Source organism: Argentina anserina, chromosome 6 (assembly GCF_933775445.1).
Source record: "Argentina anserina chromosome 6, drPotAnse1.1, whole genome shotgun sequence".
NCBI classification, from domain to species: domain Eukaryota; kingdom Viridiplantae; phylum Streptophyta; class Magnoliopsida; order Rosales; family Rosaceae; genus Argentina; species Argentina anserina.
In genome coordinates, this window is record NC_065877.1 from 22,707,917 (window position 1) to 22,852,095 (window position 144,179).

General features: G+C 38.1%; 10 protein-coding genes, 1 long non-coding RNA gene, 1 other non-coding gene and 1 pseudogene across 15 annotated transcripts in view; 9 read left to right on the forward strand and 4 right to left on the reverse strand.

Annotated features, from left to right (window-relative positions):
- Positions 1–10,080: 10,080 nt before the first annotated feature.
- LOC126799980 (PTI1-like tyrosine-protein kinase At3g15890) lies at positions 10,081–14,477 on the reverse strand. The gene is made up of 4 exons (XM_050527244.1): positions 14,155–14,477; positions 13,168–13,315; positions 11,121–11,383; positions 10,081–11,034 (listed from the first exon to the last, which is right to left on the reverse strand). Exons 1-4 carry the CDS (start codon positions 14,196–14,198, stop codon positions 10,374–10,376), a joined length of 1,116 nt encoding a protein of 371 aa, XP_050383201.1. The 5' UTR covers positions 14,199–14,477; the 3' UTR covers positions 10,081–10,373.
- A 2,801-nt stretch (positions 14,478–17,278) lies between these two features.
- LOC126799978 (uncharacterized) lies at positions 17,279–22,266 on the forward strand. Of its 2 annotated transcripts, none has more exons than XM_050527241.1 (8): positions 17,279–17,398; positions 17,788–18,311; positions 18,427–18,504; positions 18,732–18,975; positions 19,308–19,401; positions 20,324–20,462; positions 21,039–21,401; positions 21,899–22,266. In XM_050527241.1, exons 2-8 carry the CDS (start codon positions 17,790–17,792, stop codon positions 22,097–22,099), a joined length of 1,641 nt encoding a protein of 546 aa, XP_050383198.1. In that variant the 5' UTR covers positions 17,279–17,398; positions 17,788–17,789; the 3' UTR covers positions 22,100–22,266. The 2 variants fall into 2 exon arrangements, with proteins under 2 accessions (XP_050383198.1, XP_050383199.1); XM_050527242.1 differs by having other exon boundaries at positions 17,322–17,398; positions 17,782–18,311.
- Positions 22,267–22,736: 470 nt separating this feature from the next.
- LOC126797090 (protein TOO MANY MOUTHS) lies at positions 22,737–24,074 on the reverse strand. Its single transcript, XM_050523770.1, has one exon. The coding sequence runs from the start codon at positions 24,072–24,074 to the stop codon at positions 22,737–22,739; it is 1,338 nt and encodes a 445-aa protein (XP_050379727.1).
- Positions 24,075–37,129: 13,055 nt separating this feature from the next.
- Positions 37,130–38,400, forward strand: LOC126797091 (protein TOPLESS-RELATED PROTEIN 2-like). The gene is made up of 4 exons (XM_050523771.1): positions 37,130–37,150; positions 37,395–37,553; positions 37,640–37,771; positions 37,866–38,400. Exons 1-4 carry the CDS (start codon positions 37,130–37,132, stop codon positions 38,043–38,045), a joined length of 492 nt encoding a protein of 163 aa, XP_050379728.1. The 3' UTR covers positions 38,046–38,400.
- Positions 38,401–38,795: 395 nt separating this feature from the next.
- Positions 38,796–45,022, forward strand: LOC126797092 (uncharacterized; annotated as a pseudogene).
- A 2,211-nt stretch (positions 45,023–47,233) lies between these two features.
- Positions 47,234–48,950, forward strand: LOC126799982 (phosphatidylcholine:diacylglycerol cholinephosphotransferase 1-like). The gene is made up of 3 exons (XM_050527247.1): positions 47,234–47,694; positions 48,191–48,328; positions 48,488–48,950. Exons 1-3 carry the CDS (start codon positions 47,356–47,358, stop codon positions 48,815–48,817), a joined length of 807 nt encoding a protein of 268 aa, XP_050383204.1. The 5' UTR covers positions 47,234–47,355; the 3' UTR covers positions 48,818–48,950.
- Positions 48,951–49,739: 789 nt separating this feature from the next.
- On the reverse strand, positions 49,740–54,215 carry LOC126799977 (disease resistance protein RPM1-like). Of its 2 annotated transcripts, XM_050527238.1 has the most exons (6): positions 54,195–54,215; positions 54,040–54,068; positions 53,382–53,449; positions 53,191–53,273; positions 50,225–53,064; positions 49,740–50,006 (listed from the first exon to the last, which is right to left on the reverse strand). In XM_050527238.1, exon 5 carries the CDS (start codon positions 52,983–52,985, stop codon positions 50,253–50,255), a length of 2,733 nt encoding a protein of 910 aa, XP_050383195.1. In that variant the 5' UTR covers positions 52,986–53,064; positions 53,191–53,273; positions 53,382–53,449; positions 54,040–54,068; positions 54,195–54,215; the 3' UTR covers positions 49,740–50,006; positions 50,225–50,252. The 2 variants fall into 2 exon arrangements, with proteins under 2 accessions (XP_050383195.1, XP_050383196.1); XM_050527239.1 differs by lacking the exons at positions 53,382–53,449; positions 54,195–54,215 and having other exon boundaries at positions 54,040–54,121.
- A 1,077-nt stretch (positions 54,216–55,292) lies between these two features.
- On the forward strand, positions 55,293–55,366 carry TRNAQ-CUG (transfer RNA glutamine (anticodon CUG)). Its single transcript has one exon. It is a non-coding gene; the product is annotated as a tRNA-Gln (tRNA).
- A 134-nt stretch (positions 55,367–55,500) lies between these two features.
- LOC126799981 (protein POST-ILLUMINATION CHLOROPHYLL FLUORESCENCE INCREASE, chloroplastic) lies at positions 55,501–59,833 on the reverse strand. Of its 2 annotated transcripts, XM_050527246.1 has the most exons (9): positions 59,699–59,833; positions 59,101–59,224; positions 58,317–58,443; positions 58,055–58,139; positions 57,887–57,965; positions 56,548–56,661; positions 56,355–56,467; positions 55,999–56,109; positions 55,501–55,903 (listed from the first exon to the last, which is right to left on the reverse strand). In XM_050527246.1, the coding sequence occupies exons 2-9, from the start codon at positions 59,201–59,203 to the stop codon at positions 55,790–55,792; spliced, it is 846 nt and encodes a 281-aa protein (XP_050383203.1). In that variant the 5' UTR covers positions 59,204–59,224; positions 59,699–59,833; the 3' UTR covers positions 55,501–55,789. The 2 variants fall into 2 exon arrangements, with proteins under 2 accessions (XP_050383203.1, XP_050383202.1); XM_050527245.1 differs by lacking the exon at positions 59,699–59,833 and having other exon boundaries at positions 59,101–59,600.
- LOC126799979 (palmitoyl-monogalactosyldiacylglycerol delta-7 desaturase, chloroplastic) lies at positions 59,709–61,690 on the forward strand. Its single transcript, XM_050527243.1, has 5 exons — positions 59,709–60,305; positions 60,405–60,545; positions 60,662–60,802; positions 60,899–61,005; positions 61,220–61,690. The coding sequence occupies exons 1-5, from the start codon at positions 59,709–59,711 to the stop codon at positions 61,413–61,415; spliced, it is 1,182 nt and encodes a 393-aa protein (XP_050383200.1). The 3' UTR covers positions 61,416–61,690.
- A 4,343-nt stretch (positions 61,691–66,033) lies between these two features.
- LOC126799983 (pseudo histidine-containing phosphotransfer protein 6) lies at positions 66,034–67,443 on the forward strand. The gene is made up of 5 exons (XM_050527248.1): positions 66,034–66,102; positions 66,215–66,345; positions 66,464–66,607; positions 66,887–66,959; positions 67,384–67,443. Exons 1-5 carry the CDS (start codon positions 66,034–66,036, stop codon positions 67,441–67,443), a joined length of 477 nt encoding a protein of 158 aa, XP_050383205.1.
- Positions 67,444–85,817: 18,374 nt separating this feature from the next.
- Positions 85,818–87,852, forward strand: LOC126799986 (uncharacterized). Its single transcript, XR_007672673.1, has 5 exons — positions 85,818–86,035; positions 86,136–86,249; positions 86,809–86,889; positions 87,417–87,498; positions 87,608–87,852. It is a non-coding gene; the product is annotated as an uncharacterized LOC126799986 (long non-coding RNA).
- A 55,351-nt stretch (positions 87,853–143,203) lies between these two features.
- Positions 143,204–144,179, forward strand: part of LOC126799241 (protein LURP-one-related 12-like) — a 1,351-nt gene continuing 375 nt past the window's right edge. The window contains 2 exon segments of the mRNA XM_050526403.1: positions 143,204–143,618; positions 143,951–144,179. The exon segment at positions 143,951–144,179 is cut by the window's right edge and continues 119 nt beyond it. Coding sequence (XP_050382360.1) covers positions 143,397–143,618; positions 143,951–144,179 — 451 coding nt within the window. The 5' untranslated portion in view covers positions 143,204–143,396.

Below are 144,179 nucleotides of genomic sequence, written 5' to 3' on the forward strand. Positions count from 1 at the left end.
TATATATGCAATATATCACTGATTTCTACAACAGTCTTAAGACGTTTAATTTGATATTGCTTATATAATTTGTATTCGATATTTATCTGAATTTTTTCAAGTAAACTTACACCTTGTGTGTGTGTTTCAGTTTCTAAAAATGACTAACGGAGAAAATTCTGGAAATGGCAAGGGACCTTTGATGCCAACTGTGCCTACTGCTCCCATTGTACCTGTCTCAGTATCCCATGGGGAAAAACCTGAGAAGTTCAACGGTTTGCATTTCAAGAGGTGCCAACAAAAGATGATGTTTTATTTGACCACTCTGAATCTTGCAAGATTTTTGACGGAGAATGCTCCTGAGTTAAAGGAAGATGACCATGGCGATCAAGCAAAGATTGCTGCTGTGAATGCATGGAATAATTCTGACTACTTATGTAGGAATTATATCATGAATGGTTTAGCCGACTCATTGTACAATGTGTACATTAGCATGGGAACGGCAAAGGAGCTATGGGAATCCTTGGAGAAAATATATAAAACCGAGGATGCCGGCGCCAAGAAGTTTATCGTGGGCCGCTTCCTTGATTATAAAATGGTGGATTCCAAAACTGTAATGAGTCAATTCTCTGAGATTCAGCTAATCCTGCATGAGATTCACACTGAAGGAATGCAACTAGGTGAAAGTTTTCAAGTGGCATGTGCTATTGAAAAGTTACCACCTGCTTGGAAAGACTTCAAGAATTATTTGAAGCACAAGCGAAAGGAAATGACCATGGAGGATCTAGAGGTTAGACTTCGCATTGAGGAAGACAACCGAGGATCCGAAAAGAAAACATGGATCAATGGCGTCTCTGCCAAGGCAAACATGATGGAACATGGTCAAGGTTCCAAGAACAAGAAAGGCAAGTATCAAGGGTCCAAGCTGGGGCCGAAAGGAGGCATCTCCAAGAAGCCAAGGTTTGAAGGCAAGTGCTACAACTGTGACAAGACTGGTCACAAGTCTGTGGACTGCAACAAACCAAAGAGGAACAAAAAGAGAGAGGCAAACCTGATTGAAGCCGTCACTCAGGAGGTTGCAGACATGAACCTCTGTTGTATGATATCAGATGATAGCATGGAAAAAGTCAGTGATTATGACTGTGGACTAAATGACTTAGAACTATGGTATGACCAAGCCAAGTTTTTGGATTGATCTGTAGAACAGAACTGAAATTATCGAATAAATTGATGTATGTTCTTAAGGGTTTTATAAGTATAAAACTCCATGTTGACAAATGTGTTTTGTCTAAAATTGACATAGAGCCATGGGTGGTGGATTGTTTATTGTCAAAAACTAGATATTACACCTATATCAGTCTTCCTAATTTATGGTAGTGAAGAATATAATATATGTCAATTAACATGCACAAGTGTGAACTTGTGTAGAGACAAAACTGATTAGATCATCTTCCAAAGTATTGAAAGAAACAATGAACCCCTTGATCTGATTCATACAGATGTGTGTGATTTAAAATCAACAGTATCTAGAGGGAATAATAAATACTTTATTACCTTCATAGATGATAGCACGAAATATTGCTATGTGAATTTGCTAAAATGCAAAAGTGAGGCCATAGAGAAGTTCATTCTCTATAAAAAGGTTGAGAACCAACTCAACAAGAAAATTAAGGCACTAAGAAGTGACCGAGGAGGTGAGTATAAATCGCCATTTGCTGAGACTTGTGCTCAGAATGAGATTATACATCAAAGGACTGCTCCATACTCACCACAATCAAATGGTGTAGCAAAACACAAAAATCATACTCTAAAGGATATGATGAATGTTATGCTACTCAGTTTTGGGATGCCACCCAACATGTGGGGAGACGCGATTCTCACGGCAAATTACCTTTTAAATAAGGTGCCCAAAAGGAAAGAAGAGAAAACTCCATATGAGTTATGAAAAGGGAGAAAACCATCCTATAAATACTTAAAAGTATGGGGATGTTTGGCAAAAGTGAAAATTCCTAAACCTAAAAAGGTGAAGAATTGGCCTAAAACAGTGATTGCATCTTTATTGGATATGCACATAACAGTTCAGCTTATTGATTCCTAGCCCACGATTCGAATATTCCTGAAATTCATAAGGATACGATAATGGAATCGAGAAATGCATCTTTCTTTGAAAATGTATTTCCACGGAAGTCTAGAGAGGAATTTAATTCTTCTAAACGGGCACGTGAAGACAACCGAGCCGAAACTGATGATGCTCAGGATCAAGAATCTGAGTCGAAGTCCGAATCCGAGTCTGAGGTTGAACCAAGACGAAGTAAAAGGGCAAGGACCGCAAAGTCCTATGGACCTGACTTCTTGTCATATATGGTTGAAGGTGATCCCCGTACCTTCAAAGAGACAGTTAGCTCTATTGATGGTCCTCTATGGAAAGAAGCAATCAAAAGTGAGGTTGACTCCATCATGCAAAATCACACTTGGGAATTAGTGGATTTGTCACCTGGATGTAAGCCTTTGACTTCCAAGTGGATTTTCAAAACGAAATTAAAAGTTGATGGGTCAATAGACAAGTACAAGGCTAGACCTGTTATTAAAGGCTATAGGTAAAATGAGGGTTTGGTTTATTTTGACACTTGTTCTCCTGTGACGAGAATAACATCCATACAGATGGTACTTGCAAGTGCAGCGTTGCATAAACTTGAAGTGCACCAAATGGATGTAAAGACGGCTTTCCTAAATGGAGATGTAGAAGAAGAAATCTACTTGGAACAGCCAGAAGGTTTTTCTGCTCCTTCTCAGAGTAAGAAGGTGTGCAGATTGGTTAAGTCATTATATGGCTCAAAACAAGCACCAAAACAATGGCATGAGAAATTTGATAATGCCATGATCACTAGTGGATTTAGAATAAATGAAGGTGATAAGTGTGTATATATCAAAGACACTGAAAATGGATATATCATTTTATGTATGTATGTGGATGATATGCTTATCGTTGGGAGCAACGATAAGATGATCAAGTCTACTAAAGACATGTTGAATTCTAAGTTTGACATGAAAGACTTGGGACTTGCTGATGTCATTTTTAAATTACGAGAACATCAGAAGGGCTAGTGTTGAGTCAAACACACTATGTGGACAATATTCTTGGGAATTTTGACAAGGAAAGTTCTGGAATTGTCAGAACTCCTGTAGATTTGAATCTACATTTGTTCAAGAATAAAGGTGAAAGTGTTTCTCAATTAGAGTATTCAAGAATAATTGGGAGTCTAATGTACTTAACAAGTTGTACAAGATCTAGCTTATGTGGTTCATAAGCTAAGTAGGTACACGAGTAATCCTGGAGCTATGCATTGGCAAGCGATTGGAAGAGTACTCAAATACATAAGGTATACTCGTACCTACGGGTTGCACTATACATCATACCCAGCTGTTATAGAAGGGTTCACTGATGCGAACTGGATATCTGACATGAAAGACTCAAAGTCTACTAGCGGATATGTATTTACGCTAGGGGGTGCAGCCGTGTCCTGGAAGTCCTCAAAACAAACAATTATAACTAGTCCACAATGGAGTCTGAGTTTGTAGTACTAGACAAATGTGGGGAGGAAGCAGAATGGCTACGCCAGTTCATAGAGGACATTCCTAGATGGACAAAACATGTGCCTACGATCGGTATACATTGTGATAGTCAATCTGCAATTAGCAGGGCACAGAGTAAGATGTATAATGGTAAGTCTAGACACATTCGTCAAAGACATAATACCATTAGACAACTACTCTCAACTGGAGTTATCTCTATAGACTATGTAAAGTCTAAGGATAATATTGCTGATCCTTTAACTAAAGGGTTAAACAGAGAGTTAGTTGAAAAATCATCGAAGGGAATGAGACTAAAGCCCATTGGAAATTAAAAATCACTACAGTGGATACCCAACCTAGCTGACTCGAGATCCCAAGATCTAGGTTCAAAAGGGAAAACCAAACTGTAGAGATTAGTTCGGATCACTGTGGGGAGTTCCCCAAGTCCATTCCTATGATAAAAAACCAGTGATACCCGTAAAGGATGAGGTTAAGTTAAAACTTTTAATGATTCTTATGCGTCAAGAAATCGAGCAGAGTAATGCGGGTTACTCTTAATTAAGAGATCACCTATGCAAGAGAGAAGTGAGGCCGCTTCTAAGGGAGTTAATGAGGTCATAACTCTTATCAAACTACTTGCAGAACCAGGCGTGTGTTCCATGGCCAAAATGGGCACAAAAATGAGAACCGAAGTGTACCAGGGAGACTCCTGTGTAAAGTATGTTATCATGTACACAAATGACGAATAGTTCAAAGACATCGCGTCTACTATTTAGTTAGTAAAGTAAGCATACTTTTATAAGGGAAGGTTCAAAGGGTCAAACCTACCTATCCTATGCAGGTTTCAACCGTAGAAATCTATCACCAAATTCTATCGAGTCTTTGGTGGCCAATTTCATTCATGTGGGGAATTGTTGGAAAAAATGGTTGGAAAAACCATTTAAAACCAAATTTTAATTGATTAATTAAATTAAGTTAAACTTATAATTAATCAAAGATGAACATAGATTTGAGTTCTCCATAATGAGGGCTACAAGATCTTATGTTTGTTTGTGTAATTTAGTTTGTGGGTGAATAAGAAATTGTCACTCAAAGATGGCTACTTAGAATGAGGGAAATGTATTTGTCCCACATTGGAAAAGAGAAGTGTTGAAAAGACTTTATATAGAATTCATTGTGTATGGATTGTAAAGTGTGTAAACCCCCTTATACCCTCTCGCGCACGCGCAGGGGGGTGCAAATCCTAGGTCGCAAGGGAAACTCGTGTATGCCCGTGCGACCTGCGGACACGAATGCAACACCGAATTGAGGGTCGGAACGCAGATTCTTTTTGCATTTCCGAAAATTCGGTTTTGACTTTTCAAATTCTCTTGACTGTTCAAATTCTTCTTTTGTAACAACTGAGTTATTGTGTGTTATTGAGAATTATAACAGAATTGAAATCAATGTTTGTTTGTAACATATGTAACTCATATATGTTATGATTTTTTGATTTCTATAACAGCCATCTTATTAATTGCTGATTGCAAATCCTCACAGTATAAATAGCCATCATCCTTTCATTGTAAATCATCCCATTCGAAACACATTTCTCTCCCACTCTCAAAGTTCTTAGTTCTTCTCTGGTGATAGATAGAGGTACCTTTCGAGTTCGTTGAGGGTTCTAGTAGTGCAACTTTCTAGAATTGTTTAGTCGTTATATCCTGGGAGACAAGCGCCAAGCATCCTTGCACCGGTAGAGGAGGCGTAAACGTCTTAAGGACAGTGTGGTATCACACACGTCTCGACTAGTTCTTCCATAACAAATTGTTCGGTATTTTAGTTGAATTTCTTTTCGTGTTCTTCATTTCTGATTTAGAATTATTGATAATTCAGCTTATTAAATTATATATGCAATATATCACTGATTTCTACAACTCATATTGCAATCAAATGCCTCATTTCTGGAAAATACATCAAGTATTTTTTCGATGTAAATCCAGAGTTTAAGTGTTGAAGCGTTTTTTGAGCAATTTCAATCTCCTTAGTTCCACCAAAGATAATTTCATACAATTCTCATTTGCTTTGCAACTCGTTTATCAGATCCTTACGAACCTTGCGCTATGATTTTTGACGAAACTCATCCTTGAAGCCACAACTCTTCTGTAATTGCCATCAAAATCAACATCATATGCACCTTCAATATAAGGTTGCATCCCAAGTCGAAATTGCAAATTATATTTGTTTGTAAGGGGATGTCTAGTATCTTCTTGCTCTACAAAGTTCAAACAAATACTTTTATTATGATGCAGATGAACTCGGGTAGAAAATCTAAGAAATAAAATGTAAATTATGGGAAAGACATTGTACCTTAACTGTAGTTGTACAATCCTTGGACTTTGTACTTGATGTAGTATTCTGCAAATGAATGATAGGACCATGGGGAACATTATGACCTACTTCATAAATAATAGGTGCTTGCGAGTAACTGTCAAGACTATGCATGGTATTTTCTATCTCAAAGGCAAATAGCAAGCAGCGAGTGCTAGTGTCAATCTTTTATGAACGCCCTTTCGTTTTCGCTTTTTTGTAGGCTCTTTTAGGAAAGTACTACCTGGATTTATCAACTCATCAATCTTTATCAATAGTTAACGTGTATCTTCATCATTTTGTTATGAAATCCATGTCTCTAATCGTAGTATATGTTGTTTTACCGGAACTTGTTCTTGGGTCATACTAGTTTGCATAACTTCGTTGATACCCAACTGTCTCTAATGACTATGGACCGCATCAATAGGAATTGGTTAATTAGAGCGTTTGTACTCTGCAATCTCATGCGCACAAAGTAAACCGTGTGTAACACGTATACCACAACCACAACAGGCTACATCTTTCTTAATTGATTTGTCCCTACATTTAATAAAATGTAATAAATGGGTTAGTAAGTAATTAAAAATTAAAATGTGTGTGTATACATGTAAATATACAAAAAAATTACATATTAGCTTCGCACGCTATCTTGTTCAAGGCATTGGTAGACACATGACTTATTAGCTCCTTTAAGTAGTCATGCTTAAAATCATGCTGCAAAAAACACCTACTTTTCTCAAAATATGTCTTAATTTCTGTACGATGCAACTTCATCAGTAAGTGCATATGATCCCATGAATTATTAAAATCCAATTGGATAGTGTTCAACTGTCTCTTTAACTTTGCATATGCACTTTCCACCATACTCAAAATAAAAATTTCAGATTTAAAGATGCACATACAACAAAATCTGCATGACTAATGTAAGTAGAAATGAACATAAAAGATACCTATTTGACGTAGTAATACCAATATGCATGCAAGTATCTGCCCATGCAACGACGAATCACTCTTTATAATTGTCAAACCAAGTTCTCTTCAAGTAATGAAGCTGATTAGGATATGTACTAACTTTCGATTTTAATTACTTGAGATTCACCCAGTACCCAGTTTCAGTTGTAGATTTAATAACAATGTTCCAAGTCGAGAGAAACATATTCCACAGTTCAGTAGTCACAACTTTTTTCTTGCACTCATTCATCACATTTTAGTTGATGTGCCATTTACACAAGAGATGTCGTGAGTCAGGAAATATTTTTCCTATGTTATTTATTAATGCTAACTCACGGTCCATCACAAAAACTCCTAGAGTACACTAATATATAAGAGTTCTCAATCTACTCAAAGCCCATGTGTAATGGTCTTCTTTCTTGATCTCTTGAGATGTAGACAAATACAACATTAAAAGTCATCTTAGCAAAGGTCACCTCCATAATTTCAAAAAGTGGAATACAATATTTGTTGGTCTTATAGGTACAATCCATGATAAGTACATGAGGAAGTGCACGTAAGATCTGAAGACTATAAGGATGACACCAAAATATATCAGTAACAATATCACCTTTGCTCTTATGGTGCTCAACATAATTGTGTTCTGACAACTTATGTAGCAAACTTTGCATTTGTGATCGTCCAACCAACAACTTCATTCTATGCACTACTTACATTGTATATCCTCTTTATAGTTGTGTCATTCTCTGGATCTCATTTCTTGAAAGATGTCAAAATGTCTTTTGGTTCATCAGGCTGGTTGTCAAATCCACTATCATTGCATGTTCATCATTTGATAATCTCCTTGCATAAGAATGACCATAAAGAGATTGAGAACGAGGATGATTATGAACACCACATGTCACCTGTAACTTCCATTCATCTCTAACCAAATTTATGCCTCTCAGTATGAATGGACACCCATATGTTTTTGAACCACTAGCCCTTGGACGTTCTTTATTTTTTTACCAGATCCTTTAGTAATTTCTTTACTTTCTACATTTGACGTTTTAGTATCAGTGCTTGATTTCACAACATGCTTATAGTCACCACCTCTTTCACAACAAAATCTCAATTTAGTTTTTTTCTTCTTATCCCCAATAGCACATGTGTAAGATCTTTGAATGATAATCACCATATTATTCTTCCTACCAACATAACAAACCCATTGAGTTAACTCATTTTTACTCTCGAAAATCTACACAAACCACATGTATATTATTATCTTTGGACTTTCCATACCATTCTTGTTAACAATACGCCCCTTAAAGGGTTAAACATCGGAATTATTTGCTTTACACTTGATTACCGTAACCATAAATCGCCACTTTAGGGTTTAGTTAGGCCCAAAAGTCCACTACATGCATTATTAGCCATGTATGAGCAGTTTGGTAATTTCAGTGACCACACTTATTTGACTCTATAAATAGATATCTCATCTCCACAAATAAGGTAAGCCTCTACTCTCACCTTCCTCTTACTTAACTCTACATGTTCATCTTTGTAGCTGATTTATGCATCAGAGTGTTGAAGGCCGGCTAGCCTGGTCTTCACCTCGTGCGTTCATAATTTACAGTGACGGAGAACTTCATCGATTCGTTGAAATTCCCCCGTCAGAATCCCACCGTAACAATTCTTAATCCCAATAAATATATATTCCAAAATTTTGCATATATATATATATAATTATCAATAATGTTCAACACTCAACTGACTAGTTGTGAATTCGTTGGTATAGTCTTCGTTAGACTCCAGTTTAACCCCACTTTGACTACATCCATTGCCTTCATTTTGTTTTTCCTACAAAAATAAAGTAGGGAGCTTATATTCAAGGATAATTGATTTTTTTTTTTTGCAAATAGAATTTTAAAAGGAGCTTTGATATTATATCTATGTCCATCCAGACCAATGACTATTGATGATGAATATAGGATAACATCAATAATAAAGTTGCAATAACGTGAAGGGACAATCCAAGCTTGACTTCTATCCCAGTTCAATAAACTCTCTACCAACATTAAATCTATGAAATACCAGCATTCCTTAATAATAAATTTAACATGCATGAGTGCATGACAATGATCTGTTTAATACTCTCCTCAATTAAAGAAATCGAGAACCTTAGCTTGCCACCAACAATATTTTTTTCTCCTTAATTAACACCAACTTCAAAGTGAGGCCTAATAGTCCCACATTTGTTCAGTGAGTGCAACCACAATCTTTCCATATCTAGGGTTTGATTTTCAACTGGAGGGTTTTCAACGAATGGCTACTTCGTTCAGAGTGATGCCTATATTTTATATAACGATTGAGTTTCTGGTATCAAATTATAGTCAGGTAACGATTAGCTTCTGAAATTAAAATTATATGAGGGGTATGAAATCAAACCATAAACCCTAAACATTGGAACGTATTCAATTATAGTACAATATATCAATTTATAGAGAAAATAGAATTACAAACATCAAATTCATACCTTGTACGGGGCATCCTTTATGCTTTGCTCAACTACAGTATATTTGCTTTCTTCCATGTTCTACGCTCAGTAGTTTGCTGTGAAAAAATTTTCTCATTTTAAGACGACATCGTAGAAGAAGAGTTGAAATTGATTTTTTATAATTTTATATTTGTACTTTTAATGTTTTTTTTTGTCATTTTACATGGATTGACTTTGTTAAGGTTAGTATGAAAAAAGAAATAGGTGTATGTGTCATTTTATGAGGTATGAATATAAGTTTATTTTTTTGTAAGGGCATCTCCAACCGTGAGTTTGGATAGTTGGCTCCTATAACACGATTAACAAAGGATAGTCGCACATCTAATACTGTAGTGCATACCTTAACTAGATTACCTTTGCAATCAAAGTCGAGTTTAGTTTTATCTAATGTACTCCCTCCGGATGTGGAGGTGATTTTAACCTCCAAGTGTAATGGACTTTGATCACTGAAGTAAATTCATTCCCCTAATCATGAATTCGAAGCAATAAACTGACAAAGCAAGGTGCCAATGATTCCTATGTACAATTATGTAAACAACATCCTCTTTCATGATCACTTAGAGGGCGGTGTACACACATCTTAATGCAGAACTTCCAAAATGCAAGACCAGAATCAACATAGCACCTGTTGCAATATGGCATGTATTATGTGAGAATGGTGCAAGATCTAAACATAAATGAGAATTCACAAGTTACAATTAAACCAATATGTTCCGTTTTTGTATTGCTGCACTAAGTCACCCAACTAACATGATGACTGCCGATGAATACAGAAACCAGTGCTGATGTCATTTAAATGCTCATTACAAACCACAAAAAGAAAGGAGTGAAAGGCAAACAAGGCATGCACACATAACACAACACTCACCCAAACAACGGTTGCAACTAAAAAGCCCCTGGCCATTCTAATAAATTGACAGGATAGCCAGTGGCACCTTTACTTAAGTCTAAATCCACACCCAGATTTACATGTTACCACACTTTTTCAGCCAATATGTGCAATGCCAGGCTCAGACTCCTTTGAATCCATCTTGTCATCTTTTTCCTCTGAAATGAAATCTGAGCTGTCTTCAGCTCCTGACGTCCCATCATTAAAGTCTACAGCTTGGTGATTCTTAAATAGTTCATCATTTTCTAGTTTAGTGAACTTCTCTTTTGATTCTCCCTTTAAGAGCTCTACCACTTCCAGTATGGTAGGTCGCTTCTCAGGATGATTGTGAGCACATAGTAGGCCCACAAAGACGACTCTTTTCAGCTCATCCTCTACATACTTGCCGTTGAGCCTGGGATCTGCTAATTCATCAAGCTTCTTCTCGCAAGCCAAAGGCAGTGCCCAATCAGAAATTGTGCGTTTCATTGTTGCACTCATTTTTTCAATGGGTTTCTTGCCACTGGCAAGCTCTAGTAGGAGAATGCCAAAGCTGTAAACATCACAACTCTCTGATGCTTTCCCTAACATTGCATACTCAGGTGCAAGGTAGCCAAGGGTACCCTTAACTCTTGTGGTCACATGTGTAGCGCCATCAGGGATTAACTTTGCAAAACCAAAATCAGCAACTTGAGCCTGGAAGTCTGAGTCTACCAACACATTGCTAGCTTTAATGTCTCTGTGGATTATATGTGGGGTTGCATGGTGGTGAAGATAGCTGCATAGATAAATAAACACTTAACACTAGAGAGCATCATAATTAGTCAATTACGGAGAGATTAAATAATTGGGTGCAGTACTTACGCAATTCCCTCAGCAGACCCAATTGCAATATTCATCCGCCGAGTCCAGTCAAGAAGGCATTCAGCTGAGTGCTGACCATGAAGATGAGAAAGCAAGCTCAAATTTGGCATGTAATCATATACAATTAATCGCTCCTGTCCTTCTGCACAATAGCCACGTAAACTGAGCAGATTTTTATGCCTAACTCGTGCCAGTATCTCAACCTCAACTGCAAATTCCATCTCTGCTTTGTTACTCCAGACCTTTAACCTTTTAACTGCAATCTGCATAAATTTGATTCAGACCAAAACAAATTATCCAAAAAGCCCACAAATTTCACAACCATATAATACAATTTCAGAAGAAGAGTAATTTACAGAAAGCCCATAACCTGACAGCAAATCAACCATTCATAAAAATTTCGATAGTCTAAAGAAGTTTCAATGTCCCAGATTCCCAGAAATTACTTAAGGTTTCCTTTTGAAGAAGCTGCTTAGTGGTGCTAAGTTTTAAAGTACAATCTGGCTCCACTTACTCTTTATATCTCTATTTGAGTTAATTACTAATGAAGCAAAAAATTCTAAGTACTTCTTCAGAAGGCTGAGTCAATAATGTAACGAATCAATATCTTTCAAACTGCTGCTTGAACAAGTCATAGGAAAGATTATAGTATTTAAAATTTGGTCTCTCTCCATTTACAGATCCTCATCACAGAGAGCTTCCTTCTCTATTATTTCAGCAAGGTAGCTGCAGATTTTGCTCACGTTCTTTTGTGAATAGTATCTCTAGAGTATATCTTCCACTCATCTGATTGGTTCAATGTGACCACTCATTTGTGGTTACACTTATTTTCATAAAGAATTACAATATAATCTGCTGAATATCCATGAATTGTTCAGCAACTAGCCATAACACTACAATGCTCCTGGATACATTTCTTTTCATAATGAATTAACTCCACAACTCTAGTACCATCCTATTAGTTTTGTGTTCTAAAATCTAATCTCTTCACTGCATTCCAACATGAAGATGCAGTTCTCATAGCTTTAAAAGTTGGACGAAAACATAACCTCTAGAAAAAGTATTACTGTGAGAATTGCATTATGTGTAAAAAAATAAAAGTCTTTAAGAGAAAATTAATATAGCATGTTGGAACCAAGTACGGAATAAGCAAACATTAACTCTAGATTATCTTACACTAAAATGCACAGTAGAAGAATTGGTGAACTAAAAGAGTAATGGTCTCACATAATACTACTTCTAAGAGTAATGGGAGAGCTAATATAGCACTGGGAACCATGTACGAAATAAGCAAACAATTAACTCTAGATTATCTTACACTAAAAATGCAGTAGAAGAATTGGTGAACTAAAATATTTATGGTCTCACATAATACTACTTCTAAGAGTAATACAAGAGCTAATATAGCATTGGGAACCAACTATGAAATGTTATTCCTCACAAACAATAAGATAAAAATGGGGATTTGTGTGGTTAAGCTATCAACGTTCAGATGTTCTGTTACTTATGATTACAAATTGTCAATGTGTACTACTGAGATTAAAAGAATGTGCTACAACTATTCTAATTGAAGTGATATGGCAGGTCTACAAATGATCTTGCCAGTTTTAAAACCCAGATTCGTCAGTTCATACTTGTTGAGTTATTTCTAATGCATCATCCAAACATTTTATTTATTTATTTGATTATTTCTAAAATTACCAAGTTCACTGACGCATAATCAAATCAAAGCCCAATTGAAAATGCCAAAGTACAGTAAATGTCCTACAAATGAAGTAAAAGAATAAGAAAACTGAATGAGAAGGCAAAACTCAAAATTTCAATGGTGTAGAAGTATACAAAGATAAATGAGAACTTTAACCATCCAACTTTACAATTATAATTAACCAATAGAAACCAGTTCTTTACTAGTAATATTGATTGATAATTATTTTTTGTAAGTTTGTAGCAAATAATATTCTACGATCAATCAATTACTGTTAAAACTAACCCAATAACCAGTAGAATTCAGAGCGGAATTAAAAAGGGTAAAATTATTGATGATTACTTGTGATCCATCCCAAAGCTGACCCCAGTACACACTTCCAAATCCTCCTTCACCAAGTTTGTTATCATAATTAAAGTTGTTTGTTGCTGCATGCAGTTCCTTCAAGGAAAAGATTCTCCATGTTAGCTGCTTCTTTCCTCTTTGTTTCCTGTGCAACAGATTCCATTCAATTATAGCACAAGGTACAAAATAACATTGATAAAAGCTTTTTAAACATAAGAACCTATCGCTAGCAGAGAACATTATTGCTGATCGTGAACAGGCAGCGGCACTGAATGGAATCAAAGACCAAGAACCGAAACACCGATACCAAAGATGATATAGAAAGAATAGTAAATTTCTTGGCACTTTTTTCGCTTGTTGGAGGGCTGGACAAAATAGAATAATAATACAATGCATTCCCTGTTGAAAGTTTTCTAGGCTGAAAGTTTACTGGAAACAGAATAGAATCTCCAAAGAAAGAAATGAGGATAGTGTCTACTCGACTACTCACTTCCGTTATGTGTCCTTGTAAACTGTTCACTGAATCATCATAGTTCTAGTCTAATATTAATTTGTAGTCTGATTTTTCCTCCCACATCGTAACCCACAGTTGCACACTTGCACTAATAAGATTTTTCTCCGACCCATTTCCTTGCCTGTGTAACTTGACCTAAACCCAGACCAGTTCCATCAGTTCAGAAACTCATTCCCACAACTCTACCATACCTCTCACTATTCGTCTGTTTTGATATGAGCTCCTTTTCATTTCAAGATTAGAAACTCATCCCACAGTGGTGTTTCTCCAGAATTAAAGCTCCATTAAAACAACCCAGAAGAGCATAAACATTAATCTGCTCTTAACAGCACCCATGAGCTTGTCCCCAAAAATCAAACCCACTTCAAAATTTCATCTTGTCAACTAGAAACATGTTCTGCTATATATTCTTCAATACAAACCAACAGAAACAATCAATCAAACCCAATAAAAAAACACGATTAACTTACCGATCGAAGCCATTTCCACAGCAAAGCATTTTAACAAAACCCATAACGAACTCCAACTCCCGAACCAATCGACACAAACCCAATAAAGCCAAACTGAGCTCCTCTTCAGAACCCCAAAGCTGTGTTGGCTTCTGCTGAGCTGTAAGGCCTGGTTGAAGGTCAGTGGAGGCGAGAGAGAAAGCAAAAGCGACGGAGACGAACACGGTGAGATTCGAAGCGTGATGGTTGGGTCATTTGGTGAAAAAAGAAGCTGCAGTTGGAAAATGGTGTGATTTTGGCAGAGAAAAAGTCCAGAGAGGAGGCTTCTTCTTCTTCTTCTTCAAAACGCTGTTATCATTTTCTTCTCTCTTTCAAGCACTCTACCAATTTTCAAACCGCAGACATAACTAGGACCCACATTTGCAATTGTTTATTATGTATAATGCTACATCTGATTGCACTCCTTTTTCTTCTTTTTCTTCTTTATTTGATTAAATGTTATTAATTTAATCAGGTGATTACTTGTGTAGTAATTTCTACAGAGTCATCACAGTCAGGAAATCAGGATGCATGGCAGGTATGGACAATTAGAGAGGGAGAGAGATCTGTAATTTACTAATTACTAAATTCAATACATTTTTACTTTATATAAAAAATTTTAAATCACGAATTAAATTTGTGAGCACTTAGTTGCGTTTAGCTGGTCCATCTCTTATCTATTCCAAGCTAGCCAATCATTTTAACCATTAATACTAATAATAAGACATATAAAGCGCATCGATACTCATCGCTTCAAATTAAGAAGGAAAATGAACCCATCGATGACCCTCATGAAGATAAAGTGATAAACTCAGTACGTTTTATTTCATCCAATTGATTTTAATAGTCTTGCTACGTTTTTCAGAATTGCAACATTAGTTTTCTTGATTGTTTAATAAATTATGATGTCTTACTTTTAATAATGCATTAATCTAGGAAGTGTATTGTTTCGGTTGTCCAAACTTTTATTCCTTTGATTTTTTTTAAATATGAATAACAACTAAAAATAAAAATTGGATAGCTATACAAGAACTTAAAACAAATATATAATCTGGTCTTGGTTGCTCCTATGTCCTGTCCGTTTTGGATTCCTCTTCTCGATTTTCTAGATATGGATAATTTGTTACACTGGAAGACAATACTATGCTCCTTAACAAACTGAACTCTATCCCAAAAGGCTGAAACTTGGAAGCAGTGATTTTTAACTTTCATTTTAGATTGGGAAGGCACTACTTGACCGTTATAATTACAAAGAATTGGGAAAAAGAAACAGCAAATAGGCAATAGAATATGCCAAAGTGGTTGGAGTCAGTCCGGCGTTGGCTATAGATAGTAACAGAACCCAAAAGATTATGTAGATAAACAATTACGTGATAACATAAACTGGAGTGATAGTAGCTCAAATAATATAAAACTTGTGGAACCAAAAGAAATAATGGTATCTAAATCTTGGGATAGACTTTGAGATTTGAGTGGGGAAGACGGGAGTCATGCTTTGGCGTCTTTAGGGTTTAAGCTTCACACGTTGATGGAAACTTTCTTTTTACAATAAACATGTACAAATGTACAATGGAGATCGGATGAGAATACTTATGGCAGGAAAATCGTAAGTGGTGGCTGCGGCGGCGATCCTTCAGAGATCGAAGCAGTGTTATTTCTGGTACCACAATGTCCTAATCAAAAGAAAGATGAGCGTTTTTAGATAGCTAATGTCACGTTTGCCTTGGATGAAGTTGAGTCCAAAGATTGAGATTATAACAACTAGTTAAGAAACTAGTGATTTGTGAGATGAGCTTAGGACATTTTATTTACTACAATCAGATCTCCAATGTTGGATAGATGACTCGATGGGAATTAACGTACATGGGGATTTTAATTTATCAAAAGTAGAACATGTGTTGATAGATCATTTTGACAGAAGAGTTTATGTATGAGATCCTAACTTTGTTTGTGATAGAGACTACTCATATGGTAATGAGTAAAGTTGAATATTTCTTCATCATTGCATAATACTCACAAGTTGAGATTGCAAAAAGTTTACCTATCTATGGGGCATAGTGACATGGATCATAATGACATGACATTACATCTACCTTAGTTAGTAAGGATACCCCCAAATCATTGATGTCAGACCGGGGTGGCAGTTCTTTTGGTGAATGATCCTACAAGACAATACCTTCCAAAATATGGGACCTTCTATATGTAAAAAGTTGGGTGGCTCTATGAAGATATAGGAATATTGCATATTGTTGAGCGACAATAGTACTTGACTTAAAGAGTGAGAAATGATGCATCTTGCTATTCTTGGAATTGCATTATTTTCTCTCACACATTCACGTACTCACATATACTATACTTTTGTCTTCTGTGAGTTCTTCTTTATTCTCTCACCTTTATTTTCTCCGTGTTTGTCCACAACATATATCTGATGAATAGGGCTAGGGTGTGTTGATGAAGCCTCGAATGGGTTGCTCGATCGTGGTAGGGGGGCTATGACTTTTTTTTCTCTTCTGGTTTGAACAAGTCCGTCGTAATGTGGCGGTTTTTTCTTGGAATTTGTCTCTGCTTTTGACTGCTTGTATTTCACGGTTCAATTTCATCATTCTCATGGAGATTTGACTGTTGAATCTAGGAAGCTATTATGGGCCTTCAGCCCGTTGTCTAGTTTTCAACAGTCACATCTCCACTAGCGACGTGCATGCCGTTTCGAGACTTTTGGGTCTCGTCTTATGTCGTTGAGCTGTTGGGCCCAATGTGATTGGACTCATTGGGTGTCCGCTTCTCTTGATTGCAGGCGTTCTGGCACAACGGTCTTGCTTGACTGACATTTATTCAATCGTAATTCGACCCGGAAAAGCCATGATTCCGTTTGTCTTTTAGTTTCTATCTGTTTTTCTTGCTCAAGTATTTTTTGTGTTGATGAACAAAAAAAAAGTATTTTGTTGTTAGTTATTCTTGTTTTGACTTTTGAGTATCGATTTCTAAGCTTCGTGTGGTAGTTTGAAACTCTTGTATCCTGGTGCAATTTTATTAAACCCACTGAGCCAGTGAACCCGAGGAGGGAGCGGGACGAAACGACGCAGTTTCATTAAGCCCACTAGCATACTCGTATCCCTCTCCCCTTTTATTATCTTTTCGTTTCGGAAAATCACACGAACCTTACCGCCTCTGACCTGCCCCAACCCCCCGCCTCTACCACCGTCTCCGATTGCCGTATCTCCTTCCGGTAATCTCTCTCATCCATCTCTTCTCTCTTTCCACCTCTTCTCTCTAAGTTTCTAGGGTTTTCATCGTACGTCTAATTTCCTAATCTTCTTCTGTAATTCCAGTCATCTATACTGCTTTGGTTCATCACTATGATTAATTTCACTGAAATATTACTCTATTTCTGCTATTTTTACTGCATTTAGGTCATCCCTCTCTCATAATTTGGTTTTGGTTCATCTCTATATATGACTTCAATTTGGATGAACTGTTAAACGGCGTCGGCGTTGCTTGATTTAGTTTTGTTAGTGTGAATTTTACAAGGGATAATCTAACGTTTTGACTCAAAGAGTTATTAATTGTTGCTGTAATTGTACGCTGAAATCTGTGTCTTACGGATTTGAGGTTTAGATATGAAGAGGAAGCGTGGGCACAAGATCAAGAAAGGAAAGCCTAAAGCAGCTCCTTCTGTGCCGCCGTCACTGGCTGTTGTCAGTTTGGATGATTCGGCAGCCGGTGGTGACGATTCCGGTATGGAAGTTGATACTCCTGAGGAGGATCAGCTGCAGGAGGACCAGCATTACAATCTTGCCAATATTAGTCCTGATGGCTCTGTCGGCAAGGGGCCTGAGAAATCAGCGGGGAGAGTTAAAGTGAAGCTTATGACGACTCCAAAAGCAAAGGAGTCTCAGGCTATTGCTTCCTCGCAGAGTGATACGGAGAAGAGTACTCTGCAAATGCAAGACAGAATGGAGGATAGTGGAACTTCGTCTGGCAATGTGGCTAAGAAAGCCGGGAGTATAAAGATTAAATCTTCTATGTCGTTAGGGTCGAGTCCTGTACCCGCAAAGAGTGGGAGTCCTCCTGAAAAAGAACTACACAAGCCTCATTCTGAATCTCGATATATTAAGCAGGACCTAGATACTGCACTTACGGTATGCTGATAAATGTTTTGATTTCAAGTCTTTCACTTGTTGTTATGGGATTTGTTTTATATTTATTTTTCATTTAGATGCTGAACTTTTGTTGCTATTATTATTAACCTCACAGATTATCAAGAAGGTAATGAAAATGGATGCTGCTGAACCTTTTAATGTCCCTGTCAATCCTGAAGCTTTGGGAATACCTGTAAGTGTACAAGTAACACCTGTATGCTTATGTACTTAATTTTCTTGGCTGAAAACAATTTTAATGTATTTTATTTTTCTGTAAAGATGAATATTGTTACAAAACCCTAGAAGAGCTACTTGAAAGCTATTATGATTCTGCTCATACATGTGTGTTCTTGTTGATTATTCCTACTCACTGAATTGATTTTACTTTCTGGGGTTTGTTGTGGGGTGGCCTTCAACCAGGATTATTTTGATGTGATAGATACACCAATGGACTTTGGAACAATATGCAGCAACCTTGAACTGGGTGTTAAATATAGGAATTCTGAGGATGTATACAAAGATGTGCAGTATATTTGGGACAACTGTTGTAAGTATAACAGTAAGGGCGACTACATTTTGGATCTTATGAGGCGGGTAAAGAAGAACTTTTCAAAGTATTGGATGTCCGCTGGTTTATATAGTGGACAGTCTGCAGGAACTAGTGGTGAGGGTCTCATATATTTTACTTTTTCACTGGTTGATACATTTTAATCTTCCTGCTCCGGCCAATGTGTAGATAGTTACCTTTTCTTTTCTGTTTCTGTTGCTTAAAATATATGCTGCTTAATCCATGCCACAAAGTGGTTATATCAGATTATTATCTGCATTTGAGTGCTGTTAAAGAATCTTTTTCTCGATAGGGAGTGCTTATAAAGATTTTTTTTTTCAGTAGATTGTTATAGCTTAACTGCACTTCTTTTATATTTAAACTTAACAAAATGCTAGTATTTATGTTTATGACAGCAGTCTAAGCCTGTTTAATCCTTTCCATCTTAGGTGTTGAGAGCAGTCAAGAGAATATCTCCTCGTCTGATCAGAGGAAAGTGCATATAGGTGGCCAAGTAAAACAGAAGACACGAAAGAGTCACGGGTATATTTCTGCATCTTGAGTTGTCATCAATTTGTGCGATTATACTTAGTTTGTCCCCATGCAATCAACAAAACCACGGATAAATTGCTGTTACTGTTTCACATAAAAATGACAAACATGAGTAATATTTTCTTTTTGCCTCGATTTTTCAGAAGTTGTAGTTTTTTTGTTTTGTCTCATCTGTAGCAGTTACAAATGTGAGGATAATACAAGGGGACTGTTGTCTAGGATTATCATGGATTAGAATGATAGATATGTTGACATAAGAAATGGTTTAAGTTGATGACTTTTGAAGAATAGTAGAGAAAGAGAATGAAAGGACAAGGGAGACCTACAAGGTAGGGCATGGGATATCATATTACCAAATCTTCAACTACACTCAATATTCGTTTCTGCATTCTGATTTTGTGTACAAGAGATTGCATATATTAATGTTGTTCTCACTATAAAATAATATGCTTAAACAAAGAACAGACTTAACAGAGAAACAGATGGAAATGAATGAAATAGTTGTTGCTTTTTTATCATTCATTTGAACATCTGATAAAGCGTCATAGAAGAGTCTTCTAACAAGACACTGTCAGTAGATGACTAAATACATATAATTTTCCTTAGACTCAAATAAACTCTGGAAACCACTAGACTTGCTCATAGTATGACTGTATAACTCAATATTGATTTAGAGTGGCTCTTGATTATTCTGTTGATGTATCTTTCTTGCTTGACTCTTATACACGGGACAATCATTTTTGATAAAAAAAACCTTACTTTTAATGTCGTGCCAATGAACTTATATAGCTTTCAAATCGGGTACTTCATCTCCTCTGGAAGCTGTAGGCTGTACCTACAATATCATTTTTTTCTCACTGTTTTAGAATTCAAAAGATCTTTACTTATTTTCTTAAGCTCTTTCTATTTGCAGAAGGCGTCACAAATCTGACTGCTTATGTGCTATATGTGTTCTAAAACGCCGTAGAAGGGAGCGTGAGGAGAATGCTCAGATTGCTAAGAATCCACTTGGGGCTAGTGATATTAATCTTTCGCAGGAGTTCAGACAAGAGGTAAATTGAAGGTTTAGTTCTCGGTTGAAATGACTATTGAATTTCAGTTTATATACCTGCTATGAGATGATTTGCTATGAAAATATAAGCCAAAAGATTTTTTATCAATTCATTGTGAGCCTTGATCACATATATAAATCAGAGTTGCATTTGGTTTAGCATTCTTTTGGCAACTGTTATGTGCTCTTTTTGATTGTTTTCACTTTTCTACAATATAGGCATCTCATATATAATTATATCTATTGAAATGAATTTAGAATGGGTTATCTGAACATTATATTCCCGTTTGTTTTATTTCCTCAAGGCTGGGATTACACCATTTTTTGTTGGCTTGGTCCACCATCTACATTAGTTCTTTAAGTACTTGATAGCTAGAAGCTTTCCGCTCCATGATTAAAAGAAAAAAATCAAAAACAAAAGAACTAAGCTTAAAACTCGGTGAGGAACAGAAACAGATTTCCTAGATCATGGCGATAATGTTGAATATGTTCCACTGTTATTAGATTTTTTGCTATTGGTGTTATTATCATACTTCTGAAACTTCTCTGGATCAATAAAATATCTCCCGTGTTAAAGGAATCTTCACATGCGGGGAGTCCTGGTGAAAATTCATCTTCAGATATGGATGGATCATTGGACCCAAATGCAGATGCTAAGGTGGAAGAAACAGAAGTGGTGAAAATGGGGGTATCGGAGCAGAGGCAGAAGCAGGATGAGGAGGAGGATGACGATGACGAGGATGAGGAAGAGAGTGGGACAGAGATGAAGGATGAAGGTAATGGTGAGGGACTACAGGAGATTGACAAATCAAGAGAGGAGCCCAATGAACAATTGCAACCAATGATATCTGAAAACCTTGATGCTGGGATGCAAACGGACACACAAATGAATACTCCAGCGCAGCATGAGGAAGGAATTGAAGCAGATAGTCAAGAGAAGGTACCGTATTTTCTATCTCCCTTTTCAATTAACCTTTATTTTACCAATGGTGATGTCATCTGTTGTCTAGTCATACCAGGAAATGATATGATTAACAAATCTAAAGAGAGGAAAAAGAAAATGAGAAAAAAATAAGAACTTTAAATTATCGTCCTCCATATATATGATGAATCGGTTCCAAGTTTGTGTAAAACTTCAAACCCACTTCATCTTCGTCTTGTAGTTAATATCATTAGAAAGCCATTGGTCTTATCATTGTGAGTTGATATAATGATACCATGAGCGCGCGTTAGGGCGTCCCCAAGATAAGTTTAGAAGTCTTATAGAGATGCAATCAATTAACTGAATTGAGCTGAAAGTGATCCCATATATTCTCCTTCAAATATCTAACAATCTACTAGTCTGAGTTGTTTAGGAAGCTCCTACCTAAAAGGGTGCATGGCTTTCACCTTAGTCTTCTGTTTATCTGGAATTTATTCAGCAAGGTAATTTTGCAGGAAGCACAACAAATACGTAAGAAAGTAAAAGCATCTGAAAACTTGCAATTTGAAAATCCCATGCTTGTGGATCTATGTGGTATTCTCTTCCCCAAGAATAGCAAGTCTATTTGGACTGGACCTCATTCGCTTGTCCAGCATCGCACTTCTCATACTAGTTCCAGTTTGATTCATGCTGCGATTAGCGTGCTTATGAAATAGGTGGTAAGAGATGGTTTTTTTTTTCTTTTGTATTTTCAAAGATAGGATAATTTGTAGATTTATGTTGATGGAGTCGAGGATATGCTTAAATTTTAGTAAATGATATTTTTTTGGGTGAAAAGTTAATGAATCTTGCTATGACTGATCTAATGTTGAGTTATGTTGGAGTAATTGTGGTTAGTTCTGATCTAATGTTGAGTAACTTGAGTTATGTTGGAGTAATCGTGGTTAGTTCCTATCTAATGCTGAGTGGGACTAAGTTATGTTGTACTATAATCAGGTGTTGCTCATTAAATATTGTGCTCCGTTGTTTAAGAAATCTCTTTATACCCCAGATTAAGAAGTTTGCTTGCCAGTTTGTTGCTTGTTTCCCGCTTCTAGGTTTTTTAAGGTCACACATTGATTAAATTGTCATCTCATATAGTCATATCACTCTGATTACAGCTTTGAAATAGAGGCTTATTTTTCATTATTTTGATGGCCAAGTGTATTATACTGTACAATTAATACATACTTACATACTCATTATTGGAAGCCAAAGCAGAAACTTATATGCCCCCTATTTGTGTTTGCAATAGTTCAACACAGACCAAAAACTTCTGAACTGTATCAGCTGATCGACAATGTCTTTAATTCTTCACGGCCTTGGTCTCGGCGGTTCGCATGGACCAATCCCAAAGCTGGAAGAAGAATCCAAGTTGTCTTCAAAACCACTATTAGCATTATAACAAAGCCCTGAATTATTGTAAAGTCTAAGCTTCCTTCTCATCCTCCAAACCGTTTCTCTCCCAAATGGCACTGATCCAACTAGTCCGTTGTCGTTTAATCTCAACTCTGCAACGTTCTTAAGCTCTCGAAAGCTATTTGGAATTGAACCATTCAATTGGTTCCCATCAAGATGAAGCACACGAAGGCTTGGCAAGTGACCTATCGATGAAGGTATAGGACCACGCAGATTCATATTTGATAGAATCAGAATCATTAAACCCTTCATACCTTGAAACCCTTCCCTTGGAATTTGTGTTGGTCCCATAGGGTTTCCTTTGAGGTTTAGAGTTTGAAGAGACGCTAAGGTTCCAAACCACAGTGGGAGTGGACCCTTGAGTCGATTGTAGCTTATGTCCATCAGCATGAGGTTTTTTAAGCTGCCGAAGGAGTCAGGTATGGATCCGGTGAGCCGGTTGTGGCTCAAATCCATTTTGAGAAGAGCAAGGCAGGATCCAATTGAAGAGGGGATTGAACTGGCTAGAAGATTTTGGCTCATGTCAAGGATGCTCAAGATAGGGAAACTGAAATTGGGTATTGAACCGGTTAGAGAGTTGCCGCTCAAGTCTAATGACTTCAAACCGGCGATATGGTTTAGTGAGACCGGTATTGAACCGTTGAGATTGTTTTTGTGGAGGTCGAGAATTCTTAAATGGGTGAGATTGCCCAGCTCCGTCGGGATGGGACCCACATGTCCGTTATCTCGAAGCACTAGGGTTTGGAGAGTAGGACCCAATTGGCCGAGAAATGACGGGATTGGTTGCGGGTTATAATTGAAACAACGGTAGAAAAATAGTGTTCGGAGGTAAGGGAACCTAGTGATGGACGGGGAAATGTGGGACCGAGTCGGGTCACAAGTCGGAAAGGCTGTGTCGTCTGATAATGCCCCGAACGAGAGCGAGATGACGTGGAAAACATCATCCTTGTCCGGCATGCACTCGATTCCATGCCAACGACCACGACACACATCTGGAATGTCCGTGGCCCAATCGTTGCCCGTGGCACGCATGATGTCGTAGATGGCTTCTTGCTCATGTGAATCAGTCCGAGCCCCATCTTTGTTGATGGAGAATCCGGTTTGTGGCCCGTCCACCAAGGCATTGGGGCCGCCTGAATCAGACATAATCACCGTGAAAGGCGCAGCTGGTGCCCAAAGACACATGACAAGAAGCAGCCAGTGTAACAGTGGTGGTGAGGAAATGAGTGACATTTTGGACGTGGAGTAGACGAACTATTAGAGTATTAGTTATGGAAATGAGGGAGTGAGAGAGAAGTGACTAGTTGATTGCAAGTTTGTACTGGGATTGTGAGAGATGGGACTTGTTGATTGTTGATTGTATATATAAGGAGTGAGCTTGGAATTAATGGTAGCTTGAATTGGGTTGGGGCGCGCAGTTATGGAATCACGGGAAACGGAATGGAAATAAATAGATGGTACTTTTTAGCATTCATGTTCTTCACGGGAATTGAACCAAATTTAATTTCGACTTGGGACAATCCCTGTTATATTCGTCAGTTCATGACTTCATGTTGTTGATGTGCTTCACTCTATGTGGTTCCACAATACCCAGCTGATTTTTAGTATGAAGATGTCAAGGGTATTTACCTTGAATTGAGTGACTTGACTTGAAAGACATCTAAAGTTTGGAAAGACTGAAAGAGGGACACACATATGTTAATTTCCCTTCAAGCTTGAAATCTTCAAATCTTCGTGTAATCGTTACCGGGAGCTTGAAGTAAGAAAGGATCTTGAAATTTTTGTAGTTAGCAAGTGTGTGTTCAACACTACTACCAATTTACTATATCTCAAGTAGTCTAGTCTTTATGTTCTACTTAAGGTTTGTAAATATCGATAAGGGTGCGGTTATTGTAACTTATTTTGTTCACCCCACGTTCTCTTTCAACTCTAATTATATTTTTTTTCTATTTCTAAATTATTTTATTCATCCAATTATAATACCTAAATATCTTTTTTCAATAATACTTTATTCACCCAATATAATTTTTTTTTTCAATTTTAATCTTGTTTTGTTCACCCTACATTCTCTTAGCTTCTCACCTTACATACTTTTTTTAATTCTAATTTGTTCAGATTGTATTTCAAATTCATTTTGACAATCTCTATTAAAAAAAGCCTGCAATTAATTACTACTATTTGTAACTATGTTTTGTAAATAATACTTAGGGTCACGTACAATAGTTTTCTTCCCTATACATATATGAATGAGCACAATTTAATTAAGCAAAAAATCTCAACAAAGAAAACAAATTTGATCACATCAAGTCCAAATCCCAACAAAAAGAACAAGGACACACTTCTATTTAACAATATTGTCATTGATATCAATCCATATCAAGATGCACAATGTCTGGAATAAGCCTCATCATTTAGCCTGCGGATCCGAAAAACTCCTGGAGGCTCACAAGCCTGATGGGCTTTTACCCGACCCGACCCGCGAGAAAGCTCGCCAAAGCCCGCTTTCGTGGGTAGAAGGACGGACATATTAGAGGTATGAATCCCAGCCCGCCCGCCAGCCAAAAGCCCGCAAGGCCCGGCCCAGCCCGTAAAAGCCCGTCAAATAATAAAATATTATACATACATATTTTATTAGGTTTAGAATAAAACTATCGCATTATGAAACAACTATATGAATGAAACCTTTCAAGATCGATCGACACCAGCCGATATGATCAGTATATGTCAAAACCCCTCTTTTTTGGTTGACCGTAGGTACAGACGGTCAAACCTTGTTCAAAACGGATGAAATTTTTACAAGGTCCCTAAATATATATATCGATCACATCTACTGGTATCGATCAACAATATTTCGAAACTAGAATTTATTTGTGACTTTTTTAGAATGTTTTATAATAATTCTTTTATTATTTCAAACCCTTAAATTAGAGTATTATGTTTTTTTTTCTAATAAAAGCCCGCAAGGCTCGGTCCACAAAAGCTCGCAAGACCCGCTTTAGGTGTGCGGGCTTGAATCTTCATATTTGTGAAAATACCCGCCCTACTGTATTTTGATAAATTTATTTTCTTTTTCTAATAAAAGACGGGGGGGGGGGGGATTCTTTCTATGATACCTAAGGTATGAGTATGACCGATCTGACATTTTGATACTCAATGTTTCAAAAAATGACAGTTTGGTATGTGAAGTTATATTTTATATGACACTTTGGTACTTATGTTGATTTCTTTATTAAATATAAAAGGCAAAATTGACATTTACATATTATTCATCAAAATAAAAATACAAATAGAATTTCATAGGTTCAAAACTAATTTCTATCATGTTGGTATTCATCATTTTTGTATCGTTTGCGAGAAAATAAACATGAATTAATTTGAACCTTTAATTGAAGGTGAAAAATTAGACTTTTATTTAAAAAATCTAGATTTAAATACCCACGCACATGCTTTTAATTAATTTAATATAGCATCGCAGGGTAGTTTTGTGAGACGATTGAATTTCATAAACATTAAACTGACTTATGCTATCAACATGACAAAAAAAAATTAACTTAAACGCATAAAACGATTAAGATTTGAGGACACATAAAACTCATGTTTTTATTATATTTTATATATAATATACTTAAATTTCTATTTTACCATTCTATTAGTCAATATAAGTAACAAAGTGTCATATAAAACCTATATTCAAATATCAAACTGTCATCTTTCAAACATTAGGTAACAAAGTGTCCGATTGGTCATACCTCAAATACCATAGAAAGAATTTATCCTAAAAAAGGAGTTGAACACTTGAAAATCCCAAAAGAGGGGACGAAGATTTTCTCAAAAATAAAATAATAATAACAATAAGAAAAAAGGAAAGGGAGACCGGAAGAGTGACAATTTTACTATTTTAGGTTGGTGGGGATGAAATGACGAAGTTCTATCAAACCCACATACATTTCTCATATCCCTTTTTCTCTTTTCTTTTCAACAAGCATTTTTACATGCACTTACGTGTGTGCAAAAGTTCTGAATTTCTTCTCCACTCACCCGCATTCTTCTCTGTGGTTTTATTTTTCAGCTTCGTATTTAAATTACGATAATATTATTTATATATTAAGTTTAGTCTTGTAAAAATTAATAAACTATGGACCTGTACGAATTTAACTATTAGAATCACATTCTTACTTTATTAACAGAAGAAGATAGAAGATAGAAGATAGAAGATTTGTGTTAACGTAGAGATAATAATTGATACTTGTGCTAATTTAATTTCGTTTATATTATTGCCGTAGCAATGTTATGTGATTGTTATCGTATACTTGTGGCTACATGCTTAATGCTATCTTTGTTGTGCGCACAATGAAATAGTCTGTCGAAGGAATTTAATTGCCGTAGTACGCTAGCGTAGTAAGGATCAATGGTTTGAAAAATCCCTCATTTAATTGATAGCCTGGCCGTAGCCGTTTTGTACAAAGATAGCTTTGGCAGTGTGCCATAAGTACTTTAACAGTCCAAGTCCTTATGTGTTGCGCTACGCGCGGACCCCTACTTGTAGTAGTACTTAAGTTGTTCCATGTTCCAAGGGTGAGCTAATCTCTCTCCGTACTTGTCCTCTAGGCAGTACGTGTTTGGTGCCACGATTTCGACGACTTTGTATGGTCCGTCCCATCTCGGGCGTAGTCTAGTGACCTTTGCTTGGACATTTTTAGGACCCAGTCGCCTAGTTGAAGTGTCCTGCTCTTGATCTGGAGTTATGAAAGCGTCCCACGCGCTGTTTGTTCAGAATGTTGTGACGCTGCGCTGTGATGCGCTTCTCTTCCAAGAGATCTTTATCAAGTTGCATATTTTCCGAATTGGTGTCGGGGTCAAACAGCAAAACCCGTTGTGTTGGCTGGATTACTTCGATGGGAAGGACTGCTTCTGTGCCGTATATTAGGCAGAAAGGAGTCTCGCCCGTGGCTTCTGTTGGTGTGGTACGGATTGCCCATAGTACTTCATCGAGTTTTTCGGGCCAAAGTCCTTTGGCTTCATCCAGCTTTTTCTTAAGGAGGCCTTTGATCAACTTGTTAGCGGCTTCTACTTGTCCGTTAGTTTTGGGGTGTGCTACGGATGCGAATTTGAGCTTAGTCCCTCTTGCCCTGCACCATGTGATGAGGTGGTCGTTATTGAATTGTGTGCCGTTATCTGTGATGATAGACTCAGGCGCACCGTGGCGGTAGAAGATGCTGCGTTGTAGGAAGTTTTAGACCTTCTCGGTTGTGATGGCGGTCAGGGGCGCAGTCTCCATCCATTTGGAATGATAATTGATGCACACAATGATCACTTGAATTGGCATTTCCCGACGGGAAGCGGGCCTATCAGATCCATTCCCCAGAGGCAGTTGATCCACGGGCTGACTATGTAGGATAGCGGTTTTGAGGGTTGGCGTGGTATGAGTCCGTGAATTTGACATTTGTGGCAAGATCTGGCAAGCTCTTGTGCATCGGTGGCTAGTGTTGGCCAATAATATCCCGTGCGGCTGCCGTAATGGTTGCCGCAATCACCGCTGTGGATTTCGTTCAAGATTTGCTTGCCTTTTTCGGTTTTAACGCATCTCAGATCGGCGTTCAGCAGACCTTGGCGGTAGAGCGTGTCATTCCGCAAATAGTATCTCACTGCGCGTCTCTTTAGTTGCCTTGCGGTATTCTTGTCTTCGGGTAGCTTGCCGTTACGCTTGAATGCTATGATCTCATCCATCCACGAGGCTTGGTCGCGCTCTATCTGGCATATCTGCTGTAAGGTCTGGGAGATGGAGGGATGGTGGAGAATTTCAACCCTGGTATCCTTATGGCATTGGTGTGGTTGCGCCGTGGCGAGTCTTGCTAATGAGTCTGCCCTTGCGTTACTGGCCCTTGGTATTTAAGTGATGTGGTAGAATTCAAATCGTTTCAACAGCGTTGTGGCGTACGCCAGGTAGGCTGTTAGTTGCTCATCTTTAGCAGTGAAGGACCCGGTGATTTGATTGACTACGAGCTGAGAGTCGATGAATACGTTGATACTGGTGGCACCCGTGCTGAGGGCCAACTGTAGTCCTGCAATCAGTGCCTCGTACTCCACTACATTGTTGGAGGCAACAAAGTTGAATTTTAGAGCATACTCGAGCTCGAGTCCCCCCGGTCCGCTCAAGATGATCCCCGCTCCGCTAGATTTGGCGCAGCTGGAACCGTCTACATGCAAGTTCCATGGCGCAACTGTGGTGGGGTTGATGACATCATCTGGTGCCATTTCCGTCGTATCTCGGGGGATCATTTCAGCAATAAAATCAGCTACAACTTGTCCTTTTATGGCGGGTCGTGACTTGTATTCGATGTCGAATTCAATAAGTTTGATAGCCCACTTGCTGAGTCGCCCGGAGTGTTCTGGATTCTGTAGTACTTGCTTGAGAGGCTGGTTTGTAAGTACGTGGATGCTATGAGCTTGGAAGTAGTGGCGCAGTCGTCTAGCTGCTACGATGAGCGCAAGGGCTAACTGTTCCAATGTTGGGTATCTTGTCTCTGGGCCGTTCATGACCCTGCCTGCGTAGAAGACTGGCAATTCTTTAGTTCCATCACGGTGAACTAAGGAACTGCTAACCGCGGTTATGGATACTGCGAGGTAAAGGTATAGAGGTTCTCCTGGCTGTGGGGTCGACAGTAATGGTACTGCAGCGAGGTAATCTTTTAATCCCTGAAAGGTTTCTTGGCAGTCAGGTGTCCATTCGATCAGTTTGCTCTTGGAGCGCCTTAATAGTTTGAAGAATGGCTCACACTTGTCGGTCAGTCTCGATATGAATCGAGATAATGCCACGAGTCTGCCTTGAAGGGCTTCTACGTCATTTTTAAGTACCGGCTGCGCCATATCCAGGATGGCTTGTATCTTTTCCGGATTTGCCTCTATGCCACGTTGACTGACGATGTAGCCCAGGAACTTACTTGTTGTGACGCCGAAAAAGCATTTTTCCGGGTTCAATCGCATCTTGTATTTTTTGAGCACCTTGAAGATGGTTCAGAGGTTGGCTACGTGGTCTTCGGCCTTTATACTCTTGGCCAACACGTCATCGACGTATACCTTAATTTCCCGACCGATGTGCTGGTCAAACATTTGTGTGACGCAACGCACATACGTGGCACCCGCATTCTTTAACCCGAAGGACATGACGTTCTAACAGTACATGCCTCTGTCAGTAACGAAGGTCGTAGCTTCCTGATCTGCACGGTTCATTCGTATCTGATTGTACTCGGAGTAGGCGTCCATCATGCTTAGCAACACATAACCTGCCGTTGCATCGATTAGCTGGTCGATTCTAGGTAGGGGGAAACTGTCTTTGGGGCATGTCTTGTTTACGTTCTTGTAATCCACACACATTCTCCATTTGCCATTGGCTTTACGGACCATGACACAGTTTGAAATCCACTCAGGGTATTGCACTTCATGGACGAACTTCATGCCTTTTAATTTGTCAACCTCCTGGCGTATTACCGTGCTTTTGTCGTAGTCGAAACTTCGGCGCTTTTGTTTAATTGGGTGTGCGGAAGGTTTGATGTGCAGTTCATGCATGATGATGTCGGGCGAGATGCCGGGCATATCCTCATAAGACCATGCAAAGACTTTCATATTGTCACCCAAGAAGCTTGTTAAGTCCCTCTCAACTGTGGGACTAAGAGTTATGCCGACTTTGATCTTGCGCTCCGGATGGTGCGGGAATAACGTGATGCTTTTCAAGGAAGATTCAGGATTCGCCGGCGTTTTGGCCTCGTATGGCGTAGCCTTTTACTTATTCTTGTTTTTCGGTGTTTCGCCGTCTCGTGCGTTGACAACCTTGTCGGTCAAATTCTCTACTGCATGTACTGCCAAGATTTCGTGTCGGTTGCGCATCTGTCGAATCGCGCGTGTTTGTCAATCTTTTGCTACGGATTGTGAACCCCAGACCTGTCCTGTTCCATGCGGAGTAGGGAATTTGATGAGCATCATGTGTCCAACGATGAAAGTTCGCATCCGGTTAAGTGTAGGCCGACCGATGATCCCGTTGTAGGAACTGTAGGCGTCAACTATGATGAACTCAGCTTTGACGCAAACTGTGCATGGTGCGGTCCCAATGCGTACCGTCATATAATCCGAGCGTAGAGGTTGGGTTACGTCGCCAGAGAAGCTGATGTGGTCATGCACTAACTTCTTGCCACTACGCTCCATCTTTTCGTAGCATCCCTTGAATAAGACGTTGACTGCGGATCCCGTATCGATAATCATCTTCCCTACGTCCCACTGTCCACCCAAGACTGCGTCGATGAGGAAGGCGTCGTCATTGGGTAAGGAAATGCCAATTTTCTCTTCTTCAGTGAAGGTGATATGCTTCCATCCTTCCTTTTGTCGCTTGGCGTTTCCTCCTGTGATAGCATACACCTGCCTTGTGTGGTTGCTGCGGCCAAAGTGTTTTTTTGCTCGGTTGGACATGTTTGTCATCGGGGCTCCTCCCTCTATTACGTTGATGCTGCGCAGGTTCTCTACTACGGCAGCCACGTTCTGCTATGCCATTTGCTGCGCAGGGCGAACCCCCGTGTCGCCATTGGCTCTTAGTGTGCGGAGGGTTCGGCAATCATTCGTGTTGTGGCTTCCATTTTCATGAAACCTGCACTATTTACCAGTTTCTGCTTCGGTTTGAGGGCGTAGTGGTCTTACTGGTTTCCTCAACGTCCCCTGATGCTTGTGAAAAAAGTCCTCTAAGGTTTCTTCCCTAGGCGGTGTGTGGTCACTACGGCGTCCCATCGCGTTAACTTGGCGAGGATCTCTGTTGTCGCGACGCTCACTGCCAAGTCTCTTGTTCTTGTCCCGGCCTCTGTGTCGATCATGGTTGCGCGCGTCACGGTGATTGACCTGATGCCACTCTCTTTTCCTGCCTTTGCCATGGTCTTCTGTGCCAGGGAAGAGCTCGCGCTGGAGGAGGATGGTGTTTGTGTGTACAGATGTCTGCGGCGCAGTGCTTTTGTCTGATGGTACTGGGGTCCGCTTTTACCCGTATGTGACGTATTCTGCCTGAGCATATCGTACTGCCTCAGTCATAATGTCATCATATGTGGCGCCGCGCATTCGAGTGTCCATGTTGATATGGAATAGGAATTTCTCTGACCTCAGTTCTTCCTTGAATGCGGCCAAGGCAAGCATTTTGGTCAGGTTTCGACATTTGGATGCTGTCGTCTGCCATCGCATGACAAAGGCGCCCAACGTTTCCCTGCTTTCTTGCTTTACTTGAAATAAACCATCAGTTGTGTGGGCGGCCCCGACCATGAGGATGAACCAATTGAGAAATGATGTGGTCAACTGCGTGAAAGAATCCATAGAGTTTACCGGTTGTTCGAAGAACCAATTCATAGCGTCCCCATCTAGTGTTTCGCTAAACAGGTGGCACAATGTGGCGTCGTCGAATTCTCTGCTGGCGGTAACTTTTTTGAAGTTATCGATGTGTCGGAATGGATCGCCTTTGCCTGTGTATGGCGTAATTTTTGGGCTCTTAGATTGAGAAGGACGCACGGTGTTCATTATTCGCGTGGTGAAGGGGCCCGGCCTGGCCGCGAACACTGGTTGGCACCGTGGGTTGGCATCCCGTTGTTCTATTGCGGTTAGTCGCTGCAATATTAGAGATAGGGTGGGATCCGTGTTGTGAGCAGTTGTGTGAGGTATAGAGCGAGAGGTGATGCTCGTGCTCCCTTCCTCACGGTTGCGAATACGCCGTGGTGATGGTGGCCGCTTCTTGACGAGTTCGGAGGGAGTCAGACTGATGCTCAAGTGAACTTGTTCCCGTCCTTTCGTTTGCGCGCTACCTTCGCGTTGTGATTTGCCGTTTAGATGACTGCGTTCAGCCCGCTCGAACTGCGCTCGCATCTTGTCGAGCTCGGCTTGCAGAATTGCTGCTTTCTCGCGTTCAAGTGCTTCGCGCTGCTGCCACTCAGCTAGGTCTTTGGCCATGTTTTCTATTCTTGCGGTGGTCGCCGGATCCGGAGTCGTGTTAGTGCTGACGACCGTTCCGGGTATAGGGGTGAGGATGATAGGGTCGTTGGCGGAAGGTAGGGGTGGTTGAGGCTAAGGTCAGTGATGTCTTCGATATGACCGTCTGCCGGAGTGGAGGGGGAGGGATTGACAGTGCCCATGTCGAAGTGTAGTTGCTTTACTAAGTGCTGCATGTGATTTTTGGTGACTTTTTGTTGCGGTTTCCCACAGACGGCGCCAATGTTAACGTAGTGATAATACTTGATACAATACGCCGTATTCCTTGTGGATGAGATACGCCATACCCCTTGTCTTTTCCCTGTCACAAGTGGCACACGTCGTCAAAGTAGAGACCACGGTGGCGTAGTCTTCGACTCTCCGACGTTCAGGTTAGGATGATGGTAATTTATGCAGAGTAACAGTGGAAGATGTAGTGTACTTTCCTTATGAGGTCAAGAGTTTGACTTTTTATTGTTGAGTTGAGGTAGATCATTTACTTATCTTTCGGTGTGGGACGAGATCCGATTACGGTGTTTTCTGGAGTCTTTTTTGAAATGCGCGTGAGGGCGTGTCCGTAGTCAGTTTGGGCCGCGGGAATGCCCATTGCGTAGCTAGTGCGGCTGACTCGCTGTTAGTATTGTAAGACTGCGCTATATGTTAGCCTTAATGCGCTGATAGTTATGCTGATTATGGCGGGCATAAGCCTATGCCAACAATTTGAGTTCCAACTGTTCTCTAAGCTCCGCGCTAAGCGAATCCCACCGCCCCTCAGACACGCCAAAGCCTCCGCCTCGGCATCTAATCGCTGTAGCTTGTTTCCGGTAATCTCTCTCATCCATATCATCTCTCTTTCCACCCCCATCTCTATGATTTCTACGGTTTCCCTCGTACTTTAAATATCTTTATCTTCTTGCTAATTTCAGTCATCTATACTCCTTTGGTCGATTAATTAGGAATGTTAATTTCACTCCAGTTTTACTCTATTCCTGATATCTCTACTGGATTTGGATCATCTCACGCACATAGTTAAGTTTTGGTTCATCTGTATCAACGGCTTGGAAGGAATATGCAGTTTCTAATATTTAAGTTGATTCAACTTCAATTTCATGAAGAATTTGTGCTATGATAAACAGTGTTATCTTATTGTGAATTTTACTGTTGCATTTGTTCTGTTTCTGTTTGTGAGTTAGTACTTAGTACTTGTGTCGTAATGTCTCGGGGTCGAATGTAATGCAGCTTATCATGTTGGTTGTTATTCGAAGATAGATTATAAGTAAGAGGCAAAGGCGTGCAACTGTGTGAACAAGTTGGACATTACTGGTATAACTTTGGAACTAATGTTGGTCATTGTAGACTTGTGTAGTATGGTATTCACTATTCAGACTTGTTGATCTTAGGTGAATAGTTGCTTATACTTGAGCTGTTTTTGATTTACTTGTTGGCAGAATTTTCAGAGTTAGGCTTTCACATGAATGAAACTCTAAAACTGTCTTAGATTGTTTTTGGACTGCTTCTGAAGAAGAGATGTTCGACGTGTTTACCATGGCAGTAGTAAGAGTGATCGTTGCATGAGGTAGGACTGTGTCGAAGTGTAGTATTAGCCTCTTTGATTTCCTACTAGGATCTTATTTGGGGAGATAGGGTAGGTACAACCTGGTGGTATATTTAGTTGCGCCCTTTTGCCTGTTAGTAAACTGTAAACAGACAAAACTAAATAACTACTCGTTTGCTTGGTTTAATAATTTCATTATAACATTGTATCAGTCATTCAGTCTATTGTATATATTAGAATACCTTCTCAACAACTTCTTGACCCTTCCTTTTTCAGAGCAATGGGCTGTTTAACCTGCTTTCACTTCCACCAGATAGTTTTGGCGGCAGCTGCTGCTTCAGTTTTTGGAGCTTACTGGAACATACGAAGCATTTCTCCTTTCTTTTGAAGGAGCTGCTTTGGCTGTCTGTGGGTGTCTTGCAGCTGCAGATTTCTTATCGAAACCCAGAGAGTTTGTTGTTCAGAAACTCTATGATTATGGGTTGTGGTTTTGTACTGTGAGTATGGTTGGGTGTTTGACTGAGGACATCTTTGCATTTGGAAAGATGATACATCATGGTGGTTCACTCCTTCCATTGACTCCTCTGTATGACATCTTTGCCATCATATACCTTATGCAAGGAGTTAAGCGGAATGAATTGAAGTCGGAGATAATCCGGAAGAGCAAAAGGGTGGCTGCTGAGGTGCCGGTGCACTAGTGCAAAAGTGGAATGGATTGAATTGCTCAAGCTGTACTGCCTTATGTCTAATCTTTGTTTTCTAGCTTACTCTTTAGTGCCGTGATTTCATCATTTTGTGAAGGGTTCCTTGTAGAGGGGTCACAGCTTCTATCTGTGATATTCTAACCTAAATTAGATTGAAATGGTAGGTCTGTAAATTTTTCAATGAGTAGGAAATAGCGTAACTCCACACTCAGATGTCTGTAATTTCCGTTGACACTAGAGACCTAGAGAGTAGTCTTGCTGATGCTTTGCATAGTGTGCATCCTCTTTTAGTCTCTTGTATTGATTCCTCGCAATTGTAATGGATTCTTCAGAGTGTGTGCTATGCTTTTTTTTTTCCAGAGCTTATAACCTAGCATTATTATAATGTGATCGAAAATAAATGTAGCATTATGATAACGAATGGTGAGCAGTGATGATATCACTAAAGATCCAAAAGTTTGAGTCGAGGTGCAGTATGCTTGAAATTACAGTATGAGAAGTAGAGTAGCCACTTTTAGGAGACGTTTGTTTTTCGAATCAAATAGAGGCAAATCACATAGGAATGCCTCTGAGACATGTACTTCGTGCGTGTAGTGAATTGTCAATCTCATCGCAGTGAATGTGATTGCAATATTCAGACCTAGTGACCCACCCTAAAGATTAGGAAGGAGAAAACTAACAACACATCTAAACCTTCTTCCTTGCATTTACCACGAACAGACTTATTCTTAATTTTCTAAGGCTTTCGCCTTCCTATAAAGCTAAACATGTACATAAAACTATATGCCGTTTTCTTTCACATAAATCACATACGAGATTTATATAGTATGAGTTATCGAGAACCCAAATCACTCATTATTATAGAGTAGCCCGTTGAAAATGCGGTGGTCGTGTAACAAGAAAAAGATAATCAGTTTGAGAAACTCAAAATCCATTAATTCAAGTTAAACCCTTCAGAGAAAGAAAATTAACCATGTATAGTAAGAAACAAGTTCATCTGATAGACAAACTCAAAAAAGAAGAGCACGATCCTTTTGCACCCGGCGCTTTCAAGAAAGCAAAAAAGAAGAAAGCTAATCCTAATCCTTGTAAAATCTAATAAAATTAGAAAAGCAAACAATAGAGACAAAAACGCTTACGGGCACTATAAAAACCCCCCAGAACCTTCCATTTCTTGGTCTTTCTGCTTTCAACTCTCTTTCCGCGCCTTCATCTCTTCTCCAACTACAGAGGTACACTATCACTCTCGCATTCTATATCTAATCGCTCTCTTTAGGTTTTACATCTCTTAGCTTCTATTGTTCGTAATCGTTCGCTCTCTGTTCTTGTGTGACTGATTTGTGCTGCGGTGGATTTTGATTCGGAATTCGGTTCTTGATTAAAATTTGGGGCAGAATTTGAAGTCGGAACCCTAATTTTTGGTTATTTTCAGTGTTAACTGAGTTGCCGGAAGCAAGAACGACGATGTCGGACAACGCCGTCAAAGAGCTCACTCTTCTTTTACTTGAATACTTGGAGGATCAGAATTACACAAAGACTGTTCGCTTGTGAGTGATTCGTTTCTTTTTTCTCTGCTATGATTTGTTTGCTTATTCGCGGTTGATTATCTTTGCTTTGTTTCCAAGAAAATTGAGCAAGAAGAAAGAAAGAAAGAAACGGCTGTAGAAACACACGGGTATGAAAAATCTTGAACAATTGTATAATTTTTTACCTGGAATCTAATATGAAGAAACACACGGGTATGAAAAATCTTGAACAATTGCAGTCATTGTGCTGAGTCATTGAAATCCAAGTTACTGTCAGCAATTCTATAATTGAAATCCTATTTTGATAATAGAACGAGAATATGGATTTTAAAATGATGACTAGATATTATTCTTCCTTCATTGTTAGCTATTTCTTTCTTTAAGTTGACATGCTGAAGAAAATGCGTGTCATTTGTTGTGTTAAATATTTTGCTTCCAGTGTGCCAATTTTATGAAGTAATATATTTTGTTATTTTGGGAAGCTTAACAGCAACCTCTTCTTTTAAATCAGGGAGAATGGGCAACTATCAAAACAATGTAATTCTACCTTTGCGAGGAAAAATATGATTGGTGTAGTAAAATAGTTAATTGAGATTAATCCAGTCTTCCGTGATAAGTTTCAGGATCCCAGCTTTGAGAAATCAAGGCTGACTACCTTTTAAATAAAAGGTAATTTGAACAATTGTCATGTATATACTCCAGTTTTTATTTGAATTTTTAGTAAGAAGGTGAACTTTTCTTTTTCCATCTGAAGTCCTTGCTACTGTTTTTTTTGTTGTAGTTTAAATTGGCAACACTCTGCACGAATTCTAAGGAACCCCCTGACTTCAAAAATCTATTCCATGACCATTCTTGTGGGCCAATTGCTTTCAAAACATCCCCTGCAACGTATAAAAAGCTACCAAACGCTGGCCGCGTCCCACCTAGAGGCACTCATGGTGTAAGTCCATAAACATGCATTTGGTGTATAAGGAAATAGTTTTCTGTGGATATATTTTGATGCATCTTGCCATATGTGGTTTTCAGCCATCTCATCCTGCAGCATGGTCCTCTGTGCGGCATCAAAAGGTTAATGCAGGACCAAATTGTCTAACTGCTCCCAACCTAAAGCACTCCCTACCTGAAGCAGGTGGCGTCCCACCTTTAAGAACTGATGGTGTAAGTCAATAAACATGCATGTGGGGATTGTGCTCTATATGGAAATAATTTTCTGAGAAATATTTTGATGCATCTTGATATATGTGATATACAGCCTTCTCTGCTTTTAGCAGCACAACATAGAGCATCTCTTGCTGAACGGATGGCCAACCCGTTCTCTGTGCCACACCAAATGGTTACTGCCGGACCAGCTGCTCCCAATTCTGAACCCCTATTGCTTTGGTTTCAGTTTATACTCTTTTCTACCAAGTTGTTACTGAATCAACATCAGTAAACACTTGTCTGTATATATTTGAACTGGAGTTCGAAATGAATATATGTAACGTTCCTGTTTAAGATTACATCAGAAATGTATGTGATTAAAAACTTTGTTACATTTTCTGGAGATGCATGCCTTATGTTGCTTATGTTTATGAATGTAATTAGTTAGAAGTACCAGTTTTACTGGTGGTAATTTAGATGAATGAAATAAACAGTTAGATTTTTGATTGCTTTGGAAGGGACTGTGAATGAGTATAGTATGCACTAAGCTACGTTTTACCTCTAATAAGCATTATGGTTTGGATGTTGAGCTTTATTAGAAATTTTTTGTGTACTCTATTTAATTACAATTTATCTTTCATTATTAAGAGGACCAATGTTTTAAAAAATTCGCCTCAAGGCTCGCCTGAGGCTTAAATAGCTTAAAGCTACTTACATAACGTCTCTGTTTTTCGGTCTGGGCACCGAGGCTCGCCTTTTACTCCTTATGTTACGTTTTTTACGCATTTTACTATGCCTTAGAAAATAATCTTTTTAAGTATTTTTTATATTTGTTTATATAATGTGTTTAATTTGATGAAAACTATCTAAAACGTTTGGATTATGAATTTCATTATATTTAAATGCAATAAATTAGTAAGTTCTTATGTATATCTGTTCTTTTTGTATGTGTATAATTATATATTTACACATTTAACTAAGGCTCAAGACTCTCAAGAAAATGCCTTGGGGTACGCCTTCGCTTTTTAAAACATTGAAGAGGACTGAATTGACATATATTAGTTGCATGCATTACATTTTATGCCAATCCAAAATTTAGCTATTCACTGATTACATTCAAGGTCTATAAGATTTGTGTATTTATAATATATTTGTAATGCTCGGTTCACAGTTTGGTCCATATACTGCTGTACCTTTGGTAATTGCCCACTAAGTGGGTTGATATGTTTTCGAGTGTCACATTATGTGACTACTATGAAATGGTTATTGTTTTTTTTTCATTATATTTCTGTTTTCACTTTCCGCCTAATTTCTAACAACTTTAGTGTACTTATTTGCTCTGGTACATTTTTGCAAAAGTGGATACCTGTCACTAGTAACCCGGCAAGAGACTGAAAATTTGCAGGTGCTGAAGATGTGTTCAAGAGATCAAGGGCTTCTGGGGTATCAAATGAGGTATTTTGACCAATGTGTATTATCCTTCATCCACTTTGACCAATGACTAATTTTTTTTAATGGTTTTCTTTGGGGGAAAGACTAAATATATTTGACATTTTAGTTTGTCTGGGTTTTACTTTTAAATTGTCTTATATATCTACAAGTTATCCTGGCAAAAACTATGTTCTAAAACTTGCTAGTGTGTCTTTTATGTGATTAATTTTGGTGGAAAGATGTAATTTTCGGTGTTATTCTTTCTGATTCCACAGTTACTATGTGTCCGTGAAAACCATCAGCCTCCTTGTTATATTACTGACTGACCTTTTGTTTTCCAGGTCAATAGTATGCTACCTAAGTTGCTTCCAATCCCAATTCCTCGCTACATCACCCACATGCTTTGCGCTTCTGAAGAGTTGCCAAAGATTGTAATTGCCAATCTTAGTCAGGGTTCTGCTGTCATCAGCATGGAATTTCATCCACAGCATCAGTCTTTGCTTCTTGGTTTGCTTATGCTCTTTTGTTTGCTGTACTTTATTTGTTTTTTTTTTAATATTTGATAAGTTTTACTGGTTGTTTTTGTAACCTTTTAATTGTTTTCTTTTTTACTTTCTCCCAATTTCAGTGGGTACAAGTATTGGTGATATAACTGTTTGGGAGGTAGGCAGCAAGCAGAGGCTTCTTTATCGGACTTTCAAGATTTGGGACATTGCTGCATGTTCAGCTACTTTGCAGGTTTAGTTTGCATGATTGCCTTGCTCCTTCCATTGGAAAGCAAATAATGTTGATTCCAAGGACCATCCACCAGGCTAATGTTGATTCTTCCTATTTGATAGGTACCTTTGATTCATCCATTGACTGCATCTGTAAATCGTGTGATCTGGAGTCCAGATGGGCGCTTTATTGGTAAATTGATACAGGTTTACTTCCCATTGTTTTTATTTTCCTGCTGAATGAATAAATATAACAAGCTTAATGATAGTTTTATTTTCTCTTTTCTTCTCCCCACTTTTCTACAGGTGTTGCATATTCCATACATATAGTGCATGTATACTCCTACCATGGCAGGGATGATTTGTGAGACCATTTGGAGGTTCATTTCAGTTTCTGAGTTCTTATATGAGAATTTAGATTTCTAATTATGATTGCTATAGGTGTTTCCTTAGTATTGATACCAACCGTCGTAAATTCTTACTGATAAAATTCTTCATGTATTGTAACAGATTGCTGCACATGTGGGTAATGTTACTGATCTTGCTTTCTTTGACCTTAACAAAAAATTATGCATCACAAGTTGTGGAGAGGACAAGATTATTAAGGTTTGGTTTGGCATTTCTCCTCACTGCTACTGCTATAAGGCTAGGAACTTCAATAATAAAGGCTATCATATCTATTCAGGTCTGGGATGCTGCTAATGGTCAGAAGCTGTATACTTTTGAAGGTCACGAGCCACCCGATTTTTCTGTGTATCCACACAAGAAGTTTGATCTTCCGGTACTACCTTTTGCCATTACAGTTCATTCTTTGCTTCATATATTTGATTTTTCTTCTTCATTCTACTTTAAGAGGCCTAGGAAAGTAGAATGCCTTCAGTTTTTGGGTAGCTAGATTATGGTCATAGGTTCTTATATCTGATGCACTTGTGTGTGTAGAAAAACGTAGGAGAAAAGAAACAGTTGGTGGTTACCGCAAGTCTCTTTGCTCTTCTCCCTTATTTCATTCCCCCTTGCAGGTTCTACCGCTTAGTGGTTGCATCAACAATTATTGACTACTATTGACATAAGCAGTCTGTGGATCTCTTATGCCTGTCTTAATTAGGAAAGCCACTAAAATTCCCTTGGAAGTAAAAAATGTTCCGATTGATTATTATGCTTTGGTATTCATTACCGTGCTGTCTAAGCCACTATGCTTAGTGCTGTATTCTTATGGCCAACGTGCCTTGTTGTTCCCTATTTGTTTCATAACAGCAGAAAGATTTGGTATATTGCATGTCACTCTGTATTCACTTTGTTTTTCTACCATGCTACTCTCAATTTTTTCGGAAAACATAGGATCTTTACCCCAACTCACTCCATCCTGTGCCATTACAGCTGAGCATTCTTTGTCCTTGGACATCTTTCTGTCTTTTGATCTTCAGGTTTTGTCTTACCTTGATGAAGGTTTTTCTTTTCTGCACTAGATCATCTTCTCAACAGATTTTGATGGGAAAATCATGGCATGGGTGTTTAATCAGAGCGGTCCAGTATTCAGATATGATGCCCCAGGCTCTGCATGCACACGAATAGCCTATAGTACTGATGGAAAAAGGTAACATTATTATCTTAAGTTCTTAACTGTCTCATCTAAAAGGTATCTTTATATTAATTCTACATACATATGTAAACAGGCTATTCTCATGTGGGACAAACATGGAAGGGGAATCATCCCTTTTGGAATGGAATGACGAAGACGGGGTCGTTAAGCGTTTATAATGGGCTGAGGAAGCAGACAGTTGGGATTGTGGAGTTTGATGCAACCAAAAACCGATTTTTGGTTTCTGGTGATGACTCCAGTGTAAAGTTTTGGGACATGGACAATGAGGACCTGTTCGACTCCACTGATACCGGTGGTGGATTACCGGTAAATGACGCCTTTAAATTGATGGTGTATTTCAGTCGTATTTAAACATGTTTCTTATCATGTTACTTACCGTCTTTGTCTGTTAGGCGTGCCCTTGCGTACGATTTAACAAGGTTGGAATTCAGCTAGCTGTTTCAACTAGTGATAGTTTGCAACTATTTATCAAGGTACTTGCAAATGCCAAGGGCATTGATAGTTTGCATTACATTTGGGATCTTGAGTCTTCAGAATCACAGGAGCAATTGGGATCTATGCCTTTGGTCGAGAGTGAAGGGTCTAGCCAGTAGCCAGCAGCCAACGTGATCGAGTTCACGACTGTTTAGGTTGAAGCTGATATTGGGGAATGACATTCCTTCCCTTCATACATATTTAAAAAAAAAAAAAAAACTGTAGCAGCTGTCGTAGGTTTTGCCATAAAACTTCCGCTTTGCTAGTTCTCTTTGGTTCTTAAATTTGAATTGCACTCATTCGTTATGAATATTTTAGTGATTCATTTTGGACAAGTATTGACGTATTTAGTAGTAGATAAGGATTGTCGTCCCTATCTCATTTTTGGATCTGATCTCCACGTGTTATGCCATTGAGCCTTATCGACACTGTTGCATGTCCTTGCTTTGACACGTACCTGCTACATCAACTTTAACTCACCTTCTTTGAGTTCTTTCTATATAGTCCCACTCCCCTCTGTCAATTCACTAGCTTAGGCTACTTCCCTTGGCAAATTCAAATTGAAAGAGAACCAAACCATGCAGCAAACAATGGCGCAAAACAACACTCAGTTGCCTCAGACTACTCAGACACTGAGGGACAAGAAAGTTGCTGACATGATGACAAACAAGCGGAGGCTAGTGGAAGTGCCGTACACGGCAACTCTGTCTCACACCATGAACGCATTGGTGGCCAACCAGGTGGTAGCGGTGCCCGTGGCGGCCCCTCCGGGTCATTGGATCGGAGCAGGCGGCTCGATGATTGTGGAAGCTGACAGGCAAACCGGGGCTGTAAGGAAGCACTACATAGGGATGGCCACCATGCTAGATATACTGGCTCATATTGCAGGAAATGATGGCGATCAGTTGATGGCTGATGGGGTTGGGGAGTTGGATCTTGAGCAAAAGATGTCTGTGCCTGTTTCTTCTATTATTGGGCATTGCATCGAGGGTTTGAGCTTGTGGACTCTAAACCCCAACACAAGGTGAGAACTGATTAATGTGTTCCTTCCCTTTTGTTTGTGACTTTGTGTTACGTAATCCATCCGTAGTTGCATGCTTGTTAGTATTAGTTGTACAGCTCGTTTTTAGCATATGCTGATTCTCAGTTGTGCCTTGGTGGGTTTGGACACACAGTCAAAAATTAGTCCAACTGTCATATCAGGGAAAAAAAATAGTAATCACAATATCACATCAAAATGAACCTTTGGATATGTATGTTACAATGTCTGCTTTTGACGTTTGAAAATACCAACTTCCCTGATTTTGAATTTAAACGTTTAGACTGTTTAACTCTGCGTCCTGTGCACTCAGCATCATAGACTGTATGGAAGTGTTTAGCAAAGGAATACACCGTGCTTTGGTACCAGTAGACAGTCACATGAACAATGTGTCTGGAGTCGAACTTATGGAGTCTGCTTCTGGCTACCGAATGGTAACACAAATGGATGTTCTGAGGTTCGTGAAGGAACATGCTAGCACTAGTAGTGAACTGAATGGCATTCTGTCACGCACTGTAGCTGAACTGGGAGCCGTGACAGAGAGGGTTTATGCAATAACTGACCGCACCATGGTCATCAATGCCATCAAATGCATGAGAATTGCTTTGCTAAATGCTGTTCCGATAATTTCCTCCTCCCCTGCCAATGAAGATGATCACAAGCAGCTTGTGAACGTATGTATCTCATTCTTTGCTTTTAGTTCCTGTTGTACTTTCATGAGATATTGACATGCATCCCAAATGCTTAGTTTTCTTAGTTTACATAGGAAATATTGTTGGTATCCCATGTGGTATATATATATTCATGACGTTTGTATTGGACTGTGCAAAAGAGGAGTGGTACACGAGTATAGGACATAAGATAAGCTTAGGCATCGTATAGGGGTTCGCCTGTCTTGAGTAATCTTACTACTAAGGTTATCATTATTATATAACCAGTTGATCAACAAATTTTTGATTCAGTCGACTTCCTTATGTACCACATCCTTCTGTATTGCAAGCATACAAGCACCATTTTCCCATCTGTTATTGCAGCCTTAGTGAAAGGGTGTTAATCATTTGATTTCCTTTTACAGGGAAGGGGTAGGAAACTCGTGGGCACATTTTCTGCAACAGATATAAAGGGGTGCTACTTGTCATCACTAAAAACGTGGTTACCTATAAGTGCACTAGAATACACAGAAACAATTGCAGCCAGCCCTTTACTATCAAGCAATCCCAATGCGGTTGAGAGTGTCAGAGAGCTTGTGGCGTGCCGAACTGACTCAACACTGGATGAAGTAATCGACAAGGTCGTTACTAAACACGTGCACAGGATCTGGGTGGTGGATCAACAGGGTTTGCTCGTCGGCCTTATTTCACTCACTGATATAATCCGAGTGTTGAGGGAGGCGCTGATGTCTGGAACCCCCTGAGAGTGTTCAATTTACCTCTTGCAACTGTTTAATAATCAATAGGGTTGTTTGTTAAGTGTTGGTTCTTTGCACTGTTTCAGTGTTGTTTTGTGTTGCATGTAAATTTTGTTGGATGTGAATGTGTAAGATATGAACTTTGCAGGTTCCTGAAACACATTGCTTGATCTATTTCCGCTAGTCGAGTGAAGTGCTAGCGAGTGTCCTGCTGCCATTCAAGTAAACATGCATTAACAAATTATGGATTGAAGTATCATCATATTTAATCGAATGAGTAACATCTGCGGATTCTATAATTTGCCTAGATGAAGTAAAATGGTAGTCTTCACTCTTCAATCATGTGCAAATGTGCCTATACAGAGGGATAAAGCCCGAATGAGGTTATGGCTCACTGGTAGGCCGCGACCAAGATGAATATTATTGGAGCAACTTCCAGATGTTAACTGGTACGCAATTAATTCTACGAGGTGTCAAGGTCCACTTCCCTCAGTGCTAGCAATTGATTTTACGAGGTCCATTTCTCTCGGACTCAACGATTAATATAATGAAGTCTTGTAATGCATTTGATTTATTATACAAGGTTCACTTCTCTTAGACTCGACAAGATTTGTGACGTAAATAATTAGGCTAGTCTGCTGCACGACTAGCGGAGCCAGACTTACATGAATGTCGTCTGCTTGTTTGTAGATATTTAGAGGTAGGGATCATGGACGCATAAAAGCCATTACGGGGAAAATATTACTTCTTGTGATATCAAAGTAGTATCACGTACTAGTATGTCGTAGCCATGCATCCGATCTAAATAAAGTGCTAAACTGTTCTGAAGCCGGATATGTCAACTTGGTCGATAAGTCCGCCTACTGTAATTTGAAGAATTACGGCAATATTAATCTCATTTGCAGTCTAGCATGTTTCCTTTATAATAACAGGAGGGTCTAAATATCTTTACCTCCCAAATCCAAACCAAAGACTCACATCTTTACTACCTCATTTGACCGGATAAAAGCCGTAAACATCTAGAGACAAAATATGATGTTATGAACTGTGGTAATAACATAGCAGATCGACTATAAGTCTATAACTGTTACACCCTTGAACGTGCCATAGGCATATTAGTCTCGCTAGCGGGGAGGTTAGCCTCGCTAGGCAGAAACAGAAGCAGGGTGATTGATCTAACCAAGGGGACAAGCTGTGGGGAAGTTAGCCTCGCTGGGCAGACGGACAAAGGAAGTAGTAGTAGGGTTATTAGTCTCGCTACGATAGCCAAGCAAGCTCAAAGTTAGGTGCCAAGAAGTACAACATGTAAGGCAGACTGCAGAGACAAGTGTTGAGGCTAGGCTAGACATTAGCCTCGCTAGCATAATCAGTGGGCTGGATATTAGCCTCGCCAGCAAGGAAGTGGGCAGATCTGACTAGGCAGGGACATGGACGTCGCCAGCAGACCTCGGCAAGCACTAGGCATGCAGTTACCCGAATATTAGCCTCGCTGGCATGGAGCAGGCATATCAGATGCGGAGGGATTAGCCTCACCAGGCAGTTGCAGATTGTGCATGCAGTTTAGCCTCGTTAGCAAGCAGTTGCGGGGAGGTTAGCCTCGTCAACATAGGTAGTTACAGAACATGAATGATGACAGTTACTTAGGCAGTTACAAGGGCTTTATGAGAGGTTACTTGGCTGCTTAATGAGCGGTTATTCATGGGCAGTTGACGCACATTGAGAGGAAGTTACTTAGACAGTTGCTTGGCAAAGCATGCAAGCATGCCACCTCGTCTTAGTAGTTAATAAACCAAGTAGTGGGGGCTGTCATATATTGCACGTGATGCCTGTGACAATATCCATGGTCGGTGGTTCATGGATCCTCTCATCCTCATTTCTCGAGTTATTTTGACTCTTGTCGAGAACGAAAGTTACTTTGACCCAATAACTTACCATAGTAAAAAAAGAACGAACACGTCCAACAGTGCTTACCAAATTGAGTCTTGCGTGGGCGCCACAATTATGCTAGTTTGCTATCACTCAAAATCTTAGTCCTGTGGACGGTGATGGCTAGAGAGTAGACCTTGGACTTATCCAACTCATTCCAGTCTTCACACCCCCGGGGATGGCGCGTGCAAGTCAGACCCTTGATCAATCACATAATTATTCGTAACTAATCAGCGCCGAGGACACTGATTAACAAAAGATGAGTACTCCTACTAATCTACTATGAATATGACCCGTTGGAAAATGAAATGAAAATTTTACAACACCGACCATCGTGAATTGGACCAACAAAAAGTCAAATTAATACTGTCACAGAAAATTAGATTTTCAATATTAATGTAAAAAACGTCTATGTTATAGTTGTATTTCAAAATGAGATAAAGTATGGACCATGAGTAGAATCATCATAACTCGAAATCTAGACGATAGCAAGCAAATGTCTTAAACAGATGCAAAGCTTATAACAACTAATTAGCTCCGACGATAATCAAACTGACTTATACAGAAAAATTATCTCTCACCAATGACCCATTCATAGTTCTCTAACTAAAACCCCACTATTTCCACATAAGAAAAATCAACTAGTCACTACCATAGCAGTGATAGCACCCTCTGTTTTTTTTTACTAAAAATCCTCCATTGTTTAATGCAAGAATTAAATGTGGGTAACCAACTAATTAATCAAGCTCAACACCCTTAAACCCCCCAATCAAAATCAAACCCAAAACCCACACACATCACAAGGTCTCTCACAACTCTCACAACCTCCTTTAACGCGTAGGAGACCTCTCCACCATTTCTCAGATCTCTAAAACTCCTTTCTCTTCGTGCCCTCCGCCTACCCTTCTTTATTTATCTCCCTCTTCCCCGCCCCAAATCTCGCCTCATTTTCCCAAAATATCCCCCCTCCTAAATTTAATCCCCTCCCTCTCCCTCCCCCTCCCCATTATGAACGGCACCGTTTCGGCCCTCACTTCTCGGCGCCACAAACGAGCCGTCGCCCCCACCCCTACCGCCGCCATGTCCAAAGCCCCCGTCCACGGCGGCAACAACAAGGCCTCCTTCATGACGTGGACCCTGCATGACGCCCTCCACGTCGCCAGGCACCACTGGATACCTTGCTTCTTCGCACTGTGCCTCCTCTTCTTCATGGGCGTCGAGTACACGCTCCGCATGGTCCCCTCATCGGCTCCGCCTTTCGATATCGGCTTCGTCTCCACGCGCTCCCTCCACCTCCTCCTCGCTTCCAGCCCTCAGCTCAATACATTGCTCGCCGGGCTTAACACGGTAACTAATCTCGATTCGTCGTCTTTGACTTTGTTAATTAACTTTGTTATTAGTGTTGGTTTTTGTTCTGGGTTGGGTTGGGTTTGATGTGATGAGAGTTTTTGGGGGCTGTTTTGGGTTTAGACAGAACAGAGTGGGTTTTGTTTGTTTGTTATATAAGTTTCTGAAGGAGACGGCAATTCGTATCTCGTGTGTATACATTTATTTACATTCTTTCTGCAATGTGTGGTTGATTTTCTTTTCTTCTGTTTCAAGGTGTTTAGTACATTTTGGAGTTATGGATGGGTCACTTGGGTGTAAGGTGCATTTACATTTCTGTAAGTTTGAGGTTTCTTTCTGCGGCGTTGGGATTTTTTTTGTTTGTTCGGCTTTAAATTCGGTGGTTGGGTCGGAAAAGGTTTGATTGTCATCAGGTTTTAGGTGTTGGGTGACATTTGATTTTTGGTGAAGTTTGTCACATTAAATGGAGACTTTGAGGACAATTTTCCGTGTGTAGGTGTTTGTGGGGATGCAGACGACGTACATATTGTGGACGTGGCTGATTGAGGGCCGTCCTAGAGCCACCATTGCCGCCCTTTTTATGTTCACTTGCCGGGGAATCCTTGGCTACTCCACCCAACTTCCATTGCCTCAGGTAACCCCTATGTATGTGCTGAAATTCGAGTTCTGAAAACTCACTAGGTTGTATCATATTTACTTGATCACAATCTCGTAACATAATATGTGACCTGTTCGTTTGTTACTTGTGGGTTTTAGCTTTTGGGCATTGTCATTGAAATTTGGTGTTCTATAGGGATTTTTGGGTTCGGGAGCAGACTTCCCGGTTGGGAATGTATCGTTTTTCTTGTTCTACTCGGGGCATGTAGCAGGGTCGGTGATTGCTTCCTTAGACATGAGAAGAAAGCAGAGGTGGGAATTGGCCTGGACATTTGATGCACTCAATCTGTTGCAAGCTGTGAGATTGTTAGGGACTAGAGGACACTATACGATAGACTTGGCAGTTGGGGTCGGGGCCGGTATTCTATTTGATTCTCTGGCTGGTAAGTATGAAGAAAGCAAGAGATTAAGTTCAAAAGTAGCTTCAACTACTAGTAATGGTGTCAAAGAGGCTTTGTTCCCATAAGCAGTTAGTATTGTTAGGAATATAAGTATGTTCTTAATGTAGTATAGTCCCAATCCCATGAAGCAGATCGAGTAGTTGGGCGTTTAAAACTGTACAGACTCAGAGAGCTCTTAATGAAACTATGGGTTGTGACTGACCTAGATCTTTTCTTTGTTTATTTTCAATTGCCATCTCTTCACACTTTCTTCAGTTTCTTGTTAATTTCATCTTTGTTTGAAACTCTCAGTTTTAACAAACAATGTGAAGACTAAAGGTAGTAAAGCACGAGTCCAACAATAGGATAGAAGTAAAGTGAAGGGTAGCCTAATTTCTTCCAAGTTGTTCTTTGATTCTCACTCTTGTTCAATCTCATGTCAGAAGCCATGAAAAATGAAAGTGGCATGCATCGTATTGTTCACATGAGCAATCTGTTGTTCTTATGATTGTATCTCTCTATCATTGCGTATCGTGAAGAACTCCCTTTACTGCCTGATCATTTTCACTGTGCCAACCATCGGTTTGTGATGGATTTTTCTTTTCGGTGCCAAATGTGGTTAGTCTAAATAATGAGAGCTGACAACTGTAGAGATGCACTGGCCTGACCATTTAAACATTGGAAAGCCAGATTGGAGCAGCCATTCTCAGTTTGGCAATTTAATCACATTTCTTATCGCAACTGATATTGATAAATCAAGTTCGCACATCTGCATGAACTTGATGAGAACTCTTGCAAAAAATGATGACTAAAAAGCCAGCCATGTTCACCAGATATACATATGCTATAGAAGGGACTGATCATTGTGAAGCCTCCAGGATAGTTTCATTTATGCAAAATGATCAACATGGAAAGCCAACACCTGTAAAATGACACAGCTTCACTGACAAATTATTCAATTTTTTTTATCTGGGGCAAGCAATACAATTTAAGGGGTTCTTAAGATACAAGGAAAAAGAGCACCACACCCCAATTACAGATTTACAGTGACATGTTCAATCCGACTTTATACATGCAAATACACACAAACAAATATCAAGTGCAATAGAGTAGTCAAAGTCTTCTGCATTATCCAAAATAACAAAAAATAAAATAAGGCCGGTTTCAATCCTTACAGCTGCACATAGCACACATGCAGAAAAGGGATTCTTCAGGGAACATATATGGGATAGAATAGGGCAAGTCTTCTTCAATCTTCTTGGAACTTAATAGATTCTGCAAAAGATCTAGATAATAAGAGAAAAAACAACTAAGCAGATAGTTTGCCCTCATCAATTGTGCTAACCCTAAAGGGTTTAACCAACTAGTAATCTCTCTCCCTGATATTATGCATGGTGGCTCTGGGAAACTAAATCGGATATACATATTCAATGAGCAATTTCTTGTATAATAATGTAAAAGAGATATAAATGAAAGACAAAGAAACCAATTACCTATGGGGAGAAAGAAATGCCAGGAGCCCTAGGACAATTCTTCAGACACCCACTGAGATGATCTTTCATAGAAGTGGATGATTTCTGGGATGTGTTGAACCTTTGGACGATCCACACCTCCTTTCCGAATGGGCTGTATAATGTCCTCTGGAACCGTACGTAACATCAATGTTTTAAGATCGGTAAGGTATTCAAGACCCAGTGGTACTGTCTTTAACGACATGCATTTGTTAATTCCCAACTTATGGAGATTTGACATCACACCATTCTCTATAATTATTTCCGTCAACAAAGGATGATTACGAAAATCCAGCTCCTTTAGCTTTACAAAGCCCCTGCGGAAATACAGTTGTTTCCCAACATATGCATTAACAAGAACAAGGCTTCTTAGATTGGGCAGTGCTTCAATGTGAGGTAACAAATCTTGTTCAAGCTTAGACCAGTGCAGAGACAGAAATGCAAGGCTCTGGAGTGGCTGAAACCAGAGCGGTACTTTCTCCAGTCGGCCAGACAAAATAACCACTCGCAATAGGGGTGGAGGTGAAGAGATTGCATCTGTTAGAAGAATCTCTTCTTCATCACTGGCATTTAGAAGAATCCAGTCGAGGAGCCGCAACTTTTGAATGTTGTTGCACAGGTTCATCGAGTCGCTTTCTTTCACATTCGTAATTCCAAGCCTTACAAGTTGTGTCATACAACCGACCTGGCTGATAGTGCCTCCTTCTGCCTCAACACATGTCAGAACTTGCAATTTACTTAGCTTACTAACATCCACTGGTACTCTTGTCCCTTTGAGGTATTGAAACCCAACATCATCACCAGTGAAACGGTAGATGATTAGATGACGCAAATTTACCAACTTGGCAATTCCTTTTGGAAGTCCCTCTATCTTACTTCCCCGCATGTCCAAGGTTTGAAGGTTGAGCAGCTTTCCTATCGATTTTGGAAGCTCCTTAATATGAGTTCCCTTCAAATTCAAATATCTCAAGTTGAAAAAGTACCCAAGATTCTCTGGCAGTTTAGTGATTGACGTTTTCTCCAAGTCTAGCACCCTCAAAAATCTGCAATGAGAAGGCAACTTTGTGTCTTTAACAAAGACAAGAATAGATCGAAGCTGTGATGTACCTGTGCTTGATTTAATTTTTCCTTCAGATTGAACTGACAAACGGCGGGCTTCAATTGCTTCATTTTGCCCATCATACACAACACCAAACTTTTCCTTCTCAGATATTGAAAGAGCATGCTCACGCATAAGATCATGCATCCTGCATTCTTTTGGCCTTCCTGCTCCACTCCATTCCACAACTTGAAGCATGCTACGGAAACAGAGTTCCGAAAGGTATCTCTCGGCAGTCACTTCCGCTGTGGCACCTCTCACATGTTCAACGAATCCTTCGGCTATCCACAATCTAACGAGTCGTTTCCTTCTCATTAAATAATCTTCTGGAAAAAGTGAGCAATATAGGAAACAATGCTTCAATCGGTATGACAAGTCATTGAAGCTGAGCAGTAAAATAGTCTTCATAGAGCCCAGTACAGGATCACTTGTGAGATGCCAATTTAAGCTGTTGCGAACATTGCTCCACTCTGAACATGAGTTTTTGGATGACATAAGACCACCTAAAGCTACAATTGCCAGAGGAAGACCATTACACTTCCCCAGAAGTTCCCAAGCATATGGCTCAAGTTCAGGTGGACATGATTTATTAGGATGATTAGAGAATGTCTTCCTACTAAATAGCTCCCAAGCGTTCTTCTTTTCCAGGGGTGGAATCTCATGAACATGGCTTGCAAGTCCAAAACCATATCTTGCTATGTCACTGTTCCGAGTGGTGAGTACAACTCGACTACCAAGTTGTTTGTCTTGTAGTGATACCTTTATTTTTTCCCATACATTAATACCCCATACATCATCCAGCACAACTAAATGCCTTTTTGAGTTCAAATAGTCAACAAGAATCTTTACCAGTTCTCTATAGCTCATGCTATTGATCTCTCTCGGAACCTCCTCCTTCCTTGATTGGTGGAACTGCCCGATCAAACTTCTGAATAAGTCTTCAATCACATAAGTTTGAGAAACTGTAACCCATGCATAGCAATTGAAATGTCTCTTCACAATGTCATTGTTGAAAACTTGTGCAACAAGAGTGGTTTTCCCGGATCCTCCCATCCCGACCACCGAGACAATGGTTTGGCTCTGCTCTCCGTTCACTAGATGTTCTATTAATACTTGTTTGGAGTCTTCAATCCCAACAAGCTCGTCTTCATTAGTAAAGAGACAGGCCTCTGCTTGGTCCCGTATCCATTTCTGATTACAATCATGAGAAGTCGTTATGTCTTGACCAGGAGCAACACTAACACCATATTTATGATTCCTCTCCGAAACGGCATCAATGGTTCCTTTGATTTTGTCTAATTTCTTAGCAATATGACGCCTGTACCAAAGATTCTTTGGAATATGAAACGTTCGGCGAAGAAACCTTGCAACTCCAACTCCACGTTCCTGCTGATAGATGTGATCTGTGAATTCAGCAATGACATCTTCAACGTCAAAGAAAGAGTCTCTCACGCTTGTCACCCATGCCTCCTCTCCCTCCGTTTGTGCTTTCTTTCCATCAGCATCCTTTAGGAAGGCTTTCATGCTTACAAGCTCTTGTTTGAGTTCATCTACTTTATCTCGGACACGGGCTATGGAGGATGCTTCATTCTCAATAATGCCTACAATTTTGCCGAGCAAAAGATCATGTGCAGCTGATGCCATACTGTGATTTCGATGGCACGTTAGTTAGGCTTGTTGATAACACCTAGACGACGTTACCTTCTCGATCAACAAGCACGTTCTGTAAATGAAGTCATAGTTTAATTAGTTTGTTTATTAAGAACATGCTACTATTCAAAGTTTCAAACAACAACAAAAAAAGAAATTGTTGATAAATTAAAGCACCCTCGACCTGGGACTAACATACCAATTTGTTTCGTATTAGTCGTATAGATCATCAGTTCTTCAGGAATGCCCATTTTGCTTCGGTTGCCGCCCAGATTTGTCCTTCTGAAAGATACAAAACTACATTAAGTAAATCCTTAAATAAAAACATTTTAGGGTATAGTGTGAGCTGTGAAATTTAACTTACGGATCGAGCAAACTAAGGAAAATTACCTTACGGATCGAGCAAACTAACAAGCTTGATGATCCAAACTAGATCAGACCAAATGATAAATAATTACCTTAAACAAATAATAAGAGAAATGGATCAGATTTTTTACTAACCACATTGGGTTATTGAGAAAAATGTCATGAAATAATTACTTTTTAATTTTTTTAATAAATGACATATGTGTTCTGGAAGAATTACTATTATATATTTATATGTGTCTTAACTTGATTAAGTTTTCTGTTAGAGATAGATTTTCATCTCTGTATTAGATTAAGATTTCAGATCCTATGAGATTTTGTCTATGTAATGTCTATATATAGGCCCCCATATCATTTAATAAAGTTACAATTATTCTCTGAATTATTTTCGTATCTATCATACTTAATCAACATCTACTTAATTGACCGACAATAACGAGGAAATCAAACAATTAAACAAAGTCAGTATATGTCTACCTTAGAAGGTTTTATACAAATTATCACTAATATGTTGACAATACTTATTGATTTAAAGCTAGCACAAGCAAGAATCCATCTAAAATTGCTACTCAGATTAATATTTAATAATGCTAGCCATGAAGAACTAATATGAGTTACGTACAAAATTGCATACCGTCGTAGATTAATAATGCGAACTGATATGAGTTGCAGAATTGCGTACCATGACTTAGGAAGTTGGGCATATCATTCCTGCATAGATCAAAGTTTCACAAACTGGCCGGATATGATCATATGAAGTTCGGAAACTTGGAGAGTCCTAGTTTAAACTACGTACAGAAACAATGAAAAGTTAAGGCAAAAGGTTGGTTGACTGACCTCGCTCGCACCACTCATTACGTTGGAGTCTTCCACCCAGCTCCACTTCTCAAGTACTCATTATTTTTAGACTTTCGGCGCATTATCCACGACTTTTAGTTGTGGAAGAAGATCTGCTGTCCCATCTTCCCTGTCTCCTTCCGTGGGCTGCCAGCTAAGATGACTAATAGCAATCTAAATGTTTTAATTTTGCATCAGTTTCCCTTTGTGATGAAAAAAAGGAAAATGAAACAAAATAAACAAATCAACCACGATGTCCGGTTCTTCTAGAGAAATTGATATCAAACTTTTGGGGCGCCGGAACTAGTACACACTATTGGCTTTGGAATCCCTCAACGAATTGAAGACCACTCCTAAATGGAATCATGATTGGATTCGTTCAACGTTACTCCTACAACATAATCTCAACCCAGGACTCATTGTTTCAACTTGAACCTGGATTACAACATGAGTCCTAGATTAGCATAATACAACCAGATTTTACACAAATCCATTAGCAAATTACCTCTGTGCGCCCCATCTCCTCACCAATCTCAAGCCCCAAGAGTTTCATTTTCTCAAAAGGGTTTTTGGCCTCCTCCTCCTCCACCTCCACCTTCCGTCTCTCTCTACTTTTCTTTACCAAATTTGCCACCAATGCAATTCTGAACCCACGGGTTCCTCAGGTACTGTTCACACCTCCGACCTAATCTCGCTTTTTTCAGTTATGATACTTGTATTCAGTTCAGATATGACCTCCTGGAGTTTGAACAAATACAAACTTCTCAGTTGAAAGAACTTTAAAATCAAATTTTGACAAAGGGAAAAGAACTGGAGAAGTCTAAAAATTGGAATTGCATCCTGCGTTTTTGCCTTTTGTGTAATTATATTCATATTTAAAATGCTTTTGTTTTATTTTTAGTTAACATGTGAAGTGAGTTGGCATAAAACGACATATGTCAACATGTTAATGGAGGGATAGGTAAGGGGATAGGAATTTGGGGACAGCAGATTTTCTTCCATCTTTAGTTGTTACTAATATATACCTACGCCTCTGTCAAGTAAAGTTAAAGAATTTATTTTCTATGTTTTCTATAATGTAACATCAATTACCAAGAAGGTTCCATGGTCTAGCGGTTAGGACATTGGACTCTGAATCCAGTAACCCGAGTCCTCAAATCTCGGTGGAACCTTTGTGTTTAGTCTTGTGAGAACGGTCTTTGTTTTTTGGGTCCTTTTTATACACGTGAACTTTACAAAATTGACAATGAATCTACTGGAGGTTAATTAAGATATGAGCTCCTGGGTTTATTGTGAGATGAAAACAGTTAAAATTGATATCTAATATTACTATAGAATAAACTATAAACTCATGTTTACGCACCTAAACATATCTTTACGAAGAGGCAACCTTATATACCATTTATGAGATTTGCATCTATAGCTAGTCCTCATAAAAGTTAGAAATCTATGATACAGTTCTAAACAACCTCTGTAGCTTTCCACTATACCCCTTCAGGCCTTGAATGGCAGAAAGAATACAATGATATACATTTTAAGCACACAGCGACATATTTACGATTGAGATGAGGACGGAACTGAATGCAAAGCCGCTATCAAGAATCGAGATCAATTGGGCAGGTTCCGTCATCCACATTGGCATTCGGGTCATAGAATGGCGAGCTGGGGTCTGTGCATCCTGTTACGAGATTAAGGTTGCAACGGTCACCCTGCAAGCAATCGCGTTTGATCCAATTAAATTTACAGACACCGTTACAATAGGAGGGATGGATGAACATCTTGCAAGTATGAAGAATTTGCTTACTCCTTCAACGGTCAAATTTCCCTGGATGGAACATCTATTCACAACAATGCTCGAATCTGGAAAGATTGCTTTTTCACAGGCACCATCTTTGCTCAGCTCTTCAGCTAGTCCCTGCAATAAAATTCATCATCCAAGTACTTCTATGAGGCATTCCATTTTTTGTATTACTATCACCGAACACCGATTATGCTAAATTAATTTTTTACTACTTTCTATTTATGACAAATAAGAGGTGATTCATAAATCTAAAGAAACTTTACCAGTTTCCACCTACACAAGAGTCTGGTAGCAGCATATGGCAGGCAATTTGAAGCTAAGAAAAGAAGACTGTAAATATTGACTGAGAGGAAATTTACCTCGTTGAAGAATTCAATTGGTTTGTTTCTGAAACCCTTAGGAACTTGAAACTGTAGTCTGTAAGGACCATCCCAGTCATCCCCATTTGTAAATGAAAAGATCAAGTTCAGAGCTGGAGCATGAAGACCAGTGTCAGGAAACAAAATTATATGACCAAGAAATAAAATGGGAAAAAATAAAAAGACTACTAACCATGCTTCGGAATACAAATTTGGATAGAATATATTGGGGAATCAGCTTTGCCTCGACTTTTTTTAAGCATTGCCCTAGGCTCACCGCCACACATTATTGGCTGATTAAAACCTCCTGTGGAGAGTACATCCAGATCAGAGAATTGAACTTTGACTTAACAGTTGTAAAAGCATAAGTGACCCGAAGGGAACAATCAATCGAAGAGTACAACATAAGTACATAACTAATAATAAGGTTACGTACAAATTTACAATGCTAAATAGGCTGATCCATTCCAATGATGCCTCCTCTAGTAAAACATGAATAATTCTAGAATTTAGCTTTACAAAGAAAAGACCATAAGCTCTAAAGCAAGGAGAGGTGAATAACGCAACTGAAAATTTCCCCAAAGTAAAAGTAAAAAAAAAAAAAAAAGCAGAACAAGGAACCATAACAAAGTCCTACAGTTGAGCATTGCAACAAATTCTTCCTGGCCTAATCAAAAGTGAGATCAAGAGGAAATAACTATACTGTTGAAAACAGATGAAAAGAAAAAAGGAAGTGAAATGTCGGAGAACTTTCGAAGCACCAGAGCCCGAAATGCAGCACAAGGAGCCAAGACGGTCTTCAAATCCATGTAAGCATTGTTACAAATCCCTCATGGCTCATAATCAGAAGTGAGATCAGGAGGAAGCAACTGTGCTATTAAAATAAAAAATAACTGAAATATGGGAGAACTTTCGAAGCTCCAGAGCTCAAAATGCAGCACAAAGAGCCAAGACAGACTCCAAATATGTGAGCATTGCACTAATCCCTCATGACTCATAACATACATGAGGCAAAGAAGAAGTAACAATGCTGTTAAAAGAGATTAAAAGCTTATCAAGTAGTTGTTACGTTAAAATTCCACTTAAAAAATCCAATACTTTAATAAAACGAGGGGAGGAACATAACTATTTTCAAGAAGAAACACATGTAGGAGAACCTCAAAGCTCTAGAAGCCAAATAAACAGTAAAATAGCCAAAATAAGATTGCAACTCTGTGCTTTCTTTCAACTGCCTCATGATTGTAAGTAAAGAAAAGAGGAAACAGTTAATGCAACTAGGAGATATTATTGACCCAAAAAAGAAGAAGATAAGAACATATTATTTACTTGTAGTAAGCTGGTAGTACTAACGAAGAATAAAAATTGAGCTCAGAGATTAGGAGAACAATGTTCATCAAGTAAATACTCATAAAAAATGGTAACTAGGTATCAGGGGTTTTAAACAATAAACACAGCTATTTACAAAAGCTTGTGTGCAACTTTGCATTTGTAAGTTGCCTCAAGTCACACAGGCATGGTGTAATGAATATTACCATTAAAGGCAACCCCATATTCTTCATTTGGAATGAGATTTGTTGCAGCTGGATTGTAGAAGATCCTTAGCTTTTCTCCCTGTCAAAGTTTGTAATTGATATTACGATAAAAAATTGACAATAAATGATAACACGATGAGATCAGTACATATATAATATCATACTTACAGCGGTAGGAGGAAGACCATTCATGGTTTTCCAATATACAGGGGCCTTCCCAAGTTCAAACATGGCCCAGGAAGGAAGTGTGAACCTATAAAGAAGAAGTTAAATGTTCAATGACATGATCACAATTTATCTTTTCAGATAATATTTTGACAGAAAGAGAAATCTAGTTCCCAATTCACTTCAATCTCAGAGGATGTTTCATTTTATTTCAAATTTAAAAGAAAACTAATACAATTGCAGTAAGAGGGATTAAAATTCATACTCTTTGGCTTCCACTACAGGAGTTGTTGCAACAGCTGTTGCAGCGGCACAAATTTTCTCTGTGCTTTTGACAATTTTCTTCCATTTCAGAAGAGACTGGGGCAATGAAGAGCCCTTAAAACTGCTACCTGCATTAAATTCTAGAAGTGTTATGCATCTGAGAAATTACCAAACAAATAATCTCCTTTTGCAGCAACAATCTAACCAGAAGAAACATAACGTAAAACATGGAAATGAAATGGAACCAGAAACCCTCAGAAGTTCAATATTACATCAAGAAGTTCAATATTCAATGATGTAATAGAGTGAAGTATCAAAAAAAAAAGTATCAAAACAACGAAATTCATAAACAACACCTGCTGAAATGAACCCAACTATGAAGAAGTGAATCAAGGAAATCTGGAAACCCAGTAGCTACACACAATACAATCAATCTAGATAGATTTATAGTAACATCCAAACCTAAGAAAATGGGATAAGGTTAAAAGCAAATCCTTATCTCTTTTACAAATTCAAACGGACTTCTATAAGATAAATGATTTTCAGTTGTGACATGCAAAGCACGTACACAGACCCACCTGAAAAGATTTATTTTTGACCAAGATAAAATATTATGATTAGCAAATTAACAGTCGAATCGTGTAGACAATCTCTAATCATGGATTTGGTTCTAAATTCAAAGAAATTCACATATGTTAAGTTTTGACACGTATCCATAAAATAATCACAAGCAAAATATAGAAACAATAATCAAAAGTACTATCAGAGATTAAGGTTAAACCCACCTAGAGAGTTTGAAGCTGGACTTGCTTTGCTGCTGAAAATGAGCGGTGTGGTCTGAAATGGTTTGGCGGAAGACGCAAAGATTGACCCGTTTGTTGCTGCCATGAATCACACTTTAGTTGTGTTCTTTGCCAAGAACAAAAGACACAGAGAAAACAAATATAGCTTCAATTCCTCAGTTAGGCAAAGTGCACGGTTGAGTAAAATAGATAGAGATCTTTAGATGAAGATAATGACAGATGAGAAACCAAAGCAAATCACAGACACAAGTTCTAACACAAATATCAGAGAATCCAAGAAATGAAAATTCTTTGGCGAGGATAAAAGATATATCTGGATTATAGTACAGCCTCACAATATGAACCCAAAAATCCAAAACAACATAGCCCAAACCCAATCCTATCCCTCTTGTCTCTTTCTCTTCCTTCTCTTTTTAATGGTGTAATTCGAACGAAATCTAAGCAGTTTGACACCGCCACAAAATATCAAAACTCTATGCCCCACCAAAAACCCCCAACCATAGTCATCAAAGTTTCAAACTTTATTAGCTAATTATGTATAAAACTCAATTCTGTATCAAACCTTCAAACACCCACAAACCTCTTAAGCAATGGATTTGATCACATCATCACCTTCCAATCTCAAAACCCACCATTACTTCAATCTCCACCGCTCATTTCGCCGGTCAGTGAGCCCACTACTTGGTCTCCGGCCACTTCCTCAGAGCTCCAAGGTCCTCAATATTGTTCATTGCAGTTCAAAACAATCAGAACCCAATAAATGCTTATCAAGCACAAACCTTTCTACCCATTTTCTCAGCAATTCCAGTATAAACTTACCTTCAATAACCACCAATGCAGCTTTGGCAGAATCCACAGAACCCGAGCCAGAAACAGAGCAAGAAAAGTACAACAGGATTTTACTGTCTGATGTGATTGTGAAGAGGCCTAGGCATGTGTTTAAGGGCAGAAAATGGAGCACAAAGGATTTGGCCACAGCTGCTGTTGTGGTGGGGATGCATGTCCTGAGTCTTCTGGCTCCTTTTCAATTCAATTGGCGAGCTTTATGGGTGGCAGTGTCACTTTATGTTGTGACTGGTCTATTTGGTATCACTCTTTCTTATCATAGGAATCTTTCACATAGGAGTTTCAAGATTCCCAAATGGCTTGAGTACTTGTTTGCTTACTGTGGAGCTCAGGCACTTCAGGTGGGTGCAATTTTGATTCCCACTGTGGGAGAGATTTGGAGTTTGAAATACAGAGATTTAGTGGTGTTTTTTTAACTGTTTGAACTTCTGGGTTTTTAGGGGAGCCCAATTGATTGGGTGTGTACACACAGATACCACCACCAGTTTTGTGACTCTGAGAAAGACCCACATAGCCCAATTGAAGGATTCTGGTATAGTCACATGAGTTGGCTCTTTGATACCAGTTCCGTTTCTGAAAGGGTATGAAAATCTCTGACATTTTTTATTTTTGCATCAAATGTAAGTATGTGGTACAAATACATATTCACTCAGTAGTATGTTTTTCTTATGAATTATGTTAAATTTGAAATTTGCAGTGTGGAGGCCTAGATAATGTTGGTGATTTACAGAAGCAGCCCTTCTATCAGTTCTTAAAGGCAACTTACCTTGCTCACCCAATCGCTCTTGCTGCTCTACTATATGCAACGGGAGGGTTTCCTTTCATTGTCTGGGGAATGGTAGGGATCATGGCATTTTCCAGTTATGTTCTGCTCAAGGGTTTCCTTTATCCTTGTCTTAGAGATATTAATGTGTGTTGGAAATTACTCTTGCAGGGTGTGAGGATTATTTGGGTGTACCACATTACTTGGCTGGTAAACTCAGCTTGCCATGTTTGGGGAGAAAGAGCTTGGAATACTGGTGATTTGTCTAGGAACAATTGGTATTGCTTCTACTATATATCTTCACCTATATGAACATTTTTATCACTACCTTACAAATTCTTTACATGTCACTGATGTCAGAGTTTTGTATGATTGATCTGCACTTGTAAATTTGAATGCTTGATCATATTGAATCTTATACCACATGTACCGTCCATCCACATTTCTGGCCTATAGTAACAGGGTGATGCTAAGAGATCTCAGTTTGTTCAGGTGGGTAGCATTACTTGCATTTGGAGAGGGATGGCATAATAATCACCATGCTTTTGAGTACTCAGCTAGACATGGCCTGGATTGGTGGCAACTTGATATGACTTGGTATGTTGTAAGATTGCTCCAAGCTATGGGATTGGCCACTGATGTGAAGGTACCATCAGAGCTACAGAAACAAAGGATGGCTTTGAACTAAAACGAACCAAGCTAAGCTTGCACATATTTCATTCAGAAAGCATGCTTCCGATTTCGAACGCATGCTATATATATATATTTCGTTTATCCGAGGCAACTGAGCCAGAAGTTAGACCTCTTTTACGGTCCATCCACAAGTTTCATGTAAAACATGTCTTTTGTTGGTACATGCGCGTAGGTTAAGTAACTTTGTGTATGATGTACGTATAGTACTCTTACACATACAAAATACATTTCTTTAGTTGTGAAGGAGTAGTGGGAATGGGTAGTATTGATTTTGAGATAAATTTTTGAATTTATAATTAATATACGGTGTAATTGTTATATACATGCTACTTGTTATCATGACTTATGATATTAGAAGACACGATAATGTTAAGTATTTTCATATACAGTATGTGAATGTTTCTATCATCATTTAATAAAATGTCTTTTGCGTACAAAAATGTATCTCTAGATTGTTGAAGGTACAAGGTATGATGTATCTTACACAACTACACAAACGTTTCTTCTTTTTGTGAACCAGGACGGTAATGGTTATGGGTGTAAATGGGCCGAGCCGAGCCGAGTACTGGGTTGTTCATGTTTGGTTCATTTTTATTTGATCAAGTTCGAACAGAGCTAAAATTTGATTTATTTCCTTCATGTTCAAGCTCGGCTCGGCTTGAAAAATCTCAAACTCGGCTCGGGCCGGCTTGAATCATTTGAAATTAATATTTTAAAATCAAGAAATTCAAAATAAAATTCAAAATTTGATGTCATAGCATCATATAAAATGTCTTTTAATCAAGAAAGAAGGGAACAATAGAGTACCTGCTTGTAGCTCCATGACGAATTGACGAAATGAGTTGTTTGTTTCTTAAGGGTTTGACCATTTAGGGTGATGACAAATTTATGGAACTTATCAAATTATGGCTCATAGTAAACACTATTTATATAATGTACAATAAGATTAGAGTTTCATTTAATTATTATTTATAATACATTGTAATATTATTTCTCATATAAAAATTATACTATATATATTATAAAAGTTATTAAGTCAAACTTAATAAAAGAGCCGGGCTTTTAATGAGCTCGATATAGTTCGCGAGCTAAATAAGTCAAACGAGCCGAATAGTTGTTGTTCAAACTCGGCTTATTTTGAAGGTCGGGCTTAATATTGAGCTCAAGGTTGGCTAATTTAGTTTTACGAGTTCGAGCCGAACGGGCTAAAATCGAGCGGAACAAGAGCGGTTCGAGCCTACTTACCGCCCTAGTGATGATCTTGGGTGACCCACTACTAAAATTGCGAGATAATTATGAATTTGCACACTGCGTAAATTGTCATGCTCGAATACTTGGTACGTACTATAAATAATAGTTAATACAAATTACAATTTCGAGTAGCTTCGACAATTTTGAGCAGTCATGTCAACTCCTCAGATAAATACTTGTTACTACATCTTCAAGAGCATTTTGAACTAGGTAATGTGTTGCTCCATATTATTACTAAACCCTCAAATTAATTGGTTTAGGAATCCTCTTACAAACAACAACAAAACATAACATAACATCAAAAGAATCAAGAATCTTAGTTAGTACAAACATTTGGAACTTCAAAGCTCAGTGTAAAAAGTTTTGGTAATCAGACAAGAAAGAAGAATGTGTATGTCTTGAAGGGATAAATTTAAGGTATAGATTAAGGGCCAAGGTAAGTAAGCACGGGAGCACAAGAAGCATGCATATGAATTACATGTTTATTAACTGCGTAAAGATCGATGATTTGCTGGTGTGCGTACTCACAGGTGTTTTGAATCCGTTTCCTTTATTGGGTTGATTATAACTAAACACACACAACAAAGTGCTTCTTGTAAAAAACCATTTTGGTTGTTCACCCGATACTCAGCTTACGTCAATACAAAAGCATGCTTTCTTCCTTTTCTTGTTCGTCTATTACTAATCCAATTAAATAAACATATCAGACTCTTGGGATTTAGGCTTGCTTTGTTATAGTGATTAATAATTTTGAGATGCAGTTAACAGTACTACAAAGGGTGTGTTCAATTTTATCGTATCGATCATTTCATCGATCGATTTCAAGAGCAATGTTAACGAAATAGTACTCTAGTCACAAACCTATGACAACAATATCTGTAGAAATTTCACGACCATTATATTGACAGTGTTAAAGGAAGCCTCAACTAAGACAACGAGCGAGGCTCGTCAAACCAGAAATTAAGAACATACGATGTTCATGTATGAATTAAGCCCCTGTGGTTTCGCTTGGCCAACACAGTAATCAAAAGTCAATTATATACTAGACTAGCTAGAGGTTTTCTTAGACCAAATTATGGACTTCATGAGAGCAATCCGACCGAGGATCATTAATAAAATCATTAACATGCCTCACATATAACCTAGATTATATAGTTTAGTGCTAGATTAGGAAGTTAGGCTGGTTCGTTATTCGTGGGTGTAGTATATAGTAGCACTACGTAGAAAGTTAAGAGTTTGTATGCGATCATTCGAGAGGCCAGGTTTCTTTTTTCTTGTGAAGAAAAGAATATTGCAAGAAGAAGCCTCTAAGACAACGACACTGAACGAAATCGAACTAAAGGGCATTAGCCGCTTGGGAGGGAACAAAGCCGAGCTATATCTTTGTATTTTGGATGGAGTGACCAACCCTAAACATGAGGAACAAACTTTGCTTGCCTAAAAATATGGGAAAATTGAACAACAACGTACAACAAATTAAGACTTGATCTAAGGGTGAACTTCAGTTCTCTTATTAAGGATTTGAACTTTCAAAGGACTGAACGCGCCGAAGTAGATACAAAATCACCTTAAATTAATAATAATATGGACAAATTAGATCTTTTAATTTGCAGCAAGCAAACGATCTCTTAGGGCAATACATTCAACTTGCGGGGCATTGAAGAACAACAATGGTCTAGTACAAGCAAGAATCGGATTCCCAGAGACATGCATCCTAAATAGTAAATAACAAAGCCAGCTGCGGCATAAACATCGATTGAGCCATCAAAGTTGAGCTTGAGTCAATCCTCACAAAGAAACAACCATTTATTACATGCATCATGATTTATCAGTGATTCATTAGATGCATATGGATTACTCAAAAGTTTTCTTTTTTACCTTGATAAGTTTTTTCAATTATTACATCATGATTTTTTGCTTGTCTAATGATACATATTGTCACAACTCATTATAGGCCAACAATGAAGTTTGATTATATAATAAGAAACAAAATAAAATGATCTACCAATGAAGAAACTCAGTCATTGATGAGCTATAGTAGTCCTCTCACCTAATTCAAAATTTTACTTGAGTTCTTTTGAAGAGATCCAACTTTAGGTGTAGTCAATTCCATCATTATGCGTATATGTCCCAAAAATTAAGAGCTATTATCACATAGTACTTTTATGGTTCGAACATCACTCGATTACGACTTTTAGTGTTATGAAGTTTTACTAAAACTTCAATTAGTACCTAATGAACACTTAAAAATCGATTACAGGCCAAACAACTTTAACAAGGTCATTACTAATTACCCAACTCAAATACCGAAATACATCATCTTCCATGGAAATTGAGACCATTGTTTGGCCTTTGATTTACTCACTCCCTTTTGAAAAGTACCTCCTTGCTCATGATGCTATTCTGGTGAACTGGACACGTGGCGAAATGGGTAACTTTCTGTATTGTTCGTCTAAATCTGGGTGGTGTCAAAAGAAACAACATTACCCATATTTGCCTCGGAGCTTGTTTACCGGGAGCTTCTTCTCGTATTCCCAATTCCCTCGCTCAGAACCAAAAACAAGCCAACAATTTTTCTCAGTGAGAGTGTATCAAAAAAAAATAATTTCTCAGTGAGAGACAGAAAGCAGAAGGTGGGAAAGTGAAACCCAGAAAAGGTAAAAAAACCAACAGTGAAACTAAAATCAGTATAAAATGTAGAAAGGGGTTGTGCATTTCTGTTGATTTTGAATTGTTTTTTACTCCATGAGTGTCTGGATTGTTAGAGTGAGTGACTGACAAGTTACCCGCGGCTGTCGAGTAGTGAGAGTGAGCTTACAACTTTTCACCGCCGCACCATTCTGCCACCGCAGATAGCACGCCTACGGGCAAAGCAGGTCACCACTTCCCTCACCCCAACTCAGACTCGGCTTACTGAGTTGGCTTCGAGGCATTTTTAGGGTTTAAACAGCTTGTAGGGTGGTCCGGTTGATGCCCCACATTCTCCTCGAGATTGTGTTCCATTATGCCACGCTTCTTCTGAGAGAACTGAAGCTGTGTCCACAATGGGCATTTAAAAAATTTACGTGTTGGTTTATTTGCTGCAGGTTAAGTTGGGAAAGGAGTGGGGTCCGAAACCCTATGGTGTTCGATCGATCACTTCCGCCTTTAAAAACCCAGGTGGGATTTCCCGCTTTTGCAGTCAAGGGTGTCACGAACGATAGTAGCCAAGGTGTTGTGACTTGTGAGTGTTTGAAAGAGATATAACCCTAAATCCCCAGAAGCTAGCTAGCTGAAGCCTGAAGGTGAAGCGAAGCTAGGTTCTTTTCTTGTTTGTTGTTGGATTGTTTCCTTGTTTCGCCAAGACGGGTGTGCCTGTGTGGATGTTGGGGTTGGGTGTTGACCGGTTGCGAGCCGATATGAATCGGTTGCTCGCAATGCTCTTTCACCAGGTAGGATCTATATATCTTAGTGCGTTCTTCTTCTTTTTTTTTTTTTTCATTTTCGTATCCTATATTGTTTGAACAATTAAACACTTCAAAAACATTTCTCACTTGGTTGTAGGGAGTATTGGACGAGCAATTCTTGCAACTACAGCAGCTTCAAGACGAGAGCTCCCCAAACTTTGTCTCTGAAGTCGTCAACATCTACTTCCAAGAGTCGGAGAAACTCTTGAGAAATCTCAGAGCACTACTGTGAGTCATCTAATCACAAGTTCATATCTCCATAAGTATTAATCCTTTTGGTTGAAATTGGGTCATATTATTTAGCTGGGATTGCGTGAGTTGTTGATGACCGATGATGAACGTACAGGATGGATAGGGAGTTGTCGGACTACAAGAAAATGGGAATCCATTTGAATCAGTTGATCGGAAGCAGCTCAAGCATTGGTGCCAAGAGACTCAGAAACGTCTGCGTTGCTTTTCGAGCCGCTTCGGAACAACACAACCGTGCTGGGTCAGTCAACAACTCTCTTCGATCATTCACCGAAACCTTCTCTTTTAATTTTCCTCCTCATTTCTCGCGCTTTCAAACTTGTATTGTTTCTCATTAATTCCTCTATCTGCCATTTCTTTTCAAACACTTTGACCACCATATACTGATAACCTGATATACCTGCATTCCAGTTTCACATGAGAAACAGCAATGTATTCATTCTTGCTATCTAGCAAGTTGATCGATGTTCCTATTATTCTATAACAATTATATGACTTTGTTTGTTTGTGTACGTTTCAGGTGCTTGAGAGCCTTAGAGCTTCTCGAACATGACTATTGCTACCTCAAGAACAAACTACATGAATTGTTCCAGGTAAGTTGATGAATTTAATTTTTGTAAGAGTTATATATGGTTATTCACACGTACTCTAATGTATACTTGAACTTTGCTCATTGAGTCAGAGCAAATATGTGAGTATGTCCTAGATTAAAGAAACTTGGAAATACTTGTTCTTAAATTCTCATGTTTGGTAAGTGCAAACTTAGAATAAAAAATGTCACATTAATCAAAATATTTCACATTACGTGGGATGATATTTTTTTTCACATTAATAAAACTTAACACAACCTTGCATGATTGGAAATCAACAAATTAAACATGAGAAAAGAAAAAACAAATACTCTTGGTTCACAACTGATACAACAATGGTGGTACTTACTCCTAATCCAATCCCTATTGATTTCGATGTCTATTTCCCTGATCTCTGTCACTAAGCTTCTCAATTTGACTGATACAGATAGAGCAGCAACGAGTATTGGCAGCTGGGGTTCGATACCCAATACAGCAGATCAATTAAGGCAATAACTTAGCCGAAACCCAGCTATTGTGCAGGTCTCTCAATCAAGACCAAGCACATTCATAACCCCAGTGCCACTGTAGTCGGAGTACTGCTAGCTACCTGTTGCAGAAGAAAGAAACATAGATCCATTGAGGACACAAGGTTTTTATGTCACTGCTCTAAACCACCTATTTACGTAGGCCCTTGTTGTAGAGCGATCGATCATTATGCTTTGAATAAACGTGGAAACTGGCTATAGTACGTTCTACTTATCATAATTTTGAGCTAACCTTAGCTAGCTTCCTTAACTGCATGCATGGCTGTTTTATAAGAAAGCTTTATTGAATATCTACCCGCTTGATTGAGTGAACGTAGAAAGAGTTGTCTGTCACACTCAAATAGTACTCTTGTGTATTAATTTGATTAGATGGTTGCTTTAAGCCATCAGTCAATGAACAGAAGAACTACGGGAGCTTTTGTCAGTAGAACTTTCATGTTTTGGCAGTCAAAACAGATGTTTTCAAGTCTTTGCCCACCGCAAATGAATGATAGAGTGATTGATCGGATCGACTCTTCGGACTTAAGCCTCATCATTTAGTCCGCAGATTTGAAAAGTCAGTAGAATTCCACAAGCTCGATGTGTTTTTTCCCGGTTCGGCCTGCGAGAAAATCCGTCAAATCCCGCTTCCGTGTGTAGAAAGTTGGATTTAGTTTAGATATGTGAAATTCGGCCCGACCCATGGGTCCGGCCCACCAAATGCCCTCTAAGCCCGGCCAGCAAAAAGCCCGCAAGACTTAGCTTGTAAAAACCCGCCAAGAAATAAAATATTATACATGCATATAATATGTTATACACATATGCCCTAAGGGATGACTCACTACCAATGATACAAACGTCAAAAGTCGTTTGCATATATGAAATCATCTAATTTTTTTCACTGATCGTGCGCGGCCGCATCGAGGAAACTCATTTGACAAAACCCCGGTTAATAGGGTTTTAATATGTCAAAATATCTCTTTTTTTGTAATCGTAGGTACGAACGGTCAAACTATGTTTAAAACTGATGAAATTTTTATGGGGTCCCTAAATATATATACCGATCACATCTGCTGGTGTTGATCGACCGTATTTAGAACCGGAGTTGTCGATCGCCGAAGTGTCAACTAATGTATTATAACATTTATACTAGGTTTTAAAATAAAACTATCGCATTATAAAGTGACTAAATGAAGGAAACTTCTCGGGATTAATGGACAGCAGCTGAAAGCCGTTTTTGTTAACTTATTTTTGTTAACTATCGTGTCATTCGTGCGCGATCGCATGGGGGAAACCTATTTGGCAAAGTTCTGGTCAATATGGTTTCAATATGTCAAAATGTATTTTTTTATTGATCGGAGGTACAAACGGGCAAACCATATCCAAAACGGATGAAATTTTTACGGGTCCCTAAATATTTATACATATCACATCTGCCGATGTTGATCGACCATATTTCGAACTGGAGTTGTTGATCGCCTAAGTGTCCATCGCATTATGAAACGACAATTCTTGGAATCAATCGACACCATCAGATGTGATCAGTATATATATTTAGTGACCATTTTAAAATTTCATCAAATTCGGATCTCGTTTAACCGTCGGAATTTCCAGTAAACCAAAAACACAACTAATACGCTATAAGGGAGGACCCATTACCAAGATGCGAATGTCGATAACTGTTTACATATTTGAAAATCACCTAATTTTTATCATTGATCGTGCATGGTCGCAACAAGGAAACTCATTTGGTAAAGGCCTGATCAATGTGGTTTTATTATGTCAAAACACATTTTTTTTCGTTGACCGTATGTATGGACGGTCAAACCATATTTAAAACGAACGAAATTTTTACGGGGTCTCTAAATATATATATTGATCACATTTATTGGTGTCGATCGACAATATTTCGAAACTAGAATTTATTTGTAACTTATTTTTAGAATGTTTTATAATAATTCTTATATTGTTCTAAACCCTTAAATAAGAGTATTATGTTTTTTTTCTAATACAAACCCGTAAGGCCCGACTCAGCCCGCAAAAGCCCGGAAGACTAGATTTAAGTGAGCCAACTTAGATATTTATATTTAGGAAAATACTCGGTCCGTCCCGGCTCATCAATTATTTAAAATGTACTAAACCCCGGCCCGGCCCGTTGACAAGCCATTTTCCAACACGAATTACTCACGCATGTAATGCTTCTTCCACAGTAATGGTTTCAAAGTCTAAACAACCAAATATGTTATTCCATAACTGGATTTAAAACTACAATCATGCAAACGTATTACAATGATGCATGTTTTGGCTAACGGTCCCTCTATTGAACGATTGATTATGAACCGTATAGTAAGTTTTACATGATTATGAACCGTTTGGTTAAGTTTTGTAAATGATAACGTTTGATTCATCAGGTATTTGTTACATGGTATCTCACCTGGAAGCAATTGATTGCTATTTCCATGCATGAAAGATCAGACATGTACACACTAGCTACTTTTTTACTCTTCCTTCTCTCTTGAATCTAGAGAGAGAGAGTATAACTCACTCCTGTTCTACTCCTTCCCTCTTGCCTTAATCTAGATAAATTTGGATGATAGGATCCGGCCAGATTTCGATTCCGGCTTGAGGGTCAGGGGAGTGTGATATTGTTCAGACTTCTAGTCCCCGTCTTTCATTTTGTGTTTTATTTCGCTGTTTGTTTTTCCCTTCCCTTCCACAGAATCCGCCTTCAAATCCATACGGTTGCCAATGTTAATTTACACATCAGTCCTCCTCCAGTCCTCTCCTCTCATCTCTTCTCTTCATTTGTATCTTCAACCCAATCCAGCGAGCGTTTCTTAAATAGAGCGAGTTCACCAATTCAAACTTTGTTTCGGCAATTCCAAAACGTTATTTATGTGGGGCCCGAAGACACACTAAGTCGAGGAAAACTCTCCGATGCTTCACGGCGGTACACCGTTTCATACCGAAGCGGAAAGACAGTCTAGAAACCGGGTATCAGGGTATCTCCGCAGTCGAATGTAATTTATCCGGCATGTGACTAATTCCTGACAGGACCCTTGTAAAATAGTTCCAACCCGGTAATCCGGCGCAACTTCTTAAATAACTATATGTTGCAAGTCAAGTCTCACGCCAGATACTCTTGAGATCAATAATCCACTCAAAGGTTTGAATAAGGTTTGCACCATCACTCAGCCTTATCAAACATTCAAAGCTTTATACTGTTCTATCACTGGAAAATGCTAATCAGTACATGTATCTGTCGCACTTCCTACCCTTCCGAATGATTAAATCCAAAGGTGAAAAGTGGGTACATAATATCCTCATTCCATCAAATCAAACCCTCACGTTAACAAATAACAAGTGTTCAAGACCCTTCTCACAAAAAAAAAGAGAGCCAAAAATAAATAAATAAAATGGCAAAACAGAGGTATTTTAGAATACCTCATATGTATAGTTTTTGAGCGATCGGTAAGCATGCGAAACGATCGGTCAGAAGACTCAAAACAACCACGGCAACAACATACCAGCTTTCGAACCCCTCCAGCTTGTGAAGAAGCCGAACGCCCTAACCACAGAGCTGAAGGGAAAGCCTGTGGTGCATCCTCGGTTCTGAATTCCTATTAAATTTTACATATCCATGTTGGGCCCATCATTTTTATACCATTTCCATTTAATAATGCTCAGAAACATTACGATAATACGTGGCATGGATGGAAGAACTCGATTCATTTATTTATCAACAAGTCTTATAGATATTTCTAAAGTTTTGAGTTGTGACTAACTAAACCTATACTTATAGTAACATTAATAAGTATAGGAGCGCAGCACCTTAATGTAGAAGGACGGAGACACAAGTAAAGCAAGAGGCTTCCCCCCAAAACTCACGTATCTGATGAGTTGAACCACACAATGACAGTTATGACAAAATTCTCATAAAATACGCTAACGATTGAATTGCAACTATATCGAATTAGAGTGGCAATGAGGGTGTGCGTGGCCGCATGGGGGTGGAAGTCCATTAAAAACAAGAACCAAAAGAATGAACGCAAATTAATCATGATCATTTCAGCATTGCCATATAAAGGTTGCAGACCGGGGCAAAACACTCACGTTAGCAGATGCATGCAAATCGTAGTCCCTGCTCTTCTCACTTCTTACTATTGTCAAAGAGCCAAGATGCACCCCCTGAAGAACAGTGAAGTGAACACAACAGAGTTTTAAGTATGAAACAAAAGGTAACGAAGAATTCAGATTTCAGACTATGAGAACAGAAGATGCATTGGACTATATATATGTGCAAGTATATACATCTTTCCAATCCTTGGTATCGGACTTGCATGTTAGGAAGTGTTGTAAAACCAGTGATATATTGCATATATAATTTAATAAGCTGAATTATAAATAATAATCAGAAACGAAGAACATGAAAAGAAATTCAACCAAAATACCGAACAATTGGTGATGGAAGAACTAGTCGAGACGTGTGTGATATCACACTGTTCTTAAGACGTTTACGCCTCCTCTACCGGTGCAAGGATGTTTGACGCTTGTCTCCCATGATATAACGATTAAACGATTCTAGGAAGTTGCACTACTAATTAGAATCTTCAACGAACTCGAAATGTACATCTTTCTATCACCAGAACAAAGCTACGAATTTTGAGAGTGGAAGAGGATTGTGTTTCGAATGAGATGATTTTACAATGAAAGGATGGTGGCTATTTATACTGTGAGGATTTGCAATAAGCAATTAATAAGATGACTGTTATAGAAATCAAAAGATCATAACATATATGAGTTACATATGTTACAAACATTGATTTCAATTCTGTTATAATTCTCCATAACACACAATAACTCAATTGTTAGAAAAGAAGAATTTGAACAGTCAAGAGAATTTGAAAAGTCAAAACCGAATTTTCGGAAATGCAAAAAGAATCTGCGTTCCGACCATTAATTCGGTGTTGCATTCGTGTCCGCAAGTCGCACGGGCATACACGAGTTTCCCTTGTGACCTGAGATTTGCACCCCCCTGCGCGTGCGCGAGAGGGTATAATGGGCTTACACACTTTACAATCCATACACAATGGATTCTATATAAAGTCTTTTTAACACTTCTCTTTTCCAATGTGGGACAAACACATTTCTCTCATTCTAAGTAGCCATCTTTGAGTGACAATTTTTTATTCACCCACAAACCAAATTACACAACCAAACATATGATCTTGCAGCCCTCATTATGGAGAACTCAAATCTATGTTCATTTTTGATTAATTATAAGTTTAACTTAATTAAATTAATCAATTGAAATTTGGTTTTAAATAGTTTTCCCAACCATTTTTCAACAGGAAGAACCAAAATAATCACCAAACACATTATATGTCCATGGAAGATGTAACCAGGAATCTACACTGGCTGCTACATCAAATGCAAAATCATTATATTGTTCTTAAGATTCATAGAGGTAGAAAGCAGGAACAAGAACAAAGAAAAGAATGAATGCTGCGACGTACTTGAAGGTAGCAGAAATTCACAAGAAGTAGCAATACATGTGTCTCAGAAGAGCTTCACCATATGAAATGAAACTCATCACTTGGTTCAGACTAATTGGTTTCTTTACTTAAGAAGGTAAACCTGCTAACCACAAGCTTAATACATGGCAACTTCATAAACATTGAAAGTTTAAGCAGAGGAGGTAGACAAATCAATGGTAAAGCGTTTTAGCTCCCCCGCTTATAAGCAATGCGTTTAGAAGTGTTTGGTAAATACAGGAACAGCCCGCTTCTGTAAGAAGCGTTGGCTTTTTCGGCCGATATGCAGAAGGAGGGAGACACCTCCTTTTAGAAGCCGATTCCTGGCTTCCGCGTTCTGGACTGTAGCGAATTTTAATGAATCTTTCGTAATTCCATTAGGTACCCCCATCCACTTCAAGTAATTACTCCACCCAACCTGACTGACTGATGCCGCCTCTGTCTTCTCCCTCAACTCGATCTCTCGCTCGGTTATCTTCGGAAGACGTTGTTCCTCATTCGGTGCCTCTTTTTGGGGATCAAATTGCTTTGAAAAATGAAGGTCTCAAGGTAATAGAAACAAGAAGTTTAATCTATTTTTGTGATCATGATTTGGTGTCTTTTTGTACTTTTGTAGTGATTATTGTTGAAAGTTTCGATTTTGATGTTAATGGTTAGTGTATTATTATTGGGCAAAACACCATTGATTGTGGCTCTTACGATTCATGATTATACTATTGCCAAAAATTTGATTGAAGTAATTGAATTCCACTGATTGTGAATCTGCAGAATACTTGCTTAAACTTCACTTCGGCCTTTCCTACACCTCGCGTCCTCTTTCTCTTCATCGAAGGTAAACTGTCTCTCATGTTTCATTCCAGATTACCTTATTGATTGAAGCACTCGGAACCCACTTCACTAATTGTATGATCTTGCTTATTTAGGAAGATAAGTAAAATGGTTATGTACTTCTGTGTTTTCTAGGTTCCAATGATGATTGGTGGATCTATGTGTAGGTAAATTTTGGGACTTTGTTTGTAGAAATGGATGAAGGAGGTGTAATTCACAGTTGTGTGATCAAGCTGGTTAGTTTTGTTGTTGCTAAAGTTGTTTGCTTTGTGAGAATTTGTTGCTTCATTCTATGTAGTATTGTGGTGAGGAATTGGAAAGTTGAGTTTGTGATGATGTCGATATGCAGAGAGAGGATTGTAAAAAGAGAAGGGACAAGGTTTATTTTAGATGTGGAATAGGTTTTGGAGGTTACTACCAAAAGGCCTGCTCTTAAGTTGTTGCAAAGAGTCAAAGAGCTCATTTATATTGTGCTTGAATGCCTGGCGGAGCGCACCCTTGCTGAACGTTATCATGTTATGATGTCGGTGGTGATGGTTACGATTATAGGAGTATGTGTCTGTTTTATGCTTATATAGAGATGTTTGTGATGTTTGTGATTTATATGTGTTTGTTGTCTTATTTCAGTTATCTATGTACTTGTTTGATATTTGCAATATTCTTGGATAAGAATCTGACTATAGTTGATAAGAAAGTCTCAGTTTTGCTAGCATTATATTGTTCAAACTTCCTTATGTTAATCTTTACTTCAATGGTTAAAGAAAGAAGAATGATTAAATATATAGTATTATGTGTTTTGCACTTTTGCTCACTATTATGGTAGAATACTGGTTTATAGCCCTTCAGTCAGTAACTTATTTTAAGTATGTGAAAATCTTGGAAGTCGTTGAATGCCATTTATAATTTTCTGGAGTCATGGTAATGTCTGCCACAAATATTGAAAAGAAAGAAGGAAAACAAATCTTCTTCTTTTTTTAAATATCAATTCTTCCCTTTTTCATGTCTTTTGTCCTATGAATTTTATTTCCATCATAATTTCTGACATTGATGAGTTTCCCTTCTTCAAACTACTATCCTTGGCTGCTGTTTGAGAGTTTGGCCTTTGGACCTCTATGATATCGTGCTTTATTGAATTTTTTTTTGATTTAGTACTCATCTACATAAACAAAATATGTTCTGGGTTTATTTTTTCTCATATAAATAAAGAAATACAACAAAAAATTATGCTTTGATGCCACTAATTTGGGAACATCATGCCATATTAGATCAATAGCTCTTTCTCTCTTTCACCAAATGTGAGCATAATTTAATACTATTCTTGGATGGTTTCTTGTTGCCTAATGCTTTACTCTTCTAGTTTTCAAGACTGGTTGGAAATGATGGGGTGAAATATCCTATGGAGGATATGAATGTGTTAAACGTTCCAAGGCTGCTGAGTTTCTGGTAAATAAACTCATATCCCTTAATACTGTATCATTGTGATTCCTTTCAGCAAATGTATGTTGTTGACTCGTTTTACATGTTCAGCAGGATTGCCCTTTCTTCTCTTTCTCATGCTGTCACGACCCGGACCGCTCCGCCGTAACACGATATTGCCGCTTTGAGCATAGCCCTCACAGTTTTGTTTTTTGGAGCTCAGAAGCACCTTCCAAGTGGGCCAAGCATGCTTAACTTCGGAGTTCTCCTCTCCTACGAAGCCGTTAAGCCCCCAAAAGACCTCGCGTTAGATAGAGGTGGGCATGTACATATAAGACGCATCACACCCTCTCCGTTGGCCGATGTGGGATATTACAATCCACCCCCCTTGGGAGTCCGACGCCCTCGTCGCCACACTCGCACCACACGGCAGAGTGGCTCTGATACCAAATTTCACGACCCGGACCGCTCCGCCGTAACACGATATTGTCCGCTTTGGGCATAGCCCTCACGGTTTTGTTTTTAGGAGCTCAGAAACACCTTCCCAGTGGGTCACCCATCCTGGGATTGCCCTGGGCCAAACATGCTTAACTTCGGAGTTCTCCTAACCTACGAAGCCGTTGTGCCCCCAACAATGGATAAATTTCACGATGAGAGCGATTCTTTAATTGTTGCTTGCAGAGTAGTTGTTTTGGCCGAATGCGTTGGCCTTGAGAGTTCTGAATGAAAGTAAAGAAACAACTGTTTAGAGTGGTGGTGTAGCGATCATTTTGGGTTAGTTTTGAGGAGATGGTGGACCTAATATCGGGCTCTGTTGAAGTAATTACTAAACTTGTTAGTACTACAACGGTGAGGGAAACCAATACTTTAGATGATGTCACTGGGGCGTTTGTGTGGGATCGTGTGTCATGCATTTGAGGCATGTATGAACCAGGGGGTAAAATATATCACAGTTGTGGTCATGATGGATTTTGCGCTGTAAAGTTCACCTAATTTTCACGTTCCACCGTTGGGGGATAAAGACCTTTTTGTCTAACCGCAAAGTGTGGCCTACCACTCATGGAAGCAGGAAGTTGTAATAAATTTTTGACGGTAAGTTTGGGTGAGGGTGGAAGGAAGGATGCGTGATGCGTCACTTTTGTGGTGGCGGTAGAGGTTCCCTACAGCCTTGTGCGTATTTTAGTCGATTCTCGGGTGAACCATTTGAGAATAATTTTTAGTCTGAGGTGGTGTTCGTGGACTCGATGAGTTAAGGTTTGTGTCGTGTTGCCGTTACCAATAAGGTGTTTGGGTGGGCTTCATGTACGACAAGTTTTATGATTTATAAAAGATAATCATGAACAGACATTGTTTTGTGGATTAGAAGGAATGATAAGTTCATGGTTCTAACGATGTATTGAGGTGAAGTCATGAAGGTACTATTGTGGATAAAGTATGATTTCGTTGAAAACCAATGTGTGTGTTATAAGTAGTAGGCATGTGTTAATCATTGGTTTGACCCATGTTAGGGGTCGAGAGTTTTGACCATGCGTGGTAGTGGGGACTAGCTCACGACGCGAGTATTGTTTATTAAATCGCAAGGGAGTGGTGAACTAGACAAAAGGGTATGTTGACGCCTCTATGCCAAAAACATCATTATAGTTTGGGTGACTCACATGAGGCTGTTAATGTTAGAACATGTGACAGATTGTCTGTTTGGAAGAAGTTGAGGCAATGGAAGATATGCTGAGAGCTTATTTGCTGGATATTATAGGTAGCTGGGAAGATCATTTGAGGATCGATTGAGTTGCTTACAACAACAGTTACCATTCTAACATCGGCATGGCACCCTATGAAGCTCTTTATGGTAGACCATGTCGATCACCGATCTGTTGGGCTGAAGTTGGTGATAAGGCATTGATGGGTCCAGAGGTGGTTCAAGAAACCACGGAGAAGATCTCAATCATTCGAGATAGAATCCGGACCGCTCAGAGTAGACAGAAGAGCTATACGGACTTAAAGAGGAGACATGTGGAATTTGAGATCGGCGATCATGTGTTCTTGAAAGTTTCACCTATGAGGGGTGTAGTGAGATTTGGCAAAAAAGGAAAGTTGGCTCCGAGGTATGTTGGGCCCTTTGACATTCTCGAGAAGGTGGGAGAACTAGCATATCGACTCGCCTTGCCTACTAGCATGTCGGGCGTTCACAACGTCTTCCACATTTCCATGTTGAGGAAGTATGTACCAGATGAGTCACATATGATTGACCATAACACTATTGAAGTGAAGGAAAATGCCACATTTATTGTTGAGCCGGTTCGTATTCTGGATAGATCCACGAAGAAGCTTCGAAGGAAAGAAGTAGAGCTAGTCAAGGTGTTGTGGAGTCACCATGATGAGGTTGATGCATCTTGGGAGCTAGAGTCGGACATGATGACCCGATATCCACAGTTGTTTGTTGAGTGAACTTGAATTTCGGGACGAAATTCCTTTAACGGGAGTAGATTGTAATAACCCAAGTTTTCGGAACGTTTAAATTGAATAAACGTTACGTTTCCGAACGAATATATATCGAATTTTATTCCGTCGCTCGTTTGCGAAAACTTTCTTCATGAAAGTTGTAGGGCTCGTCGATACGAGTTCGTGGAGATGTGACGCGTTCTAATCGGATTTCGGACGTGAAAGTTATTAACGACGGAAGTTAGTTTCCGATTTGGAAAATAGTATAAAAGGAAAAATTGAGGGATTAGGGTTTCCATTTTCGGAAACCCTTCACCCCCCTCCTTTTTTCTTTTTTCTCTCTTCTCTCTCGTTCTCTCCCCGATCACCCTCTCTCCCTCACTCTCGAAACCACACCGGCGATCTCCGCCTCCAGGCCGCCGTGCCTCTCACCGTCAACTCCGTGAGCACCGTAGGGACCTCCGCAGTCGACCCCTAGCCCGGTGTACCACACCTCGCCGCCGCAACCATCCTCACGACAGATCAGAGCACGGGGGGCTGCCTCCGCCGAGCTCCTTCGTCGATGCATGCTATGGCAAGTACGCCTCCACCCTCCCCATCTCTGGAGCCCTCTACGACGGAGGTCGAACCTGAAGTCGTCGCGCGCCCATATCTCTGCTCGATCCATGATGCCGGCTCCTCAAGCTCTCCCGACGACGATTCAAGGGCTCCACCGTGAAATTTTAGGTATGAATTGGATGCGATTGATGTTAGTATGTGATTGTGTATTGATTTTGGTGGATTTTGGGTTGGAATTGTGGAGATCAGAGGAGGATTATATGAAGGGGAATACCGCCGCCTTAGGCGGTGCGTGAGATAGCGTGGAGGAGGTGAGGAACGACGTGATGCTGCAGGAAGGTAGAGAAGAGGGAGAGGAGAAGGAATTGGGCGGCGGTGGCGTGCTACGCGCCGGCCGTAGGATCGGTGCGTGTGCCCCATGCAAATGTCATGACCCGGACCGCTCCGTCGTTACACGATATTGTCCACTTTGGGCATACCCTTCACGATTTTGTTTTTGGGAGCTCAGAAGCACCTTCCCAGTGGGTCACCCATCCTGGGATTCCCCTGGGCCAAGAATGCTTAACTTCGGAGTTCTCATCTCCTCCGAAGCCGTTGTGCCCCCAAAAGACCTCGCATAAGATAGAGGTGGGTATGTACATATAAGACGCATCACCCCCTCTCCGTTGGCCGATGTGGGATATTACAATTTTGTGTAACGGCCTTAAAATTTCGAGTTTAAAAACTCAAAATTTCAAATTCGTTAAGCACCAAAACAATCTCAACGAATCGAAATCATTTTAAATGCCACATCGGATCATCTCTTAGTTCAAAATACAACTCAGTCAAACCGATTGTTACAAACCAAATTATAATTCAACATTATAACAAATGAAAATGTATAATCCTCACAACAACCTCACAAGATAGTCACACTAAATCCTCACATAAGTTGGAGGTAAATAACTTCAAGTTCTCTGAGCGGTCCGTTAATTCCCGTAAATCTACACCTGCGGAGTTATCCACTACACAATCGAATTGGTGCACCGTGATTGTAAAAACAAACCCGGTAAGCTTTACAGCTCGTATGAGTAAAATGAAAATATAACTCGCATAAAAATATATACGAAAATCCACAAATCAAACAAATATAAATGCACTCATGAGTCAATTAAGCAACCCTTCTGGTTACCCAAATGCATTTATAATACGGGTACTAAAGAACGCTGGTACACATCTGTTACCCCTCTCGTAGTACACCGCCGATATTGGGTAACCACCTGCTACCCAACATCAAACAATATGAGTACTCATGAGCAGATAACCACCCGTTACCTCTCATGCAGTACTCCGGCAGACAGACTAGAGCTCTAACTGTATCGTAACTTTCGCCCGGCCAAAGGCTAGGTTCCGACTTGCCAAACACGTACAATAATCTCACATCATATTGTACCAAAAATCAAGTCCGAAGACAAGTCAACATTCTAACAATCTCCATGTTAAAATCACGTACAATAATCACACATCATATTGTACAATTCAAAATTACATGCTCGTTATAATCACGATAAAATCATAACAGTATAATATATAGCAAACTATATATATTTGTACTTATTTACCATTTATACAATATATATATATATAATTCACTATATCCTATACATGTCATATTTCATAAACACGTCCGAAGACAAAACGTTTTAACAACTCCATGTTAAAATCACGTACAATAATCTCACATCATATTGTACAATTCAAATCACATGCTCAATATAATTCTCGTCATCGAAATGACCTATTCACAATGAATTCATAACAGTATATAATATAACAAACTATATATATATGTACTTATTTACCATTTATACAAATATATATACATTCCACTATATCATATAGATCTCATATTTCAATATTTAAAACTCTTGCAAAAATCTTGAATTCACCGCAAGGGTAGATTTGTAAATATGTGAGATTTTACTCACCTTATCGACTCGAGCGTAATTCCACAATTTCCGAAGATAAATCATTTCCTTGATTTATTGATCACCTTGAAAAGATAAGAAAGAATGCGTAATTCCACAATTTCCGAAGATAAATCATTTCCTTGATTTATTGATCATCTTGAAAAGATAAGAAATAATTTAGAAACGTTTCGTAAACCTTTAAATGCCGAAACAGTAATAATATGTTACTGTTCAGCAAATTCTGGTGTTACGAATTTACAGTTCACCGAGTACTATTCACTGCATACTATTCATGTATTTACTATTCACATATTTTTGTATAAATACTCATCCAATACGTATTCCTGTACGAGTACACACTGTTTACGTATTTTTGTACGTATAAATACTATTCAAATGTACGTATTGTCTCAGTAAATAATAATTACTGAATTACCCTTTATAAATTACTTTTTACATTTACTGAAAGTAATTTATATTTACATTTACCATACGTAAAATAAATTTACATTTACCGTACGTAAAATAAATTTACATTTTTACCCCTTCAGAAACACTGTTCACGCGCAGCCGTACGTGGCGGCGCGTGGGGTACACGCGCCATTCACTGTGGCAGCGCGTGGGGCACACGCGCGGAGCCTAGGGCCGTCGCGTAGCACGCCACCGCCGCCCAATTCCTTCTCCTCTCCCTCTTCTCTACCTTCCTGCAGCATCACGCCGCTCCTCACCTCCTCCACGCTACCTCACGCACCGCCTAAGGCGGCGGTATCCCCCTTCATCTAATCCTTCTCTGATCTCCACAATTCCAACCCAAAATCTACCAAAATCAATACACAATCACATACTAACATCAATCGCATCCAATTCATACCTAAAATTTCACGTTGGAACCCTTGAATCGTCGTCGGGAGAGCTTGAGGAGTCGGCATCGTTGATCGAGCAGAGATGTGGGCGCGCGGCGACTTCAGGTTCGACCATCGTCGTATAGGGCTCCAGAGATGGGGAGGGTGGAGGCGTACTTGCCATAGCATGCATCGACGAAGGAGCTCGGCGGAGGCAGCCCCCCCGTGCCCTGATCTATCGTGAGGATGGTTGCGGCGGCGAGGTGTGGTGCACCGGGCTAGGGGTCGACTGCGGAGGTCCCTGCGGTGCTCTCGGAGTTGGCGGTGAGAGGCACGGTGGCTTGGAGGCGGAGATCGCCGGTGTGGTTTCGAGAGTGAAGGAGAGAGGGCGATCGGGGAGAGAACGAGAGAGAAGAGAGAAAAAAGAAAAAAGGAGGCGGTTTGAAGGGTTTCCGAAAATGGAAACCCTAATCCCTCAATTTTTCCTTTTATACTATTTTCCAAATCGGAAACTGACTTTCGTCGTTAATAACTTTCACGCCTGACGTCCGATTCGAACGCGTCACATATCCACGAACTCGTATCGACGAGCCCTACAACTTTCATGAAGGAAGTTTTCACAAATGAGCGACGGAATACAATTCGATATATATTCGTTCGAAAACGTAACATTTATTCAATTTAAACGTTCCGAAAACTAGGGTTATTACACATGCATTATTCAAGTTTATGTAGACATTTATACTTGTGATAATTTTATTTTGGATGAGTACTGGGATACTCATTTAGAAGCCAACAACCGTCATCTATGAGGTTGGTGATGACCTGAATTTGGATATAGGTGTCATAAGCATGGAAGCTAGTTGCATGTGGATGAAACCTGCTTACTTAGTTCATTCCTGCCATTCTTGCCATAAGAAGTAGTTGGAAATAGAGGTAGCTCACACTAGCTATGAAGAGGAACATGATGAGATAGGAAAAATGTTGTATTCAATTGAAGTTATATTTTAAATTGTACAGTACATTAAAAAATTTATAGTTGCAAATGGAACCTAATTATATATTTTTTAATATATACTTCTAGTTTGCCACTAATATTGGTGGCTTTGAGAACACTGATTACCCAATAGTGAACATGAAGATATTTGTTGTCTTAGGTGGTGGGATGTCATTGATGTTTTATTAGTGTGTAATTCCCCAATAGAACCTGTTATAGAAGTAGTACCCAGACTTTGGTAATTGTAGTACACAAAATGATTATTTATGTAGTTGCATGATAAGAATCAAGTTGTAATGTTATAAATATATTTGATTAACAAATTTTAAAACTATCCAATATTAATCATATGAAACACTATTTTACAATAAAATCAACTTGAAATTATCTTACATGTCCGAATTGGTCATTTGATAAATTAAAAGCAAAAGCCAGTTTGATTTATCAAACGTTTTGTCACTACTTCTGCCACTAACAGTCACTTATAAAAGTCAGTTTACCAAACACTCAGCTAATTTAATTATCAGCAATTTTTTTTCAGAAATAAGCATAAACATACTTTTTAAATAAGTTCAGCTGTACCAAACACACCCCGAAGAAAACATAATCTGAAATTATGTCTTGTTATATTGGAGACCCGAGAAAAGGAGTGGATGCAGCTATGGGAGAGAAACAACTACCAAATTGCATTAGATAAAAAAACAATTTTTTTTAAAAAAAAAAAAACTAAAGACTTCATCAGTACAGTAACCTATCAACCAGGATCAACGACCAGCGCTGATTGGCAAATGAGTTGATAAGAGTTTCCAAGTGCCGAGTATCTGAAAAGATTCAATTTCCTTAACCTATTATCGCTGCCATTAACTGAAGTTGCATATTCAATATGCAAGGGAAGAGTTTGACTGTCATCAAGGACATCAGTTGGTAGCTGACAACATAGTTATAACTGTGCAAGCATTCAGAGTTACCAACAATTTCAAGTGTAGATAAGGGACCATATATTACAGATTTATCACGTTAGAGGGCAGAATAAGTATAGTGCTTTCTAACTCGACATTACTCAACAATAGACTAGGCATTCCATGCATAATAAAGGATGAAGGATGAAAAGCCTGACAGTAGAAGTTATTCTGATATTGCTAAAAGATCACAGCATGAAACTCATCCAGAACGAGGGCTTTAATCCGATTGCATGCTCCAATTAATGCAATCCAATTGGTCCCCTAAAACAATAAATCCATAGGAAAAGAGTCCTTAAAGATCACATATAGTGATGACAGTCTCGTGTAAATTAAGTACTGACGTAACTGTTACACTGCTTGCTTTCTTGCTCTTTGATACTTTTTCTATCCGGAACCAGGAACCTTTTCAAAGCTAACAAGAAAATGAGATGATTGATACGTACAACCTTATAATACACCTGGCATAACTAGAACTCCTTTTCATGAAACAAGTAGCATAGGTAGTCTTTACTCGACTATAATTTCACAATAATCCTTTTTATGAAACAATTAGCATAGGAAGTTTTTACTCAACTACAACTTCACCATAAGGCAGGTTCCTTCTGACCATTTAACAATCTCCTCAGTTCTTCAAACCTACTAATCCTCTTTAAGTAAAGATTTAGAAGTTTAACAGGGTCCTACTCCTTCAGCTTAACAATAAGGCAGGGGGGTTTTCTTGCTCCCCCATGATCTGTTCATAAAAGTTAGATTTGAGGTAAACTTTAATCCTCTAAGGTATCAGACATCCAACTTTCAAACTAAGAGGACAAAACAATTCAACTCAGAATAAGATGATTCAACGACTATGGATCGCTACCTGGTTGCTCGTAGAACGTGAAGAATTCCAAAAATTTGACAACTAGAAGTCATGATTGCAGGGTAAGCAAACTAGCCATCCTATTAATTTTATCATTGTTTTTTTTTTATATTCTTTGTCAAGCACTAGTACATTTAAGATAATCTGAGAAACAGAAACTTACATCTCCCGCCACACGGTGAACATTTAGATCCATAAGAACTTGAAGCCTCCTTGTATTCTATTAAAAGCACCAGATGTCCAGCATTTCGGCAATACAGCTGCCTCAAGATGCTCCGGGAGTTACAAAACCGCAAAATAGATGATGGTTCACAGAAGAAAGAAACTCCAACAAAGAAAATTCAATCAATCAATTCAGTTACAAGAATGCAACAAGAAAAGGCATCGAAAGTTGTTAATATCAATTCCTAAAATTTCAAACCATAAACGATTAACATGAAAACCTAAACTGACAATTTGGTAATAAGACATAATACTCAACACAAATGGACAGGTAACAGCACATTTGTATACACAGTTAACCCATTCTGCAAGTTCATGCCCTTATGAATTGCAACTTCAATTGAAACGGTTAAGATTGAATTTCCATTGATATGAATGAATACATTTGATACACATATATACTGCTGCAAATATAATTACAATGAATAACATTCCTAACTGAGATGATTGACATTCTTAAACTTAGATGAACACATTAATGTTGATTGCATATAATCAGGATTCAATTAAGGGAGGTGAATCACTCTTGATTTGGGAATAAGAGGGAATCACTCTAATATCACCCCTCAAACGTTGCGGGCCTGCATGGATAAGTTTGCAAGCATGAAAAAGATGTTTTGGCTTGAGGAGAGGCTTGGTGAGAAGATCAACTGGTTGGTCCTGTGAAGGGATGAAGCACACACGGTGGCTGCCAAGAGCTACTTTCTCTCGAACAAAATGATAATCAAGTTCGATGTGTTTGGTTCGAGCATGGAACATGGGATTGGAAGCCATGTATGTGGCACTGAGATTGTCACAGTAGAGCAGAATGGGAAAGTGTACTTTAGCCCCAAGTTCACACAACAAATAGCCTAACCATGTGGTTTTGGAACTAGCATGAGCAAGAGATTGGTATTCTGACTCGGCACTGGAGCGGGCAATAGTTGGTTGCTTCTTGGAGCACCAAGAAATGAGATTAGAGCCCAAGAATATCAGATAACCGAAGGTGGAATGGCGAGAATCCTGAAAACCTACCCAATCGGCATCATAATAGGCTATGAGCCGTACCAGCTGAGTTTGTGGACTGAAATGCAAGCCTTGATCAAGAGTGCCCTTGATATAACGCAGAACATGTTTCACTGCTACAAGATGAGGAGCTCTAGGCTGACTCATGTACTGAGACAAAGAGTTGATAGCGAAGGCAATGTCAGGGCGAGTGATGGTGAGGTATTGCAAGGAGCTTACAATCTCACGAAAGATAGTAGGATTAAGAAGTCTCCATCAGTTGCAGTGAGGATTGATTTGGCTGACATGGGGGTGGCAACAGGTTTAGAATGCAGCAGATCATGCTTGACAAGGAGATCATGTGCATACTTTAGTTTATTAATATGGAGACATCCGGAATCACCTGTCACCTGTAAACCAAGGAAGTAATGGAGAGGGCCAAGGTCTTTGATATCAAAACCACAGCTTAAAGCATCAATGAAGCTAGGGGTGGCACTTTTCGAATCTAAAAACCGTAAACCGAGCCGAACCCGAAAAAAAAACTGAACTGAAAAAAAACCTAACCGAAAAAAAAAAACCGAAAGGGATCCAGTTCAGTTTCAGTTTGAGGTCCGAACCGAACCAAATAAACTGAACTGAACCAAACATATATGGATGTGTGTAAAACCCCTATCAGTCGCAGCCTCACTCTTATCTCTCTCTCTCTCTCTCTCTCTCTCTCTCTCTCTCTCTCGGAGGCGCGGTGCCTCAAAGTCTCAACCGAAGCCTTTCGCTGAGCCTCACCCTCCGCTCTCCTGAGTCCGGACGGTCAATGACTCGATGCCACGTCGCCCGACCGCGGTTCTCTCTCGGTCTGCCCTCATAGTCTCCTCTCTTTCTCAGATCCAAATCCGATTTGGTGATCTTGGAAAGAGAATCGTAGATGTATATGGCATAAAGTGGGAGTGGGCAAGTACATGTGGGATGCCCATTCACTTGTGACGGTTGGTTTGTGTCTAGTATCTACTGTCTTCGATTGGTTTGTGTATGGTGTCTACTGTGTCTTTGATTTTTATGAATCTCTTGTCTTTGGTTCCTTCGCAGACGTCTTATTTCTGGTCCAGTTTTTTTTAGAAGAAGATTCAATTAGGGGGGAAGCAGCTTTTATTTCTCTTCTTCTCACTGAGGAAGTCCATTTTGAGTTAACCACATCACAGTGTAAGTTTTCTTTTCAATTTTATGATTGTAATAATGTCTCTTCACTAAATTATTCATAGTTTATGTTGGGATCACTTCGTATTCAACTTCTTCTTTGAAAATCCTTTTGGGTTTTGTTGTTGTGCATCAACATGTTTAGTTCTCATCTACTCAACATTGATACATATCGTTACCTTCCCTTCCATCTATCTATATCTATAGGCAGCAATGGTAAAGCTGGTAAGCATTTTTTTTATAATTTCAGATCCAGGCCAAAGTAAAGGCAATTGATTTAGAATTGGAATTGCTAATTTCCTTGTGTCATAACCTAGGTAAGCCCTAGGTTTTGTGAATTAAGGTTATAAATCCATGTTTCAGTGGATTTATTTTTTCTTTGTTTGGTAACAAATAGAGATATGAATGGATCATATATGTTTATGCTTATTTGACTGATTCGTGCATTGTCTTGATTGCAAACATTTGTAAGTGTGAGAAACCTAAATGGATTTCATGAGTTTATTGATTTCAGGAGTCTATAGATTTCATGAGTGCAAACAATTGATTGTTTCTTTTTTCTCAGGAGCAATATTGTAAGCAATAGCAAACATATTCTACTTGGACTTTCTAAACAATAGCAAAAAGCATCTCATTTAAAGTGGAGGTATGATTTTTCTAATGTATTCTGGTCTAGTCTCTTTATTTAGTGACGGAAATTGCTTCATAACCACAAGTATTTAGTAATTTTGTATTCTCTTCTTGTATAGTTCAATGAGACTTATGAACATGATCCAATTCCACATGATGGTTGTCAAGTTATCCTATACACTACACTCCTTAGATAATAGTCTTGCTTCTAAAGGGGTTCCAAGAACTAGTCATGCCACCAAATCTGCTATTATCCAACTAGAGCTTAATTTGGTGATAAATAGAGATCTGAATGGATCATATAGTTTTATGCTTACTTGATTGGTTTGGGCATGGCCTTGATTGCAAACATTTGTAAGTGTTAGAGACCTAATTGGATTCATAAGTCTATGGAAATCTAAGTTGTTTAGGCTGATCATGTTTTAGGTACCTTCAAATTTCTCACAACTATTGTTTGCAATTGATTACTTCTTCTTTTTCTCAAGAGCAATATTGTGAGCAATATCAAACATATGCTACTTGGACTTTTCTTCTTTTTCTCAGGAGCAATATTGTGAGCAATAGCAAACATATGCTACTTGGACTTTTTGATGGACCATTTTACAGTATCTCATGAAAAGTGGAGGTATGAATTTTCCAATGAATTGAATTCTAGTCTAGTCTTCTTTATTTAGTGACTAGAATTGCATCATAACTAAAGGTATTTAGTAATTTTGTATCCTCTTCGTGTACAGCTCCATGGGACTTATGAACTTGATCCAATTTGACGTGATGGCTGTCAAGTTATCCTATCATCACACTCCTTAGATAACAGTCTTGCTTCTAAAGGGGTTCCAAAAACTAGTTTTGCCACCAAGTCTGCTATTATCCAACTGAAGCTTTATTTCTCACTTAGTTTACTATTTGTTTTATATTCTGATGGACAACTAGTGTCTTGTTCTGTAAGTAAGAAATGCTTAAAGCATCTTGTTATATTAAAGCCGAGAATAGGCTAGGGTTGGTGATCCTGTATGTACTTCAGTAGCTTTGGAGTAACATATTCTAGCTATTTTGTATTATTAGAACTTAGTAGTTAGAAGCTTATGATCTTTGTTTGTTGAGTTTTTTTCACCAACAGTCCCTCAACTCTGGTGTACCTACCAATGTGATACTTCAGCTCTTAATCGTACCAATGTGATACCCAGACTCTAGTATTGCTATCATTGAAGTACTTCCGTTAGTTTTTTTAAACTTTTCCGTTATCTTGGTGACGTGGCAAGTACGTGAGGCCCACAAAGAGGGTTAAAAGACAAAATTAACCTCAGATGGTGTTAATTTTGTCTTTTAACCCTCTTTGTGGGCCTCACGTACTTGTCACGTCACCAAGATGACGGAAAAGTTGAAAAAAACTGACGGAAGTACTTCAATGATAGCAATACTAGAGTCTGGGTATCACATTGGTACGATTAAGAGTTGATGTATCAAATTGGTAGGTACACCAGAGTTGAGGGACTGTTGGTGAAAAAAACTCTTGTTTGTTATAGTTATGTATACTGGTTTCTCTCTTCTTTTTTAACAGAAATAAAAAACAAAACCGAAAAAAATTGAAGAAAACCGAACTGAACTATTTAGTTCAGTTTTCAGTTTAAGCTATCAGAAAATTGCTAACCGAACTGAAAAAAAAGTTCAATTTAGTTTCCAGTTTTGGTTCTAAACCGAACCGAACGAACCAAATTCCACCCCTAAATGAAGCTTTGTAAAAGTTGATCATTGCTCCCAGTAACCACAATATCATCCACATACAGTAAAAAGAATATGGTGTGGACACCGTGCCCAAAGATGAACAAAGAGGAATTTGCCTTACTTTGTCGGAAACCAACGGATAGGAGAAAAAGACTCATACGCTGAAACCAAGCGTGAGGAGCTTGTTTGAGGCCATAGAGAGCTTTGTGAAGACGGAAGACATGGTGAGGACGTGATTGATCAACAAAGCCAGGAGGTTGAATCATGTACACATTTTCATTCAAGAAACCATGCAAGAAAGCATTCTTGATGTCTAATTGACGAAGAGGCAAGCGATGGGAAACAACAAGGCATAAGACTATACAAATGGTGGCGGGTTTGATAACTGGGTTGTAGGTTTCGTCATAGTCAATGTCATGTTGCTAGTGAAAGCCTTTGGTGACGAGCCGAGCTTTATAACGCACAACAGAACCATCAAGATTACGCTTGATTTTGAAGACCCATTTACAGTCGACCAAAGGGTGAAATTTTGAGGGTGGAACTAGAGACCATGTTTCATTTTTCAGCAAGACATTAATTTCAGCAGCCATAGCATCAAGCCACTTTGCATGTTTGGAGGCCTGGGAATAACAAGTAGCTTCCACAGATTCAATTGTAGTAATCAAAGCTTTAGGGATCAGATACGTTATAGTGCCATATTGACGTTCTCTTGGCTTGCTGATGCCTTCCTTGAGTCTGGTACGCATGGAATGAGTAGATGGGGTGGGTGGAGCACGGGAAGGACGAGGAGCAGGAGCCGGTGGAGGAGGGGCTGATTGTAGATTGGCGGTATGCGATTCGCCGGATTGAGACAGAATGGGAGATGGAACTGGGGCCGGATCGGGATGGGCATCGGCGGCGTGAACATTGGAGGCGGACCGAAGCTGGCTGTAGGTCAAGATGACAGGGGGGCACTAGTGGAGGAGCTGGAGCGGAAGAAGAAGGTGGAGATGGAGAATGACCTGAAAGCGCTGGGCGCGTGGGATCTGTGTTGGAGTTTGATGGTGATACCGAGTCATGGGGAGGAGATGTTGGGCTCGGGAGGTGGGCCTGCGGAGGTGCAGATTGGGCCGGCGTACTAACTAGTTTGAACTCCACATAGTCGGAAGCCGTGGGAGGTGGTATCGGCAATTATTTGTATGAAAAGTGATTCTCGTTAAATAAAACATGACGCAACATTTAGACGCGACTTGATTTGGGATCGAGACACCGATAGCCTTTATGAATGAGACTATAACCGAGGAAGACACACTCTAGACTACGATTGTTGAATTTGTTGGATTCATTTTGACCAAGGTGAGGAAAGTACGAACACCCAAAAACCCAAAGAGAGGAATATGAAGGATGATTGCCATAGAGGCCGAAATGAGGTGTGTCCCAATTGAGTGTGGGAGTATGAAGGAGATTTATGAGATAGACTGAAGTATTTACAACATCAACCCACAATTGTTGCGGGACCCCGGAGGTAAGAAGAAGAGTGCGAGCAACGGTGGCAATGTGACGATGTTTTCATTCAACAAGTCCATTTTGTTGGGGAGTATATGGACAAGAAAAGTGTTGCTGGACTCCCAAAGATCGACAGAATTGAGAGAAGGCATGATTCACATATTCAGTACCGTTGTCACTTTGAAGATATTGAATAGATCCAGAAAAAATATTGGGATCAACGCCACTAGAGTTTGAAAATGCGTGATGACCTCATTTTTTCGACGCAAAGGATAAACCCAGGTATATTGGGAATGCTCATTTGTAAACAGAACATAATATCGGAAACCAGTGACAGATGTTGTAGGGGACATCCAAACATCACTATGAATAATAGAGAATAAGTTGGAGGAAAAAATATTACTAGCAACAAAAGGCAATGTTTGTGACTTGCTAAGAGAACACTTATTACAAAAGGAAGTAAAAGACAATTTGGAACCAATAGACGACCCTAAACGAGCAAGAACATAAGATGAAGGATGACCCAAACGATTGTGCCAAAGAGACGAGTGAACAGAAGTAAGAGCTTGAGGAGCAGAAGATGCGGAAGACAAGGAGAGAGGATAGAGACCATCTTTACATGAGCCCTGAAACAACAAACGACCAGAACGTAAACAATATATCTTATAAAAGTCAGGAGGAAACAAGAAGAAGACAAGATTATCTTTAGTGAAACGAGCAACAAACAATAGATTTTTATGAACAGATGGAATATGAAATACATTATGTAAGGAAAAACTAGACAATCCCCTAGAGAAAGAGGAAAGGTACCAGTATGAGAAATAGTCATATAACTGCCATTACCCATGTAGACATTGTGGGGACCAGTGTAAGGTTGAGGCTGATTGAGAGGCAAAGCAATCATGTGATGAGTAGCTCCTGTGTCCGGATACCAGTTAGGATCACAAGAGAAATGAGCACCAGCAAAAGGAACAGCGACTGACAGACCCTGGTACCGGTGAGGACATTGTGCTGCACCATGCTGATTGGAATGACAATTGAGGCACCACTGAGGAGCAGATCCAAGAAGCCCATTAGCTCATGGAGGGCGGGAAGCCCAATTAAATGGATAAGAAGCAGGGGGGCACGTGATATTGAGGTTGTGTACTCGGATAGGACCGTGAGGTATTAGAAGAGAAGCCTGAACTGTTGCGATTATTGTTGCGGTTGTTGCAATTGGTGGTGTGATGGCCGGAGTTGGAATTCCGACCAGACTGGGCATAGCGGGGCTGTGACTCACGATTATTACGCCGGGAAGAGCTATTGTGATGGAAAAGGGCAGTGGCCGGCGGAGCTTTTGAGAATTGAGACTGCTGAGAATCAAAAGCAAGGATCCGAACTCGGAGATCTGTGAAATCAAGAAGAGAGGCTTGCTGAGTTAAAGCCGTGCGGAGCATAAGGTAGTCAGATCCAAGACCCTGAAGGGTGGCAAGGACGAGATCTTCATCAGAGACATGCTTATTGATTGCGGTCAGCGAATCGCCAATGAATTTGGCATGACGAAGATAATCGTAAATAGTTTGGGAGCCTTTCTGAAGGTCAAAGAGCTGCAACTTGAGACGGGAGGCGCTGGCTGGTGAGCGTTTGGAGTAATTACGAGCATGACAATCCCAGATCTCTTTGGAGGTATTGAAGCCAACAGTGAGCTGGAGAACTTTTTTTCAGTCAGCTTGGTGCAAAGGAGACTCACAATTTGCTGATCAACCTTAAACCATGCTTTGTACTCTGGAGTAAGGGTGGTTTTAGCGGACTCAGTGGTGGAAGCGGGAGTGGTGGTGGTGGTTTTAGAAGTAGGCTGAGGAGCTGAGCCATCAACATAGCCCCAAAGGTCAGTCCCATTGAGATATGGTTGAATCTGATTAAGCCACGAGAGATAATTGGTTTCGGTCAGCTTTATGAATTGAGAGGTATGTTGGGAGGGAGGGGTGGGCTCGGCCATGGAGGATGGAAAGGGGGAAGACAGACGCAGAGGGAAAACGACACAGAAGAAGCTAAACTTGAAAGGTTAGGATCTGTTTTTTGGCTGATACCATGTTAAGATTGAATTTCCATTGATCTGAATGAGTACATTTGATACACACATATACCGCTGCAAATATAATTACAATGAATAATATTCCTAACTGAGATGATTGCCATTCCTAAATTTAGATGAACACATTAATGTTAATTGCATATAATCAGGATTCAATTAGGAGATGTGAATCACTCTTGATTTGAGAATCAGAGGGAACCACTCTAATAGAAACACAGTAATGAAAATTTGAAACGAATTACCAGGTTGAGGAAAGAGCATGCTTAATTGCATAAGGTAAGTTAAGAGGCACAAAAATAATGGAACCTTTAACCAGTCTCTCTTTGTAACTATATGAATGATGATAATTTATTGTACCAACTTTGTTGCAACTCGAAGCAGTGAGTTCCCAACTGATAGTTGATCATGTGACCAGATACAAAATAACTACTAAACAAGACAGAAACCAGCCAAAACACAAATCAAGTTCAGTGGACGGTGATGGTGAGGGTGATGGTGCTGGCGCTGCCGTGCTGGTGTTGGTGTTGATGATGGATTGATGATACAATCTGATATAGATGATCCAAATTCAACGGGTCCCCACCAAGAAGAATGAACTGACTTTGGCTGAACAATAACGTCTGAAAAGATAATTAGCACAAGATGATGAGTAGATACAGGGAAAATCATGTTCATAATAACACAAAAAAAAATCTATTAAGTACACCAATTTTTGGATATATAATCAATTAATTATATATGTATACAAAATAATACTTAATTTGTTATGAAAGATTAAATCTTTTCCGCCCGATTAAAAATATTTATCTCTTATATATTGAAAAATTTCATATTTTCTATTCGATATTCATATGATATTCGTTATTCAAATCATAAATCATTAATGTTTAACTTAATAACATCTTTATAATACTTGATGAACATCACAAATAAAAATTCTAACACCAAAATCAATCTTTTTTATTGAGTTGTTAATCTATGATTTTTTTTCCACGACACAAAGTTGTTAAACTATGAATTTTTTAGCATTTATATTAGATAAACACTTAATTATTTTTTGAATAAATATCATTCTTTTTATATTGCTGTAAATTAATTGAAAATTTGTCTCTAAAAATTATCTTTTTCAATTCAATATGTCATCTAAGGATAATTTAAAAAAAAGTGAGTGAAATAAATAAATTTAATGTTAAATTTAAAATATAGGGTGACATGAGTAGAGGGGGTGAACAAAATAAATAATGTAGTCGAAATAGCTGTACCCTTGTTTATTTAATAGGTCTGCATAATTTATTAACTACATCTGAATTTAATTTTTAATTTTTATTAATGTAATTAATTTAAATTTTGATGATTAATAAAATTAATTTTAATTTTGATGATTAGTATAATTATGTTTTGTTTATTAGTACAATTAAATTTTTTTATTACTATAATTAATTTTAATTTTGATAATTAATACAATTAATTTTAATAATTGATTTAATAAATTTTAATTAATTAATTTTTTAAATTTTAATTTTGAAGACTAAATATAATTTAAGACTAAAAATTTAACTCAATAGGTTGGAGACCCCTGATGTCTTATTAATGAATAGTTTAACTTTTAAGAATTTTAGCCCTAGAACTATTTTAGTATTTTGGGTTAAAGATGGTCTTATCCTCCCTACTATTAGATCCAAATTATCCTCCCTATTATTGGGCCGTTGTCTTGATGTGTATATTTTTCAAAAATACAAAACAACAATCACAGTAACATTATCATGATTGGTGCAACAATACAAACATATCCAAATCATAATAATTTGTGCTAGGCTGACAGTGTTTGAAGGGTTTATGTTTTTCTCCAAAAAACAAAACAGAAACCCAGCATAAGTTTAAGAGTGCAGCTCTGCCATCTACTGTATTCTTTGTTCACCCTACTTGGTAATTTCACTCCACATATATATATATATATATATATATATATATTTCACAATCTAAATTTACTCACTTCACCTTTTTTTTCCCGTAATTATCCTCATACATATCCAATTAAGTTAATGAAATAGTTCCATGTAATGTATGGCGATGAGAACCAATAATAAGGTTTCCTTTTTTCTTTATGAAATTAAATAACTAAGGTTTCCTTTCGAAGAAACAAAATTTCCAAATAATCATATTAGTCTTATTAGAATCAACGTCCCTTCCTTGTTACACAAATAATTTCAATGTTCGTCTATGACGATTCCTATTGATAGATTCGATGTTTAGAGTTGTTACCAAAGAAGAAGAGGATTTTTTCCCTAACTTGTCACTAATATTGTAACGAATTAATGATGATGGGGAACCAAAAAAAAATATAACAAATTACTCAAAAGTAACAAACAACAATTTAGTTTATAAATAACTTATTACTTAATTTGATAGAGCAAATAATGACCAAATTTTACAAATAAAGACCAAATGATAGCAAGTTGCCACATGTCATAAAACATTTTACTTTTTTTTACCCTTTTTTGACCCATAGTGTTTACTACGATCAATGAAGAGGTTATCTGCTACTATCGATTATAAAAACTAACTACTACTGTCGAGTTAAAAATCAACTGCTATTGTCGACTTGAAAGACACCTGCTACTGTCGACTTAGAAGGTACATGCTACTGTCAACTATAAATCTAGCTGCTACTGTCGATTGAGAAACTAACTGCTACTGTGGTTTTTTGTGAGTAAAATTCAAAATTTCAAAATTTCTCAAAACATATGCAATATGATACTAAATGAAAGCCCAAGACATAAGGAACAACTTTATATATTGGCTCACCTCTAAATTGCAAGTGGTTTGGCCGGAAAACTTAAATTTACCGAAAAAAAACTAAAAAAATGAGGAGAGAGGATTTGTTAGATCTAGGAGTGACATTTTGTAATTTTCACGAAAATAAGGGTATTTTAGATATTTTTGCATTAATTAATTAATCAGTTTTGTTCTACTTATTATTTGGGCTTGACCTTGGGCTTATGTCCTAATTTGTATAAGAAATATGAAAAGTGAGTTTTTAGTTAATTCAAATGTGGTCTAGTACCAATAAGTAATTTTCTCAAAAAACTAACAAATAAGTGTCGGACAACATTTTAGTTTACAAAAAACTTACTTCATAATTTAATAGAGCAAATTATGGCCAAAAATTACAAATAAAGACCACATAATGATAAACTGCCGCATGTCATATAATATTTTATTTTTTTACCCTTATTTAGCCTGTCACATTTATGAGAATTCAAAATTTCATTCTTACTACCACATATCACATCTACATATGTACCTGTTATTGCTGACTAAGAAGCTACATGCTACTGTTGACTAAGAAGCTACTTACTATTATCGACTAAAAAACTAACTGTTACTGTTGATGATATGAGCACTTTGTGCGACGTTCTTAACATGTTTTTACCTCAATTTGTATTTTGCTTAGTCTTCATTGTTGCAATATCGAGTCATTGAGTCGAGTTAGGAGTCTAGGATGACGTTGGTTGCATTTTGGTGCTAAAATAGGCTGAAAATACAGAAATTGTCGAGAGCCTATTTAGAGTAAGATTCCCCATTGAACTAGGAAACCTAGTGGAATTAAGAGTTTTTATTATTCGACATTTCTGTAACAATTGTTATATGTTAAGAATCTTATTTGGATTGGGAATCCTTTTTGAGTTAGGAAACGTATAAATTGGAAAAATCCTACTTGAACCGGTTGAAACTTTTATTCCGTAACTTTTTCTAATTGAAATTTCATATTCTAGTAACTTACTTGGTTGAGCAAGTTCCCTATTGTGATATAGAAACTTTCCTAATCTAATGTAGTTATTTATTTCATATGTGTCTTTTTCAGACAACAATTGTTTAGATTAAGACAAATTTATCTTAATGTATTATCTTATCTTTATTCATTTATTTTATTATTTTCAGGTTTTAAAGAAGAGATAATGTAGCTAGAATTAAGGAGTCATATTCCGTGCTACTGTTGGAGATAACCAAGGAGAATAAAATGAAGAATCAAGGCATGAAGGAGTCATTGAAGGATAATGCACAGCTGAAAAGAAAGATAGGAAATCAAAGTGCAGCAAATGAAGAAAGAGGGAGTCAAAGAAAGTTGCCTCCCTAATTCAAAGAAGGTTGCCTCCCTAATTCAAATAAGGCTGCCAATGAGATGGGAGAGAGAGCTGCTTCCCTAATTAAAGGAGGAAATTCGTGTAAAATAAAAAAGGATTAAAGGAGGAAGAAGATATGCAATCAAAGTTCAATATGCAAGTATCCACTTTTGACGGATTCCCCAAGACAACTCACGATGAGTCATATAGCGTGCGATATATGGATAGAAAGTTACGGAAGTCTAGCTTCTCATGCAATTAGAATCACCTCAATAGCTATTTTCTAGCGAGAGTTATGACAAAACAATACACGAAGGTCAGATATGCCGTATTGAGAAAATCTAAGAAACCTAAACCAATTTGGTTTCAACTTTGTGGCCAGCCTCCCTAGGGTTTTCCTCTATATATAGCACCTCATTCCCACATAAAATAATCACATCTCATACACAAAGCCTAGCTGAACCTTTGCCAAAATACTTTCAGAAAATTCAAGCCTCAAGCATCATCCATCACCACCACTAACCGCATCACCTATTCCATTTCTCCATAATTGATTCCAAGGTTCTTAAATTGTGATTCATCCATGGCTTGTATTTCAGTTTCTAGTTCTATAGTATGTACGATTTGTATTAAAGGATTCTTGGATTTATTTTCGGTTTTATATGGGAAGAACATGATTTCAAATTTACTTGGTTATATGTTTCGATTATATAAATTCTTGTTTATGATTTAATTTCGTGTATTATGGTTAAGGGTAGTAGAGTTTCGATATGTCTTTAGGTTTTATTTTAATTAATTTCTTGAACTCGTGCATCTAAATCAAGGCTTGAGGCTGCCACGGCCATGACTGTTCTTGGGTTGTGATTTCATATACCAAAGTAGTATTTGATCGAGTTATACGCTTCGTTGTCTCAGTCATTGCTACTTACTTAGGGCAGTTATAGTTCTAGAAATTTACATGCTTAAATATGATGAGTGACGTCATGTATATTCACATGTCTTCAATTCGGCTTACTGTGCTTATTTGTGTTTAACTTTTCACGCTTCATGTTGTTAGACCTTTTAGCATATATTTAGGATTAAATGCTCCATTAATTCTAAATAATTGTGAAGTCTTAACGATTAGATGAACCGCTTCGGGTTTCAATTAGAATTGAAATTGAGATGGACTTAGAGTATATCGAATCTACTTGCTGCCCTTAGTCATTGTGTGCGTGTCTTACATAACCTTGAGTGAATCTCTTGCTTGATGATGTGTTGAGTTGTCGATCACTAGTATATAATTAATTTATGATTTTCTTTTCAGTAGTAATTAAAAATCAATCTCAAACACCCAATTATTTGTTAACACTAAAAGTTTAGAGTTCCCTTCAATTCTCCAGACTGAACGATCCATGCTTATCCTATACTAACGATGTCATTTTGCAGGGTTTATTATAGACGTCTTAAAATGCTCTATCAGTTGACTGAGAAACTAGTTGCTACTATCGATTATGAAACTAACAACTACTATCTAATCAAGCAACATGCTACTGACGAGTATGAAATTAGCTGCTACTGCCGACATGAAATGTGCTACTGTCGGCTAGAAATATACCAGTTATTATCGACTATAAATCTAGGAGATTTACTGCCTGCAATATTAACAAAACTTTATAAGCTACAAATCATTAAGAAGGAATTTAGAAAGATAAAGAACTAGATGGACATCATCAAATCCAAACAATAAGTAGCAAGCTAGAAATTCATTACTCAAACCTTATAAAACACAATAAACCCGCAAAATTAAAAGATAAAATGGAAATTATTAAGGAGGACAAACATATTATGATCTAAAACTGAAGCATATACTACTGATATCAAAGAGGGTAGAACCAAATTTGTCAATGTTGTCTTTCTTTTCTTTCTTATTTTAGCCTCGATCATGAAATAGTATAGATCATTACCCAATTAACTGGAAATTTCAGAAGGTGCCAAACGAAAAAAACAAGTAAAAAGAAAGATCACTCGGAAGAATGAACAAACGCAGATGATATGAAATAAACAAACTTAACTATTTTGGCAATTTTACGGAGAAGACACCAAAACCATCATATCCTTGTACAAATTAACAAACCGTTGCATAAAAACTAACAGACATTCATATAATCGAAATTCGAAAGAAGGCATATAGGGATGTATCTCCACAGTTAAATTCCTAGCCAACAAGCAGAATCCCAAAAATATCATCCTCATTGACAGAATTTCTGAGAGAGAGAGAGAGAGAGAGACCCTGCTCGATGGTTTCAAGTGAACGGCGCAGAGCTCGACAAACTCGAAGACAGAGGAAAATGACTTGATTCCAATGTAATCTAAAGAGAGCGACCATAGAAACAAATAACAATCACTGTAGACATATAGCGCAAAACTGTGCCTCTCCTCCTTTTCGATCCCTCCCCCAACTTTTGCCTTTATACCCGGGTTCAGCCTTTCTGTGAAGGTAACACGATAGCAGAAGAGAGTCAAGTGACATACAACAGAGAGACAAGTGGAGCGGTGGCGAGAGTAAACGATGGGAATCTTAGTCAAGTGGCAAAACCGTAATACAAATCCAAATATAACGGTAAAATCGTCCGCACACTGTATTGTGAACAGTGTCGCGCCGTGAACAGTAAAATCCACCCACGCTTAATAGTAGGGAAATGTATAAGGTGTGAAAAATGAAACTACAATCTTCTATCTTCTTTAAGTTTCACTTACTAACATGTGAGTTATTGTTAATACCGAAACCTTTTTCCAGGGTTTTGAGAGCAAGGCGGCGACTGCGGTAGGGATCGTGGTGTCGGCACGGCAGTTTTGAAAGTAGGAATAGGATCACTCCCGGATATTTTCCTGTGGTCTTTTCTCGGCCAAGGTTCTAGTACGTTTTGGTTTTCTTGGTGTTGCAACCAATCGAAGTTGTGTTTTTCAGAGGTGGGTGTTTTTTGGTTCATTGTCGAAGGCATTAAGGCTTGACAACTAGCTGTGATTGAGCAACGCCGACGCGATCTCTTAGTGATGGTAGTGTCCGGTTGGTTGCAAGGATTCAACGCAGTTCGCACTTGCAGTTTATCCTTGCTTGCTTGGATCGGTAGTGGTGGTCTTTGCTTGAGGATCGTTGGCAGTAGGTCGGACTAGCCTTCTTAGGCTAATGGAAATTGGCAAAGGATTGTGGTTGTCTGCCTTAATGGTGATGGATGACAGTATTTCATGGCTGGTAGGGAAGGAGAGAGAGGGAGGAAGGAGTTTGTTGCGGTCTCAGTTTTTTAGCCCAGTGGAATTTCAGGCTCATCCTCTGTTCTTTTTTCTTCTTAATTTATGCCTTTATGGTAGCCCCATGCATTTGGCCCCTGAGGTGATTGGACAGAGCTTCATGGTGGAGGAGTACACCGTAATAGTCTTTAAGCTCCAAGCTGGATTCGAAAAAATCTCATTCATACCAAATGTCACTATTTTTTACAAATTTAGTTACATAAAACAAGTATAATAAAGGGTAATAGTTGTTCTTCCGATTGAGTAATTAATCGCTTGGAAAATCATACTGCATTACTACCATTCATTATACTTGCAGACACATAAAATTTAATGAAATAAATCATCTTCATTAAATAATTAAATCAACCAAGAGCCCGACAAAATTGCAGACGTGACCCAAAAGTCAACAAAGTTGGTGCGGATCCAAATAAAACTCGTGTCAGCACATAAATGGATGATCGTAATCGAAGCTACGTGATTCTGACTTAAATCGAAAATTGAATGTCATTTACGATTCAAAATGGTAATCGGACATTTGATTAAATTAATAAATTTCTTAATGGTTATAATTAAATTAATTATTATTTTTGTTTAATTTAGTTATGGGAATAACTAATTTTAAATTAATCAGAAAATACATATTGATTTAATTATACAATTAAAGAAATTTATTATTTTTAGTGTCATTAAAATATTCTACAAAATAGAAGTCTTGACACTATAAATACCCCTTCCAACATGAAGAGAGGAGACTTGAGAAGAAGAGAGAAAATCACTCGAGCAAGATCACTCTCAACGAAATCCCGAAGTCTCTCAAGTCCACGAAGATCATCAAGGTCACGAACATTATCAAGTCCGAAGTATTGCAAATACCAGTTAAAAATGAATCCTTTGAAGTGTGCCTTCGGCGTCCAGAAGAAATGCATCGTGTCAACGATCCGAAGTATTGCAAATATCATCGCCTCGTTAGTCACCTTATAGAGAAGTGCTTTATTCTCAAGGATTTGATAATGAACCTCGCCAAGCAAGAGAAGATGGAGCTGGATGTTGACGACGTTGCTGAAGTCAATTGCACTACCATAACATTTGGGTCGTTCGAGCCAGTTCCATTCCCTTTTCACCCAATGAAAGCACCGTTTTGTTTCACAAAGAATGCGCGCGAATATAAGAAGACCAAAGAAGTTGAAGAATGTCTTGCTTTCACGCCTATCCTCCAAGTTGCCTCTAATGCAGATGATGAAGGATGGATATTGGTCACCCGAAGAAGAACTCGCAAAGGTATGATGTCAAATTCACCAATTGCCTGACCAAGTCATAAGAAATCACCTCCACGACGAAAGGAGAACGGACGAGGACGTTTTGAGAGGAAAGTTGTTCCATATTTGTGGAAGCCTCTTTGTCGAAACTTGTCAAAAAAAACACTTGCCTTCCAAAACAACCGAATGTCACTTCAATGGCCACAAGTTGGGAAGTCAGCTCCAAAGAAGACGAGAAGCTTGAAGTAAGGGAAATAGGTGCAAGTCAAGTGTTAAAGAAAAATGAGGTGTTGAAACAATTGGAGAATCTACCTTTCCAACTCAGCCTCTCTGACTTGATGCAATTGTCAAAATCAACGAGATGCGCACTTGTGGAGTTGCTTATCGACGTAGGAAAACACTCCACAAGCATGAAGGAATGTGGCACATGTGATGCATATTGTGATACCATTCACTTCATAAATGATGACCTCAATTTGGGCTCTAAGCCACATAATCGGCATCTTTTTGTGCAGTGTACATGCGAGAGCGGAAGTTGAATCGCATGCTCATAGACGGAGGGCCAGTAGTAAATATCATGCCTAAGTCAACCATGTCTCAAGTCGGCATCAAAGTTGATGAGTTATCAAGAAGTCATCTCATGATCCAAGATTTCAACCAAGGAGGACAAAGAGCGATAGGAATGATTAGACTAGACATCGACATCGGAGAGCTAAAATCAAACACTTTGTTCCATGTCATCGATGCAAAGACCTCGTACAACTTGTTGTTGAGACGACCATTGGTATATGAAAATGGCATCATGTCATCCACTTTATACCAATGCTTCAAGTTCTATCGCGGAGGTGTGAAAACCGTGGTAGGAGATACCAAACCATTCACAGAAGCTGAATCATACTTCGCAGATTCTAAATTCTACACAGATGAGGAGTCAATGAAAGAAGTCATTCTGGTCGGAGAACCCTCTACGGGGAAAGCCGCTAAAGTTAGGGAGAATGATGCCAAATCAAAAGACATTGAGCTTCATGGTGAAGTGTCGCTAAAGTCAGGCCAACCACACATTTCTGGTCCTTTGCTATGTTCCGAAGTCTAGACGAAGAGAGGGGGAGTCTCCATTTGTGGGGACAAAGTCACAAGAGTGCCCACAAAAATTAGAAGATGATGATGTGAAATTGTTGAATGAGGAGTCAACATTGCCATTAATATAGGTGAGCAACCGAAATCCTACAAAGCAGCCACTAAAGGGTTTGTCAAACCAATTCAAGGTAAGACGGAACATGGAATGCTACCTAAGAAAAGAACAAGTGAAGGGTTCGATCGTAACGCATACAAGCTCTTAGAAAAGCTGGAAACGACTTTAGTTCATCAAGCAAAAAAGATGACCAAGCTGCAGTAAAGATGGCGTATGAGCTCGATGAACCACAAAAGAAGTTAAGAGAGCAAGGGGCAACAGTTGATTCTTCTAAATCTGGTTTCGGTTTTACTTTAAGCAAGCCAGTCAGAATTCAGGAAGGAGAAGGGCGGAGCGAGCTAATGTGCAACATATTAGTGTCGAGGTAGTTGAAGAGAAGAGTCAAGAGGTTCAGTCAACCCCTCGCATTTCGTCGTTCTATCGCATTCGTCCAGGTTTCCAAAGAGCAACATCTGAACGTATTAAAGAATCAATCATGAGGGTGTCAGTTTTTGACCGTGTGAACATGACACCAAGTAGAGGTTCAGTCTTCAATCGCATTGGTAGAACAACCACTCGGCCTTCCGTATTCAAAAGGATGTAAAGTTTAGACAATGATAAGAAAAAGTCAAACCTCATTCCGCGAAAGCCCGCATTGGAAAAGATCCAAGCACCTAAGGAACGATAGATGTGCAAGAGGAAAACAACTTGTCGTCGAGCAGAGAGCAAACAAATCCGAAGTCTTATCCCGTCACGCATGAAGAGGTATTGTGTGTTGGAAGTGGATTCCACGGATCAACTCAAAGTGAAGCAACACATAATCATATTCACTGGCCAAAAAGGAGATTGCAACCTCGGTAATGGCGGTGAGGATAACATTGTCCAAACCTCTTATCATGTCACGGTGGCTAAAGCAAATACCGTAGAGGAAGACGATCATGAAAATTTCAAAACTGAAGTAGACGAAGCTCTTCCAGAACATGAAGACGGCAAGCCATTATGGAAAAACTTAAGAAGATTAACTTTGGAACAGAGGAAGACCCAAGACCTATTTTTGTGAGTGCGTCTTTAAGTTCTGAAGAAGAACAAGAATATCTTGATCTGTTGCTCGAGTACAAAGATGTCTTTGCTTGGACGTACAAAGAAATGTCGGGCCTGGATCCAAAGGTAGCAATTCATCGACTTGCTGTCAAACCGGAAGCTCGGCCGACCAAGCAAACACAAAGACACTTTCGAACATAACTTATTCCTCAAATTGAAGCAGAAGTTGATAAGTTAATGCCGCATGCTTCATTAGAAAGGTTCAGTATCCCAAGTGGATCGCAAAAATTGTTCCTGTTAAGAAGAACAGAAAAATCCGCGTTTGTGTAGATTTTCGTGACTTAAATGAGGCATGTCCAAAAGTTGATTTCCCTCTGCCAATCATAGAGCTCATGGTGGATGCGACAACCGGGCATGAGGTTTTGTAATTCATGTACGGATCATCAAGTTACAACCAAATAAGGATGGCCTTAGAGGATGAGGAACTCACTGCATTTCGAACTCCCAAAGGAATTTATTGCTATAAGGTCATACCATTCAACCAAAAAATATCGGACCTGAGCTAAATTATCTGCCGATAAACAAGATGTGTCTTGCACTCGTCTTCGTCATTCAAAAGTTAAGGCATTACATGCAAGCTTACACAATGCACTTAGTGGCGCAAGCCGATCCAGTTAAGTTCATATTATCTAAACCAGTTCTAACCGGGCACATGGCTAAGTGAGCGTTACTATTCAACCAATACGATATCATATATGTGCCCGCTAAAGCAGTGAAAGGACAGGTGTTGGCCGACTTCCTGGTAGACCACCCTATTCCAGCAGATTGGAAAATCTCAGATGAATTCCCCGACGAGGAAGTCTTCCTTGCAGAGGTCCTCCCCACTTAGAAGATGTTTTTCGATGGCTCATCTAGGGCAGACGGAGCATGGGCTAGTGTTATCTTTGTCTCTCCGCAAAAAGAGATATTGCCTTATTCTTTCACTCTTAGGGAACTATGCTCCAACAATGTCGCAGAGTACCACACGTTGATCATGGGATTGCAAACAACGTTAGAAATTGAAATCCAAAGTCTCGAAGTGTATGGAGACTCGTAGTTGGTGATTGATCAACTGCTCACTAATTACGAGGTCAAGAAGGAAGATTTGGTACCTTATTTCAAACTCGCCACACAACTCTTGAAGGGCTTTGATAATATTACACTCATACATGTGCCACGGAAAGAAAATCAAATAGCAGACGCATTGGCAAACTTGACGGCGACTTCAGCATTGTCTGGAGACAAAATTTTGGACATCCCAATTTGCCAAAGGTGGGTCGTGACAATAAAGCCTTCACTCCAGTGTGTCAGTTCTCATATAGTGTCAGTTTACACCATTGATGTTGAAGATTGGAGGCATCCTTTTATCGACTATCTTGAGCACAACAAGCTTCCCGAAGATTCGAAGCAAAGGTGGAGCATCAAGCGGCGAGCCCCGCGCTTCCTCTACTACAAAGAAACTTTATATCGGAGGTCATTTGACGGATTACTCCTTCGATGCTTGGGAAAAGATGAAGCGGTCAAAGCCATGGAAGAGTTTCATTCTGGAGTGTGTGGAGCACATCAATGAGGACCAAAGTTACATTTTCAAATAAGACGACTATGGTATTATTGGCCCGCCATGGTCAAGGATTGTATGGAGTATGCACAAAAACACCAAGCTTGTCAGTTTCATGCCAACTTCATTCATCAGCCACATGAGCCGTTGCATCCGACAATTGCTTTGCACCCATTCGACGTCTAGGGAATGGATGCAATCAGACCCATCACTCCGAAATCATCAGCCGGTCATATGTACATTCTGACAGCCACATATTCCTTCCCAAAGTGGGCAGAGGCGATACCGCTAAAAGAAATAAAGAAAGAAATTGTTGTGGACTTCATTACGGGAAGCATTATACAACGCTATGGTATACACGGTGCATCATCACAGACAACGCCAAATATTTATCGAATACCGCAACAGAAAAGTTTAGCAAGAAATTTCACTTCAAGCTTCACTTTTCTTCGATGTACAACACCCCGGCAAATGGTTTGGCAGAAGCATTCAATAAAACGCTTTGTAACATTCTGAAGAAAACTATCAGCAAGAAGCAGAGGGATTGGCATGAGAAATTGGGCGAAGCTCTCTGGGCTTATAGAACGACGTATCAGACAGGCACAAATGCTACACCTTATTCTCTCGTCTACGGTGTCGAAGCCGTGTTACCATTAGAGAAAGAAATTATGTCATTGAGAATCGCTTTGCAAGAACGTCTCACAAATGAGGAAAATGTCAAGCTGCACCTGCAAGAGTTAGAAGCTTTAGACAAGAAGAGGCTTGATGCACAATAACACCTGGAATGCTACCAAGCTCGGATGTCACATGCCTTCAACAAAGGTGTTCGAGCACGGTAATTTCAAGTTGATGATTTAGTTCTTGCTGTTCAAAGACCCATCATTATGACGCACAAGACTGGCCCCAAATTCAAGTCACAGTGGGTTGGTCCTTACGTCTTCATAGAAGTATACATCAATGGAGCTTACAAAATTGTGGCAGAAAATGGTTTGAGGATCGGTCTCATTAACGGCAAGTTCTTGAAGAAGTACCATGCTTGAAAACGTCAAAGTATGCTTCAAGTCTGCACAAGCCTAAACTGCATAAGATAAAAAAAAACAATGCTTCATGCCTGCATGAGCTTAAACTGCACGAGGCACCAAAAAAAAACCTTGAACTACATGATGACTTGATTCCTTCTTTCGAAAGATACGTAGGCAGCTTGAGAATAACAATATTAAGCTCAGTCACATTAAAACTAATAATAATAAGGGTTTGATTAAAAAAATGGAGCAAATCCTGATCATTCAAGTCAGCTGTCACATCCAGGTCAAACTCTTGAAGCTGCTCCGACATTCTTCAAAACTGACTAGTAACTTCTTTGCCTCTTCAATATCTATTGCAGTAAGTTCTAGAATCTCTCGAATTTGACATTTCTTCTGTTATAGATCAACAAGTCTTGCATCATGAAGAAAAAGGTCTACATCTAGCGAGTCAAACGTCTGTTCTAGCTTCCGTTGTTCTTCCTTCAAGTTCTCAAAGGACTCAATCATAGACTGACGCTGATCAAAATTATTTTTTTCAAATTTCTTAGGTTGTCGTGATCAAGCGAAGTTCTACAAACGTCTAAACTTAGCACCTCGTTGCCTGACCCGGGCATTTGGAAGCTGACTACTTGGTGATTCAGTGCATAAGTCCACTGCAAGACGGGAGTTGAGCTGCCACATAATGGATCTTTAAAAGCGAATGGCCCGGTAAGAGAGGGATATACGGTTAAAGTGGTGTCATCATTTTGCTCATCTTCAAAATCGTCGAGGGTAGTGATTGTCATGTCCATCAAACTCTTGAAACCCACTATGGTGAATGTGATGCGTAAAGCCTAACATGCTTTTGTTGACTGTTGTCAAGTCTATGAAATGAAAGCAGTCAAGCGATTATGTCGTTTACGTTCTTCAAACTCGTGAAAGCCGCCATGGTGAACGTGATGCGTAAAGCCTAACACGCTTTTATTGACTACTGTCAATCTATGAAATGAAAGCAGTCAAGCGATTAGGTCGTTTACGTTCTTCAAACTCTTGAAAGCTGCCATGGTGAACGTGATGCGTAAAGTCTAACACGCTTTTTTTGACTGCTGTCAAGTTTATGAAATGAAAGCAGTCAAGCGATTAGGTCGTTTACGTTCTTCAAACTCTTGAAAGCCACCATGGTGAATGTGATGCATAAAGCCAAACACGCTTTTGTTGACTGCTGTCAAGTCTATGAAATGAAAGCAGTCAAGCGATTAGGTCGTTTACGTTCTTCAAATTCTTGAAAGTTGCCATGCTGAATGTGATGCGTAAAGCCTAAAACGCTTTTATTGAGTGCTGTCAAGTCTATGAAATGAATGCACTTAAGCGATTAGGTCATTTATATTCTTCAAACTCTTGAAAGCCGCCATGGTGAACGTGATGCGTAAAGCCTAACACTCTTTTATGGACTACTGTCAATCTATGAAATGAAAGCAGTCAAGCGATTAGGTCATTTACGTTGTTCAAACTCTTGAAAGCCGTCATGCTGAATGTGATGCGTAAAGCCTAAAACGCTTTTATTGAGTGTTGTCAAGTCTATGAAATGAAAGCAGTCAAGCGATTAAGTCGTTTACGTTCTTCAAACCATTGAAAGCTGCCATGCTGAATGTGATGCGTAAAGCCTAAAACGCTTTTATTGAGTGCTGTTAAGTCTATGAAATGAATGCACTTAAGCGATTAGGTCGTTTATATTCTTCAAACTCTTGAAAGCCGCCATGGTGAACGTGATGCGTAAAGTCTAACACGCTTTTATTGACTACTGTCAATCTATGAAATGAAAGCAGTCAAGCGATTAGGTCGTTTACGTTGTTCAAACTCTTGAAAGCCGTCATGCTGAATGTGATGCATAAAGCCTAAAACGCTTTTATTGAGTGTTGTCAAGTCTATGAAATGAAAGCAGTCAAGCGATTAGGTCGTTTACATTCTTCAAATCCGCCAGAAATCAATGCGTTTCGAAAGCAGTCAGATGGGTAGATCGACCGCGACTCTCAAATTTGTTGTCAAAATCCTACAACAACAACAAAAAAAAAGTCAAAATTAGTTCATGAATAAAAAGTCAAAATCAGACCATGACAAAAAAAATGAAACATGACGTCGAGCCGGAGTGGAGTCGAACTAAAGCCGAGCCGACCCGAACTGGAGCGGAGCTAGAGCGGAGCTGGAGCTGAGCCATCATGACAACATCTTTGCTTTAGGAACACACCCACAATTAACGCAAAAAAGGGAGGAAACCGGTCCCCCCCCTCTCTCTCTCTCTCTCTCTCTCTCTCCCTCTCTCTCTCTCCCTCGGCATCTTCTTCTTCTTCTTTTCTCCCACTCCCTCGACATCATCTTTTATCTGTCTCTTTCACTCTCTCTCTCTCTCTCTCTCTCTCTGTTGAAGAAGTAGAATAAGGAGAAACAAGCATCAACAATAAAATCAAAACCGCAAGATCAACAACAACACAGTTCAACAAGACAGAGAAGAAACCCAAGCAGCCAAAGCATTCAACTTTAACTTCAATCAAGGCGTAAAAAAAAACCAAAAGCAGCAAACAGAGCAATGGCCAAGTTACTGCACTCCGTAGCACTCCTCTAGATCTGGGCCACAGTCCTTCTCACGGCTTCAACTTCTACCATTAGAGCAAGTGAAGACCTCCCACAGATACCCCCACCACCGCTTTTGGCTTACTCTCCGGAGATGACGAGTTCGAGCTTGACTCAGAGATCAACCGACACATCTTAGCCACCAACAACTAAATCAAATAGAAAGAAACTTCAGGAGAGATTCAAGAGCTGCTGCACCCATGGCGGAGGTTTGTTTATGATGCATAGTCTCTGCCATTGTTCTCTACTTCTTTGTTGTCTTTGAAGATGAGATTGATGATGAGAACATTTCGTTCTTGTTAAATCACGCTGCTACTTATGTGTGAACTAGATAAGTATGATGTGTGCTTTACAGACTGTGACAAGGCTGTTAAAAGAAGAAAAGATGTTAATCCTTAATTACATTGGTTGGCCTTCATCATTGCCCATTACTGATAAGGAATCATTTGAAAAAATCCAAAAATGTTCTCCACATGGAAGTGTGCTGTCGATGAAAAAAAAAATGCTAATCATGTATTTTAATTGGATTGGTTGGCCTTCATCATTGACACTACTAAGAAGGAATAAAAAACTGCAATGGATGAATGGTGTCCAATAGTTTACCCTTGAATACTTTCTTGATGATGCTCACAATATACATATTGTCATACTGACATCCTATGGTGAAAGTGGACATAAAAAATTACTGCGAAATTTGCAGAACCTCGGAAGCTGGCTCCACAAATTCTCCAAGTCAAAGTGCATACTTCAAGCCGTGCTTTCGGCACGTGACGATGACATGTCTGCAACACGACTCGAAGTGAGAGCATTTGTAGACACATGAAATTTAATGAAGTAAATCATCTTCATTAAATAATGAAATCAACTAAGAGCCGACAAAATTGCACACGTGACCCAAAAGTTAACAAAGTTGGTGCGGATTCGAATAAAACTCTTGTCAGCACATAAATGGATGATTGTAATCGAAGCTATGTGATTCCGAATTAAATCGAAAATTGAATGTCATTGACAAGTCAAAATGGTAATCAGACATTTGATTAAATTAATAAATTTCTTAACGGTTATAATTAAATCAATTATTATTTTTGTTTAATTTAGTTATGGGAATAATTAATTTTAAATTAATCAAAAAATACATATTGATTTAATTATAGTAACATGGCACCAAAATCTGACCTGGATTCAAAGACCAAACTATTTAAGACATCGGCATCGCCGCTTCCTTGCCTCTTATCTCCGTATGAAACCCAACTCCACCCGCCAATGAAAACCTGACTTTCAGGTACACAATTTACAGTACGCTGCACCTTGATTGGCATCAAAGTTACGAAACTAGAAAACTTCAAAATTTCAAAACTAACCAAGTCATAATTTTAATTAAAAATTAAATTTAGTACAATATATTTTATAATCTGGCTCCGCTCATGGCCGATGTCTTCTCTCATAGAAAACGGTGGTTCCAGCTATGCTCTCATATCGAGGCACTAAGCCTTAAGGCGGTAATGGCGTAACCGCGTAAGCTGTCCTTGAATTGTGATTACTAATTGGCAAGTTCTAATTTTTAGGCGTCGTCGGAAGTGGCAGATCCAGAATTTAAGGCTTGGGTAGGCTTGAAAATTTTAATTAAAAAATTCATTGCAATGTCGATACTGAATAAAATGTATATTATACATAATCTTTTTACATCTATGAAAATTTAAGAACCATCATAAACTCCGTCTGATATATAGCCAAGTTGAAATATTTTTTCAAACTACTTATATTTATTGTGAAAATAATTTTTTTTGTTGAATAAGACTATTGAGACCAAAGTAAGAGGAAATTATCATTAATGTTGAAGGAAAAACACCATTAGTGTGCCTTCATTAAATCAAATAAAGGATTAAGTTAATGACGTTTATGGTCAACGGATGTAACAGATCAATCACCATTATGTAGCCTTAATTGTCATTGTAATTACCATTTATTTCTATTGTAATCTTGACCCCTATATAAAGGGGATTATCAATGAGATGAGTAGATCATTCCATTTTCCCTACAACATGTTATCAGCATGTTGCTCTAACGTTGAATATGTTTGAAAATGTTAAAGAAAAAAAATTCATTCTATTGAAAAAAAAAACAACATCGAATGTTTTGCTGGACACCCAAACAATTAATCTGGGCACCCCTCCCCATCTCTGATCTGCACGCACGCCAGCAAGCCTCCACGTTGACTCGGTGGGTTCAGCCCCTCCTTCCCAGAAACGCCGACCTGCTCTCAGCCTAGAGAGCCGCCTAGAACCGACACTTCCAAGCGTCCTTGATGATCGTCCGATCCAAATCTAGGTGATCGGCAACCCAGACGTCTTTCTTCCGGCCGGCACGCCGATGATGCCCTACACAGATCTACGGTTGCAGAACCTTCCCGATGCCACCCTAACTCCGATCGTATCCTGATCGGCGTTCAAGTAGCCAAGGCAGATAGCCCGAACCCAGCCATGATCGCTGTCTATCTGGTGTCTTGCGTCGCCTATGTTCCGACGAAAAACCAGTGCTGCATCCAGCACACTCGATCCGGAAGCTCTGGATCTGATCCAGAGTGGATGTGCTTGACCCGACCGACAGAAAATAGATTTTTCCCATGGTAACATGAAATTTACCTATTATGGTAAAAGAAAATTAAAGGTAATTCTCGAAATTACCGGATAATTAATCTTAGTTTACTATTTCACAGTAATATAATTTATTTTTTATGGTTAAGTAAATTCAATTTATAATGATTAAAAGTGACTAATCATATAAATATCGCTGTTTTTGTATGTAATTTATTACCAAAAATGTGACGAGCAACATAGAAATAATGAGATCAAGAATTGCTTAAATATACAGTTTATTTGGCAAACTGACAAGTAAGATCTAAATTAGTATTGTCGGTTTTATTGCATTTCATTCATATAAATGAAATTATGTATGTTACGTGAGTAAAGTAGTCTCTGAATATCGTGACATGTTATATGCTATGCAGATTTAATTTTTTTAAATTGCTTAGCATGTAATTCTATCGTAATGTTATGATTTACGTTTTACGCATTATATTTATACATGATTTTTTATTATGTAACCATGTTACATGCTATGCTTATTATTAAAATTTAATTACTTAGCATGTCATTAAATCATGATGCTATGATTTAAATTTTTAAGCATTATATATTTATACATGGTCATTGGGATGTATCATGAATACGATAATTGCCTAAGTTTTATAAATTACTTAACCATGTTAAATGATATGCTCTATTTGTTGCATATGCTATGTTTATATAATTTTTAAATTATGTTATTTACCATATGATATTAGCATTGTCATGATAACGAACTTTCATGATAAATTTATAGTTCAAAAACAAAGAGAGGACAAACATATTCTTGTGATACAGTATTTTCATGAAGCATCGAAAAATACGACCATTTCAATTCTTGGTCTTGCAATCCTATTTGTATTTCTTGGAAATTAATTAAATTGTATATCTTTATTGTGATAAAGCACCTTCATAAAACTCCAAAGTGGCCATAATGTATTTTGGTATGTTTAATTTTCGTGTAAGTCTATTTAGACTTTTACACTGCGAAACTAATAAGTCTCGTACTCTATTTACAGTTGGTTAAACCAACACAACATATATTAAACTTTAAAGAATTTGAGTACCGACCTTTCCTACAAGCCAACCAAGGCTCAACCATGATTGAATTATGCAAATATGTTTTCCTACAAGTAACTGGGAAGCATATTTAAAATCTTGAATGACAAAGAAATGTCTCTCAAGACAACGTAATGTCTTTCAAAAAAAAAGAGAAACAATTCTAAGAACGAACTCTGGATAATAATGAAGAAATAACCCTAAAGCAAATGGCAAATATTATGAACATGTAGGTTCATACAAGCCGATCAATGACAATTGATAACAATGTACCGTTTAAAAAATATATAGGGAATATGATATGAGCAATGAAATGCCCTCTTACAAAAATAGTATATAATAATGAGAGTACGACAATTTGAAAAAGTATATTCAATATCAAACTACGAGGAGAAAGCTCCTCAATTGTAAGAACGACACAAATCTATGTCAATTCAAAAAGTTTTAGACTTCGATTACAGTCTGTCACTAATTTTCCAAGATATAATTGTAATGGCTATTATATATGCCTAAAATTTCGATATTGAAGTACCTTTGGATTGGACAAGACCTTCATGCAATCGTTGACATACAACAAAGGTTATGAATTTTTCTCAATGAATTGAGAATATTCGAATATTAATCGAGTATATGTGGTTCGATTTTTAAATATTTGACTTTGCAAAAAACCGCTTAAAGTAAAGTATCTTCACAAAATATTAGTATGACATGAATAACTGTATGCAAAGAAATGCATCATGTGATCCCTATAGTAGTAGTACTGAATAATAACCGTCCTATATCCGTGGATATAAATAATAATATTAATAATGATCGCTAATATATAATCCTTCAGGATTCAAAATATATATGCATTATGAGATTGAGATATCGTTTTACGATTCTATCAAATTACTCTAAACAATTTGGATTTATATTCCATTTTCATGTCTTACCTTTATACTTCATTGGCACTTTATGTAAAAAGGGTCAACAAGAGACAATCGAACCCGCATACGTTTTAAATATTTATGTCAACGACTTTCTATATGAAAATAACAAGTGAGATTACGATTCACATCATTGCATTATCTCTAATGATTGCGGATGTAACAACGTATTGTAGAAGATTATATGTCCATTTAGAAAGTATATATGAAATTGCTAAATTGAATCCCACAACATCAAAAGAAAAATGAATTTTGGGATCTTGACATATTTGGGGTTTGACATATATGTGTATCTGTATATTTAAAGAATTTCATACATAAACTCATATTTTGGATAAATATAAGTAAACACAAAAGAAACAAAGAACTGTAAAAATCCTAGAAATATAATTATATGGAACAATTGAAAATGTGATTTAATCCCCATATTTCATAGCCCCTGAGGCTGAATCGTGAAATGTTTGATGCACACGTATATGCACTAACATCATATTATGCTTCTTATATTCATTGTGATTACGTATGTAAAACTAATAATTCAAAGGTTATTGATCTCATAAAGAAATTTGGATTGAGATCATCTTATGCAAATGACATGTATTGTCACTGTGTTTAAGGATTGAATCAAACGAAAATTATGTGGATTAATTCAATCAACTTGCAGACATTTTAAATAATTTATGATGTTGGTTGATGTGTCGACACGCTGGTCACGTGTCATCACACCATTCACTACTAAAACTAATGTTACTTATGCTAGTTACAACCCCACTTGGTCACACGGAAAATTACTAAAGTACTAGTCTTGATATTGGTAAATGGTAATACGCACCAATCTTTCCGTTTAGGGTAATGTAATTTTTACATAAACAACTTATTACTCACTAGTTCTTGGCTATCACCTTAATCATTGTAAAATGAATTACAATCTATAACATCGAAGGATCGAAATACTTGAGCTCGCCAGGATTGACACGGATCTACAATCCTTGAGCTCAACGAAATTAACCTACGTGGGAAATTGCGACGCCACATCGCACGATCTCTTTTTCCGCTAGATATGTGGAATATCACTTTGATGAGACAGTCTTCTAGTCGTTAGGAGGAGATAAGAACAAAGAATGTTCAAGTGGAACGACATAAATTGTCGTGGTTTGTCCCCACTGTGTCTTATCTTGATCCCCACTATTGCACAAAGTGACGAGATCACAGATATTAACTGCAAATAGGCTTGCAAGGTTCAATGTCCTAAGAAGAGGACATGACGTCACCCAAAAGGAATTGGGCATTGCGTTGCCACCATAGATGGTGGCATGTTGACACCATAAAGTGGCATAAATGGTGTCATAGGCCGTGGCTCTCCAAGGAAGAGGGGGAGATCAACTTATGTTCGATATATACTCAATTAAAGGAAAAAAGCGAGTTTGGCACAATTGGATCCATTGATCCATAATCTCAAATCCGCCTCATGAGAATTCCTGGATTTTGGTTATCACTGGGGGACGCCTCAGATGTTAGAACAAATCCTTGAAGATATAGAGATCTCTACCAAATACAAACCACATGAGGATGTAGGATATTGAGTCTTGATATCGAACCATACTTCGTTGAGAAATAGCAACGTAGTAATTTTGGCCTAATGGAAAGAAGCGATCCAGCATGAACTAAAGTTCACTAACAAAGAGATAGGTATTTGGGCAGGTGAAGCCGACACCGCAAGTGTAAACCCTATCATATATCTTTGTTAGGATGCATATGAGAATTAAGAGTATAGACTCACCTTATGGTGTAAGGTCTCTCACAAACGCACTGGAATCGACTACGAGGAAATATTCTTTTGTAATGCACCATAAAGAGATATTTTCGTAATGGATGTCATTGCACTCCACTACCTTTTCAGCTAATTTGGTAATCGTTAAGGTCCTCAAAATTGCGTTTTTCTGTTAAAAATATGAACGGTAACGGTTTGATAGAATTCGTTCCGTCCATTTGTTATTCGATTTTGAGGGCCTTAACGATTACCAAATTGGCTGAAAATTTGCAGAGATAATCTACACAATATTATCTAGATACTAGACGGTGGAGATGAGAAAATTTAATTAAAAAATGGTAAAAAGATGGAAATCCGCACCAAAATCATTAGTGCGGACCTCCACATTTGAGAAAATCTATATATATATATATATATATATATCAAAGGTGAGCTCGCAGATCACATTAATTCATGCATAAATTGTTAATTTATGTGTATATCTAAACCCTAACCCGTTCTACATTGATTTCTTTATAATATTGACATGTTGACATGTCCCTTTCGAGGAAAACGTATTAAGTATTTTGTTAGATTTTCTATAAAATACAAAAGTCATTGCCTCGATAGTACTTTCAGTCTTATTTCCTAACTATTCATTTCTAATGCATGGTTTATTAAAGATTTAGTTACATTATTCTTTTTTATTTTCACATATCTAGATATTTTCTCGCACCTCGTCTCTCATATAGCCGGTTCTTCATATCTAGATATTTTCTCGTACCTTTCACATCTCTCGTATTCCTGTACTTTATTATTGTCTCCGTTTCCTCATTCAATTAGGACAAATGAAGAGTGAAAGACTTAAAGAAGTACAATTATTTTTACTTTTTTAATTATATTATTGTCATCTCCAACGTATTGACATCAAATATCGGTTACAACGGATGCATAATATGCATTAACTTTATTATAAAATAGAAATGAGTCCACAACAGATAAATTTATTCATCAAAACGGAAATAAATTTATCGTCCACCCCTACCGTGTCCATTCCATACCCACTTCACAAAAAAAATGTCAAATACTAATTTTTTTCCCTACAAATGTATAACAATAGTTATTATAAAAGACACTTATCGTCACGCCAACCAACCGCCTCCAAACAGCCAGACCTTTGCTGTCAATCCAGCAACGCCGCCCCAAAATTGAGCCTCCATGTGCTGCTGCCTCCGACCGAAGATTATCTTCGGCATCGCCTCACAACCCAGAATGGTGGCGTACCAATGACGACCTCGATATCTTCCAGCTCGTTCGAGCATGCTCCATGCGCCGATCTCCAAGGCTGCAAATCCAGCTCGGCGGCTTCTAGCCCAGATTCAGCATCCTCTTTCGCTGCCACACTCGAACCGACCCAGATTCACGGGTCTGACCAGTGTCGATGTTCAAATACAGGATTTACCCATCTCGGGTAAATGGTAAAAACAAATAGGGGCATGGTAACTTTGCCCGAGGGTAAAAAAAAGTGTTTTATTGTTATAATAACCTTTTTATTAATTTTTACTATATTTTTATATGGTTTATGATTCTAACCATATGTTTTCATTTTTATGAAATTCATCAAACAACGATACAAAATCGAATGACGAGAGTTACTATTACGTTGTTTATTTGGCAAACAACTAAGTATGTTTTCAATTAACGTTGCTACTTTCATGCAATTTAAATTCTTCTGAATTTTGTCTTTCATCGGGGACTTTCAACCTCTCTTTTTCTTTTCAACCCGATTCTTTCACTTCTCGGTGGTATACAGGGATATGATTTCCCTGGTACCGATTTTTAGGGGCAGATGTGAGTGCCGCTGATACCATCCGTAGCCTTTGAACGTAGCTACAAGTTTGAAAAAAAAAGAGAGGAAAAAACATTGGTTTGCGATGACAATTGTTGCTTATACCATTGGTTTGTGACGAAAATTGTTACTTATACCAAGATGACGAAATTTGGCACAATTTATTGAATTGAATTACCATACTATGAGACTTGACCTCCAATTCAGTACTTAGAAGTTGTATCGTATTGATACTAACGAATCTTCTCTCTTGTTGACCATAACATGCGCTTGAAATTTGGCATAATCATGTTAAATGTGTTTATACACCTAGTCCAGATAATTTCTTTTGATGCAACATCGTTTCATGAAAAAACATAAACATTATGGTCAAAATATATAAGAGCGAGATATGAGAAGTTCTTGAAACAATACACTCATTATATGGAAGAACATGAGAATATATTCTCACTATTACATGGATTACAAAAGCAATTATACATTGTGGTTATTAAAAGAAAATAATAAAGCATAAATGCTTCACTTAATAGTTTGAATGACTACATATCCGTTTATTCTTAAGTTTTTGTGACTAATGTTACATAGTCGGTGCATTTTTAATTGGTTCATGGTTAAGATCTCAATACAATTGTTGGCTATAAAATTCTCATGAAGTTCAAGTAAACAAACATACTAGAATGTCTCGATGCAATTCTGGTTTCATTATCAAAAGCAATATGTTCATACAATGTAACACATTACATATTACATGACACTATCTACATAAGCCCACGGTTTTAATTGTGGCATAAGTCACACTTACACAATTTTTGTGTGGCACAATGCACACTTATATGATCTTTGATGTTGTTATTAAACATCAGTTTACGTTCTCCATAATCTTTAGCAGATTACGTCATTATCTAATGATTTGATCAAAACTTTGTAAACTGGCATTGTAAAATGCCGAAAGACTCCAAACCACGAGCATTTCTCTCGGCTTTATTTGAAACCGACAATGCTTGTTGTATCATATTTATGCCTCGTTGGCATAATGTAGCCTTGAATTATGTCTTGTTATGACATGTTTACACCTTGTTTTGGTGATGATTTGTAGTGTTACACACCATGTAATGTAATTTACATCTCACTATTTTTAAATATGGTAATGTTTTCACAATGTTCGAATTGAAGTAACGCTCGTCCAAGATTAGGGGAGTGGCAAACTATACAGGTTCACGAGTTACGACCTTAGCAGTATCGCCATGATATTCCGTCCGTCGCCCAGTTTTACCCCTAGGCCCCTTGCAGCACCCTGCGAGGTCTCTCGCATGACCTTGCACGACCCCCCGCAGGATCCCCGCACCCCCCCCCCCGCACAGCCTTTTCACGAACTCCTAGCCTTTTAAGCTCTATTTATTGATGCCGACAACCCTTTTTTGGGTATGCCTAGGCAACACTGATTCTTGTATCTGGATCTATGGTATATATGCATGATAGTTGCATGTCAAAATCACTCGTGAATGACATTTGATAGTCTAAAATCCTTAAGTAACGTTAAGAGGCCATTTGAGACTACATCAGTGCACTTGCCGAGATTTTTTATTGTGATGTTTATTTGTCTTGCCCTAAGACTATTGTCTCTACATTTTTGTATATGAATATGTTTAAGAGACATTGAGTGCATAGCTAAAACAACTTTCAGTTGTTTATGGATTTTGTAATAACCCGAATTTTGTTATTCATTTCTTGCAATTTCATGGAGATAAATGAAATGATATTTTAGTTATATCTGTATTCTACGTCTTTTAAATAGCTTTCATTCGAAGTAGAAATCTGTTCGAGAACCATTAAGTCATTTTACGATTTAATTCGTTCGACTCAAGAGTCGACTTTTGATATAATCACTCGTTTCAGAAAACGTCATTCATGAAAATTGTAGAGCTCATCAAAACGAGTTCGTAGATATTCAGCACATAATTTTCATATGTCGGAGTTAGCGAGAATTTAATTACAGAAGTTTGTTGTTCAGAGGGGTAAAATAGGGAGAGGATTTGAAAATATCTTTTCAGACTTATCTTTTCCCTCTCCCTCCACCGAAATCATATATTCCTTCTACTTCTTCTCCATCAGCTCTTTTCTTCAAACTCCAACCGACCCCCCTTTCTTCATTTCAAAAAAAATCTCTCGACCTCCAATCTCATCTTTCAGCCAACAAACTTAACCACTGGGTACATTGAACTGTGCTGATTTCCAACTTCCTTCAGGTTGAAGAAGCAAGTTGCTTTAGCACTTGAGCTAGGAGCTGCTACACAAGCAGTTCCGGCAGTGAATGACACATGGACTGCAAGATACTGTGCCATGGACAGAGGGGGGCTAGGAGTGAGGAGCTACACAAGTCACAGTGAGGAGCTCAGTGGCTTTGCTGTGCCACAACTACAGTTTCAGCAAGAGAGGTTACATAAGCTTTTCCGGCAGTACCCTTGCCTTTTCTGACGATTCTAGCTGGTAAGCATACCTTCCTTTCTCTCAAATTTGTATTTGAAACTTAAGGATAGTAAGATGTTTGTTGAAGCTAGTAGTGACTGTATGTTATGGTTTTGGGTGTGTGTTTTTGAGGCCGCAAGTAGGGATGCTCTGTTGTGGTAGAGGAAAGGTGAGTTAGTTGTTATCTTTGGTGATGTTTTGGTGGTTTTGAGAGTAAGGGGTTGTGTGTGTGTGTGTGTGTGTGTGTGTGTGTGTGTGTGTAGTGAAGTGTTGGGAAGTAGGTTGTGTGTTAGGACAGTTGAGGAAGAGTGAGGCCAAGAGTTGTGATGGAAGTGTAAAGTTGTTCTTTTGGTGTTTTAAAGAGTTGTTGTGTCCCGGGACGGTTTTGGTGGAGTTAATTTTGTTGGAGTCTAGGCTTAAAGTTTTAAGTTGGACTATTTTGGGTGATTGGTGTAGTGGTTTAGTGAGTTAGGATCTTGTTGCTGTTTTGGGACAGTTGAGAGAAAGAAAGAGACTGAGAGATTAGTGTTAGGGAATTAAGGGAGTATTATGAGTTGTTAAAGGTGTTGGAAGTGGTGTAGAGAGAGAGTAAAAACACCAAACGTTTAGTTTGGGTGGCCTTAGTAGTTTTGAGGTTTTGTTGAGTTGTTTAGCGTTTTGAACTCAATTGTTACTAAGTGAGATTTGTGTCATTTAGGTACTTGGAGTTTATTGAAGCAGATAAGTAAACTCTTTTGGAGTGGCAAGTTGAAAAGTGGGAGCGAAAAGGTGAGTAAATCTCACATTTGGTCTAGTTACCCTTGGCGATAACTAGACGTGTGAACTTACATTTTGTATATTTTTACTTCTTGTGAAATTGAAATATAAATGTGTATATATTTGGTGATTTATATACGTATATCTAAATTGTAATAGGATATACATATATTTATCACTAAGTGTATAAAGCTATTATGTTTGTGAAATATATTGTGTATATTTAGTTGGTTTATATTAAATTGTAGAGGATGGGACCGAGGGGGAATAAAATGTACCTCTCGGTAAATTAGAGCATTTTGGATGGAATAATTGTATAGTCGAAATACTTATATGTTGTGTGGTTGGGAGGGAAGAAAATGTACCTTCTGACTTGAATTGTATTTTTTCACGATGCTAATATACGGAATAATGTATCGATGACTCGTTTAAGTTATTCTTTTAAGCAAAGAAGTTAAACGGATCAATAAAAATCCTCCAATATAATGGAGATGATATCTATGCATTGACAAGTGCATAAGCCCCTTGTATGATCCTTCATTGACTATGCTCAATCTCCAAGCCTATTCTTTAGCAAAGTTTAGGAGCGGCATACACCCTGCTACGCTAAAGAGAATGAGAGATAGATGGAAGCCTAAATTGGCTTATCATGAATCACTTTGAGGCTAAAATATCTTATGGTGATACATATATCATGCTTAAACTCAAACCATAACACTTAAATGTTATGGAGAACCCAAAACAATGACAAAAGTTGAAAAAGCCAAAAAATTCAGGATTTACAAATTGCGGACTTGTCATTATGAGGACCGGTTCACCTACTTTTAGATGAGCTAATGTCGTGATACTTACGGTCACTGATTTATAACATCTAAGGCTACATACTCACAAAAGTTGAGCTCATTTGGAGAATTGGAACATGGTGAATCACTCGACAGAAGTGGTCACTGACCTCCAACGAGTAAACCGGCCAGTTTAATGCCTTTCCGACTAGCTCCGGCAGTGAGGCTGGTGGCATTGGATTTCTACCGCCCATTTTTACTTTCTCATAAAATTTCGTATCATCCGAGGTTTGGAAAGTCAGTAAACCATTCAGAAAAATGTAAAACAGAGGTTCGATATTGGTTATTGATGCGCACATGGGTCAACCGTGATATATTTTGGTTGGTCCCATGGTTCCATTGATAAACCAATGTTTTTGAACCATAAGCTATGGCTTGTAGTGTTTCTTATTTATAGTATCCATTTGTACCACCATCATTGACGTTACGGTTGTAACGATTCACATATTAATGTTTCCAGTCTAACAATATGCATGTTTGTTAACGGATTATGTTAACGATTTATCGTCCACATATTTTATGTTCAAATTGTGCCTCCAAGATTGCATAATGATGGGTTATTTGGGTGATTTTTGTCTTTAATTAAGACATGAACTTCCACTTATGTCTGCTTATATAAAGACCTTAACAGACGATCTCGTTTAATCACTTTTGATGAATTAGTCTCCATATCGTTAGGGGGACAGAAGAACAAGTTTGTTCAAATTAAACAACTTAATTTTGTCCCACCGTGCCTCATCATGTTCCTAGTAGTCCTACAAATGGAAGTGACGAGATTAGAGATACATGTTAGAACTATGCCTGTAAGGATTGATGTCCGACATATGGACATGTAGTCACTCTTTCTTAGTGACGTGGTGACTCCACAAATGTGGTAGATGGTGTCACTAAGCCGTGGCTCTCACGTAAGTGTGGAGAGACCAATTGGTTTGATAATACTTGTTGAATGCGAGTTATGGCACAACTTGAACTATGATAATTAATACTCACTGGTCTATTTTCTTGGATGATGGTTATCATTGGGGAACGCGTTAATGTTAATACTAATCGAAATGAGAGACCTCGAAAAATGACGATGTTGAATGAGTTTGATGTCAAACCATACATACTATGTTGAAGCAAAATTCCAACATTGTAGATTGGCCTACATGGAAAGTGCAATCCGGCAAGACTTGGTGGTGGTGATTGACCCACGTCGCCGCCACAACCCCCTGGAAGAATGTATGATCCAATTTTAACAAAGAGTTAGGTCATTGGTCAGATAATGCCAACACCGCACTTGTAAATCCTATCGGTTATACCTTTGTTAGGCGTAGTGAGAAAGAGAAGAGTTTAAACTCACTCTTATGGCGCAAAATCTCTAACAAAACGTCTTGAAATCAAATATAAGACGGTTTGTTCTCATAATACCTTGTCAGTTAGGTGGTTTCCAAAACAACTAAATTTGCAGCTTGTGGTCACATATCATCTCTATTAGAATTAAGTTAAGAGATGTAGATAAAGATCATAAATGGATTGGTTTAAACCTAATTCAAGTGTCTTCGGACCCCGAAGCGCGATAACTTGATTAAGGTAAGGACAGTAAAATGAAGTGTGATGGACTCTTGATGAATTAAGTGCCAAATGCTGCAATTCCAAAGCTCCTTGTTTAAAATTCAGGGCTCACCACCTTGACCATCCAATTAAATCTTTTTGACTGGATACTGCAAGAGAATTTACTTTGAAAACTTTCAATGATTATTGCATGGGATAGATGTTGAACATCTCATAACTCCATGTTCATTCTGCATAATGGATCAGCATGAGCGACAATTAAGCGGTTATAGTTTATAGCTAGGGATCGAGTTACGCATAAGTAAATTACCCATAAATGTATGGGATATGCAATATTGCATGTAGCTATATTTAAGAATGAAATGATCTTCATAATACAAGGTCTTGAAAGTGCTGACCATTATTGTGATGTTATTCATCAATTGGCTAAAGGTAGTAAGGATGTTAAACTAATGCCTACAAGTATTCCATGAATCAGTCGAAGTCATGAGAAAACATGTTTCTGCTGTATGAGCGACGATAAGTTTTAAGAGATGAAACTCTCCATATATAAGTATGATATGTGTATTCATGTACTTGTTGTAATATACTTGACTCGACATCTCATTCGATTTAAACTAGTAAAGCCAAGATGATGGTTGAGTGCGCTGACACATATGTATGTGCTTGTTCACAGCACATTATGACGTTAAATCCTATATCCCAACACAAAAGACACTTTAATGAAGCGATTTCAGAATTTTCCCAGATTCATTGGTCAACTTCCACGGGATCTATAAGGCAGATCACTAGTTCGAAAATAATGAATTTAGTATCATTGGAAAGCTCTATATGTATACTTTTCATGGACATTAACCAGCTGACCATATCATTATATTAATTGAGTTATATATGTTTTAGTAAAATATGACGGATCTGTCCGGAAGATGCAGCTGAGTCAACTTCGACAAAGCTTTTTGATCAATTCAGAATGAACTATGTTGTGAAATATCACGGGAAAGCGACGGCTGTATACTTTCCAAAAATTATTACAATTTATCCATATATATTGTATCAAAAAGTTATGACTATTTAAGTGAGTAAAGGTTATACCACGCGTGAATCTGTTTTTCATTGCAAACTCTTATTTAGAGTTGTCATGCAATTCTCTTTCTTTTGATCCATGTACGGATAAATGTACATTTTTTATTTAAGAATGTTTAACGAGATTTGATATTCAAATTATTGACCCATTGCTACTTTTGAAGAATGTGAATAGCGTTCATATACGTTATATATCTAAACTTTGAGATTGAGTTACCGATCAGGGGGGGAGTTGTTTTGCAGACTTCAGAGGGAGTCTATTCCACATGTTATCTTCAAGTGTAGTTGGTGCGTTGTACTATTTTTCCCTTTGACCAAGCCTTTATTTTACCCAAAAGGTTTTTGTTTTTCTTGGTAATGTTTTTACTGAGACAACGGTTATGCACCATGACACATTAGGATCGCGATACAATGGGGAGTATTGTACGAGAATTACTCTCCGTAATATTCCGGTGTATATTGTCCTAATTAGTATAGGTTAGTCTAGATAAGAAAGTATATATAATCCCTGAATCTACGAGATACACAATGTAATGCTATGTAAATGCTCTCTTATCAATGAATAAAGATGATATTTCTCTCTATTCTGATGCGTATTACATTATTTTGTACCAAATTGAACTGTTAAACTTGTAATTACAGCTTTGAGGACAAAATTATCACTTTCAGTCAGTGACAGACCTAGGATTTAGATCGGGGGTGGACTTGGTTAATTTACCTAATTACTTAAGGCCCGGTTTTTTTAAGGGGAATATGAGAAAAAAATTGTTTTTTTCCTTTCCAGACAGATATGGAAATGAAAAATGTTTTGTTAATTCCATATGAGTTTTGGTATATATCAGAAATTATATTAGTAAATGAATTTTCCATTCTTATTGCAGTGTTTGGTAACTCATAAGAATTAAGAGAAATTGTAAGTACACACTCCTAAATACTTAATACACACACATTACTCAATACACCACTCATTTTATTTATCATTCTAATTTTGTACTAGATACACAACCCAAAGCACCTAAAATATCCTTACCTCAAGGTATCTTATAATTTCATATGATTATTTTTATAAATGTTTCATATAATTAGTATGTACAAAGATATATTGAAATTTTGTACATGTCCATATATATTGATTATCAAGAAATTTTTACATATTATTTTTCTTCGAATCCTTAAACATGAAAAACGATAAATGAATTCTTCTTCGTGTTTGATAAACGTTTACCCATTCTTCATCGTCATCGTCAATTTTATTTTTTGACGAAGAGTAGATTTGTAATTTAATAAAATGAGAAGATCATAAAGTTTTAACATAGATTACGTTGGTTTGACATTCTAACTTAGGAAATTATGAATTGATCATCCAAATTTTCCACTTAATTTTTCATCAAATGCATGTAATCTCTTTCCTTGCAAAAACTTACTTAATTTCTTACATTATTAGTTCCTCAAAAATTATTCTCTTAGTTAGAGGTATGTTTTGGTCGTTTCCCATTCTTATGAAATTTGATTTGAAACCTAAAAAATATGTATGTGTATTAAGTAATTAGGGGTGTGTATTTAAAAATTCTCAAGAATGAAAAATATATTATAATTCCAATTACACCTTTTTACAGTTTACTATCTAAACTTGATGAACACAAAAAATTTACGTACAAAGATTGACAAAACAACAATCTCACTTGGTTCTCAATATGAAGTCTAACTTTCAAAAGTTACAAAATAGAATAAGAAACAAATATAGAGGGATAATGTTTTATTTTTTACAGGGATAATTTTTGTTATTTTGTCTTTGGGAAATGGAATTGAAATACCACCTTTAACTAAGTAATTTAATTCAGGCTTTACGGTGCAATTTATTTTCTATTGGATCTCATTTTTTGTTTCTATTCTGGTCTCAATATATAACCAAATAACACCTCGGAATGGAAAATAAAATTATTTCTCATTCCATACCATGATTTCCTGCATTCGAAATAGGGTCTCAGAGTTTATTATCTTACACTGGCATATACCATTTAAAAGCATTTGACAACCAAATTAAACAAAAAAACATTTCATATTTCATGTACACCACTAAACTAGCATGGTGTTGTTGTATGTTACCATAATTGAGCTATCATTATGCACAATTGCATCGCCATAATACACCAAATATAGTATTTGAAATCATACCTCATTATCCCAGTACTTCTCTCAACACCTGTTCCGCTGTTTTTCTCTTGTTTCAAACTCAAGATATCAATATCTAACTCCATTAACTTAAATTAGTCAAAATATCAGCCATTGAACACAATAAAAACTAACAATTAACCAAAGCATAGGCTCTCAAAGCCTCCTTCCTAAATCTTTTGTTCAAAGAACAAGTGACCCACGATTAGGGCTTTAATTTATATTCTTAATTATATATATATAAGAACATTTAATAAAAGAGGCTGAGCTTTACTGGGTTCAAACTAGAAATCCAACTCAATATATACATACACATACAGAGACACGCACATATAAGTATAGTAGTAGGTATTTTTTTTGTTGCCCAAAAATTTGGGATACATGCAAGTCTGTCATTGTATTCAGTATTTTGGCACGTTTACTAACTTGAAATGAAATTGAGAATGAATGAATTGATTTCGAATGAAGAGAATTTTGGTGTTTACCAACACATCAAGGAATTTGATTTAATGTGGGCCTCACCTCTTCATCAGGAATCGATTCCTGACAAACCCTCTAATTTGATATCATAATCAATTCCTCTATTAGTTCGGGTATCAATTTTTATTACCCAAACTACCCTAATGTAATTGAGAATATTTCTAAATTGTCTAATCCGAATTGAAAATATATATATAGTATTGTTAAAGCCCACACATAAACAACCACATATATTCTACGAGAGTACGTAAGGTCAATTTTTCACTTTCTCTAATAATATTCTCCAATTTTTTTTTTTACATTATTTATGATCAATATGTGAAGTCTAGTTGGAATTGGATTTGTCTTATTAGGTGCTAAAAAAAAAGAAAATTGTTGTAGTGACATTTATATGTTGTTCTGCTGGTAAAATTTGGTGTAGAACAGTAGCACTATTAGTGAGTGGAGGAAATAAGTGACTTCATATATATATATATGGGTATTTTAGTAATCAAATTAATTTTAATTCTGATTTCAATGGTAAGTAAATAACATCAATCGAAATTAGAATTGTTTATGTTCTAATTCCATGTTGTAAGTAAATAGTTCAATATAATTGGTATCACCACATCCAAATCCATTCTATCTCTCATTCCTTATGAGTTTCATTCTAAGTTAATAAACGTGTCATTAATTCTTTTATAAATAGAACGACCGAGTCATCAAATATATTGGAAAGTATTGGTCAACATAAAGATGAAACACCCAACTGATGGGCACGAAAATAGAACCATGTGTAACAAAGAAAGCTTAGCGAACCAAACCCTAATTGTTTCAATGCCGATAACCATGGCATGAATCCATAGTACCAAGTAACCAAATGCCCTAAATACAAACTACCCTCACTTATATGAAAAAAAAAACCGAACCACCGTACGAATAAGGAGTATCTCTAGGATCAATAATAACTAAAGCCTTCGACTGACACCCGAAGACTAAAGCACCAAATATGACCTAAAGGAATGTCAAGGCCCAATTGATTTTGGGCACGCAAGTCCAGCACCCAACCATCAGATTTGCTGGCCAAAAGCATGTCGTCGTCAACCGGATGCCTCCCATCAAAGAGGATTAACCTAAAGCCATCAATCACCTTCCTAGCATGAAAGGACACCCACTCCCACAAGGTTGTCAAACCCCAACAACGAGATCTCCAATTGTAGCCGCACCACAGTCAAGGGTCATGAAGCCATCCACCACCCAATACTTTTTCAATCGGAATTGAAAAAAAATCAATCTTTACCTCGAAAACTTCTAGGGGGAGGAGAGAAAAGAAAGAGGGACTAGACATGGCCATCCCGATCCCTGAAGCCAATCATTGTTGTTTTCATAAGATCTAACGCCATCACCAATCCAATCCCCATAATCGTTGAGCAAAAGAAAAACTAGGGCACAAATGAGAGAGAGGGTGGCAGCCTCATATGGTTTTTTTAAGATAATGTGCCATTAATGTTACAATTTAAGAAATCAGTTACCGCGTAACTTTAAGTACAATATTACTACGTTGACTATTTTTACAACTTTATGATATAGTTGATAAATGCATATGATGCATTAAGTCATCATACTAAAATTTCCATGACTATATTGTTTATCACAATTTCATTATTATTTTTTGTGCTTTATTGACTTCATTTATATATCATTGTACGTTGCAATAACTCCAATCTTCGATATTATGATCAAATTATGTCAAACACAATAAAACTTAATCAATTATGATATCTAAAATGAATAGTTATATATCGCTCTCTCTCCCTAACCCTAGCTACTAGGGTTTTGTGGGGGTTCGACAAAATTTTCAGATCTCCTATGCAATTGTAGGTCAGATCTCTTCTCCTTCACATGGTAGCTTGTCTGCTCGTGGTGGTGGTTCCTTTTATGTTCATTCATCGGGTTTTGCGTGCGCCGTCCTTGGGCAGCGTGGTCAGGCTGTGGCGACCGCTCGTTCTTCTTATTTAGTTTGTCGGCACTTAGGTCCAGAGCTCCCTGGCCTCAAGGGATCCATTTCGGCACTTTGGAGGTGGCGTTGTGGCTTTGCGGTTCATGTCCGTCCCACCACGGCTTGGTCTTTTCTTGTGGTCCGTTGTGGGTTCGATTGGGTTGTACAAGCAGGTTGTGCACATTGCTGTGGGCTGGGGCGCGACGGCAATGGTAACTTGGTGATCGGAGACAGCTCTGTGTCTCGGGATCAGAAGTTGCATTTGGTAAAAGGTGAAGGCGGTGACTCCGAGTACAAAGATCTCAGTCATGGAATCTCGGGTTGGGCTGCTAGGCTTGTGCATCTGGGTATTGGACCTTCCATGGTGTGTTCTCAAGTTTTGGCCTTAGGAAAACATGTTTTCCTTCTTAAGTGGGTTTGGTTAGACTGTGTCTTTATGGCCCTAAAGAAATTCTAATCTGAATCGGGAAGGGTATGTCTTCATCTACTTGGTCGGATTATTTTAACAAGCTTCTAAGTGTATGAGGCATACTTATGTTAAAGAGCTATAAACTGTCTGAGAAGGTTAATGTACTTTTCATTGTTAGGTATCTAGGTGCAGCTAAGTGTTTAGTAATTGAGGGAGTAATTTTTTTTGTTGGCCCTTATGGATGTTTTATTCCTTATACTGTTCACTGAGCATAAATATATTCTAACTTCTTGATTCAAAAAAATATCTAAAATGAATTATCATCAATAGTGCATACAACAATTTTCTTGTAACTATGCAAGTCATTTTCCAATCTAAAACTTGGAGCATTTCTAACAAATTATGCATTTTGGAGAAAAATTTCCCAATTTTTACTCGGATAGCTTCTCTATTTTATTCTCCAAAATAGAAAAAGATATGAAAGATGAGAGATAATAGGTGATTATCTAAATTTACAAGATTTGGTAACAATTTTGCATACCAAATATTAAATGCTACATTTTCTCCAACAATTCAAACTTCAATTACAACCAAATGAAAATAAAAATAATTTATTCCAAGCCAACAATATACTGTCTCTGTTAAAGAAAACATGTCGATTGTTGTTCAGCATAAGAATGGTAAACTTTGGGTTTCTTCGAATGCTAAGTGTAAGCCCGGTCGACCATAAGGGAGCACTATGGTTGCTCATGAGTTAGTAATTATTGGAGGCTGCTGAGTTTGCTAGAAGTAAGACTTTGACTATGAAATTGGGTGCAAAGAAGATGAAGACCAAAGCATGGGTTTCTTCCTTAACACATCACCCCATATCTGAGGAGGGTTTGGCTATCCAGGCGGAGGTTATGAAGGAAAATCAAACTCCAGTGGACATTGGTTCAGTTGGAAATCGGTATAGCAAGAGTGTGCTCCCTCTACTACGCATGCATAATTTTTGGATCACGTCGTAGTTATACAATGGTGTGGTTGTTAAAATTTATTCCTCTTCTATCATTTGTATTTTGTTAGTTCTTGTGCTTCATGACCAAGAAAATGTGTGTAAATCTTGGCTTTGTTGTCTAGTTTTTTCTTATTATTAGCTAGTCATTTCTCTTCTGGAAATAGCTTTTTTTGTTGGCCTTCGAGTGTGTTATTTTGGTTCCGTTTGCTAAACTACAATCTGGGTAACTTTAAAAAAATGAAATACTTTTATGGTTATAATAAATAATAAAATATTATATTTTATTGTTGTAATAAATAGAAAAATCTGCAAAATAAAGAAGCTATGGGAGTTTAAGCATAAAATTTTTGGAGATTTTGAAATTTAATTCTCTATCTTGGAGAAAATATGAAGACGTTGTTAGAGATGCTCTTAAATGCAAAGCCATTTACATTATTCAACATTTCTAATATGCGATAATTGTTTCGCAAATTATTGAGTGATTATTGACTAATTAAAACTAGCATTTCCACACATGCTTTGCATGTGTTACAATAAAATTTATGATTTAGAATAAAAATTAAAAAATTCTACCTAAAAGTTTGATATGATGGATGATAAAATCAATTATTGCATTTGTAATAACCAGAATTTTCATTTCCATTTCTTGTAATTCTCAGAGTTTAACGGAAAGAATAAAATGGTTATAATTTTGTTATACGTCTTTAAATAGCCTTCATTCAAAGTAGAAATTGGTTTGAGAAACAATAAGTCATTATTTGATTAAATTCAATAGATTCAAGATTTGACTTTTAATTCGTTGCTCGTTTCAAAAAACTTCATTCACGAAAGTCATAGAGCTCGCCAATATGAGTTTGTAGACATGTGGCACGCTTTATCCAGAAGCCGTATGAGCAAGATTTTGTGAACGGAATGTGTGTTTGGAGAAGTGGTATAATAGGAAGAGAAAGAAATGAAAATCAGATATTTTCAATCACATCTTTTCTTACCCAACTCGAGTCCATTCTTCTTTTATTTTCTTCTTCCTCTATTTGTTCTATTCTTCTCCTCCCAAACCAACTTCCTCTCTTCCTCTTTTTAGATTTTCTTCTTCTCTTCAATCCCTCGTTTCAAGCCATCATAGCCCCTGCCACTGAATTCGTAAGCATCACAAAGCAATACTACATTGACTGGGAATGAAGGCTCATTACTGCTGTCACTGGGAGAGCTGCTCCGACGTATAGGAAACTCGGCAGAGAACACTACTGTCTGGGATTCTTGCTGCCAGCGTACCAAAGGCTGGAGCATGTTTGCTTCAGCTGTGCCATCACGGGTGCATGGAGTTATTGGCGCCAAGATCTAACAACTGTGACATCGCCGTTGCAAGTTACGGTGTCACCGACGGGACTGGGCTTTGAGGCATCGGTGAAGCTACTGAATGGTTGAACAAATGCCACAGAAGTCCATCTGAAGGAAAGATTGAATAGAAATTTCAATCTTGTGTGAGTAGCTCAAGGAGCTAAGGTCTTTGGTAAATTTCGAATCCTTTGTAAGAGTTTTGTAGTTTTAAGAGTTAAGGGGCAGTTGTATGTGTGTAGTGAAGGTTTGGAAGTGGTTTGGTGTTTATAGGACAGTTGAGAGAGAGAGAGAGAGATAGAGAGATGGCTATTTGTGGTTTTGTGTTTTAAAGAGTGGTTGTGTCATTTGGGCTGAAATAGTGAAATTAAGTGTTTAGGTTTTTGAGTGGGTAAGTTGGTGTGGTGAAGAGTAAGGGAATGGTTAGTGTCGTTGTTAGGTTTGTGTAGGTTAGTGAAGTTGTTAGATTATGAGTTGGGTGGCCTTAGTGTTTTTGGGCTTCGTTGCTGTGTTAGGGCAGTTAAGAGAGAGGGGCCGAGAGGTGGTTTTTAGAAGTTGAGTGTGTGTGAGATGGGAGAGTGTTAAATGGGAGAGTGTTAAATGGGAGAGTTTGGCTTGTCATAATCCCTTTGGGTTGTTTCCTTTACTAAGTGTTTTTCTTATCACTTAGATACTTAGAGTTCATTGAAGCAAGTGTGTGAACTCATTTAGAGTTATAAGTCGCAAGTGGAGTATTTGTGAGTAAACCTCACCTTTTTCAACATCACTCTTGGCAGTGACAAAGTTACTTATTCTTGTTATTTAAGTTTAATATTTGTTTTTATTTATTTTGAGATTGTGAATATATTGGTGATATATATATATATCTAAATGGTAAAGAGATATAAATATATTATCATTGAATATATATATGGCTACGTTATATTCGTGAAATATATATTGTGCAAATTCGTTGGATTATATTGATTGTGGAGGATGAGACCGAGAGGGAATAAAATGTACCTTTCGGTAAATTGGAGGTTCGTGGAGGATAATTGTATAGTTGAAGTATTGGTTGCTTTGTTTGGCCGGAAGGGAATAAAATGTACCTTTCGGTATGATTGATGTGATGTGATTGGATTGGAGTTGTTTGCTTTAGTGGCGGCCGTGTTGGCATATAAGAAGTGTGAGTGTGTGTTTTGTCTTGAGTGGAGGCCTTTTTGGCAAATGAATATGAGAGTGTGATGTGCATTGGTGGAGGCCTTGTTCGCAAAATGTTTGCGAGTGTGTGTTTTTACTTAGTGGCAGTCCGGGAGGCGAAAATAGATTTTTTTGGGAATGTTTTGACATTGTTGTGAGTTCTTATGTGCTGTGATGTGATGAGTTGTGGGCGTAGTTTTTGATGATGTCTTTGTTAGCAGGGTTCTTGATCCATCAACCTTAAAATCGTTCTAAAAATATAATTATTTTGAAAAATACATGGACTTGATCGTGAACGGTCCATGGGTAAGTAAAACTGGAAATTTATTAAAATTGTGTGAAAGGTTGTTGGATAAGAGGGTCATGTTAAATGTTTGTTAATTTATATTAATTGTTATTTGAGGTAGTGAGGGTGTTAACATAGTCCATGACCATTAACCAACTAAATCTTTTTAAAATATATTTGTTTTAAAAATATATAGACTTGATCGACTACGGTCCGTGAGTAAATAAAATGAGATTTTATTGATATGGTTAAAAAATGGTTAACGGTTAAGGACCATGTTGATAGGCTCGATTACTCGACATCAATATTTAACCATGTAAGCATCATTAGTAGTATAAAACAAGAGGGTATCGTTCACAAACCGGGGATACAGCCAGGGCATAGAATCACTGTTGGAAAAATGGTTAATAAACCACTTAAAACCAAATTTTAATTGATTAATAAAATTAACTTAAACTTATAATTAATCAAAGATGAACATAGATTTGAGTTCTTCATAATGAGGGCTACAAGATCATATGTTTGTTTGTGTAATTTGGTTTGTGAGTGAATAAGAAATTGTCACTCAAAGATGGCTATTTAGAATGAGGGAAAAGTGTTTGTCCCACATTGAAAAAGAGAAATGTTGAAAAGACTTTATATAGAATCCATTGTGTATGGATTGTAAAGTGTGTAAGCCCCCTTAAACCCTCTCGCGCACGCGTAGGGGGGTGCAAATCTCAGGTCACAAGGGAAACGAATTGAGGGTCGGAACGCAGATTCTTTTTGCATTTCCGAAAATTCATTCTGGACGTTTCAAATTCTCTTGACTATTCAAATTCTTCTTTTGTAACAACTATGTTATTGTGTGTTATGGAGAATTAAAACATATTGAAATCAGTGCTTGTAACATATGTAACTCATATATGTTATAATCTTTTGATTTCTATAACATCCATCTTATTCATTGCTGATTAGAAATCCTCACTGTATAAATAACCACCATCATTTCTTTGTTTCATCATCCATCGAAAACACAATATGCTCTCCCACTCTCAAAGTTCTTAGTTGTTCTCTGGTGATAGAAATAGGTAAATTTCGAGTTCGTTGAGGGTTCTAGATAGTAGTGCAACTTTCTAGAATTGTTTAAACGTTGTATCCTGGGAGAAAAGCGCCAAGCATCCTTGCATCGGTAAAGGAGGCGTAAACGTCTTAAGGACAGTGTGGTGTCACACACGTCTCGACTAGTTCTTCCATCACCAATCGTTCGGTATTTTGGTTGAATTTCTTTTCGTGTTTTTCGTTATTAGAGTTACATGTTTAGTTTCTGCTTTATAATTATTTATAATTCTGTTTATTAAATTATATATGCAATATATCACTGTTTCTTTAATAATATTAAGACGTTTAGGTTTTGATATTGCTTATATAATTTGTATTCGATATTTTTCTACAAATTTGCAAGTAAACTTACACCTTGTGTGTGTTTTAGTTTCCGAAAATGACTAACGGAGAAAATTCTGTAAATGGCAAAGGACCTTTGGTGCCAACTGTGCCTGCTGCTCCCGCTGTACCTGTCTCAGTATCCCATGGGGAAAAGCCTGAGAAGTTCAACAGTTTTTTTTCAAGAGGTGGCAGCAAAAGATGATGTTTTATCTGACCACTCTGAATCTGGCAAGATTTCTGACGGAGAATGCTCCAGAGTTTAAGGAAGATGACCAAGGCGATCAAGTAAAGATTCCTGCTGTGAATGCATGGAATAATTCTGACTACTTATGTAGAAATTATATCATGAATGGTCTAGCCGACTCATTGTATAATGTGTACATTAGCATGAGAATGGCAAAGGAGCTATGGGAATCCTTGTAGAAAAAATATAAGACCGAGGATGCCGGCGCCAAGAAGTTTATCGTGGGCCGCTTCCTTGATTATAAAATGGTGGATTCCAAGACCGTGATGAGTCAATTCTCTGAGATTCAGCTAATCCTGCATGAGATTCACGTTGAAGGAATGTAGGTAAGTGAAAGTTTTCAAGTGGCATGTGCTATTGAAAAGTTTCCACCTTCTTGGAAGGACTTCAAGAATTATTTGAAGCGCAAGCGAAAGGAAATGACCATAGAGGATCTAGAGGTTAGGCTTTACATTAAGGAAGACAACCGAGGATCCGAAAAGGAAGCATGGATCAATGACGTCTGTGCCAAGGCAAACATGATGGAACATGGTCAAGGTTCCAAAAACAAAAAAGGAAATTATCAAGGGTCCAAGCTGGGGCCGAAAGGAGGCATCTCCAAGAAGCCAAGGTTTGAAGGCAAGTGCTACAACTATGACAAGACTGGTCACAAGTCTGTCGACTGCAACAAACCGAAGAGGAACAAAAAGAAGGAGGCAAACCTGATTGAAGTCGTCACTCAGGAGGTTGCTGACATGAACCTCTGTTGCATGATGTCAGAGGGTAGCATGGAAAAAATCAGTGATTATGACTGGGGACTAAATGACTTAGAGCTATGGTATGATTAAGCCAAGTTTTTTTATTGATATGTAGAACGGAAATGAAATTATCGAATAAATTGATGTATGTTCTTAAGGTTTTTATGAGTATAAAACTCAGTGTTGACAAATGTATTTTGTCTAAAATTGATATAGAGTCATGGGTGGTGGATTGTTTAAAATGACAATTGTCAAAGACTAGCTTTTTTACCTATATGGATGAGTCTTCCTAATTTATGGTAGTAAAGAATATAATATATGTCAATTAACATGCATAAGTGTGAACTTGTGTAGAGACAAAACTGACTAGATCATCTTTCCAAAGTGTTGAAAGAACAATGAACCCCTTAATATGATTCATACATATGTGTGTGATATAAAATCAACATTATCTAGAGGGAATAATAAATATTTTATTACCTTCAGTGATGATAGCACGAAATATTGCTATGTGTATTTGCTAAAATGCAAAAGTGAGGCTATAGAGAAGTTCACTCTATAAAAATGAGGTTGAAAACTAACTCAACAAGAAAATAAGAAGTGACCGAGGGGGTGAGTATGAATCGCCATTTGCTGAGATTTGTGCTCAGAATGAGATTATACATCAAAGGACGACTTCATACTCACCATAATCCAATGGTGTAGCAGAACGCAAAAATCGTACTCTAAAGGATATGATGAATGCTATGCTACTCAGTTTTGGGATGTCACCCAACATGTGGGGAGACACGATTCTCACGACAAATTACATTTTAAATAAGGTGCCCAAAAAAGAAGAAGAGAAAACTCCATATGAGTTATGAAAATGGAGAAAACCATCCTACAAATACTTAAAAGTATGTGGATGTTTGACAAAAGTGAAAATGTCTAAACCTAAAAATGTGAAGAATGAGCCTAAAATGGTTGATTGCATCTTTATTGGATATGTACATAACAGTTCGGCTTATCGATTCCTAGTCCACGATTCAGATATTCCTAAAATCCATAAGGATACGATAATGGAATCGAGAAATGCATCATTCTTTGAAAATATATTTCCACGAAAGTCTAGAGAGGAAATTAATTCTTCTAAATGGGCACGTAAAGACAACCGAGCCGAAACTGATGATGCTCAAGATCAAGAATCTGAGTCGGAGTCCAAATCTGTGTCTGAGGCTGAGGTTGAACCTAGAAGAAGTAAAAGGGCAAGGACCGCAAAATCCTGTCATATATGGTTGAAGGTGATCCCTGTACCTTCAAAGAGGCAGTAAGCTCTACTGATGGTCCTCTATGGAAAGAAGCAATCAAAAGTGAGGTTGACTCTATCATGCAAAATCACACTTGGGAATTAGTGGATTTACCACCTGGGTGTAAGCTTTTGACTTCCAAGTGGATTTTCAAAAAGAAATTAAAAGCTGATGGATCAATAGACAAATACAAGGCTAGACTTGTTATTAAAGGCTATATGTAAAAAAAGGGTTTGGATTATTTTGACACTTATTCTCTTGTGACGAGAATAACCTCCATACGGATGGTATTTGCAATTGCAGTGTTGCGCAAACTTGAAGTACACCAAATGGATGTAAAGACGGCTTTCCTAAATGGAGATGTATAATAAGAAATCTACATGGAAGAGCCAGAAGGTTTTTCTGCTCCTCCTCAAAGTAAGAAGGTGTGTAGACTGGTTAAGTTATTATATAGCTTAAAACAAGCACCAAAACAATGGCATGAGAAATTTGATAATGCCATGATTACCAGTGGATTTAGAATAAATGAAGGTGATAAGTGTGTATATGTCAAAGACACTGAAAATGGATATATCATACTATGTCCGTATGTGGATGATATGCTTAGCAACGATAAGATGATCAAGTCCACTAAAGACATGTTGAATTCTAAGTTTGACATGAAAGACTTGGGACTTGCTGATGTCGTTTTAGGAATTAAAATTACGAGAACATCAGAAGGGATTGTGTTGAATCAAATATACTATGTGGACAATATTCTTGGGAAATTTGACAAGGAGGGTTCTAGAATTGTCATAACTCTTGTAGATATGAATCTACATTTGTCCAAGAATAAAGGTGAAAGTGTTTCTCAATTAGAGTATTCAAGAATAATTGGGAGTCTAATGTACTTAACAAGTTTTACAAGACCAGATCTAGCTTATGCGGTTCATAAGCTAAGTAGGTAAACGAGTAACCCTGGAGCTATGCATTGGCAAGCGATTGGAAGAGTACACAAATACCTAAGGTATACTCGTACCTATGTGCTGCACTACACATCATACCCGACTATTATAGAAGGATTCACTGATGCGAACTGGATATTTAACATGAAAGACTCAAACTCTACTAGCGGATATGTATTTACGCTAGGGGGTGCAGCCGTATCCTGGAATTCCTCAAAACAAACAGTTATAACTAGAACCACAATGGAGTCTGAGTTTGTAGGACTAGACAAATGTAGGGAGGAAGCAGAATGGTTACGCTAGTACATAGAGGACATTCCTAGATGGACAAAACATATGCATGCGATTGGTATACATTTGTGATAGTCAATCTGCAATTAGCAGGGCACAGAGCAAGATGTATAATGGTAAGTCTAGACACATTCGTCGAAGACATAATACCATTAGACAACTACTCTCAACTGGAGTTATCTCTATAGACTATGTAAAGTCTAAGGATAATATTGCTGATCCTTTAACCAAAGGGTTAAACAAAGAGTTAGTTGAAAAATCATCAAAGGAAATGGGACTAAATCCCATTGGAAATTAAAATTCACTACAGTGGATACCCAACCTAGTTGACTGGAGATCCCAATATCTAGGTTCAAAAAGGAAAACCAAATTGTGGAGATTAGTTCGGATCACTGTGGGGAGTTCCCCAAGTCCATTCCTATGATGAAAAACAGTGATACCCGTAAGGATGAGGTTAAGCTAAAACTTTTAATGTTTCTTATGCGTCGAGAAACCGAGCAGAGTAATGCGGGTTACTCTTAATTAAGAGATCACTTATGCAAGAGAGAAGTGGGGCCGCTAGGGGAGTTAATGAGGGCATAACTCCTATCAAACTACTTGCAGAACGAGACGTGTGTTCCATGGCCAAAATGGGCACAAAAATGAGAACCGAAGTGTACTAGGGAAACTCCTGTGTGAAGTATGTCATCATTTACACAAATGACGAATAGTTCAAAGACATCGCGTCTACTATTTAGTTAGTAAAGTAAGCATACTTTCATAAAAGAATGTTCAAAAGGTCAAACCTACCTATCCTATGCAGATTTCATCCGTAGAAATCTATCACCAAATTCATGTGGGGAATTGTTGGGAAAATGGTTAATAAACCATTTCAAACCAAATTTTAATTGATTAATTAAATTAAGTTAAACTTATAATTAATCATAGATGAACATAGATTTGAGTTCTCCATAATGAGGGCTACAAGATCATATGTTTGTTTGTGTAATTTGGTATGTGGGTGAATAAAAAATTGTCACTCAAAGATGGCTATTTAGAATGAGAGAAAAGTGTTTATCCCACATTGGAAAAGAGAAGTGATGAAAAGACTTTATATCGAATCTATTGTGTATGAATTGTAAAGTGTAAGCCCCCTTATTTCTTCTCAATTTGGAATTTTGGTAAGTGTTCCATGTTAATTAACTTTCGCAAAGTATCATAATTAACACGAACATCTAACACGAATTCATAAAGATATAAAAGAGTTTGAGATAAAAGTTTCGGATCAAAAACATGAAATAAAACCTAAACTACTATATACATGTGATCAACCAACCAACATATAAGCAATCACCAAACATGGTGGACGTGCGGCCTAAGTATGGATGCCTAGACACAAGTTTGATTCGTTGTTTCAGAATGCCGGATAGCTAATTCAGAGATAGTGAACATGGTAGGACTCATTTGTTGAGCTAAGGAGGGCAAGCCTCCTATCGGCTCCATTACCAAGATGTATGTCAGTCAATAGTTCTCTGAGATCCAATTTTGGTCCAATGCACCAGAGTAATGAAATAGTGATAGGAGCACTTTGTGCGACGTTCTTAACATGTTTTTACCTCCATTCGTACTTTACTTAGCCCTTATTATTGTAGTATAGAGTCATTGAGTCGAGTTAGGAGTCTTTAGTGACGTTCGTTCCCTTTTGGTGCTAAAACGGGTGTAAAATGCAGAAATTGTCGAGAGTGCTATAGAGTAGTATTCCTTGTCGAACTAGGAAACCTAGTTTGGTTAGGATTTTTATTATTCGATATTTCTGTAACATATGTGATTTATATTTATTATTTCCTTTCCTTATTTTCAGAATTAAATGTGAGATAATGACTTGGAAATTATGGAAAGAAAGAGGAGAAGAAGGAAACAAAAGGAGAAAAAGGAAAGAATTAATTTAGTTTCTGAATAAGATGAAAAGGAAGAAGTATGCAGCCTCAAAGGAGGGAAGGTTCATCCGGCCATTAAATGGAAAGAATAAGAAAAGAAGGAAACAAAAGAAGAAAAAGGAAGGAGAGAACAAAGAGATAATTCTGAAGAATGCATGTGGTCTAGAAGAAGGGAGAATGCATGTGACCAACAAAGATAATCATCATTCAATCGAGAAGGAAAGAAAAGAAAAAAAAGGAAATACATGGATCAGCTCATTCAAAACCCTAGCAGCCCCTCCTCTCCTCCTTCCTCTATAAAAGGCACAGCCTCCCTCACAATTCATCATCTCCATTCTCTCACAAACAAAGTCGAATTGCTGCCCAAGAACATCCAGAAAATTCAAGCCAAAAACCTTCATCCATCATCACCAAGCCGTGCTCATCTTCCTCCTCCACCAATTCGAATTCATCCTTGCTTCATCCTAGAAGGTTTCTAATGTGTGATTCATCCATGGCTTGTAATCTTTCTTTTGGTTTTCTGCAAATTTCGAATTCATTGTATGAATCATGGGATGTTATTTTCGGTTTCATATATGAAGAACATAAATTCAGACTTCTTTGGTTTTATGTTTTGATTGCATGAACTCATGAAATATGTGTGTATGTCGTGTGTAGCATCTATGGGCAGTAGGATTTCTCATTTTTATTTAGGTTTTATTTCAATTTATTCCTTGAATTTGTGCATCTAAATCAATGCTTGAGGAAGCCAAGGCCATGGTTCTCCTAGGGTTGCGATTTCATTCACCAAAGTGTTCATTGATTGAATATGCGCTTCGTGTTTCAATTATGGATACTTATATAGGGCTGTGATAGTTCTAGGAATTTGCATGTTTAATCAAGATGAGTGACGCCATGCTTGCTTACATGTCTCCAATTCGACTTAATGTGCTTATGTGCTACTTTGTTGTTTAACTAGTACGCTTCATATGTTGAACTCTTTTTAGCATATGTTTAGGATTGAACGCTTCGTTGATTCTAAATAATTAAGAAGTCTTAACGATTAGATGAACCGCTTCGGACTCTAATTAGAATTGGAATTGAAATGGACTTAAGAAGAATCGAAAATACTTGCTGCCTATATGTTGTTCTATGCGTGTCATACATGTTTCTTGAGTAGAATTCGTGTTTTGGTTATGCGATGAATGGTTGATCAATTGTATATAAGTAATTTAGGATTTATTTTAAGTAGTAGTTTTATAATCCAACTCAAATCCCCCAATAACATGATAAGTTTTGAGGCCCTTTTGATTCCCCGGACTGAACGATCCCTGCTTATTCTATACTAACGATGATGTTTTTCAGGGTATTTTATAGACGTTCTAACAAAACGCTCTATCAAATAGCGTGCCCCTTACTCAACTAGAAACAAACTTGGGTGTTAGACAAATCTCCAAGTGTTAATAAAAGCCGCCCTCAACCTCATGCAAAAACTTTGGAAAAAAACATGAGGGGTTAAGGCTAATATTAACAAAAGGGACTTTACCTATTCCGTTCGATTTACAACCTACAACAATCATTCACTCAATCATCAAAACAACAGCCTAAGATAAATTACTAAACATTACAAGAAAATAAGATAAGAATATACAAATGTACAATATGAACAGTGAATTCAAAATTAAAATATTTGGGATCGATCTTTATGGATCCCCAGCAACGGCGCCATTTGATAGGCTCGATTACTCCACATCAATATTTAACCATGTAAGCATCATTAGTAGTATAAAGCAAGAAGGTATCGTTCACAAACCGGGGATCCAGCCAGGGCACAGAATCACAAACATCTAACACGAAGTCATAAAGATATAAAAGAGTTTGAGATATAAGTTTCAGATCAAAAACAGAAAATAAAACCTAAACTACTATATACATGTGATCAACCAACCAACACATAAGCAATCACTAAACAAATCATGTAAGAACAAAGCCACCGAAATCTATTCTCAATCATGTTCATGCCATAGGTATCAAGGTTCATCTTAAGTTCGATCATGCATCAAGTTCCTACTTGGTTCCTAATACATAGATACATTCGAGCTCAACTACTTGTCTTGCTACGAAATCTAACATACTAATTCATCAGGCAATTACGTATCACATAGAGAAATCAATATGTTTAAAGCACCTATCTAATGCCAAACTTAGGATCAAAATCGATGGAATAACAAAGACCAATTAATCCACTACGTGTATCATAATCATTACTAGCTTTGAATGATTAACATATGCAACATCAACTACTTGTCTTAATCACACATGCAATATAAGAACACACCGAAATTTAATCAAGAACAAGAACTCACGGCATAAAACCAAAAATCATTGAATAGAAATTGAAATCTTCATATCATTACACAATTCGAAAGTCACAACTATCTCATAGAAAAGATTGAATTAAACTTTAACAAAACAAAAACAGAAATCATCCAAGAACAAAAACATAGAAAACCGAAATAAAACATGAAGATCATATAGTTACACTTTGAAATAATCATACGTGGTTTATTCCAAGCAAACGAAGATCCTAGGCTACTTGCTTCGGATCCAAAAGGATGGAAAATGATGAATTTCGGTTTTTAGGATTTCTTGGTGGATGAGGGACTGATTTGGTAGAGCTATGTCTTGTGCTTGTGTGCAAGGTTAATGATGATTAAATGGTGAGACCGTGCCTCTATATATAAGAGTCAATAAAGCCTTCATGCCGTCCTAATTAGGAGATGAAATTTGATTGGGAAACTGAAATCTTCTTTGATATAGACTTTGATTCATGTACTCCAAATCTAACAGGGAAACATATATGAGCTACACGGCATCTCTCCTTGTCCAACTCAGAATAGCTAGGCCGGCCTCTTCTCTCCTCATCCAACTCGGACATGACTTCCTTGTCTCACTAGGAATGCATTACGACATCACTACTCCTTGTCCAAATAAGATTTGTCTTTCCTGAAAAGAATTCGACAATTAAGGAATATGAAAGAATGAAAATAGGAAAGTAGAGTCCTAGTCGAGTAAGGAATCCTAGCTCAATAAGGATTTCTAACACCATCAATGGACATGGCTTTCCATCTATCCGTTGATGGTGTATGTGGCCTGTTATAATTTAACACATGAATTTGTTATACCAAAATTATAATTTTAGATATTTTTATTATTTGAGAAAAATGATCTTCATGAGTATTGATAATTTTGAATTAGAATTTTGGATTTAAAGTTTAAAGTTTAGAGTTTAGGGTTTAAAAATATGGTTTTAGAGTATAGGGTTTAGCGTTTAAGATTTAAGATTTAAGGTTTTAGAATTTAGGGTATTAGGGTGTTGGATGTAGGGTTTTAAAAAGAAACTCAAAATAATTTTTGATAAAATATTTTAAATATAATTTTTTAATTAAATCCTAAGTGTGAAATGGTGATTAGAACGGAGTAACACCGGACATTAACAAATGGTTATTAGGAAAAACTAAAAAAAATCTTCATTCCACAAAAGGTATAGATAAAATAATACACGTAATCAATTGATAATCTTTAGTGGATCATTTAGTAATAATACATTGACTACAAGACGATATGGCTAATGACACTTATGAATGCTAAAGCTGGCTACATATTTGTTTAAGACCCGGAAATGCATTTTAGATTCTCTTGTGGTGCACAGAGACACTAAGGTAGGTATAGCATGCCGCAGATGAAGAAGGCCTAGTGAGAGAAGTGAAGTGACAATATCACTATTTTTATGTGCTGTTGTTTTCTTCTTTGGATCCAAACCCCATTTGTATATGAATGAATTTGCCACCAGCAACTGTGTATCTAACTGACAGCACTAGCGGCCAAACAGTTAAGGACATTTACCCCAAGCCACGGGCAATCCACCAACTCCAAATCTCCAATCATCCTGGTTTTACAGTCCCAACTAGTGTTTTTTTCCCAGTCCGATTAATTATTGTGTTGTCCCTGAATACTATCATCAAATTTAGGTCATTATCGAGTAGTGTATGTAATTCCTCTATTAGCGACACCAATAACAATATGAATATAAGTCAACCATTAATATTGTTCCGGCCGGACTAAGACGGATCATGATCCGGAACCATCTTATAGTTTCTTGGCAAAATCATCCGATCGAGTCATGTGTCTCATACGACCCGGCGTAGCTCTGTCATATATACGTGCCAAAGAGGCAAAGATTATGGTCCATCCGTCCCTACCAAAGATTATAGTGATTAATATGCCGCCATTCATGCATGCCCATAAATCAAGCCCCATATAGGCCATGCATTGATACTAATGCACTGCATGTTGATTATGTATGCCAGAAAACGCTAACTCTCAGTTCACAGACTGTCTCTCTCAGCCAAAACTCACTATATATTTCCCTTTCAACGCTGAAATTTCTTCACAACGTTATTTTCTCCAATCTTTCATTTTCACAAAAACTCAAAACACCCAAAACCACACACGGGGAGAGAGCCCTTCATCGATCTATCCATTTTACAGAGCCAATTCAAAACCACAGCAAAAAAGATGAAGGAAGGGATTGTGGAACCAGCCTTCGTGTTCGAGGAAGACACCTACTTCACCGTTTCCAAAACCTCCCTCTTTTTCGCCGGCGACGGCTTCTCCGTCTACGATCGGAACGCTCAACTCGTCTTCCGGGTCGACTCATACGGCCCCGACCCCCACGACAGGACTGAGCCCGTGCTCATGGACGCCACCGGCAGCTGCCTCCTCACCGTCCGAAGAAAGGTACGATCAAAACCCTGACCGAGTCGACTCACTGAGTCATCTCGGCCATTTGTAAGATAACTTGGTTAACTTCTCTTGCATTGCCGAGCATTTACTGTTTTACTTTTCCTACTTTGTTCGGTACATTTGTTTGATACTTCAGATTGAGCAAGGAGTCTATATATGCACATATGGCATACACAGAGAATATAAGTAAACGAATCTGCCGGTGTGTAACTGTGTAAGCCATAATTAGATGAGAGAGAAATGAAGAAATGATATCAATAACTGTGTATGGTAAAAGCTTCCCAACTTTCATTAACTCAGATATGCATGTGATTGAATCCTTGCAGAGGCCGAGCCTGCATCACCGGTGGGAAGGGTTTGTGGGGGAGAGGATGGAGGGCCAGAAGCCAATCTTCAGCGTCCGGCGATCATCCATAATCGGGCGGTCGAGCGTCACCGTGGAAGTCTTCCGGGATGAGTACCACATAGAAGGCTCATTCGCACAGCGCTGCTGCAAGATCTACAATGCCGACAAGCAACCAGTGGCTGAGATCCACCGCAAAGTGGATGTTTCTA

Coding starts and splice junctions, on each gene's coding strand:
- LOC126797090 (XM_050523770.1), bottom strand. CDS start 24,074: ATGTCACTCATTTCCTCACCACCACTGTTACACTGGCTGCTTCTTGTC.
- LOC126799981 (XM_050527246.1), bottom strand. CDS start 59,203: ATGGCAGCAACAAACGGGTCAATCTTTGCGTCTTCCGCCAAACCATTT. Junction 56,468..56,547: donor AATTTGTATTCCGAAGCATG/GTTAGTAGTCTT, acceptor TTCATGCTCCAG/CTCTGAACTTGATCTTTTCA. Junction 56,110..56,354: donor CAATTGAATTCTTCAACGAG/GTAAATTTCCTC, acceptor ATTTTATTGCAG/GGACTAGCTGAAGAGCTGAG.
- LOC126799983 (XM_050527248.1), top strand. CDS start 66,034: ATGTTGGGGTTGGGTGTTGACCGGTTGCGAGCCGATATGAATCGGTTG. Junction 66,608..66,886: donor GAACAACACAACCGTGCTGG/GTCAGTCAACAA, acceptor TGTACGTTTCAG/GTGCTTGAGAGCCTTAGAGC. Junction 66,960..67,383: donor AACTACATGAATTGTTCCAG/GTAAGTTGATGA, acceptor TGACTGATACAG/ATAGAGCAGCAACGAGTATT.
- LOC126799977 (XM_050527238.1), bottom strand. CDS start 52,985: ATGGCATCAGCTGCACATGATCTTTTGCTCGGCAAAATTGTAGGCATT.
- LOC126799980 (XM_050527244.1), bottom strand. CDS start 14,198: ATGGGTTTTGTTAAAATGCTTTGCTGTGGAAATGGCTTCGATCG. Junction 13,316..14,154: donor TGTGGAAATGGCTTCGATCG/GTAAGTTAATCG, acceptor TCTGTTGCACAG/GAAACAAAGAGGAAAGAAGC. Junction 11,035..11,120: donor GGGTCTGCTGAGGGAATTGC/GTAAGTACTGCA, acceptor TTATCTATGCAG/CTATCTTCACCACCATGCAA.
- LOC126799982 (XM_050527247.1), top strand. CDS start 47,356: ATGAACGGCACCGTTTCGGCCCTCACTTCTCGGCGCCACAAACGAGCC. Junction 47,695..48,190: donor TGCTCGCCGGGCTTAACACG/GTAACTAATCTC, acceptor TTCCGTGTGTAG/GTGTTTGTGGGGATGCAGAC. Junction 48,329..48,487: donor CCCAACTTCCATTGCCTCAG/GTAACCCCTATG, acceptor GGTGTTCTATAG/GGATTTTTGGGTTCGGGAGC.
- LOC126799978 (XM_050527241.1), top strand. CDS start 17,790: ATGAAGAGGAAGCGTGGGCACAAGATCAAGAAAGGAAAGCCTAAAGCA. Junction 19,402..20,323: donor AAGACACGAAAGAGTCACGG/GTATATTTCTGC, acceptor TTCTATTTGCAG/AAGGCGTCACAAATCTGACT. Junction 21,402..21,898: donor AAGCAGATAGTCAAGAGAAG/GTACCGTATTTT, acceptor GTAATTTTGCAG/GAAGCACAACAAATACGTAA.
- LOC126797091 (XM_050523771.1), top strand. CDS start 37,130: ATGGGCAACTATCAAAACAAT. Junction 37,151..37,394: donor TGGGCAACTATCAAAACAAT/GTAATTCTACCT, acceptor TTTTTGTTGTAG/TTTAAATTGGCAACACTCTG. Junction 37,554..37,639: donor CACCTAGAGGCACTCATGGT/GTAAGTCCATAA, acceptor TGTGGTTTTCAG/CCATCTCATCCTGCAGCATG.
- LOC126799979 (XM_050527243.1), top strand. CDS start 59,709: ATGGATTTGATCACATCATCACCTTCCAATCTCAAAACCCACCATTAC. Junction 60,306..60,404: donor GTGGAGCTCAGGCACTTCAG/GTGGGTGCAATT, acceptor CTGGGTTTTTAG/GGGAGCCCAATTGATTGGGT. Junction 60,803..60,898: donor CTTTCATTGTCTGGGGAATG/GTAGGGATCATG, acceptor TTACTCTTGCAG/GGTGTGAGGATTATTTGGGT.